Source organism: Dromiciops gliroides, chromosome 2, assembly GCF_019393635.1.
Source record: "Dromiciops gliroides isolate mDroGli1 chromosome 2, mDroGli1.pri, whole genome shotgun sequence".
NCBI lineage: Eukaryota > Metazoa > Chordata > Mammalia > Microbiotheria > Microbiotheriidae > Dromiciops > Dromiciops gliroides.
The window spans coordinates 530209524-530328264 of NC_057862.1; the positions used below are offsets into that span (position 1 = coordinate 530209524).

The following is a 118741-nucleotide window of genomic DNA, read 5'->3' on the forward strand; positions in this document are numbered from 1 at the left end:
GAGGAAGGGGGAGGAAAGGAACTGAAGGGATCCTGTAGGGCATCGCTCTGCCCCTCCCCCCAAATCACTGTGTAATATGACAGATATTAGGGGATTGCTCACATCCTGCGAACTTGCAACCTCCAGCCTCTTCTCTCAGCTTCGCCCCCCGCTCCCCACCCCACCTTGCCAGGTATTGGTGCAGTCGTCTTACCTCGACCTCCTCAATATGGCCTCTCTAGGGAGCCGAGGACGTCTCACTGTCAAGGGGCCGCGTAGTCATTGGTCGGGAGAGCCCAGCGGCGTGCGGTGATTGGTCTAACTAGCTGGGAGTGGGCGGAACCTGAAGAAGGTCCTTGCCAGCGCACCGGAGGAGAGCCGGGGTTCCTGCTGGAGTTGCTTGGGATGTATGGAAAGCCGCTAGCATGTCTGCTGAACTGGGTGTCGGGCTGGCGCTGCGGGCGGTGAAGGAACGGGTGCAGCAGGCGGTGGCGCGGCGGCCCCGGGTGAGGGTAGGGGCCAGGGGCCGTGGGTCCTGGGGTTCGGGGGCCTGCGACTTAGGGGCGTTCTGGTGACGTGCGTACGGGAAGATGGACGCGGGGGTGGTGGGGCTGGGGGCTAAGGCCCAGGGCCTATAAGATGCGGAGGTCTGATCTCTGGCGGGGTCCCCCAGGACCTCCCTTTCCCAAGCCTTTGCTTCGAGATGTCTCCCAGTTTTTTGGGGTGGGGGGTACCCTCCAGAGGGAAGGACCCACGGCGGGATCTAGCGGCCTGTAAGCTCCACGTGAGGCAATCATGTGACATGACAACCCCCCCCCCAAAAAAAAGCCAACCGGAGCTAGTGCACCCTGCTTCGATCCCTGGCCAGACTTGCTCCCTCTCTTGTGTGACCTTGGGCGAGTCATCCAACTTCCCTGGGCCTCAGTTTCCCGCCCCATAAAATGAGGAGGCCCCCCAAATCTGTAACTAGGGAGGTGACAGCCCCATCGCCGTCTCCGCTGTGGTCAGAGCGCACCTGAAGGGCTGTGGTCACTTCGGGTGCCGAGGTTTAGGAAGGACCTTGATAAGTTGTAGAGCGTCCGGAAGGAGGCAGCCAGGGCTTTAAATCATTTTGGAAAATCAGGACGGAGGCATAGGGGATGGACATTTAGGACGGAGAAGAGGAGACTCCCATTCTTCTCTGGGGAGGGAGACATCACAGATGGCTTCAGGTATTTGCAGAACTGTCTTAGAGCACAGGGCACTGGGTCTGGAGTCAAGAAGACATGAGTTCAAATGCTGCGGCAGATCCTTCCTAGCTGTGTGACTCTGGGTAAGTCACTTAATCTCTTTTTGTCTCAGTTTCCTGATCTGTAAAATGAGAGCAAAAAATAGCACCTACTTCCCAGGGTTGTAGAGCACTTAGCACAGTGCCTGACACATAGTAAATGCAATTCAAAATGTTTATCATCACCATCTGACTTGTTTTACCTGAGTTGAGATTTAGATATGGATAAGGAAAAACTCCCTAACCATTAGAGCTACCCTCCAAGGGTAGCTTAGGAGTTTGTGGATTCTCCCACAATAGAGTTCTTCCATTATTGATAGACTTAGAGATGAGACTCCTGCTCAGGTAGGGGTTGGACCTGATGCACCCAAGAGCCCTTTCCAATTCATGAGATTCTAAGAAAATTACTCACAACCACTTGGAATAGTGGGAATTTACTCTTCATCAACAAGAGGAGATTATAGGAAAGATACTCATAGCAGCTTGTATCCCCCAGGATATAATAGGCCAGAGCAGGCACCAAGACTGAGAGCTTTATGACATTGTATCCAAAGATTTCTACAGCCCCTGGAACTGAAGTTCTAAATTCTTTGAAAGACTGGAACAAAGGGCAGAGGCTGATGTGAATAGGATGCAGCCAAGGAGAGAATGAGATGTTACCTGTAGGTGTAATTGGGAGATTCTGCAGGCCAAAGTGTAGGCCAGGCTCTGACTTAACTGGCAGAAAGATCTCCCTCTGCCAATGCAGATCACCACCCACTCTTCAGTTTATAGCCCAGAGAGACTTGTGTAGAGCAGTGACTTGTCTTGGTGTATAAGGCCAGTGTGTGTCAGAGGTTGAACACAAGCCCAGGTCTTCCTCGATTCATTCAGGATCAGTTCTTCATCCACTTTGTCGTGTGGACAAGCACTACTATTTCTTAGGAATACTTTCATAACTTACACAAATTGTTCATCGTCTACGATTTATTAGATAAGTCTTCAAGAATTGGGCAGCTAGGTGGCACAGCTGGAGTTCTTCACCTGGAGTCATGAAGACTCATCTTCCTAAGTTCAGATCTGGCTTCAGACACTTAGCTGTGTGACCCTGAGCAAATCACTTAACCTTGTTTGTCTCAGTTCCTCAGCTGTAAAATGAACTGGAGAAGGAAATGGCAAACCACTCCAGTGTCTTTGCCAAGAAAACCTCAAATGGAAAGTCAGACACCACTGAAAAATGACTGACAACAACTTCAAGAATTGCTTTACCTGTAGACTTTACTTCCCTACAGCCAGTCTGGTCAGAATCTAGCTAGCCTGGTCTTTTGTGGCAGTTGGGGAAAGGTTTGCCCACATTCAAAGCCTTTTCATTGTATAAGATCTGCAAGACCTTGCATTGCCTTTGGTTTTTTTTTTTGTTTGTTTATTTTTGTGGGGCAATGGGGGTTAAGTGACTTGCCCAGGGTCACACAGCTAGTAAGTGTCAAGTGTCTGAGGCTGGATTTGAACTCAGGTACTCCTGAATCCAGGGCCAGTGCTTTAACCACTGTGCTATCTAGCTGCCCCCTCCTTTCATTGCCTTTGAGAAGCCAAGGCCACCTCCACACCTCACTGAGACTTTCAAAGAAGATTTTAGTGTCTCTTGTATATAAGAGAAGTGCCACCGGCCCTGGATTCAGGAGGGCCTGAGTTCAAATCCATCCTCAAACACTTGACACTTACTAGCTGTGTGACCCTGGGCAAGTCACTTACCCCTCATTGCCCCACCAGAGAGAGAGAGAGAAGTGCCAACAAAGTGCTGTGTGAGGATTCTTTGCGGTTGGTTTTCCTCCTCTTGAAATGACCACAGGCCAGAAGTTACAACCCCTTTAGTAAGAGGTAGTCATCTAAAGTGAGATAAATAGGGAGTGTTTTAAAGGTGCCCCCTCTATTGCTCTAATGGACTTGGAAAACAGGGAATTCTGGACTGGGAATCAGGAGACTCACATGCCAGATCTGGCCTCTGACTATTACCATGCACAAGTGACTTCTCTACTCTGGGCATTTTTGGCCTCATCTGTGAAACGGAGGGGATAAGAGTGGGGGTGGACTGATGGTCCTTGATGCTAACAGTCTGTCATTCTAAATGGTTCTCAATGTAGAAATCATAATACACCTGCCAAGTGAAATATTTCCTGGCAGCAATTCCTAATGAAAATAAATGATGATGGGGGGCAGCTATGTGACGCAGTGGATAGAGCACCGGCCCTGGATTCAGGAGGACCTGAGTTCAAATTCGGCCTCAGACACTTAACACTTACTAGCTGTATGACCCTGGGCAAGTCACTTAACCCCAATTGCCTCACTAAAAAACAAACAAACAAAAAAAAACCAAACCACCAGCCCTGGATTGAGAAGGACCTGAGTTCACATGTGACCTCAGAAATTAGCTGTGTGACCTTGGGCAAGTCAATTAACTCTCATTGCCCCTAGCAAAAAAAAGAAAAGAAAATGAATGATGATGCCTAACAAAACCCCTTCTTATGTTCCGGGAATTATGCTAAGTGCTTTACAATTATTATCTCATTTGATCCTCATGACTCTGAAAAGTAAATGCTATTATATCCCCATTTCATAGATGACAAAGGTGAGGCAAACAGGTTAAGTGTGTTACGTTTCTAGCTGTGTGACTGGGTTGTACACCTAGTGAGGAGCTGAGGCTAGATTTGAACTCTGGTCTTCCTGATTCACCTAGAGCATTCTGCTTATCTACCACACCTATCTGTAGGACTTTGTTTTGGGGGTAAGGTAAATTGGGAAGAATGAGAGAGGCTAGTGGGGCAAAATTTGGGGCTGGGCAGGGTGGTGACAATCAGTAAGGAAGGAAATAGCTCTTCTTTCCTTTCCCAAAGCCTACCCCCTCATCCCTCAAGAAATATTAAAGGTTCCTCTCAACTGAAAATTCTCTGATTCTTTGAAATACCTGAGAGTGATTGTGGTTATTTGGTAAGAGCCGTTCATAACTACCTAGGTCAGTGGATTTCATTTGAAAGAGAGATTCTGCTTTTAAAATAGTGATTGTGGAAAGGAGTTAGATTGTATCTATAGCAGTGAGGCAGGACTCTTGCGTCCCAACCGACACTGTTATTATAGGTTGATTCATGGGCCAGCTATCTTGCCTTCCTTTGGGATTTTGCTATTGTGGATGAGAAGGCTAAGGGGTGGGGTGGAGTGAACCCATGTTAGAGTTGCAAAAGGAGGCAGTTAATCTAGGGGAAAGAGCACTACAGTGGAAGTCCCGTCCTGTCTCTCCCATTAACTAGCTCTGATCACCATGAGCAAGTCACTTCAGTTCCCTGTGCCTCAGTTTCCTCATCTCTAAAATGAAGGGATTGGCCCAGTTGATCTCTAAGGTTCCTTCCATTTCTAAAATTTTAGGTCTGTCTTAGCCCCTTTTGCCATCATGATCATTGGGCAGAACCCTCCAAAGAGCCCATCAGCTGGTGGGAATGGGATGTCTGAAGCATCCATTTTTTTTTCTGTTCTTGGCTAGATCTCCTGTGTTCTTTTTCAGCCACTCCAAACTGCATATAATGAGAAGAACACTTCTAGAGAAATTAATGTCTCTTACAAACCCAGCTGCCAAAAAGCTCAAGGTCTGGGCTGTACCTGCTTCTTTGTTGGCCCACACAGTAATACTGGTCCATTGACTAGTGCTGGATTACTTTGTATTAAGGAATCTGCAAGGGACCAGTCAAAGCATTACTGCATACAAACAGATGGTTTTTCTTTTCCTAGTAAGGAAAGGAATTAAAGGCTGTAGCCTTTGGATTTTCAAGAACTAGGCCTTTTGTTACCTGTTTTCTTTGAGGTAGAAGCAGGTTGAACACAGATGTTTAATTTGTTTGTTTTTAATTTAAAGAATATTGTCTTAGAACTGGCTGCTGCCCATGACCCCCCTCTAAAAAGGGGAACACATCTCTCTTGACTGAACTTGAATTTATTCTCCTTCTAAGCAGTTCTGAGTCACAAATTCCAAATAATTCCCTTCTCTCCCTTTCTCCTTATTCTGAAACTGAGTTACTCAGGCTTACAAGGAACACAAAGGAACAGGAAAATCAGTTCAGTGCAGCATGCCCCTCCTAACTCTTAAGGAATCGGGGCCCAGTAAATAGGTTTCTCTCTGGTCGAAGGATTGCCACCTAACCGTTTCTTACTGCTTCTGCTGAGGAAGAAAAGTCTTTGGGGTAGCAGATTAACTTGAGGTCTCATGTATTTAAAGGTAAAGAATACTATTCCCTATAGAACCAAAAAAGGTAAAATTGGGTTTGTCAGGGCTCTTGCTCTAATACTTTTCCATTAGATTTGCTGGGATAATTCTTTCTGACTGCCAGATAGTTCAAGGTGAATATCTCCACCTTTCACTCAAGTATGGTGCCTTTCCCTCGGCAGGATCTCCCAGCCATTCAACCCCGTCTGGTAGCCGTAAGCAAAACCAAGCCTGCTGACATGGTGATTGAGGCCTATGCTCATGGACAGCGCAGCTTTGGAGAGAACTATGTAAGTGGCCTTTCTGTGCCCCCCCCATGTCTTCAGGGAAAGTATCTGACTGGACTAGAAGAAGACCAATTGCTGGATTTTGGACTCATGCAATTTTCATTTTAATCTTAGGTTCAAGAGCTGTTAGAAAAAGCATCAAATACTAAAGTAAGTAAGTGGGCATTTATAGACTCTCTTTACATGCTTCTAAATCTTGATCTTTTTCCCTGGGCTGTTTCTGGTAGGGGAAAGCAGAGGAGCTCAGACAGTTGTCCATTCTGGTTTGGTCCCATGTTTTTTTCCCAGCTAAGGAAAATCTCACCTAAAACCTCTTCCACTTAAGAATCTGATGGTACAATGTAACTAGATCTTTGTTGGATTTTTCTCCCTAGAAATGGTAGGTTTCAGTAGTTTGCTGCAATCTGGGGAATCCAGTTGAAAGTTAAAAGCCCTGATAAACTTGGATGCAGAACTACTCATCTTGGTGTGAGGTGGAGGCAGGGGCAGGAACCAGCCAGGGGGATAGGTGAGGCATGAGGCCTAGAACCATACCTGAATCTCCCTCCAATCTGTTGGGAACCCAAGAAAGGATCGCAGTAGTGGTTTACCAAGTACACCTGGAACTTTTGTGTTGGGGGGGGGGGGGAACCACATATGTGTGGAGATCCCCAGCCAGGAGGTAACTGCTAGTGCTCCCAATGTGTGTCCCTAAGATCAGAGCCAAACTGCACCTTTTCCTCCCACCTCTTTTTCTCCAGATTCTATCTTCATGTCCTGAGATAAAGTGGCATTTCATAGGCCACCTGCAGAAACACAACATCAACAAATTGATTGGTAAGGAAATAAACTAACACTTTTCCATGAAAGGTAAGAGAAAAAGCCTCAAGTGAAAACTCATCTGATTTACCTATTGGTGGGAATAGATTCCTTTCAGGTAAGAAATTCAAATTCTTAATATTGTCAAGGTAAAGCATCATTGCAAAAACAGAATATTTGGTGCCTCTGGACCTAGAGTTTTAAAATTGGAGTCCATATGCTTGTTTATATTTACCATCTGCCCATTAATGATGCACCACCTTCATGAGCTGGCCACTTCCTGCCTTTCCAGGCTTCTTATGCCTTCCGTCCCACCATGATCCAGCCACATTGGCCTCCTTGCTGTTCTTACACAGGAGATTCCCATCTACTGACTTTCCCCCTGGCCTGGAGTACTTGGCCCCTCCCTGGCCTTCCTTGCTTCCCTGACCACAACCTTCAGGAGGTCCCTATTGCCTTGAGAATAAAATAGAAACTTCTGGCTCCAGCCTTATCTCATGTTGTTATCCCAGCCATCTGGAAGATTAGCTCTTCACCAGCTATGAAACAACATCTCAGCCCTCTCTGCCATCTGAATTGTGGTGCTCTCCTCTTATTTTTCAAGAATGCTTTTCCCAGACCCAATAGGCTGCCTTACACAAACGTGTGTCCCTGTCATGCTTCTTTTAGTAGAATGTAAATCTATTCCTGAGAGCAAGGACTGTTTCATTTTTTTATTGTTATGTCGCCAGTACCTAGCAGAGTGTGTGGCCCATCATCAAGTATTTGATGGATCTATTATCTCCTCAGTGGCACAAATTCTAGGCCATCCACTCCTTCTCTACCTGTGCCACTCTTGTACACTGGGAACCCACCCAATACTCCAGGTTCTTCCTTCTCACTCTCTTGTCATTGCATGGCTACTAGTGAAAACATGGGCTGTTTACGGCTCAATCCTCTCTCTTGATAACCTGTATGCCCTTACTCTCCCACAGCTATTTGTTGGTTAGATGTTTCAGTTTATATCAATTTGGAACTACCCCACCCCCAAAGGTTCCCAAACTGTGCATACTCTTTCACCCATCAGCACTACCCCTAGGCCTGTACCCCTAAAAAAGATTTTTAAAAAAGACGAAAGGGACCTATTGGTACAAAACTGGTTTTTGAGTTTTGTTTTTGTTTTGTTTTGGTGAGGCAATTGGGGTTAAGTGACTTGCCCGGGGTCACACAGCTAGTAAGTGTCAAGTGTCTGAGGTCAGATTTGAACTCAGGTCCTCCTGAATCCAGGGCAAGTGCTTTATCCACTTCGCCACCTAGCTGACTCGGTACAAATCTGTTTTTAGCAGCCCTTTGTAATAGCCAGAAGCTAGAAACTAATGGAGGGCCTACCTACTGGGGAGTAACTAAACAAATTATGGAACATGAATGTATTGTCATTATTGTACCATAAGAAATGACGAAATGGACAGTTTCAGGAGAAACTATTGAACATAGAACTGAACTTTGTGTCAGTTCAATTATATAAATGGATGCAAAGTGAAGTGAGCATATCTAGGAGAATATACAATCACAGTCAACATTGTAAAGAAAAGCAAGACTTGAGACTTGAAAGACTAGCATTCTGATTGATGCAGTGATTAAACACAAGCTTGAAACCCTGTGGTGAAATGTGCAGCCCTGTCTCCTGTTGTTGTGGACTCAAAATGCAGAATAAGGTTATCTTAAAGGATCATGGCTAATGAGTTATGCATATGGATATCAAGGATTTTATTTTTTGTTAATTGTTCAGTGGGAGCAGGAGGGTGGAGCATAGTTGGAAGGAGAGATTATTCATAGTTGTAAAAAATCGACTTTATTTTTTTTAGATATTGTAGCCTACTCATTCTTATCATGTACCTCTTCATTTCCTGTTGCAACCTTAATGTGATATTCTAGACCTTCTGGCCATGCAGCATTTTTATTTCAATGCCAAGGACATTTGTATTAAAAAGATCATATAGGGAAAAAACAAGTTGATCAAGAATACTTGTTGCCTTGATTATGAAATTCTGCTGCATGGACAACCTTCAGAGGGCATCTAAAGTGCATGTACATGTTTCTTAGACACTGTGGATGGCCTAGAATTGGATAGAAGGAAGAGAATGAGCTAGATTTCTTTGGGGGAAACTCTTGAGGACTTTTAATGACCCCAAGCTTCTCCCTGAAGCAAAGATCTTGTACATGAATGAATGATTGTTCAATTGAGCTATAGAGAATTTTATACATGGATGCATATTGGTGTCTAATTCTGTACATTATTTCCCTCTCCTTATTGATCCTTGCTGCTGCAACAGTGCCAACACCCATTCTAGCTCATACCCGGTGATAATATCTCTTGGGTTTCTGGATGAGCAGCAAGTAGAATGCTGAATGTAGAATCCCAAAGGCCCGACTTCTAATTCTGCCTCAGGCATTTAACAAGCTTTGTGAGCTCCTTTAGGCAGGGACTGTCTTTTGCCTTTCTTTGCATCCTTATGGCTTAGCACATTGCCTGGCACATAAAAAGTGATTAATAAATTCTTCTTGAATAACTGACTCTGGGCCAGTCTTTTAATCTCTCTCAGTCTCCTCATCTGTAAAATGAATATCACAGTACCAGTTACCTCATAGGGTTGTTGTGAGGATCAACATATTTGTAAAGTACTTTGCAAACCTTAAAGCACTATCTAAATGCCAGATGTTATTATTAACCTTATTATGGTTAAGAAGAGCTCAGTAAGGAAAGGCAAGCAGCGCATAGGAAAAGGTGGAGTAGGGAACCAAACCTGCTCCATTGCTTCTTCCTCCTTGCAGCTGTTCCCAACCTCTACATGCTGGAAACTGTGGACTCAGTGAAGTTGGCAGACAAAGTAAACAATTCCTGGCAGAAGAAAGGTTCTCCAGAGAAATTAAAAGTCATGGTGCAGATTAACACCAGTGGGGAAGAAAGTAAGTGACTAAGACCTAACTAATGGCTTTTACCTCCCTCGAGATGAAGGAGACTCGCAGCCTATAAAATGAGAATACTTAAACTACCTACCTCACCAGAGTGGTTATGGGAAAGATGCTTTGTAAGCAAGTTATCATCACACACAAGCATCTTCTAGATCATCTGGGACAACTGATGATATCAGCCTTGATAAAAGCTGATGCTGACCCTGGAGTGCACAGCCATACAGATGGAATAGCTTCACACCCACAGGAGGCTTGGTGGCTCCTACCTCTTAAGTAAAGAGTATCGGCTGAGGGGGAGGAGGGGTGATTTGGGCCTGTTGAGAATACCTAACTAAGCACAGCCAGCAGTCCAGAAAGGAAATGGAAATTTTGGGTCTGGATAATATTTATCAGATTTATTTTTTTATTTTTAAATTTAAAATTTTAAATAAATTCTCATCTTCGGTACTGCTCTAGTACATACAGCACTGAAGAATCAATGTGGGATTTTATCAGTAAGTTTCTTTGGCATGCTGGGGTTGAAGGTATGCACGATTATTATTTTACAAACTAATATAAGAAGTCCTTTGTTCACAGTCATCATAAAACCAGTGCTCATCAGTAGTTGTTTCCTTAACTCACAAGAGATAGTGTGGTTTGGATATTTTCTTCCCCACTTGATTCACATCCACAAACCACCATTCGGCTTCATCCTCCATATGGACAATTCAGTATTTAGCTCCAGATACAATTTATAGTTGCACCATTTCTTAATGACTGGCAGAAGTTTGCCATTGTTCAGAGACCAAGTGAATCCAAATACTCTATTCAATAAGTGATGGAACCTGTGGATTATGGCCACTCAGATCAGTAAATAAGGATACTTTGTAAGCACAGAGTCAGTGGTATGCTATAGAGTCAACCATTGTCTAGAATTCTTGTAAAAATCTTCCAGGAGGTTCAGTGATGTCTTACCACATACATAGAAGCAAATTTCTTATTATAAACACACACACTTAGTACTCGATCTATTAACTGACTTTGCTACTTGCTATTTGTATGACCTTGTCCTTGACCTTCTCTAGGCATGAGTTTTTCCTTATGTGTAAAGTCAGGGAGTTAGCCCAGTGGATCTCTTAGGTTCCTGCCAACTCTAAATCTATGATCCTATGAACTGTAGTATTAATAAAATCTTCAGAAACTTCACAGTACAGATATGGAAAAATCCAACCAATGACACAGCAAGGTAGCACCTAGCAGTGTCCCCAACAAAGCCTTCTTGGGGATTCTTGAGTGTGGGAGAGAAAGTCCAACTCATGAAATGCTCTGCCCAAGAAACTGCATACAGTCCTGAGGGCAGTCCTGTCTCTTGCCAGCAGAGCTTGAATTTCAAGGCTGTGTTGCCCATTCGTTGAGCATTCTTAAAGAGAAGAGCACTTTGCTCTTTGTTTTAGTCATGGAAAGGATGAAGATGAAGCCACTTCCTGCCACTTAGAGCTTCATGGATGTGAATCTTTCTCTCCATGAAGGTAAACATGGACTCCCGCCTTCCGAGACAGTGGCCACAGTGGAACACATCAATGCCAAGTGTCCCAGCCTGGAGTTCGTGGGTCTGATGACCATCGGGAGTTTTGGACACGACCTCAGTCAGGGACCCAACCCAGACTTCCAGGTACAGTGGCAGACTGGCACCAGCCCCGCAGCACTGATGTGTGGGATGACACACAGGCCCATGAGCCCTAATCTGGACTTTGACACTCATTAGTCAGTATTCTTGAGGGGGAGGCTCTTCCGCCTTTTTTTTCTCCTCTTTGCAGGGCAGTGAGGGTTAAGTGACTTGCCCAGGGTCACACAGCTAGTAAGTGTCAAGTGTCTGATGCTGGATTTGAACTCAGTTCGTCCTGAATCCAGGGCTGGTGCTTTATCCATTGCTCCACCTAGCTGCTCGCTCTTCCCCTTTTTATTTTTTATTTTAATTTTTTTTAGTGAGGCAATTGGGGTTAAGTGACTTGCCCAGGATCACACAGCTAGTAAGTGTTAAGTGTCTGAGGCCAGATTTGAACTCAGGTACTCCTGACTCCAGGGCCGGTGCTCTATCCATTGCGCCACCTAGCTGCCCCGCTCTTCCCCTTTTTAAATCTTGCTTCTCTAATCTTCGGGCAAAGGTGTGGGGTTGGATGATCTCCCAGATCCCTTCTGGCTGGGACATTCTGAAGTGCTCTGTGTAGTTGCTAAAGAGCTTGCAATGGTGACAGACTTCAGAGGCAGCTCAGATTTTAACAAATCTGTGCCAAGTTAAAAGAGCCTCTAAAGTCAAACTCATGGCAGCCTCACCTATGGGAGAGGGGAGGAGTAGCTAGCTTCCCAAAGAAATGCCCTATGGCTATTTCTCCTTTCAGTTGGAATATATATTTTATGAAGAATGAGCTCTTGATTTCTTTTCTACTGGAAACTTTTCATGAAGTAAGCAAAGTTTCCCAGAAAACATTCCAGTGGAACTTCTGAGAACTGAGGTCGTTCCGAACCAAAGGGACTAAATAACTTTTGACAGAAGTCGAAATGCAGCTCCCTTCAGTTGACCTCTGAGAAGACATCTTTCACCTGATCCTTCCCTCCTTTTGACTATTCTACCAGGCTCTATTGTCCTTGCGGAAGGAGCTGTGTGAGAAGCTCAGCATCCCCATTGACCAGGTGGAACTGAGTATGGGCATGTCCATGGATTTCCAACATGCGGTAAGCTTCTGTCCACTGGGCCTGTAGCTGCCTAGGTGCATTACTAAAGGCAACGAGAGGGGATTAGGTGGTAGACTGCGAAATCTCTGAGGTGCCCCAGTTGAAACAGGACGATACCCTGTAATTGTTCTTTGCCTCTTTGTGTACGTGAGAGATATATTGAGAAGTATACCCAGAGCACCATTTATTGTCATTCAGGATTCAACGTCAACTCTCTCCATTTCTCCCCAGATTGAAGTGGGGTCCACAAATGTCCGTGTAGGAAGTACTATTTTTGGAGAACGGGATTACTCCAAGAAACCGGCTGTGGACAAGGCCACAACAAGCGTAAAGGCCACTGTGGAGGTAGCCCAAGAGCATTGAACCAAGAAAAGCACAAGCAACTACCTGCCAAGGGCCCTGGTGTGGAAAACTTTAACTATGCACTAACCCAAATTTTAATTTTCATATCCCAGGTTGTAGCACAATAGTGCTTTTGTTAAGACCTGGAACTCTACTAATTGTTGTGTTGGTGGAACTCATCTTTACTTAGCATCTTTGACACCTTAGGGCCCATTTAGATCATTGACTTAGGATTGTCATGGAACTGGAGAATCAAGGCATTTCAGCAGGAAAAGTTCCAAATCAGAATTAATCCTTGATCCTATCCAGAAGTATTAACTAATCATGAATGCCTTTTCCAAGTTGAAATGTGTTCACCGAAGCCTATACTTAACTGCTGTCAAAGGTATTTTCAGTTGCCCTTCACTGTTCACTGGGGCTTCATCTACTTTTAATAGAGATGAAAACCCTCTAGAATAGCCCCCATACCTGCCCTAAGATAGGATCGGTCCCTCTCATCCTCTCTCCCCCTTCATGATAATGCCCAAAGATGATGTTCAGTTTCTCGCTTGAAGAATAGCTGAACCAGGCAATTTCATGGCTCATATTGTGCTCCACACCCAAAAGGCTGCTGATGACTTAGCCCTCTGTGTGATTGGCTTTTCTGTTGTGTTGGCCATGGAAATAAGATTTGTGATTAGCTGCATCTCACCACCTGCCCTTCTAGGGAAGGGAACTTGCCCCCAGTCAGGTGGCAACATGAATTTTCCAATATGTAGTTGGCTTCCTTGTTTCTGGTGGTGAGCTTTAATAGTGAATAATGGTGGTTTTCCAGAAGCAGACAGAGCCCTTCAAGTCTACACCAGGTCGATAGCTTCAAACAGGACTAACTGTAAGAGTTCCTCCTTACAGAATATTCCAGCAGCCAAGTTTGTTCCCATCTTGCCACATTTTTAAGTAACAGTTTTGTAAATTTTCCTGTTTGCTAGCAAAGTAGCAAGGCTTTCATGAGCATGAAAATGGCCAAAATGCACTATTGAAAATTCATGAAAACAGATCTTTAGTGTGTGTTGGGAATTTTCCCCCTACAATTAGCTTTTTTCCTTAATTTATTCAATCCCTGGACTTAATTTCATGGATTAATCTTGAGAATATTATGTGAATGTAATTTTTAAAAATTCTTAAGCCAATATAATTTCTGCGCTTTCAAAGCTACACAATGTGATGGTTCATAGTCCATTAAATAAAAAAAATGTGAGTTTGAATTATGCCATCTGTGCCAATTACAAAGCAATTAAAAGATTATTTTTTTATACTCTGGTGTAGTGAATGCATATACTAGGTGCCTTGAAAAGATAGGGAGCAACTTAACTGGCTTCATTCCAGTTTGGAAAAGGGCCTCCTTTGAAATCTCTGCTGTAGCCAAACTTCAGCAATGGATGAAAAGGGGATTATCAACCCAGAGGGAGAAAAGGGAGATAGTCAGAAATTATTGAAATTATTAGGTGCTAAAGACAGGTGCCCAGCTGCACTCCCTAAAACAAGCCTCTAGATGGCGGCATTTCCTAACCCAGCAAAGTCCAGGGGGCCTGAAGAGCCTGGGAAGCTATTGTGATGGCTGAGTCTGAGTGAGTGAAGAAGCCCTCTTGTCTTTGCCATGTGGCTTTGGGAGTGGCAGGAGCGGTGTTCTTGGGTTGCAGAGTCTCAGATAAGCCAAAAGGAAAAAGCAGAATATCTCTGAGAGACCCTCTGGGGAAGGGAAAAATGAGCTTGGGAAGCCAGCAGGTCCTGCCCCTGAGTCTAACTCTAGAACAGCCTCCGGGCTTTGATGAGTGAAAGAGGGCAGCTGCCCACAGGGAAGGCAGCCGACTTGAAGAGCAAAAGGATGGCTCTGTACAGTCAGATCCTTTGTCCAGCCCAGTCTGGTGGCCGACAGTGACAGCCAAACCCAATTGGACAAGGGTGGGGTGTCTTCCCTGATGTTAGCATCAAAAGGTCTGGCATGTTCTCTGTTCTCTTTATTTGCTCAGATAAACTTACGTGTCCCTCCTCTATGAATTAAGCTAAAGTTCTTTTAAACTCTGTAATTTTTGCCCACCTGGCCTCCCAAGATGTCTTTTTACCTCTTAACATCCAAGTGGTTTCCCTCCAGAAAGGAAAACACAATAAACTTTATATCAGTATCACTTTTGCAGTTTTTGAAGCATTTTCACATGTGCTTTACTGGTCCCAACAGGCAAGTCCTCTAATGCCTTATCAGGCGGAGGTGACAAGAGCTTCTTGGCTATTCCAGTGAAGCATGAAATCCAGTAGGTCTTCCCAAACTGGACAAGACAGAAAACACTGTGTGTGTGTGTGTGTGTGTGTGTGTGTGTGTGTGTGTGTGTTGTCTGTGGGCCAGGCTGGCTAAGTACAGAGAAGGGTGTCATCAGCAGTTTGGTGATCAGGTGATAGATTTTGGGGGAAGGTCACAGTATCTTACAAAATGTAGACCTCTTTGAAAGGTAAGAAAAAATAGGCATATCCTGAAAAAATAACACTATTAAGTTGCACTTGGGTTTTATCCAAGTAAGATTTGGGAAAAGAGGGTCCTCTGTATTCAGTCATATATGACTTATATTTCATCCTCTGAGACACTTAATGCACTATTGTCTCCTACTTGGTGGGGGGGATAACCCCTCCCCCCAATTCCTAATAGGCATGCTTTTCATCCAGATTTGCAGGTTTTAATTCAAGATGGCCTATCTTGAAGTCTATACATTAAATTCAGCTTGCAATCTATGGTCATCTTTTGAAACTGACCAAGCAAAGCTTACAAAGCATTTTACAAACATTGTGTAATTTGATCTTTGCTAGGTAAAGTGTTATTATTCTCCTTTAAAGAGGAGGTATCTGAGGTTCAAGAGCCACTTGTCCAAGGACAGTTAATAAGTACTATACTAGGGTTCAAACTCAGATTTTCTGACTCAAGTTCCCCCCAGGAATATCTCTTGGGTCCTAGGGCTAATTGTGTGTTCAGCTGTGTTTGGTTCTTCATGACCCCATTTGGGGTCATGGCAAAGATACTGAAGTGGTTTGCCTTTTCCAGCTCATTTAGAGATGAGGAAACTGAGGCAAAGAAGGTTAAGTGATTTGTTGAGTGTCACAGTAAATATCGAAGGTTGGATTTGAACTCAGGTCTTCCTGACTCCAGGCCCGGCTGTCTTTTCACCAGTCCACTTAGCTGCCTTAGGACTAAGGACAAAGAGAATTCTGTTGCTCTTTTACCTTTAGGGGCTAGAGTGGCAGTAAGTTGGTTTCTCTAACTTATTTCCCAAAGCTAGAGGTATTTTGGTGAACAGGGCCGAAATGGGATCAAGGACATCTAGACAGCAAGTCAGTATCCACGACTGTTCTATAGAAGCTAATGTGCTGCCCCTCATGAAGCCTGGAAGAAGGTTCCCCACAACAGGCTCCCCTTCCCCCACCCCCTCCTCTCCCACTCCAGGCTTAAGGGAGGGCAGGATTTAATAAGTGGAGCAATAGGAAATTAATCTCTTTGGGAACTATGACGGTCTTGACTGCTTATGGGTGTAAACTGTGATATTAACCTCCTGACTAAGTACAAAGGATTCTAAACAGTGAACTGAATGTTTTATTGCTCCTCAAGAAGCCAGGGTGTTTTTTTTTTGGGGGGGGGGGGTTCTACCCACTTGGCACTAGTGGTAGGTTGTGGGTCAGCTGTTATTTTTAGGGCACTAGGGCCCATAACTCATTTTTCCTTCCCTGTTACCATTACCAGGCCCCCAAGAATCTAAATTACAAAACTTTTTTTTTTGTAAGTTTGGAAAGGATAAACTAAACTGACTGAGAGAAGAGAGATTTGATAACTCTGAAGGGAATTTTGATAGGGTGGAAAGAACAGCGAACCAGAGAGTCAGAAAGCGAAGGTTCAAGTCCTAACTCTACTAGTCACAAGCTTCAGTTTCAGCTTAAAAAAATTAAAAAGATTGGAACTGATGATCTTTAAAGTCCCTTCTAACTCTGACATTTTGGGTATCTGTGGCTTTCTTTCTTTTCTTTTTTTTCTTTTTCTTTTTTTTTTCTTGAGACTGGGTTTCCCAATCTTGCCCAGCCTAGGGGGCTACTCACAGGCTTCACCCCACTGAAGATCAGCACGAAAGCTCTGATCTGCTTGATTTCCAGCCTCTTTTAGGTGGCCAGGTGGCCTCCTGCTCCCAAGAGTGAGCCATTTTGGTACTAAAGTTAGACCCTCTTTATCCCCACTAGAACCCAGAGGTCCCAAACCCAAGTTATCCACCAGTCTTAGTCTCACCAGTAGCAAGGATTACAGGCATACACCATCATGCCCACTTAGGATTCTTTTTTTCCTTAAAGATCAAGGCTCTTAAACTTTGAGATCAGTATGTATGCAAAACCAAACAAACTTGAGAGGATCTAGTTTGAGAGGCAGTTTGGTGTCTCTGGGTGCTGGGCTTGAATTCAGGAAGACCTAGTTTCAAATCCCACTTAGCTTTGTGACCTAAGAAAGTCACATAGTAACATCACTGTACCTCAGTCTCCTCACTTAAAATGAGTGGATTGGATGTGATGACTCCTGTGGTCCCTTCCACCTCTAAATCTATGAGGCTGATCGCCTTTGTAAACAAGGTCTGCTTTGCTCTGCTCTCTTATTATCATCAGGATGGGCTCACTCAAGCTCCCTGTCACCAACATCACCCATCTTCAAGAAAGACTTCAGCTCTCACCTTGGACTCTGAGACAAGGGCTGTGAGCCTCTCTGGCAAGCCTTTGGATCCATGCTTGACCCAGCTGCCAATCTCCAAAATAAAATCAATGTGTGACCTTATTCACCAGATGTCCTGAAGAAACAAGCACAAATGAGGGCCGATGTGGAAGCCAAGAAGGGAAGATGAGAACTGGAGGGGAGGGAGAAGGGAGGGGGGGGGAGAAGAAAGAAAAACTTGGCTGGACATGAAAGGTGTCTTGTCTGTCTGTTCCCTATTAGGAGCAATTCTCTTGCAATCTGCAGCCTCGACATAATTCTCCCAACCAGAAACTCTCCAGAGAGATAATGTCAAAAGGAAAAACAAACGAAATCGCATCTTCTGAGGACAAAGTCACTTAAAAACCTATTTGGGGGGAAAGAGGGGAGATGTCAGCGAGTCAGGGAGGGAATATCCTTGACAGCAGGGCACATATGGGGAATCGTTTACCCTAGGACGTGACAAAGAGGAGGAGGAGGGGAGAGAAGGCAGGAGGAAGGAGGAGGAGGTGGGACTGACATGGGGGTAGGGGTGCTGGGCCTGTTTACAACTGGTCCCCTGAGACACTATTTCAGGCACCCTCCCCTCTGCTGGTCTCTTGGGGAGCCCTAGGACTGCTCTATTTAAGATGGTCTTAGCATCAACTATTTGGGGCCTGGTTGTTTATGGTCTCTTGTTCATGCGGAGGAATTCCAAGGGGCCTCTATCTATCTTGAAGCTTTCCAGCTGTCTGTCTTCCAATGGTGACTAGAAGCAGCCAGAACCAAGTAGTGATTTAGCGTGACTATCATCTTTAGGGAAATTCTCCCCTGCATTTCTACCTCCCCATCCTCAGTCACCAGCACTACCAGGAGCAGGAATGCCAGGTCTAGACTGTAGCTAACTTGGAGCTTCTGTCTACAGTGGATGGAGGGCTCAGGGAGCAAACGGCCTTGGACTGGTAAACCCCAATGCCTATTCTTGGCCCAGCTTTGACCCAAATCAGGTCTCAGCAAATGGGGAAATGGGTCCCATCCAGTCCCCATGTTTAATAGTTGACAGGAATAGGTAAAAAGTGTGTGTGTGGGGATAAGGGTAGAAGGAAAGGTGCTGCACTAAAGTGGGCGAGAGGGTTGCTCAGGAGGAATCGGCTCTGGGCATATGTTTCTAGGGGAAGGCATCTCTTGCTTCAGAAGGATTTGTTTTTTTAATGAAGTAGAAAGAAGAGAAAAACTAATCAGAAGAGAGAACGAAGTGGGTTTTCCTGCCTTCGGGACTTGTTTATTACTTGGATATCTGATTTCAGCAAAGGAAGCTGTTGCTGAAGCAAGGTTTTTATTGGCCGCCAGCAAGAGGAATTCAGGGTTTGCTTTTGAATAGGCTGCCTCCGAACATGGAGCACTGAAGGGCATTCTCTGCTTTGATGAGGCAGCTCAGCATTGTGGCCCCCAAGGATTCCCTGTTTTCATAGCATCAACTGAAATTTCCCTTGGAGGACCAAGGGGAAAGGGACGGGAATGAGATGTGGCTGGCTGGGTGCCTGGGGAGGTGTCCCAACATAGGGAGCAAAATTACAAAGATCTGAGTTTGCCTCTAGGGGAGATGGGGGTGAGAAGAGGGGCCCCCACTGTGCCGGACCCAACAGAGTTGGCAAGTGAGGGTTTGAAGGCAGGCAGCAGTGTTCTGGGAAGTGTAGCCTGAGGAGCTGGGAAGGCTAAAGTCAGGGGGCCTCAGCACTGATGGTTTCAATGTGTTGGGCAGAAAAAGCCAGAGATTTGCACGGAGGGAGCCCCTGCCAACACTGGCCCCTGGGCTGTGGGCTGGGGAGGGATCTCCAGCTGCAGTGCAGACCAGGCTGAGATGCTGCCACTCTTGGCCCTTGGTTTTTAGGACTTCTCAGAGGGTCTCCTCAAGGAGAGGCCCCTTTTGGGGTCTGGAACCTAAAGTAACACTAATATGCCCAGACTAGCAGGGCCTTTGAGAAAGCTTCCATAAATCCTGTTAATTCTTCAAAGGAGAACATCCCTGGTTTCTGGGAGAGAGAAAAGTGGGAATCAATCCATCAACAAGCATATATTTAATTTAAGTTCCTACTAAGTACCAGGTGCTGGAGTACAAAGACAAAAATAAAACAATCCCTTAAATTCCAAGGAGACTGTTCTATGCATCCCTCATTTCCAGGCCTCTTTCTTAGCCTAATCCCACACCAGGATCCAATCCCAGCAATCCCCCCATCTCTCCCTCAGCCAATCTCCATTTTGGTCTCTCACTCCCCATCACTTTGTTTCTCTCTTTTCTTCTTTATACTTATAATGAAAGGGATTGCATTTAGTGAACTTTATGGGTAAGCTGGGTGCTGGTAATGAAATATCCTGTTTCCTGAATAATAAGAGAAGATTGGATTTGCAAAAGACTTATGATAAAACATCTCTCCCCCTCTTGATAGAGAAATGATGGGTGCTGGGTGTGGAATGAGGCACAGAAATCCCATCTTCTACAAGAAACTTTTCCTGCTTCCCTCTAACATCTCCATTTTATCCTGTGCGTATCTAGTTTGTACATAGTGGTTTGTATGTTGTCACCCCTTTGACTGAGCTGCTTGAGAGCAGGGACTGTCTTTTGCCTTTCTCTGTATCCCCGGCACTTAGCACAGGGCCTGGCACATAGTAGGTGCTTAATAAATGCTTGTTGACTTATTAGATATGGACAATGGTTAGGGAGAAGGGTTATTGGGAAGCGATGGCAATATCCAAAAAAGAATCCAGAATTTAAAGGGGAAAAAAAGATTGGGTTTGGAGTCAGAAAAATTGGGTCCAAACCCTAGCTCTACCACTTACTACCTGTGTGGCTTTCTTTAGGCAAGTGACTTTACCACTTTAGACCCCATTTCCTCACCTGTAAAATGAGAGAGTTGGACTAAATAATCCCTAAGGTTTCTTCCAATTTTAAATTTATGTTCTAGTGACGCTCCCTATCACTTCGCTTCTCTCTCTGTCTTGCTGTCTGTCTCGCCATCTCTGTCAGAGGAAGGAAAAATATCTAATATTCAAAGAAATGTGTATATCTTCAGTATGTATGTTTCTAAGTGTACCTCTTTTTCTGATTTTGCATATATCTCTCTCAATATATTATATATGTATATACCGGGGCAGCTAGGTGGCGCAGTAGATAAAGCACTGGGCCTGGATTCAGGAGTACCTGAGTTCAAATTCAGCCTCAGACACTTGACACTAGCTGTGTGACCCTGGGCAAGTCACTTAACCCCCGTTGCCCCGCAAAAAAAAAAATGTGTATATATACATATATATATATAGCTATATATATATATGTATATACCAATGTAGCCCTATGAAGTTTGTGTGGGGGGGTGGTTTTTTGGTGTGGTTTTTGTTTTTGTTTTTGTTTTTTATTGTTTCTCATGCCCTTCATGCTCACCAGCCAAGGATTAATACAGTTTTCCAATGTGTGCTCTTTGGTCTATCCCAGAAGGGGAAGTGTAAGCCTGGGACAGGTAAGGATGTAGGAAACAGGGGCTTTACTGTGTGCCCTTTGAGTAAAGGGCAATCAAAAGAATGTTATATAGTAGGCTTAAAGATGCACGTTTTTAGTGGGAAGGAAGAACAAGCTGACGAACAAGCTCTCTTGAGCTAAGGGCCTGAGTCAGTAGTTTCCTAGCCCTGAGTTATATGCAGAAGGCTAGAGGGTTGAAGAGGGAAGTAATTAAATGAGATCATATTTGTAAAGGACTTAGCATCATGCCTGGCACATGGTAGGTCATAAATGCTTATTCCTTTTCCACCTTCCCTTTAAAGGTGAGCTTACACCTTTAAAATCAGCCTGCGGACTCCAGAGGCAGAGAGAGAGACAAGGGAATTGCTGGAAACCTCCTCTCAATTGGCTTCAGAGCACAGAATCTGGCTTTGTTGTATAGCTTTAAAGTTCAACAAAAAACATAGAAAGTTAACTAATCATATGACCTTGGGCAAGGCCTTGGTTTCCTCCTCTGTCAAATGCAGCTAATGATCTTCAAAGTCCTTCTTGGCCCAAATATTTCACAGTCTTGTATCACAAAAAATGGTCCCTTCTTTCCCTTCTCTCAAGATGGCGGACCAAAAACCCCAAAAGGAACTAAAAGAAAAAAAGGAAAAGAAGCCCAAAAAGGAAGATGTGGCCGAGAAGGTGGTGAAAAAGCCTAGAAAGCATTGCAGCCACAACCCGGTCCTGGCCAGAGGGATCGGCAGATACTCAGGGTCTGCCATGTATTCTAGGCAGGCCATGTACAAATGCAAGCACGCTGCACCCAAAACCCGGATTGAAAGGAAAAAGGAGAAGGTGCCTGCTACTGTCTCAAAGCTAGTTGGTGGGGATAAGAATGGAGGAAACAGAGTGGTAAAGATCCGCAAAATGCCTAGGTATTACCCTACTCAGGATGTGCCTAGAAAGCTGCTCAGTCATGGCAAAAAGCCCTTCAGCCAGCACGTGAGGAGACCCTGATCTAGCATCACCCCGGGCATGGTTCCAATCATGCTCACTGGCCGCCACAGGGGCAAGCGACTGGTTTTCCTGAAGCAGCTGGCTAGTGGCTTGCTACTGGTGACTGGACCTCTGACCATCAACCGTGTTCCTCTGCGAAGAACCCATCAGAGATATGTCATTGCCATCTCTACCAGAGTTAACCTTTCAGGTGTGAAAATTCCAAATCATCTTACTGATGCTTACTTCAAGAAGAAGAGGCTCCGTAAACCTAGACACCAAGAAGGCAAGATTTTTGACACAATGCAAGGCTGACCAGAAAGCAGTGGACTCTCAGATCCTGCCCCAAATCAAGAAGATTCCTCAGCATTGTGGCTACCTGCGTTCTGTATTCTCTCTCTCCAATGGAGTCTATCCTCACAAACTGGTGTTTTAAATGCCTGGCAGAGAACTCTTATTAAAATATTTGAAATTTTAAAAATAAATTTTAAAATAAAGATGGTCCTTGTCCCCTTTCAGCCAATGGCCAACTGTGTAACTTAAATTATTCTTTCCTCAGTTCACAGGAAGGTAGAATTTAGCTATCAGAGATCATCCAGTCTGACCCTCTCAGTTTACAGATCAAGAAACAAGACTTTAGAGATATGATTATTTTGCCCCAAATGACCAAATGTTTACTAAAGACCTAATAGCAAGTGTTTCTTTTACCAGCCAACAAAAAGACACATTAGTTGAAACTAAAAGCATTTAATTAAACAAGAGAGCGGGAAGAATGATAGGTCAGATTTCTCCATATACATAAGGGCAAATTAACCTCTTGCTTACCAGCCTACCAGGAAAGGAAGGACACACACATAAGAAGCACATTTAACAGCTCAAATATCAACACATAGTTGCTGTAGAGAAACTGATGTCCTAATGATGTCAATAGAGTTGGTTGAATGATCAGAGGAGTAGGTTCCTGGGCTACACTGGGATCATTTGCTATTCTTTTCCTGCTGCAGTTTTACTCTTTACTAAACACCTACATTGCTAGCTACTCTCTTGCCCTTTGCTGGTTTTAGGATTTTGTGAGATCTCTTCAACAATAGTCAGATAGCTCTTTAGTCCCAGGAACCATCTTTATCTCTTCTGGGATGCAAACCCTAGCCATCTATATACCCAGCTAACTAGCTAGAGAAAGCACCAGGAAATTTTGTCTGTTTTTTTAACTGCCTTTCTTCTGAGAATATTTTTCTTTATCCAAGTCTGCTAGCTCACTTGGGGTTAAATATCTTTCAACTCATGTCATATCCTCATTATTCATCTGCATCCCTTCAAAATATCTTCGAGACTCCACTTAGCAAAATTGTAATGGAATTGTGTAAAACAAGTGCGACAAGGTTCTTTTTAAGTCCCATAACACCCCTGGTTTTCATGCAAATCAATTGGGAGCAAGACTGAAAGGGCCAGGTGAGTTCCTGTATTCTACATTTTTACTTTTGTCAATGTATTTGTGCCAGCAACATCCATCATCTCAAGTTTTATAAAAAGACTGAGGGAAAGGAAGTCAGTGTATTGCAATGTCAATATGAATCAATTGTGTGGATATACTAGCATTGTATGCCAGTGGAACATAAGCTTTCCTAGTGTAATGATTGGAATGTTGCCACCTGCTGGAAACTTACTGCAGGACGCTCCACCATGAGGAGAAGGCGTCTGAGGGCAAGACATATGGCTCTTTGGCATCAGGAAGTGACGTTTGCTTGTGGGAGGAAGAGGGGGCAAGGCTGGTGCTCTGGCTCTCTTTTTTGTCAGGACTTTGGTGGAGAGTGGAGCTAGGAATGCTTTCTCCCTTTAATAGATAGATGAATCTAGGCCTTTCTCTCTCTTTTTACCAAATTCTTATTCTCCTTAATAAATGCTTAAAAGTCTAACTCTTGCTAAAGCTTATAATTTATTGGCGACCACTCATTAGATATTTTAGACAGACTAGCTAGAATTTTAGCCCCTTACACTAGGTAATGAATTTTTCAATGACAGCAACTCTCAAAGACCATCTGTTAAATTGGAAGACGGTTGCATTCAATGTGCATGAAATGAACACCTGAATTAAAGCAGAGATCTTTAAAGTACTCATATAAATATCCTCTGTATATCATGAAGATGGATGTTATATTGTCACTGTGTTGAGTAGACACAGTACTCCATGCCTAAAATGTACTCACTCTTCAACTTTCTTTTGGGATCTTTAACTTCTTTCAAAGTTCCATCCTACTTAAGGCTTTTCCTGATTCTCCTAATTGCTAGTGCCCTTGCCCCTCAAATTACCTAATACTTACTTTGTGTGATTTGTAGTTACTTATATATATATTTTCCCCCTCATAGAATGTAAGCTCCTTTAGGACAGGGGATGTTTCATTTTTGTCTTTGTATCTTCAGTGCCTAGCGCAGTTCCTGGTGTATAATTGGTGCCTAAAATGTTTGTTGAATGAATGAATAAGACTTGGCTATTAAAAACTAATTGAACAAAATGTCACTAATAAAAAAAGCAATGAAAAAAAACATTACAGGCCCTAATGCAGGAAAGCCAGTGGTAATAAATGTTAATGGGCTGAATTCACCAATAAAAAGGAAACCAATTGTAGGAAAGATTAGAAAACAAAGCCAACAATTTGCCACTTACAAGAAACATCTCAAACATAGAGCAGAAGTTGTTAAACTTTTTTGGTCATGAATCCCTTTGACAGTCTGGTGAAACCTATGCATCTATTCTCATAATCTTATTTGTTCCCACACTCATAATTGAAGATAATTTTAAATTTCAATTATAGGCGAGTGAAAATGAAGATGCAATTTTTCTCTCATACAGGTTCATAAACTCCATCAACTCTATCCATGCACCCCAGCTTAATAACCCCTGACATAGACTGACTCATACAGATCCCAAGTAAAATGCTGAAATAAAATCTATTATAATTGAATTCAAAAAGTAGATATGGAAATAATGATTTTGCATAAAATAACAACAAACATAAATACTGTTAAGAGAGACACTCAGGAAAGCTATATTGTTATTAAGACATTATATGTAGTGAAAAACATTATTAAATAGACATGCAGCAAAAGACATAGCAACCAAGTTCATAAAGGAAAAGTTATCTGAGATGAAAAAAGACATAGTAAGACACTAATTCTCCATGATTAGTAGTATTCTAAAAGGATCTGAAAAATCCAACAGGAAAGTAAACAAGAAGGAAATTATAGATGAAAGATATTGGAAAGACTGGATTTGGTAGATCTTTGGGAACTTCTGAATGAGCATGTTAGAGAATATACATGTTGTCAGATTTCCATAAGCCCATCATAAAAATGTGCTAATACACAAATAACTCATAAACAAATGCAAAAAGGCAAAATATATTAAACATACCCTTTGCAGGCCACAACATAATAAAAATGATATTTAGTAAATAAAAGTTTAACAAAAGACACAAAACTAAATAAAGATTAGAACAATATTTTAAATAATGGCATAGTATATATAACATAATTATGATAATGAGACTTATGCCTAAATATACAAATATATCTGTTATCCCATCAATTCAGGTACTCCTCACAAAAATACATACCTATGCCTGCCCATCAGTTCATCTCTTATCCATATCTTCCCATCAATTAGTCATAAAGCATATGCCCAATGTGTACTGAAATTCCTGGGTACCTTAATATATGCTGATTTAATTTAGAGACTCATGGAGTCCTTCATTTATTTGTTTTTTACCTCTTCACCTATTGTGAAAGATGTTGATGTATAAGCAGCAAGTATTTTCTTTTTCTTTCTTTCTTTCTTTCTTTTTTTTTTTTTTTGCGGGACAATGGGGATTAAGTGACTTGCCCAGGGTCACACAGCTAGTAAGTGTTAAGTGTCTGAGGCCGGATTTGAACTCAGGTACTCCTGAATCCAGGGCTGGTGCTTTATCCACTGCACCACCTAGCCACCCCTGCAGCAAGTATTTTCAAGGAGTTCTTGAAAACTTTCATATACACACTACAATATAAGTTGACCAAATATACCATAAGATGATGATTCCTATTGCCTTTCAATGCATAATAAAACAGATTCCTCCAATTCTTTTATTCTCCACTTTAAGGAAAACCTGTTAGTCACCCTCCCAATTAATTGCAAGTGGTTTCATTTATAGGGACACTATCAAGATTGATATGATTCAATTCTTCTGGGGGTATGTTTATTCATTGATCATTGGAAAAGAGCTCATAGTCAGAGTTCTAGTCAACAGCTAAGTTAATGTTTATATATAAGATATGTGCTATCTAAATATGTAGATGTGTCTCATAGGTGTCATGGATCAATATAATCAAAAGTCTGGCCCACCTTTGCAGAGAGTCACAACAGGACCATCCCAGCACCACTAGCACCCCAGCAGAGGGAAGGCAAGCAGTATGCAGAACCATAGGAGACTGGGGAATCTCTCCTAATAAGATAGTCATATTGGGCTAGAATAAAATCTGTCTGCCAGTCCTCAAATATTTCCATTCTAGGAGTACAAAGTTTAGTGGTTCTGAAGTCAAGCCATTTCTTTAACTGTTCTTAAGGGATAGAATAGATATTAATTTCTATTTGCCAGGTCATCCCCTTACCACCAAACTCTGGTTACACAAAAGACCACCATGAATAGTAATAATGAGTATGCCCATTTATCCAAACAAAACAGCCAGTAGAAATTGGAGGAGTTCTACAGATTAGAATATACTAAAGAAAACACAAGAATAAATGAACTCTTCAGATGGGAGCAAGATAAGATCTCAGCTCAAACCAGGAAAAAGGGAATAATCTCACCCAAGGGAGGTCCCCTTTTAGCAATCTCTAGAATTGCAAGCCATGAAAGGTAAGGAGCATGATGCAGCCAGATCCCACACATGTCTATAGCTCCAAGGGCTCCAGCCTGTCATTCAAAAATTTGATCTGCTTCTCTCTCTGTCACACCATTTGAGAACCCAGGATCACTTCCACTCTAAAATGAGATATTGAAGTAGCATTTTGTTGGGTAATAACAAAACATATGAAAATTTATGAACTGCAGTTAAAGCATTCCCTAATGGACAATTTATGTTCCTGTGCCTTCATATTAACAAAAAAAAAGACTGATAATTTGATCATGGAATTTAAAATATAGAAAAATAAACACATTAGTCCTAAAACAAGAACAAAAGAGATTCTGAAAATTAAATATGAGCTAAACATAATTGAATTTTTAGAAATTGCATATATAAACGAAAGAGTTGGGGGGTTTATATTAGCTTACTTTATTAAAGTGAACACAAAATTAAATTAAGAAAAAATAAAGGGGAGAGGATAGTTAAAAGCAACAGAACTTCATGCTAGCAGAGTTGTAGAGAAACCAACACACATTAATTGCTGGTGATATGAAAAATCTGCAGAATCTTTTTAGAGAGCAATTTCCAAGACAATATACAGTAAAAGTTGTGAAAAGAATCTTGAGCTAATAATTCCATTGTTGGAAATATAACCTTAAAGTGTCAAAACAACCACTAAACTATCTATAAGAAGCCATTCAGTTTAGTGGAAAAAGTACTGAATTTAGAGTCAGAGGTCATGGATGATCTTGGGCAAGTCACAGCCTCTATGGTGCCTCAGTTTTCATCTGGATAGTGAGGAGACTGGACACTTTGTGACCTCAAATGTCCCTTCTAACTCTAAAACTATAATCAATGATTCTATGACCTCTTCAATGATTTCCAGGGCAGAATGATATATTATTGGGAAAAAGAAGAAGCAACCTAAATGCCCAACAAAAGAGGAATTTTTAAAAAAATGAACTATGGTACATTAATGTAATGGAATACCAGAAACCAATAAGACCAACAAATATGAGGAAAACAAAGATACCTATAAAGATTTTAACAAGGCAAATTAAAGGGGGAGAAAGCAGAACCAGAAGAATGAAGAACATACCATGATTGCAGAAAAGGAAATGTGGGTAAAAATAAAAGTACAAACAAAGAAAGCTGACAGAGACTTAGAATAATTGAAAAATTGTTCTATTTTGTGAATTAAAACTAATTAATTTAAGTAGAAAGTTACTAGGAAAGTTTAGTTGCTTGTGTTCATTTTCATTGTTTTTTTTTGGGGGGGGGGCAATGAGGCTTAAGTGACTTGTCCAGGGTCACACAGTTAGTAAGTGTCAGGTGTCTGAGGCTGGATTTGAACTCAGGTCCTCCTAAATCCAGGGCCAGTGCTTTATCCACTGCACCACCTAGCTGCCCCTTCACTGTTGTTTTTAATAAAATGTTTAAATAAAAAATTTTAAAGAGTGTTATAAAACATTTTTTTTAAAAATGAAAGGGAGGTATCATTCACAACAAATAGAGAAGAAACAAAATTATTAGAAACATGAAATGATATAGCTACAAAATGGAAAATGTAGAGAAAAAATGAACATCTACCAAAATCTAAAATGCGAGAATTAACAAAAGAGAAAATAGATAACAAATAATTTTATCTGGATAGAAATGGAATAAGCCTTTAATAAACCCCTACAAAAATACCTCCAGAACCAAATCCAGTGTTCTCTCTTCATTATGCTACCTCTGCATTATAATAGTATATAAAAATTATTATTTGTGTCAATTCTTTATAATAATGACATTTGTATAGTCCTTTAAGCTTTAAAAAAGAGCCTTGAATCCATCTTATCTTTTAATTATCAGAACAAATGTAGGTTAGGTATTACAGGGATTATCCCCATTCTACTAAAATGTAAGAAGGTATTAATATGATAAAGTTTCCTTATAAAATTAAAATGACAGTTAGACATTGGTCAAGTAGAGTGGTCATAGCTTGGATGACCCTTAAAAGATAAGCCTCCCAGCCCTAAGCAATATTTCAAAGCTGTTTGAGAATTCTAGACATATAAAGTGGGAAACACTTATGAAGAATGGCCCCTGTGCTAGAGCAGGCTGGTAAATGTTTAACAACTGGCTTTTTCTCCACCAAAAAAATGTACATATGACACACTTTCAACTCTAATCTTCATTACTAACATTTCCTCCATCATTTTCTCTAAGTCTAGAAAATCAACAAAATAATAAATTACAACCCTGATCTATAACATTTGCCAATTTCTAAAATATAAATGCTCACACTCAAAATTTAACAACTGGCTCTTGAAAGTGTTTTGGATTTCCTCCAGCACAACCATGTCCTGAACCTTCACCAGAGAGTAGTAGGGGAATAAATGTTGATTTTCTCTTCTTCCTCTGTCATTGACCATGGTGTCAGAGGTATTCACCCAGTAGATATCCAGCAGGGAAGAGTTCAAAGAATTGAACACTTTGAGACAAGGAGCAGAGACAAACACTCTCCAGAAAGACACAGAGTCTGCTTTCAAAGAAAAAAGAAACGTTAAGGAGTGAGACCTCTGGCAGACAAGAAGAGAACAAACTAGGATTCCAGTAAGCACTAGCTCTGAAAGTCATGTCAAGTCATGGAGATAAGCAGACCCAGGGAGTCTAGCTGAACAACTTGCTCAGTAGAAATGATGAAATTTGGACAGGGGTAGGGAAGGCAGAATTAGAATAAGGATGCCACAAGAAGAGAAATGACACTGAGGCCCCACTGTACCAGAAAAGCAAGTTGCTTTGGTCATATGTGTTCTTTACATATGTACCTCACCACTGTTCTTTAAATTTGGGCAATCTGAGTGTTTATGGGAAAATGTACCTCATATTTTTAGGAGGAGGATATTTATAGCTACTCTTCTTATGCCATCTTAGTAAATACCTTTGCTTTGAGCTAATTGTGTCAGTCTACTGGCTGACTATTAAAAGTGAGCTCATTGGTAGGGACACAAATTTTAGACATATGAACCCACAGAGTTCCTTTAAACTGAGTCAACACTTCAGGACTTCCCTGTAGGCTACCCTACTAATGTCCAGTTGAAGGTTGGGTCTCCCTGGGTGATGACTACTCTAGTTTCAAGGTACTTTGTGGTTTTTCCTGCTCTTAAAATAACTCACAAACCATGCACAATACACTTACCTTCAATAGTTACCCATAAGATACAATTAACTCAAAGGAAAGGCTTTTACTGAATGGGTAAGAACAGTAGCTACAACCTCCCCACCCCACCCCACCCCACCCCTGACCTGGCATATAGTGTCTGATGTGAGAAAAGCAGGCACATATGTAGAGTATAATAGCACAGAGGATGTATATGTCTCAGGCAAGTAACTCCTCTGGCACTTGAGAGAAAGAGAGAGGACAGAGACAGAGACAGAAACAGTGAGAGAGACAAAGACAGAGAAAGGGAGAGAGAGACAGACACAGAAACAGAAAGAGAGAGAGATCATTTCTCTTCTCATGGTGTAGTTATGTAGCTTCCCATGGGTGAGAATGAATCACTCTCACCTTCTATCCATTATACAATCTGCACCCTGTTCAATCTGTGAGTAGACCACAGGCTATGAACCACAGTGGATTTTCACATTGTTTATAAGCTGTGAATACAGTGTCTGAAAGGGATAAAACCTTAACACCCCAGTAAGTCTCTGAGACCTACATCTTATAGAATTTTGTCTAGTGAGTTGAGGAGACTCTGTTGACTGGGTCCTCTGATCACTGCCCTTCCACCCTGTTACACTGTTCTAGCTACACTTGGGTTGGCTTGAGTGCAGGAAAATAGCCACACATTCATTTCTACTAGAGCTGTGAATTGGTCCAACCATTTTGGAAAACCAATTTGGAATTATGCAAGAAAAGTTACAACATTTTTTCATACACTCTGACACAGTGATCCTTTACTAGACTTATAGCCCACGGAGGCCATTGGAAAAAAAATTCATCTGAGTGAATATATTAAGAGCAGTACTATGTGTCATAACAAAAGGAGGAAAACAAACCAATAACTGAAAAGGCTAAACAAATTGTTTTTTAATGTAATTTAGTATTAATTATTGGGCTTTGAGACAAAAATTAATCTGAAGAATTCAATGAAACATGAGAAGACCTGGATTAAGAAATACAGAATGAACAAAATAGGAAGTGGGACCAAATGTATACAAATGATTACAGCTATAATTACAGTCACCTAAATGCAGACAACTTTAATCAGAAATATTCAAATGAAAAATCCCTCAACAACTTTGGTACTCACTTATAAAGCAGACCCCCATTCTTTCTTTTAACAAATAGAAAACTAGTAAGGTATAAGTTTTCATACCGAGGGGGATTCCACTGTGAGTATACCAGGTTTTGTCTCTGCTCTTATTTTGTATGATATGTCAAACCAAAACCTATCAATTAAAAAAAAAGAAGAGGGAGACACAGAAACTAACCATCATAACCTAGTAAGATGGTGAGGACAAGGGTAGACACTATTAAGTGAAGAATTATTTGAATATGAGAAACCATCAAGCAAAGAACGCTTTTTAAATCACTCTCAGTCCTTCAGCCTTCACAGTGGTTGATGGCGGTTATAAAGATTGGGGCAGGGTGGGGGGCAAGCTAGGTGGCGTGGTACATAGAGCAATGGCCCTGGATTCAGGAGGACCTGAGTTCAAAGCTGGCCTCAGACACTTGATACTTACTAGCTGTGTGACCCTAGGCAAGTCACTTAACCCTCATTGCCCCACCAAAAAAAAAAAAAAAAAGATCAGAGGGGACTGAGAATAGAACCACTTTTAAGTAAATATAAATATTAATTTAACCATTAGTACTCTAAATGTGAAATCTTTATCCAGTAACTAATGAATTGACATAATATTGGAAGACATGAGCGGGACCACATCAAAATTTCCATTTCCCCTATAAATCAATCAAGAAAACAAAAGAAAATCCAAGTTATATTGAAGTCAAGCCTAGGTTCTCCTGGGAGAGGCAAACAAAGGAATGGGATAGGGGAGGGTTGACTTCATTGTGTTACCAAAGGCAACAAGAAGCATCATTCCTTGGAATGCTTAGTTGACTCATCTTGCAGGGCTCAGATGAGCATAAGCAAAAGAGCTGATTTCCCAAAATCTATTTCAGAGGATGAAGGGAAAGAAAAAATCCTATGAAGATCTTGACAAAATTGTCCAAACCACACCAATATACATTTGAATATGTGGCAATACCAATGAATGAAAAGATGAATGCAGGAGAGGATGACAAAAAGCAGGCTAGAAAATACATCTCATATTTTAGAAAGAAACCAAATGCATGAACAACTCAGAAGTCTCATGCTCTGAACTGAAACCAGGGCAGGGTGAATGTGGCTTTGTTCCAGGGAGTCAAAATGTAGAGAGTATTGACAGGACTTATACACCTTCAGTAGTTAGAAATAGTTGAGCTTATTGCCTGGTTTACAAAAATAATTCATTAAAACAGGGGACTTCCAGGGGCTAGATGCTAAGTGAACTTACCTAATGGACTGGCCCAGTCCTGTTCTCACACTGCTGGCAAGCCCCTCAGAAGCAATCTGGTGGGTGTCTTAGAGTTACTGTCTCCAAGTGCTCAATGGGGTAATGTCGCATGGAGTCTCTTTCCTTGGGGTCTTGGGTCATAAGGTATGAGTTCCAGTTGTTTTGAGTGTGGCTTTTGTGTTGGTTGCCCCAGAAGTGTTTTAGGATGCTTGCCCTGAGTTCTAGGATAGCTAATTATGACTTTGTGCCTATAAATCATGAATATTTATGAAAGAGAGTTGGAAGATTCTGAGTACTGAACAAAATCATCCCCAAAATGAAATTGGGTATATCTTAACAGACTGGAAATATCTGGTTCCAGATGTGTGTCATATCAGAATCAGCCTCTGTATATAGTCAAAAGATTGACTAATTAAAAAGCAAAATCAACACCAGATTAGAAGAAAGGATAAAGATGAGAAGTACTCTAACTTTAACAGTCTCAACCTAACCTATTCAAATGTACTTTCCACATTGGAAAATAGGAAATGGAAAAGGCACAGATATTAACCTTCATAATGATCATTTTTTCCAAAAGCTTAGATGATTTAAAACATCCATTACAATGAGGCCAAAAGAGCCCAGGAACAGTCGGCCAGAAAATATTTGTCCTCCTTGCGAAACAGACATGACAGTCACCAAGGGCAACGCTAGTTTCAAATACAAACTCATTTATAAAACAGTCTTGGGGAGCATAGCAGAAGACTGCAAAGCAGAATCACCCCAGAAATAGCAAAAAGGCAAGGGGAGCATAAATAAACCTACAGAGCATTCCCTTCAACCTTCATATTCCCTCCTTCAGTTGCCCCATCAATCTAAACCTGCTCTCACCTAGCCCCAAGCTCTCATGTTAGTTCCTATCCCACTGCTTGAAGTCTGACTGTGTCTTCTCATATTTTTTTCTCCTCCCATTCCTGAACCACCTTTAAGTAGAGAGCTAGAAGGGACCTTCCAAATAGTTTTGTCTATCGCCTTCGTTTTTTATAAGGAGACTAGAAACTTGAAAGAAGTAAAGGCACTTGCCCAAAGTCACATAAATAATAAATAATAACCAGGATTTGTGTCTGGGTGGCCTGGCTCCAAAACCAATGAACTTTCACGCCCACCAAGTCCATTCAATTCAGCCACGTGCAGTGATGTGGTAGAGACTTCAGAGAGTTTCTCCTTTGCATGAGATCTTGGACCCTCTCTTTTGGTGGGGCTGAGTTACCTGCTCCCAGTAGGAGAACTACTTCGCTCTATATTGTGTGGTGTATATTCTCATCTGTGTACTTTCTCAAATTTCTGTTTTGCTCAAACTGTGGTATATGATAGTGATGGAATATTATTGTGCTATAAGACATGACAAGCAGGATGACTTCAGAGAGGCCTGGAAAGACTTGTATGAACTGATGTGTAGTGAAGGGAGCAGAACCAAGAGAACATTGTACACAGACAGCAGCAATGTTCGATGAAGAACTGTGAATGACTTGACTATTCTCAACAATACGATGATACAAGACAATCCCAAAGGACCATTGATGAAACATACTATCCGCCTCCAAAGAAAAAACTGATATTGATGGAACACAGACTGAAGCATGCTATTTTTCGCTTTCATTTTTTCTTTTAATCAAGTTTTCTTGTACAAAATGACAAATATGGTAATGTTTGACATAATCATACATGTATAACCCATATCTGAATGTTTGTTGCCTCAGAGAGGGGGATGAGAGGGGAGGGAGGGAAAGAGGGATAAAAATTGGAATCCAAAACTATAAATAAAAATGTTTATTATTTTTTAAAATTCTGTTTTGCTACAGACTTGGATAACTATTTGCCAGCTGGGTGTTCTTTGTAGAACTAGTATTTGATGGAAAGGGAATCAAACCTTGGATATAAAGCTTGGGGCTCCCCTTTTCCTGTTAAAAAATAGAGATTGGGGGGCAGCTAGGTGGCGCAGTGGATAGAGCACCGGCCCTGGAGTCAGGAGGACCTGAGTTCAAATCCAGCCTCAGACACTTAACACTCCCTAGCTGTGTGACCCCGGGCAAATCACTTAATCCCAATTGCCTCACACACACACAAAAAGAATAGAGATCAGAAGTTTAACTTACACTGAAAAATTATATACCCTAGATTAATAATATTTAAGGGATCAGACAGATATAATTTTAGCCTTGTACCCCATTTCTCTAAGGAGAGCAGAGAGGCCAGGATCTGAGCCCAACTTCCTACTCCTTTCCTCCTGCCAAGAATCACAGTATTCCGAGGAGAAGGGTGGGGATCGGACATGCTGGAGATATCTATTCTTGTCTCCCTATGAGACACACATAGAGGCACCCACATTACACACATATAAGTGAATATATGTATATATACATATACATATACACACACATGTGTGTGCAAAGTAATGGAGACAGTTGGAAGAGTAGCAACTGAAAGGATCAAGAAAAGTAGGAGGAAATGCTTGAACTGAGCTTTGGAGGAAGCTGGGGACTCTAAGAGGCTGAGGTGAAGGGGTAGAGCAGGTATGGAGGAAAGCCTGTGCAAAGGCATGGAGTTGGGAGATGAAGCACTGTATATACACAATAGGCGACTGTTTAGTCCACAAGTATATATTTAGCACTTACCATGTTTTAGGCACAATGGATGCCTAAAGAAAGGCAAAATTTGTTTGGAAATATTAGTATATAAAAGGGGAAAAATGTATAATAAGCCTGGAAGCTAGGCTGCAGCCAGTCCTTGCAGGGCTTTAAATACAAAAGAGAGGAATCTGTATTTTATACTAGAGTTTCATGAGCAGGGAATGACAAACCTATGTTTTGGTGCTGAATTTTATGGTTCCCTTTCAACTGAGGTACTGTGATTCTGGCATAAATACCCAACACTGAAATCACAGATTCACAAAAACAACAGATGACAAACATTTATTCTCAGAGAGGAAAAGACATTAGTGTTTATCAGTTATTAACACCTTAGTATGAAAATATGTCCATGCATGCATGGACGAGCTATGTCTGTGGTAGCTCCAAAGCCCAGGATGATAGGCCTGAATCTAAATGAATGACATGAAGTTAAAGAGTTGGACATAGAGAAAGAGAGGAGACTGGAAAGCACAACCTAATTCCAAGTTTGTGTAGGGCCCACCCTTCTCATGAATCACTTTCATCTCCCCTTTTATCACCACATAATTTGACTTCTCTGGGATAGGAGCCCATCCTTTAGAGAGCTGGCCTGGCTTAAAGGGTCACTTGGAGTTGTAATAGTTCACATTTGGCAGAGATCAGACTTGATGCTAGAATTGGTGGGGGTGGGGAAGAAGATAATAACATAATGATGATAGCTAGTGTTCATATAGCATTTTAAGTTTTGCAAAGCACTTTACATGTATTGTCTCATTTGATTTTAGCAATAAGTATCTGGCAAGCAAGTACTATTATTATCCTCATTTTGCAGTTGAGGAAACTGAGGCTGAGGTTGTGACTTGCCTGGGGTCCTACATAGTAGGAGTCAACCATCTCAATTGACCTTACAGGGAGAGATGAACAAATATCATTTTTCTTTTTTTTTTTTTTTTTTTTAGTGAGGCAATTGGGGTTAAGTGACTTGCCCAAGGTCACACAGCTAGTAAGTGTTAAGTGTCTGAGGCTGGATTTGAACTCAGGTACTCCTGACTCCAGGGCCAGTGCTCTATCCACTGCGCCACCTAGCTGCCCCCATTTTTCTTTATAAATGAGTATAAGAGCAGTGGGGTCTCTGAGATGAACAAGTGGTAGATGGGATGACCCCAAACCTATGGACTTAGATGAGTGGAGTTTCTGGCCAAGAAGAAGTTGGTCACCATCATCCTCAGATTCCGTTTGGACAAGATAGAGGGCAGCTGGGACCTCTTCATCCTGGTCTGTCTGTGGAGGTGCCCATTTGGTAAGCAATTAACCTAAAACAGACAAGCATTGAGTGATACTTCCCAGATACTGAAAAACTGGGGGAGATATAGCATCAGGAACAAAAGGAGGAGACATTACCCCTGATGCCCAGCTCTCAATACATGGAATTTACCAAATTGCTAAATAATGCTTCAAATAATCTGAGGCATAGGAGATCCAGGCCCTGATTAAAGATACATAGTACACTCGAATAGCTAAACTATGGGTATCTATAGACAGTTTCATCAAATAGCAAGAAGCACTTGACAAGCTGAATAACCTGACTTTAACAGAAATCAACCCCACTAAAGCATTCCTTACATAAGCACTAAATCAGATGTGCCAATTCTATACAAATTTCCATCCCTTTGCAAGGGTTCGACCTTGGGATTTTTAGGAAAAAAAATGTTGTAGTTAAAACGGATCCCTTACTTTTTGCAAGGCTGACTGCAAACCCCGAAAAGGAGGCGAGTTGGTACCTTGCCAACTTTTGGGTAATGAACTTCTACTTCCATAGTTATCAGAAGGTAAAAAGTGCATGGAGATTACATGGAACAAAGAGTGATGTCCTTTATCTTTCAGTAAAAGAAGCAACGGATTTGGGATGGGTATTAATCATTAGACCTCCATCAATATTAGATGACGTTGTTCTGCCCCATAGCTATCTCAAGCAGACTCTGTTGCAAAACAAATTATTTTATGGGACAGATTTCTCTGATCTCCTAACCAGAACCTATCATGTTGAGAAGAATGGCATTGTAGAAGTTAGAAGCTATTTGTTAAGAGTTTTTTATATTTATTCCTTACCAGCAGGATGTTGCTTTTCCCTTAAATGTATGAGCTTCCATAAGCTATCAATAACACAGTAATAAAGGTATAAAAAAAGAAAAAATAATAAAGGTATGATTTAGATTTTTTTTTAGAAAAGTATAATGGGGCCTCCCACCATCACCACCACAGAGCAAGTGTAACTATTCTCTGCCTGCTTCTGGAAGACACTGTACGAGTTGGGGGTGGAGTAGGGGTGGAGGGGAGGGCCTAGCTTCTAGTCATTATCACTGGAAGCCTCCTGATTGATTGATAGTCTGGAAGAATTTATGATTGTGGGTTCTACACCTGGTAAAATAAGATACTGTTTTTGGCTCTCTTAGACGTACCCCTCCAGGTGACAGGATGTCATCTCAGCAAAGGATGAAAGACAGCCTTACTTTACCTCCAACATAACAGCAACAGGCATTGCTGCTCCTGGAGCAGGGTCTCAACTAATCAATCTTGTACTCTTGAGCTCTTGGCTCCTTTTGCCTCTCTTGTTTTCTTCCTTCCTTTAGCATTCACCTTGTCAACACTGAATGGTCTGGGAAAACTGCATAATTGGCATCTTCCATCGTCAAAATGGTAACAGTGGTGTCCCCCAGAGCAACAGTGCCTGACTCCTAGGGGGAGTGGCAGCATCAGATAATTTGATCATTGTTAGGAGATAGTCCACTGGAAAGAGATGAAATGTGAAATGACTAATCAGTGGAATTGCCAAACTGTGTTAGATCTTGATGAGGCTTATATATGTCTTGGTTTCCAGTAGACTGCAAGAGTAATTATAAGTGTAGGAAAGTGACCGTTCATTTGTCTGGGGAACAGGTCTACTCAGAGTTCTAAGAGAAACAATTATTCTAAGTTCTGAGATAGCAGTTGCTCACTTTAATAAGCTGTAGAAAACTGGAGCAAATAGAGAATACAGTATGCTTCAGTGATATGAATATTGAGATGAAGAATTAGAAAATATTTAGGTGGGTCAGCTAGGTGGCACAGTGGATAAAGCACTGGCCTTGGATTCAGGAGGACCTGAGTTCAAATCTAGCCTCAGACACTTGACACTTAACTAGCTGTGTGACCCTGGGCAAGTCACTTAACCCCAATTGTCCTGCAAAAAACAAAACAAAACCAAAACAGAAAAGATTCAGGCTAATCACTAGGGAAATAGAGATACTAGAAATATTTATTCAATGATTATGGGACAAGTATAATTTACCTGATCATAGACAGAAGATGAAAATCTGGTTACTAACAAAAATATAAGAGAGAGGGCTGGGGTAGGAAAAGACAGCTTTCATAACTATAACCAGCTAAATTTGAAGCTAGTAGTGATGGATACAACAGAAGAACAAGTCCAGGTGAGTAGAGGAATAGTTTGGGAATAGAAAATCAGAGAAGTTATCTAGTGAGTGAGACATCAAGCCTAGTGAGATGTTTATCAAGTATGTCACAGATCAATTCATTTTAGTAGTAGCAGCATCTTTTCAACACAGAAGTTAGGTTCATCGAGGAACTTTTATCAATAATTCCCGATACAGAAAAAGACAGCACAGAAGTATACAAACCCAGAGTTGTGAGTTGTTCCAAGCACTTGAGTTTTTCTCACTTTTGTGTTTTAATGCCAGGTTTCCAGGTTGAGTCCATTCCCTTATACAAATACCGGGGACATTGATAGGAGAGTCTGACCCAGGTTTATGTGTGTGTTCTGACATATTTTGTTTTCCTGAATTTGCTATAATATATAATATTATTATTTCTATTTCCTTACCTTATTGCTAAATAAAATGGTTGTGTTTAAATTTTAAATGGGTCATCATTTAAAGTGGCTGGTTTTGTGTAAATAAAGTACATTGTTGGGGGCTCAAGAAGTAAAGTAGAAGTAGGGGAGATGTCTTTCCCCATAACAGGGTTACCCCTAGGACCTGAGAGAATTTGAATGTAACCATGTGTTGGTGATCCTTCTCTGAGAGCATCACCCTTCCAGTGTGAAAGCAGGTTGTAGTAAGCAAGCCAACCAAGAGTATGGGTAGATGTTTCCATGCCCTGTGTGAGATGTATGAGGTAGTATAGTGTGAGTGTTTTTTTCCTTCCCCATAGTACATAAATTGGCTGCTAAATTCTGTTCAATAGTCAACAGTTAAGTATTTATTATGTACCTACTATGTGTCAGACACTGTTTTAAGCACAATCTAATGAGGACCTCAAGTCTTTCTTCTGATCCATCTTTCATACAAGCTGCCAAAATGATTATCCTAAAGCGGAGATTTGACAATGTCATTTCCCTCTTGTTGGATGGCACAGTGGCTAAAGTACTCTGCTTGGAGTCAAGAAGACCTCAAGTCCAGTCCAGTCCAGTCCAGTCTCAGACATTTACTAGCTGTGTGACCCTGGGCAAATGACTTAACCTCTGTCTGCCTCAGTTTCCTCAACTGTAAAATGAGGATGATAATACCACCTAGCTCCCAAGATGGTTGTGAGGATCATATGAGATAATATTTGTAAAGCCCGTAGCACAGTACCTGGCATACAGTAGACACTTAATAAATGCTTTTTTGCTTCCCTCCTACTCAATACATTCCAGTGATTCCATATTGACTCTAAGATCAAATATTATTTCATCTTTGTCTTGTCTTTTTTAAATTTTTCAAATTTTGTAGGTATATGATCATTACCATAGTTGTACATATATACAATTTATAAGTAAATATTTGTACACATATAGAGAGTATGTACTCAGTTTTTTTCCTGTGGTTTTTGTTTTTTTATGGATAGTGTACATACTTTTAAAAAAGATCTGGAAACTACTGCTTTAAATAATAAATGCATTCCTGGGAAGAGAGGTCTGTATCAATTGAGTTTTTATAACTTGGGGGCAGCTAGGTGGCGCAGTGGATAAAGCATTGGCCCTAGATTCAGGAGGACCTGAGTTCAAATCTAGAATAAGACACTTGACACTTACTAGCTGTGTGACCCTGGGCAAGTCAATTAACCCTCTTTGCCCTTCAAAAAGAGAGAGAGAGAGAGAGAGAGAGAGAGAGAGAGAGAGAGAGAGAGAGAGTTTTTATAAATTGGGCCATATTTTCAATTTGTTATACTGGTAAGCTAGTTATTTGAAGGAAACAGCTAGTGACTTTTTTAGTAAATTAAGTAAACACACAACAACCTCTCCCAGCCATGTGCCCTTTTTTTGATCATAGGATAATACGTTTAGAACTGGGAGGAATATTAAAGGTCAGCTAGTCCAAACTCCTTTTCTTACGGAGCAGGAAACTGAGACCCAAAGAATTACTTGAGTTTACACAGTAAATAAGAGAGCAGGGATACACCCTCTTCAATCCAGGGACACTGGCCTCCTGGATATTACAAAAACAAGCCCCTCCACCTCTCAGCTCTGGACATTTTCTCTGGTTCTCCCCCATTCTTGGAATTTTCTCCTTCTTCTGTTCTGACTACTAATCTCAATGGCTTCCTTTTAAGTCCCACCTGCTACGGGAAACCTTCCCCCAATCCCTCTTAATTCCAGTGGTTTTTTTTCTCTGTTAATCTTTTCTATTTATTCTGTATATAGCTTGCTTTGTATATATTTGTTTGCATGTTGTCTTCCCCCATTAGATTGTAAGCTCCTTTAAGGGCAGGGACTGTCTCTCTCCTCTTTTGTATCCTTACTATGAGCCTGACACATAGTAGGCACTTAATAAGTGCTTAATGAATGAATGAATGAATTCAGATGGTCTACTTCTAAGCCCAATGTTCTTTCTACTGTACCATATTTTTCTTGTAGGCTTGGATATTTAAAAACAGATTTCCTTCAAGTAAGACAAGTTCCTGTCCATTCAGAAATGAAGGCAAAAAGTCCAGCTCTGAGACCTAAACCACAGACACCTTTAGAATGATTTTAGATGCAGGGTCCTTGGCTTAAAACATCCCTACCAGCTTACAGCTGACACTTGCTATTCCTTTAAGAAAGACAAAACCTTTAAATAGGCAATTAGAGATGTGGCTTAAAAGACTGGCCATGGGGAGGTGAGACTAAGACTCAATAATAATGCAGGATTCCATTGCTTTAAGGTTTATAAAGTGATTTTGTCACAACCCTGTGAGGTAGATAATGCTCACCATTTTATAGTTGGGGAAACTGAGGCTCAAATATATGAAGTGATTTAACCAAAGTCACAAAACTAATATATAGTAGAATTGGATTTCAAACCCAGGACCGTCCCCCTCCCACACCTCAGCAAACCAGGCCCTCTTTCTACTATGCCCCAGTGATGAAACAATCAAAAAGCATTTACTACATACCAGGCACTGTGCTAAGGACTGAACATACAAAGACAAAAGTGAAGCAATCCCTGCCCTCAAAGAACTTATATTTTCATGGGAGTGAAAGCATGAACACTTAACAGGATATAAAAGAATGACAGTTTAGACACAGAAGGCAGGAAAGAATGGCTAACAGAATGAGCCAGCAGGGAGAGATGATTGAGAGCACTAGGCCTTCCCCTATTTCACAATTTTGCCTGGAGCTTGTCTTTTTTTAAATCCTAGGGGTACGTTCACCAACTCACTTCCCCTTTTAGCAATCAGGGTTTCCCAACCCCTTTGGTAAACTGGGATTGTTTATCCCAGCTGGTCTCTCAGGAAGAGAGCAAAGGCAAGCAGGAGAAAGAAATCCAGACCAGAGAAAGGGTATCTCCATTTGGAGACAATCTGTAATAACACTAGTTAATTTGTCAAGATTTATGAATTCCAACAACACTAGAAAGCATTATTGCCTTCATTTTACGGGTAAGGATATCTATTCTTCAGGGCAGCTAGGAGGCACAGTGGATAGAGCACCTGGCCTAGAGTCAGGAAGACTCATCTTTCTGAGTTCAAATCTAGCCTCAGACACTTACCAGCTGTATGACCCTGGGCAAGTCACTTAACCCTGTTTGCCCTCAGTTTACTCATATGTAAAATGAACCGGAGAAGGAAATGGCAAGCCACTCCAGTATCTTTGCCAAGAAAACCTCAAAGGGGGGTCATGAAGAATCAGACACAACTGAAATGTCTAAACAGCAACAAACAACAACAACAAAAATAGTGAGTCTTAAAGAAGTGAAGGGAATCACTCAGTCACAGGTTATATCTGGTATCAATCAGGCCTTCCTGAGTCTAGCAGAGTATGCTACAACAATGCTGCCCCTTCTCAGACATCCCAAAGAACTTTCCTGCTACAAGCTCCTACCTCCAGAGAGGCAGTCATTCTCCACAAAAGTTGGGGCATCTGCTCCCTTGCCCTGTCACAGATGAGGGAATCCCTGAGGACCTTTTTCTGAAAGAGTTCTATTTCTCCTGGCAGCCACAGTCTTCATTAGCCTGGGGAGGAGGGATCCTGCAGCGGTGGAGAGTCAATCCCTCTTCTCTCTTCCTCCATTTGCAGTTGGTATTTATTTATTTTAGGAAACTCAATGAGCCTGTGCCTGCAATGGCAACAGTCTTCTGGAGGCAAGGAAAGAGAGAAAATCAGGAGGAATCCTAGAGCCAAGGACAGGATTCTGAGCTTGCATCGAGTTAAGAGAAGACAAGGAGTGGGGGGCTCCCCCCAGGAGGATTCAATATGTGTCTTAGTATGGACGCCAGCAAAAGAGGGTAATGGAGAACAGGCAAGCCAGGCCCCCACCCCAACCCCCGCCCCCCAGGAGTGCTCTGTGAAGAGTAGGAGGTTTTTCCCAGAATATAGTATGTGCTTTTTGTGTCAGACTGGAGAAAGTTAGGTTTGGGGTCGGGGTGGGGGTTGGGAGGAAGAGAAGAAAAGGAGACTAACCCAGAGATCCCTTCTTTTCTCCTTTCTCCCTATGGTTCCCATGCCCAGAACAGAAAAGCACCCCAAACTAAAGGGGGCCCAAGCTATAAAAACTCCCCACCCACATACATACACACCAAAAGAGTCCTTGGTGTGATCTAGTGAATTTTTGGGAATAAGATTGGTGATGAAATAGTAGTGATCTTGGGGACTTGCATATTTTAGTTATATACATAGTGACCACATGTGGGTATGTGGACAGAGTGCCAGGGCCCAGCCAGGTATTACTGTGGCCATCCCTGATTGGCTGAAAGTGTGCTGTAGATTTTTAAACAAACCAATAGCCAAATTCAGGGAGGCCAGAAGCTGAGCAGGGTGATGCTCAGGACACTGGGGCCTGGGAAGGAAAAAAACAAGATTCTGAGAGGAAGCAAGAATATACTAGATAGAGTGTGAAAATGTGGTCAGTGTTTGTGAGAGGATCTGTGAAGAAATAAGATATCCTTGTGAACTTTCATGGTGGAATTAGTGATCTGGGTGATGTATCATTTAACCATATTCCTTCAATAGTTCCATAGATTCAGGAACCCTCAATGTGGCTATGCCCCCTTCTCCACCATTATAATCTATCTCTTTTTGAAAAATCCTCCAAAGAAGCTCTACCCAATGAGCTAGTGGATCTTTTCTAATCATTAATAACATCAATACTGTGTAAATAAATGATTACTTGAATGTGTATAGGACACCAGTTACCTTGCCTACTCCTCTGTGGCTGAAGATTCCTGGTTGGCTGAAGGTATGACCAAAGATTTTTCAATTTATCAGCGAGCTAACCCCAGGGCTCAGGAAGTTGAGAAGCCTAAGACCAGGCAGGGCAGAGTCCAGTGAAAGAGATTAGCCATTTGCTAGTCTGGGACCAGAAAGGATTAGGCTCTTGGTTCTGGCTAGGAAACATCTGAGGCCTCAGGCCAATAGAACAGCTTTAGGAAACTAGCTGGACTAGAGTATGTTCATGAAGTTTGAGAGTCATCCAGTTGTGAATGGAGACCATAATTTTTTTCTTTGCCATTTTTCTCTTAAACCCTCAGGCTTTATCTTTGTGTTCTACAGGAGACAGCCCCTTCCCAATGTGGAAAAATTAGCCTAGGTCTATATCTACTCATAACCATAACTCACAAGCTGCCAGTGGTCTACTCATTTTTACTAATGACCTAGGAGACACAATTAGTTCAAAGCAAAGACATTTTAAAGAATAGTAAGAGTATAGTAAGAAAAGTGGCAAAATAACATTCACTGGATATGGAGCACATGTAAAGGACATGTGTCATGAGTATACACACATAAGGAACACATATGGATGTACATGTAGAACACATGTAGAAAAGGAACTCATGCTTCAAATTCTACAGATTTCTTCTGTTACTGTCAATAAATACCCTGTTCTCTCAAGGTCTGCTCCCTGTTAGATCCTGCTCTTTTCTGGGCCTGTACTTAGCCATCACATAGTATCTCTGCTGCACCTTGTCCTCCCTGCCCTGCCCCTATGTCTCTGTGCCTCTCTCACTTTCTCTCTATCTCTGCTTCTGTCTCTGTGTCTACATGTCCCTCTCTGTGTCTCTGTCTCTGTCTCTTGCCCTCCTTGATTTTCCTGCTCTCTATTGGGCACATCACTCTGCTGGGTTCCTCATAACTACTAAGTGTTGTTCTCTGATACAAACTTCTGGGTTTCCTTTTTTTCAGGTCTACCTGCAGGCCATCTCAGCTCCAGACTGCTATGGTGCAGGAACTAGAAAGTCTCTCTCTAAGGGCAAGGTGACAGCTCCTTAGTGACAAGGTGGCATAGGTTATGAGCCACCAAAATCATGTATCAAAAAGAAGAGTGCCTCCGAGTTAGATTATTTTTTTAAGTCCCTTTGCCACGAACTATCAGTCCTTTAAGCCAGAAAACTATCTGATTTAGGGTTAGAAATTCCTAAACTCTACTCCAAACTGTCATGAAAATGAATTTAAGTCAGAACAAAAGCTAAGTGAAGGAATCAAGGGTATATTACCTTTCACTTTCCTGGCCCTCATTCCTATCTTTATTGTGTCTATCTTTCAGTTACAAAGTACCTCCTCCTTTGGCTTGCATTTGGAACAGATATCCAAAAAACTCAAGTATTTTCTTACATAATTTGCTTTTGTCCCTATAAACGCCCTTGCTTTAAACTCAGAATGGCTCCTGAAGAGAATTAAATGGTTGGTGGAAAGTATCAGGTGGGGTTGGCTATTGGGGAAGAGTGTGCAGGACATAGGTATCAATTTCAAGGCTGGTCAAAAGGTGTAGCCATGTTCTCCCAGGGTTCAGAGAACCAATTCGATTGCACTAACTTGGCAGTAATGAGTTCACCATCCTCGGGGATTTTCTAGTGGAGCACAGATGACACATTGCCAGGGATATTGTAAAGGAGATTTCTCCTCTCGGGTCCCAGTTGGTCTAGGTGAACTTCTAAGGGCTCTTCTGATGCTGGGTTACTATGCTTCCCTTCCCATTTTAGGGGGCTCGAGAGCTGGAGCGGTCCATTCAGTTCAGCCTGTCTGCGCTTGGGGAATCTTCACGGACTCGAACTTGGGGGCACGTGGAGGGAAGAAAAACCTAGAACAACAGGGGAAGGCGACGATGTTGGGGAGTCGCTGGAGGGCTCCCCAGACTCCTGGCGTCAGAAGTTCAGAGCGCAGTGGCTGGTCGGGGGTATCCGGGAGGCGCTAGGGCCTTGCGGATGGGTCGGCCAGTGCAGGGGAGGGAGCGAGCGAGGGAGGAAGGAGGGGGCTGGGGCTAGGGCAGGAGGCGGCGGCGGCGGTGGGAGAGGCGCCGGAGCTGCCTCCATCCATGGCACGGAGCGGTGGCGGCGGCGGCGGCGGCGGCAGGAGCCCAGCCCTATCCGCTAGTTCCCAGTGGAGTGCGCAGTGGGCGAGTGCCGCCGAGGGGATCAGCCCGGCGGGGAGAGCAGGGCGCAGTGGCCGCACCGGAGGGGCCAGCCCGAACCGGAGCCCCTCTGACAGCCGCGTCCTGCCCTCCTGGGCGCACCGGCAGGGGCCCCGAGCTCGCCGGACATGCCCCGTGGGCGCGGCGGCGGGGACCCCCGGGCTCTCCTCCGCCTAGGGCTCCCCGCCCGGCCCATGGGCGCCCCCGGCCCCAGCTAAGCCCACCGCCCCCAAGCCCGTGTCTGCGTCCGCTTCTGGTTGTACCCCGGTGCCAACGCTGTCCGTCCCCGAGAGGGACGATGGGCTGATGGGCGCCGGGCGCCGCAGGATGCGAGGGGCGGCCGCGGTGCTGCTGCTGCTGCTGCTGGTGCTGCTGCTGGCCCTGGAGTCCGGGGGTGCCCGGGGCTGCCCCGTGCCGATCCGCAGCTGCAAGTGTGCGGGAGAGCGGCCCAAAGGACTGAGCGGCGGCGCACCCAACCCGGCTCGAAGGAGAGTGGTGTGTAGTGGCGGGGACCTCCCGGAGCCGCCGGAGCCTGGCCTCCTGCCCAATGGCACCGTTACCCTGTGAGTACAGTCGTTTCTGCCTCATCCCGTCCTGTCCCATCCCGTCCCATTCCATCCCGTCCCGTCCCGTCCCATCCTGTTCCAGCGTGGTTCTGACAGGACGGACTGGCAGACTGAGAAGACAGCATGCCATTGACCTCTCTGAATTGTGCCCGGGAGGGAGGCTGCCGTAGGTGCTATTCTCCAGCTCCTGAATGAGGGAAAGGGAAGGAGAAAGGTATTCTCTGGGATCACTGGACTTAGAGGGAGAGTGGTAGGAGAGGTTCTATTCATCAGCCTCTGGGTATTGAAGAAGGGGTCCGGGGACTTTGCCAAAACCACAATCAATGCCTCGGGATGGGAGAGATATGGTAGCTCTTGCTCACCAGATCAGATAGTCTCCTTTCCCTCCTGACTAGCATGGTAGCTTTGGACTTGGGAAGGGAGCAAGGGGGAAGAGAGATGATGGCCGATTTGGTTGATAGCTCACTACCCCCCACCCCCACCCCCGAAAATCCTTCCCCCCCCCCCCCCCAGTGGAGCTCCGGACAGGAGTGACCAGAGGTTTGGATTCCCTACCTGGGTCATCCATCCCCTATCCCCGAGCCCAAGCCTGCCAACTCATCCTGGAGAAAGGTTCTACCTAGTTTCAAAGAAATGGGGGTGGGGGAAAAGGGTGTCAAAAAAATAGGAAAAAAAAAAAACCACCTCTTTAAGCTTTTTGTCCTTTAAAAATCTGAATGCTCTTAGTCCATCCAAATAAGTATTTGAGCTATTCCTATTTCCTCTTACCTTCCCCAGGCAGCAAATCAACTTACACAAAACCTAAATATGCATGTAAGCCAATGGGCATTCATCATTCATTCATCATCCATCCATATACACATTAAAGTCCTTAACTACATTCACCCTTCCCCCTCACCTCTGTCCTCTGGGCAGACTAGATAAGCAATGAGTATTTCTTTAGTAGCTTCTGCACAGAAGAGATTGTGGAGAAATCTTTCTTCATTGAGTAACCCTAGTCTCCTCTCTAGAAGGCTGACTGATGGTTTTACAGAAAGAATGTCATAAAGTCCCTTCATTGCTGCAGACCTAACTTCCAACAACCAAATTCATGGGATCTGAGGTCTTCGAAGATCCAGAAGAGACTTAGGGAACACATCAGTCCCCTTGATTTCCTAAGCAGATCATTCACTGGCAGTCGTTGAACGAGAACCAGAGAGATGAGGATCCAAGCCTCCCTGTGGCCTGTCACAGAATCAACCTAGTCCTTTTCCTTCCCTTGTCTCCCCCACAATCAACCCATTTTCCCACCTTCCTTTTCCCAGAGTTGGGGGTTGGCTTATAATTGGCTCAGATTGTATTCAGAACAATACAGTAATATCTCTCTCTGGTTGGGTGAGTTTAGGGACGGTTTGCTTCCTGACAGGACACAACTGGTCGGCCTATGACACTGTGTATATGTGTGTAGGGGGCTGCCTTGCTCTGCCCTACTTCCTTGCAGCTCAATAGTTTGGCAGTGACTGTTGGAGACAGCTGTGGCCCCACTGCTGAGTGACTGGTGACTCTGGGTACCAGAGATTTGAACTTTAAGGCAGGACAGGGAAGAAGAAAACATGCCTGCCATGACTGTTCAGCCAAAATGCCCTTGAATATGTATATTTGCTTCTCTGAGGGGGACAGGCAGGGGCTGGCATCCCTTTGAGTTCTCTTCTGTACTCCTATTCTATTCGTGTCCATTTGAGTATGTTCTTATGTGTGTCTTTATCTATGGTGGTGAACATGTGTCATTCATATTTTTGATCTCTTCCTATCTGTGGGTCCTGGTCTGGTGTTTGTGCTGGGGAATCCTAACAGACACAAGCCCTGGGAAAGTGGAGGGAGGGAATAACATGGGAAAACCATTCCACTCTACATCCTAAAGTGATTTGGCTTCTAATGCTTTCCATCCATAGCTAATTGTCACTGATTCCACTTTGAGGGGAAAGGTGGGGAGGTGAGATAGTCCCTAGGGAAAAAACTCCTGGAGTGACAGGGCTGAAATTTGCCTCTGAGCTCACCTTCTCCACCCCAAACCTGGCCGTGGTGAGTCTGATAACTAGTTGGATTTTTGGGGGAGGGAGGGGTTGAGATTTGGGTTTCCCCCCCCTTTATGGGTCCAAAGCCCTTACAGTTTCAGAGTCCTTCCAGATGGAAATTGCAGCAGCAGGAGCAGCTCTGAGAAGGGACTAGTCATTTCAACAGAAGTGTCCGAACACAGGGATGAGCTTTTAGAGTTTTTTGCCCACTCAACTTGGAATAGGCTAATTTCACCCCCTCCTTGGGTGAAATATAGTTCTTGGCTTCTTTTCTCCAAACCCATAAGAAACAGAGAGAGAGAACCAGGAACCGTCAGATCAAAGATCCCCTGAGCAGAACTCTATTGCTAAGAAAAGAGGACCCGACTTCCCTTTCAGTCAGTGAACGTTCTGTTCAGTGCTCTGTCCCCTGTCCAGCCTCTTAATTTCTGCGCCACCCCCCCCCTCCAAATTCCAACACTTCATTCTGAGCCCGATGTGGAAGAAAAATGCCTGATTTGAGATTCTGTCCCCCCTTCACTGAAGCTCTCCTATTCCCTAAAATTTAACAAAGCTGCCATTTCAGCATGGTTAGCAAGGCAAGAGAAGGGTGTTGAGTTCAAGGTTCTCATAAATGTCCATCACAGATTCCTGTGGTGTAACACACTAATGCAATCCTTCCTACCCCCATTTCTGGAGCCCTTAATGTATGAGTTTGTGTTGAGGTTTTTTCCCCCCTTAACATAAGTCTCACCTTTTCTTCTTGCCTACCAGATGGCTTTGTGTTCTGTATGCAGTGCTCTACATATAGTAGGCCAGGCTCAGCTTATGTGTCCTCTCCCACAAATGAAATTATTCTGATCCACACACACACACACACACACACACACACACACACACACACAGATACACACACACACACACACACACTTGTTATTTGCTCTCTCCCTCCTCCAATTACCGTGGATATACTATATGCTTAGATCTTGCATCCCCTGAGTAGAATGTAAGATATTTGAGAGATGTTTCCCATTTTGTCTTTGCATCCCCAATGCCTAACATAGTGCCTTGAATATAGTAGGCACTTGACACATGTTTGTTGGATTGGATGCCCATAGATGGTATTCTCTGCCTCTCTCACTTTGTTTTTTTTTTCTAAAAACATTTTTATTGATATCTTGTTTTTACAACTCCTAACTTCCCCCTGGATCTCAACCTCTTCCCTTCCCAGTGAGCTATCCCTTAAAACAATGATTTTTTTAAAAGAAAGAAAGAAAAGAAAAAAAATTCACCAAAACCAATGAACACATCAAAAAAACACAAAAAACAACCCCAAAACCCTGCTGTTATATGCAATGTGTTAAGCCCATGCACCTTGACATCTGCAAATAAGGAGGGAAGAATCTTCTTCTATTTCTTCTTTGGGGCCAAACTTGGTCTTTATAATTTTACAACATTCATTTCTCATTGTCTTGTTCTTTCTGTTTCCATTATTGTAGTTTTTGTGTCTATGGTTTTCCTGGCTGTGCTTACTTCACTTTGCATCAGTTGATGTAGGTCTTTCCTTGCTTCTCTGAATTCATCATGATCATTGCTCCTGACAGCATAGTGATATTCTATTATATTCATATACCACAATTTTTTTAGCCATTTCTCTACTAATGGGCTTTTTTCTGGTGCTTTGTATCTCCCAAATTTCTAGCATATGTCAAAGCCGTCCCAGATGACATCAGGAAATTAACATCTTTTTCACTTTTATATAGGACCCATGAACCCACCTGGGAGAAAATTGCTTTCTTTAACACACCAAGGAAATGAATCATAAAATACTGGAGTTGGCAATGGTCATAGTCCTCTGGTTCGGCCTCCTTTTTAGGTCACCCTACATTCCAATGGATCATAGACTCTTTCAGAGCAGGAAGTATGTCCTTATTTATTTTTTCTTATATTGAGCTCTTAAGTTTGTTCCTCTGTTATTCCTATCCACCAGACCTAGCTCTGTCTTCTGGGACCAATCATTCATTCGTTTATTCAAAAAGCACCTACTAAATACCTACTATGTCCCAGGAACCTGGACTACAAAAGGTGAAAAACAAAACCAGCTCTGCCCTCAGAGAACTTGCATTTTATTTTTAAGTTGGAACAACAAAAAACAGAAAGAAGTTACTAGTATCAGGACAGCTGGGGTGAAAGTGTCATTCCTCCTCCCTATGCTGGACCTTCACATATTTGTAGTCACATGTGCTCCCCAAGTCTCATCTTATCCAGGCTTGGGCTCTCAGAGTAGACAACTTGTCTCCATTCCGTTCCTCAAAGTTGTTTATTGTGTAGGGCTAATTGTTCAGGACATTGAACAAGGACCATGAAGTCCCTCCCATAGAGGAGCTTACAGTCAAATTCATATTGGATTCCAGCCTTGTCGAAAAGCTGCTCTGTGTGTATGGTGTGCTCTGTTCCTCTACTGAAATGGGGCCCATCTTCTTCCTATTTAGCACCGTCATTTCAGCTTATGCTTTTTCTTTCTATTGATCTTTCCCCTGTCTTCCTCCCTTCCCCATCCACTTTATCCCCAACCCCCTCCACCTCCGTTTTTCTTTGCCTTCGTGCAGAATAGCAAAACAGAGAGTTTCCTTCCTGGTTCATCTGCCCCCCTGCACTTTCCCTTCCACACCCCACCAGCGTTTTGACCCTATGACACTGCAGCAGCCACCATCCGCAATGACATCATGGTGAGGGCGAATTCCAGACTGAGTATCCTCTTGTCCAAAGTTACAAAGTTCTAGGCTTCTCTCCAGAGAGAATGACCATTAAACTCTGCAACAGAAAGACCATGAGGACAGGAGGGTAGACAAGATAGATATCAACTAGCTCTTGCTTCTCTTCTTTTCTTGGATCCCACAAATACAAGTGGTATTGTCCCACTCCAGTTCTAAGAATAGTCTCTGATTGCCTCCTCTCCACATCAGGGGAACTTCTTTTGGGCAAGGATTAGGTGACCCTAGAAGAAAAGTGATTAGGCCTAGATTGGGGGAGATGGAAAACATCTACTTTTAGGGTTCTTCCAGCTATAAGAAGAACCAGTCCCCTCCAGTGGAAAAGTTTCCTAATTTCATGTCCTTTCTTCCAAGGAAAAACCTCATGGTGTAGTAGAAAAAAGCTCCTGTGTCTGTAGATCTGGGTTTGAGTGTGACCTTAGGCAAGTCATTTCAGTTGGCTCTTTGTAAAATGAACTAAAACTGAACGTTGTGATTTCTAAGTCTCTCCTAGCTCTAAATCCTTTGCTCTACCAGCTTACTTTGTTGGACTTGGAAAAGCCCAAGACCATGCCTTGTGTGCTGTAACTATTTGAGGGGGGAAAAAAACCTTTTAAAAAAATCCTGTTCAACAAACATTTTAAAATAGATTTTTATTGATGTCTTTTTTCTTGCTGTTGCCTAGATTTCCCTTTGTGTCTCTCCCCCTGCCCCTCTAGAGTACTATCCTTTATAACAAAGAATTTATTTTCCTAAAAAAGGAAATAAGAAGAGAATAAAATGCACTGAAGCTGATCAACGCCTGTACCCCCCAACCTCTGGGTGAGAGGAAGGCTACAAACATTTCTTAAGCATTTACTAAGTGGTAGGCTGAGGATACAGAAGTGAAATAAAAATCTCTATCCTCAAGGAAAGTACAATCTAATAATACTTCAGTCATTTGGTAGATTCATGATTTCCTAGCTGTGGATACTTCCTACCATAATTTCTTATCCTGAGTAATTCTTGTCTGTGTTTTCCCCTGTATCCTCCACAGAGGAAGCTCCCAATTCACTAACATTTATTAAGTGACTGCTACACGCTAGCAGACCCCTTCCCAGTCGCCAGAGGCCAATGGTGCTTTATTGGTAGGGTAGCAGAGACTATATTACTTGGGCTGTCTGTTGTCTCTAAGTCTTATTCCAGGACCAGCCAAGCTTCTGTTCTGGGCATACATGTTGTTGGTAATGGCCTTTTTAACTGGGCTACCCCTTTTCTTTTTTTCTGGTTTTTTTTTTTTTTTTTTTTAGTGAGGCAATCAGGGTTAAGTGACTTGCCCAGGGTCACACAGCTAGTGAGTGTTAAGTGTCTGAAGCCGGATTTGAACTCAGGTACTCCTGACTCCAGGGCCGGTGCTCTATCCACTGCGCCACCTAGCTGCCCCTGGGGTACCCCTTTTCAATCAGAAACCATGCTGGTAACAGGCTGTTTTGTCATCTTCTCTTTGACCTTTGGGATTGTTGGTAATATCACTTGTATAGAGAGCAGAGAGTTCCATTATTTGCAGACATACAGGATCCCCAAAAAGCTTTCAGTGTTAAAAAGATGTGCTTTTGCAGTGGCAAAGAAGTATAGGGGGGTGCCACGGGAGGAAAGCCTGTTAGGATCATTGGAGGCACTCTGCACCACCCCCCAACTTTGTCTCTCATGTGTACATCCATTCATATACATGCACACGAGTAATTTTATCTCCTTATTGGCAAGACTTAATGTCTCTCTGACTAAAGAATGTTCTCCATACATAATACATGGATGCTATTCATATACATACATATTAGTAACCATATCTCCTTATTGGCAGGACTTAATGTCCCTCTGACTGAGGAACATTCCCCATGTATAATATATGCATGTAGTTAGTATACATACATTTGTGTGTGTGTGTGTGTGTGTGTGTATGTGCGCGCACGCACGCGCAAGAGCATAAAAAACACCATTTCTCCTTCTTGGCAAGACTTAAGGTTCTTCTGCATAAGGAACTTTCTGGATCAAAAAGACCTGCCCTGGATTTCCTTAGGACAGAAAGACTCTGATTCCTCTTGGCCACTAGTATTTTGGGGTATTTGTCTGGCTCACCAGCTGGTACTTGGTGTAGCCCCTGGATCAGTTGTCTTTCGGGGCGTGGGGAGCTGGGGGAAGAGTCCTGTTGCTCAGAAGCTGGCCTTACCCAAGGGGTTTGGGGTGGGGGGATAAAGTCTTAGTGAGTGGTCCAGGGTGAGCTGTGGGATGATACCAGTTCACCGCATCACTAATCTGCTGGCCTTTGGCAAGTGGCCCTCAGCCCACAGACCTTCCTCCTTCTTCAGAACTCCGTGCCTGGGAGCAGGCCCTTGTGTCACTGGGCATGGCCCAGAACCTTGGCTCTTAGAGTCCAGTAAAGGCACTTGGGGAAGGGTATTCCAGTATCCCACTTTCCACAGCCTTGTGAGTCTAGAAGGATGAAGGCTGGAGGGGTGGGGCCACGTGCTTGCTTCCCCCACCCCCCTTCTCTTCCACCCTCTTTTCCCCATATGGTTCTCATAACGTCTGGGCTCAGAGACAGCAGCCAGAGGAAGTGGCTGTGTACAGAGAGCTTTTGTGAGAGAAAGGGGGAGGGGAAGAAGGGGGGCAGAGGGGAGAGACAGAGAGACAGAGAGACAGAGAGACAGAGACAGAGACGGAGACAGAGAGACAGATGGAGGGGGGGGGAGAGAGAGAGAGAGAGAGAGAAAACAAACGAGAACCAGGAGTCTCCAGTCCAACCCACCCCCCAGCTATTCCCAGATATTTGAGGAGTCCCATCATGTAGCTTCCCTTCAACGACCCTAAAGTCCCAGGCCTAGAAAGTCGGCAGTGATGGGGAAGACAAGAGAAACTTAAACTCCTCCCTACCTGGTCCTAAATGCTCAAGATAGGAGCAGTCGCCTCAGGTTTTAATCCTTAGGCGCTAAGTTTATTCTTTGCAAGTTTAGGAAAACCATTTCCCCTAGGGTGCGCCTTATGAGTGGAGTAGAGGGGGGCCCCTGGGAACAGGCAGCCTTTTGTGTAGCCACACTTACAAGGCAAAGACAGTACTGGGTTCCTGGGTTCACTGACAGGAAGTAGAATGGAGATCAGAAAATTCCTCTAATTAATGTGATCTATAAAAATGATCACAATAATAGCCAGTATGTATATAGTGCTTTGAGGTTTACATACTTTGTCATTTGATCCTTATAGCAACCCTTTGAAAGAGGTGCTGTTATTATCACCCCCATCATATAGATGGGGAAACTGAGGCTGAGAAGTTAAGTGACTCACCCACTGAATTCAGGTCTTCTTGATTCCAAGTCTATCTACTGCTCCAACACCATGGCTTAATGCATAGACAACTGTCCTAAAAGTCAGAGAATACTGGGTTCAAAAGTCCTGCTATTGACAAATTCTAATTGTGTAACCCTGGACAAGTCACTTGACCCCATAGTGTCCCAGGCAAGAGAAAAGTACCAATCTTCATTGGCAGAGAAAGTTCTCTAGTAGACCTCCTTATGCCATTGAAATTAAAAAGAAGAGAAGGGAAGGCAAGGGAGGGGAAGGCAAGGGAAGGGAAGGAATAAGGGAAGAGAAGGGAAAGGAAGGAAAAAGGGGAGGGAAGGGGAAGAATAGGGAAGGGAAAATTCTATACCCCAACCCCCAGAATGAATTAATTTGGCTTAAATTATCTAGACTGTCTACAATGTAGACTCTGCATGGACAGGATTACCTGGATAAATCATCAAATAATAATAAACTTCCCTACAATTCTTATGAGCTTTTGCTTCTTACAGAACTTTGGATCCCCTGACTTTTGGGGTCAGTAGGGCAGGGTTCAACAGCTTTATTTTGTAGAGGAAGAAACCTAAGTTCAGCTGGGTTACATAACTTCCTCAAGGTCACCCAGCTAATTAGTGGTCAAGGAAGGACCGAAAAGCCAGGTTTCCTGATAGTTCATCAGTCCCCTCTACTATATATACTTCATTGGCCTTTCTTTATTTCTTGGGGCTCTGTGTAGACACACCCACTGTGGGACCCTAGGCAAGTGCTTTCCTTCCTTGCTTCCTATCTCGGTTAGTTTGTCAAGGATAATTGGGGAAAGATCTAAAAGGGGCAGAGTGTTCTCTCAAAGGTTCATGGAATGCCCAGTTATTCTAACCAGAACATAAAATGTAATGTCATTGTTTTATATCCCTTTTTGGGAGGATAAACTTCTAAGTTTATTTCCTGGGGATGTCATTGTGGGGTCAGAGGTAGAGAGGGCATCTTCAAGATTCCTCCCACCCTTTTTAAGGGGAAAGGAAGCAGCCACCTTGAGATTTATACACTCAATCTTTCCATGAAACCAAGAGGGGCCAGAAATTCTTTTCCTTAAGGCCAGCTGAGACACAAATGAAGGAGTTGAGTTTCCTAAGGTCACATAGCCAGAGACCAGAATCCTCCTGCCCCTAAAGGGAAGGATCTTAATTGTATTTCACTTGGGCCATCCGGCAGTGACTGACAGAGGGGAGAAAGGGCGGCCTGGCCAGAGGAAGATGTGGGAAGGGATAGAAGTGGCACTGGGGGCCTCAGAACACAAGAGCAGGAGGGAAGATCCAGCACAGAAGGGGCTGTTTATTTTCATTCTCCAAGACTGGCTGCTCAGTTCTATTTCCAGCTCTGACACGGAGGGGTGGATCCATGGCCCCCCCTCCCCTTCCTTCCCTCCTGCCTACCTCCCCCAACAAAGATTCAAAAATATTCTCATACTCTCAGGATTTGGTGGGGGTGGGGAATATGTTAGCAGAATCCCCCAGACCTGCTGGCCACTGACCCGCCAGGACCAGCTGCTTCCCCTAGCTCTTTTCCTCAGTTTCTACCATGGGGTGAAGCTTCCAGACTCCCTCCACCCCCAGTGGAGGGGAGGGGAGTCAGAGGAGCCGCAGATATGGACAGGAGCAGGTGAGGGAGAGGAGGGGGATCGAGGGGGTAATGGTGAGGGCCAGCAATCTGGCAGCTGGGAAATGGGGCCTGGTGTACAAATCTGCCCATGGATCAGGGAGAGGCCTTTACAGTAGTGGCAGCCAGATTTCCTGATTTCAGGAAGTACTTTTAAGAGCCTCTTTGAAAGGAATACCCATTGTCAGCTCTTTTTTGGTTCTCAAAGTGCAGTCACCATGACTAGATCCCAGGGCCCTGCAAGGGATGCCACACCCATTCGAATAATTGGGAAGAAAAAGAAGTATGTCTGGAGGGCCTTCCTCTCTCCCATTTGGACATGTCCCCCCTACAGGTGTCACATGATTCCAAATCCCGGCTCTGTGGTGAGTTCACTGTCTGTGTGTGACCCTAGGCAAGTCACTTTTTTGGTCTCAGTTCTTTCATCTGTAATAAAATAATAAAAATCATATCCATAGAGTGGGATTTAGGGTTTACAACAAGCTGTGGCCCAGAGAGAGGAAGTGATTTGCTCTAGGTCACACGATAGTAACTGAACCTAGAATTAAAACCAGGCTCTTTTATTCTCAATCTGATAATCTTCTACTATGGTACATCGTGCTTTCTGAGAAAAGGTCTTGATAGGGCATTGAAAGAGCTTGATGATAGTGTGGACTTGAGCTAGAACATGAAAATGTAGTGTTAAACTGACAAATTAACCCAGGCTACTTTGTTAGGGGAGTTTGAATGGGAGTTTTCTGGACAGAATGGTTCCTTTCACCACAGCCCCACTTTATCATTATTAGAATGATTCTAATATTAGGAATTCAGTCTGTTATCTTAATTTTGTTAACCTGGAACATGATATAATAAGATTCCTTGAGGGATGGTATAATTTGATATCTTTGTTGATATAGTATCTAGCACTGTATGGAATAAGAACTAAATAAATGCTTGTGCAATTGAATCAGAGTTGGAAGAGACCTTTCCAGTCATCTCACCCAGTAGTTCCCAACCTTTTTGAGTGTGAAGACATTTTTTTAAACAACAAAAAAAAATGTGCAGGCCCACATTTCTAAATGTATGGGGAGGGTGGTAGACTGGAGTGCTTCCCACAGAAAAGGGTCAGAGCACATGCTGGGACCACATGTCCTTTATTGAGGCCACAGCTCATGTCCAGCTCCATGGGAAATAATCCAATCTACCAACTCTCTCTCCATATAACCCTCTTCACACACCCTTTGTGTTTCTCTTTCTCCTCTAGCCTTGAGCTGGGGTCAGTAATCTTTCTGGTGAATGGAGTCTAAAAAATACATTACTTCTGCAGAGGCCAGGTGCTAGTAAGCCTCAGTTTCATAGGAGAGAATGAAGACAATGCAGAGGAAGCCAGCCCTGGGCCTTGGTCCTCTCTGACCAGAAGCTGGCTTCCCAGGACACCAACCCCCCAAAGGGCCATGATTACCTTCAACTCCATGGGGCTCTTTCATCTTGTACTCCTTACTTCCCTGATACCTGAACCCCTGATCAAAGCACTGGGGCCCCTGGACCTTGCTGGCCCAAGAAAGCAGCTCAGCTCCTTGAGTTTAGTGGTCTGCCACACCAGAACCCTAATTACCCACACGTTCCTCTGCTGCTGAGGCTGCACTCATCTCCAGGAAGCCATTCCCAGAGTTGATTTCCCTCCTTCTCCACACACTCAATACCACCAGAGTATGTCTTCTAGCCTTTATTTACAAGGAAAAAGCATATATACAAATTCGGAAATAGTACACCAGAATGAAGTAATTAGAAGCCCAGTGATTGGTCCTAAATCTGTTGTCCCTGCTTAGCCAAATGTGAAGAGGCTTGTTACCAGGCTGACAGCAGGCAGATGCATTTCTCAACCTTAAGACCAACTACTAAGTCACAGAAAGGTGCCACCTGCATTCTTAGAGATTTTATTTACACAGATGGAATCACAGACCTTAAACTGTATAAATATATAAGAAATCTACTAGGTAGTCTAGATTAAATGGTCTTAAAGCACTTTAAAAATGCTAGAATTAAAATTCCTTACCCCTGAGGAGGTAGCTAGGTGGCTCAGTGGATAGAGCAGTGGGTCTGGAGTCAGGAAGACCTGAGTTCAAATCCAAGCTCAGATGCTTCCTAGCTGTGTGACCCTGGGTAAGTCATTTAACTCTGCCTCACCTGTTTCCTCAACTTTAAAATGAGCCGGAAAAGGAAATGGCAAACCACTCCAGGATCTTTGCCAGGAAAACCCCATAATGGGATCATGTAGAATTGGACAACACAACAGAATAACTAAACAACAATGCCCACGAGGAGGGTAGGCCAGGCCATCCTCATTTCCCCTAGGCTGGGAATAGTTTCACATTCAATTTAGCTTTGGCCCCAGAGGAGTAATGGTATCTTCCCTTCAGAATATATCCAAGTCCAGACTGGGCTATGCCTACCTGAGCTGAGCTAAGTGGTCTATTCTTTCAATCACAGGTTCCTCTCAGCAGGTCAGGAAACTTCCCGAGTGAGTATTCAATGGGTGATTAGTCCTCTCCCCCTAATACTGTGAATTCCTTAGGTGTTGAGATAATCTCACCTCCCACTAGAAGCACAATAATAAAGAAATACAAACAAGTAAATGAGACAGTTCCCATCACCCCCAAAGTATAAGTAATTCAGCCTGAAACACCAATCGCTCCCAAAGTTCAAAAAAGACACTTCTATCGTTTCTAGGCAGTATAGAAAAAAGGAGGGGATCAGGGATCCTAAGAGCTAAGGGGGTCAATGGGCATATGGACCCTGAGGGAAAGCAGAAAGATGAAGTGGACTTCCTAAAAAGGATAAAGAAATGTCCTAGCAGAAATGGAGCCAGTGATTATGACCCCTGGGACAAACAGTGCAAAATAATAATAAGCTTTATAAATGTTAATTCATTTGCTCCTTACAACAAATCTGTGAGGTAGGTGTTGTTATTATTCCTATTTTACTGATGAGGAAACTGAGGCAGATGAAATGACTTGCTCAGGTAACACACCTGTTAAATGTTTGAGGTAGGAGTCAAACTCAGGGCTTCTTGACTGCAGATCTTCTGCTCTAGCCACTGAACCACCTTGCTGCCTCACTTCAGCTTTTAAAGACAGATTCAGTAAGGAGGGAAAGGGGAAGAGGAAGGATACTGAAAGGCCCAGCTGGAGACAGCACCAGTGAAGGAGGGAACAGGGTAAGTCTGGACCTGGGCTGAACTCACCTGGAGTACAGCCAATAGAGAAGAAAGTGCACCATCTAGTATCTTCCTGTTTTAATTACTTATTCTGGTTAACAAGGCACTACGTTCAATTGTTTCTGCCTGCTGAACCAGGAAAAATATTGTCAGTGCCCTTTAAATTTTGGTACCCCAGGACAATGGACTAGTCACCCCACCCTAGTTATGGCTCTGAATCCTTGTCATCAATTCTTCCCCTTTCTTTTCCTAACCTTCCCTATCCACCACCACCACCACCCCCCCCACACACAACATATGTGTTTTTCTAAATGGACTCTAAAAACAGAGTTCTTTGCCCTAGGGAAGAGGACAGAAAAAAGGGAAATGGGGACACAAAAGGTGCTTAATAATTACTTATAGGATTGAAAAATAAAAGTAGAGATTGCACAAAAAAGAACAAAGAATATTAGATTTAGAAGTAGAAGCATAGGCTTGTTTTCCTGGTTCCATAGTTTACTGGCTGTGTGATTTTAGGCACGTTTTAGGCAAATCACCTCTCTTCTCTGAGCCTCAGTTTCCTCCTTTGTATTATGGGGATTAGAGGTGTAATGAGAAGAGAACTCAGGAACTCGGGAAGGCCTGGATTCGAGACCTATTTCTGACATATACTACTTGTGTGAACCTAAGCAAGTCATTTAACCTCACAAATGTCCTAGGAAGCTCTCTAAGAATATAAATTGCAGAGAAGGTGGCAACCTACATTAGTAGAGGGAGTTTACGTCTCTGGGAGTTCCCTATAACTAATGAAATTACAGGTCTCATCTTCATCCCGAGATGAGGGTAATATACACAACTTACCTGCCATACAGGGTTGCTGTGAGGCTTAAAAGAGAGAATGTATGTTGTTGTTTTTTAATCCTATAACTCATAAACCATTAGAGGAATATGTGGTAGTGGTGGCAGCTGTGAGATGGCACAGTGGACAGAGCACTAGACCTGGAATCAGGAAGACTTGATTTCAAATCCATCCTCAGATGGTTACCAGCTGTGTGACTCTGGGAAAGTTATTTAAACCTCTGGCTGCCTCAGTTTCTCATCTGTGATATGGGGATCATAATAGCACCTATCTCCCAGGGTTGTTGTAAGGATGAAATGAGATAGTATTTGCAAGGTGCTTTTCAAACTTCAAAGCACTATTTAAATACTACTTATCATCACCAAATATTTAGGAGCAGATAGAAGTTGTCAAAACCTTAGAAGGTTTTCCCACACATTCATTCTGGGGCATCTCTGTCCCAGATAAGGGATGCCCCTCACCAAGGCTTCACTCGCACATCGAGCCCCTTTTCAAGAGAAGTCCAGTAAGCATCTCTCTCCACCCCCATTTTTAGCTTCATGGCTTATCCACCCAGTGGGGGAGAACAGCTGCAAGTTAATACCTGGGAGAGGACACCTGTTGGTGCCAGACTGTGAAGCTCCGTAAGGGATGGTCTTCTTTCCTAGAAGTCAGACCAATCCTTCCACTAATGGAGATGGTGTGGGGGAGGGATGGGGAGATAACTCCTTTTGATTGGTGAGAACCACAGCCAATGCAGGTGTTAGGCTCTGCCTTCATGCCTCCCTTTTCTTGATCTACCCCACTTGATCTCTCCACATTCAGTCCACAAATTCTCAGTTCATTCAGTCCACAAATATCTGTTGATCTACCACTTTGTTCGATAACATAGCACTAGGTGCGATGGGGAATACAAGCCAGCATGACTCAGATTCTGGCCCTCTGAGATTTTTATAGTCTAATTGGGGAGGCAAGAACGACATGTCTCAAAAGTTAATTCCAGGCAATAAAACGATAACTCATATTTCTGGATCACTTGAAGTTTGGCAAAGTACTTTCCTCACAGTCCTATGAAAAAGTAGGATAATCGTTATTATTCCCATAGATGGCCCAGTGGATAGAGTGCTGGGCCTGGAGTCATCTTCCTGAATTCAAATCCAGCCTGACACTTTCACTTGCCTCTGTTAGCCTCAGTTTCCTCATCTTTAAAAATGAGCTAGAGAAGGAAATGGCAAACCGCTCCAGTATCTTTGCCAAGAAAACCCCAAATGGGGGGGGGGGGAGTCACCAAGAGTCAGACCTGACCAAAATGACTGAACAACAACAGACCAGGAAACAGACTTGGAGAAGTTGTGATTTCCCCTGAGTCACCCAAGTAGTAAGTAGGTTAGGTGGAATTTGAGTGCAAGCCTCCTCATTGGAAGTGTCTCTTCTCCCCTACCTCCAGTTTGAAAGGTGTCAGTGTGTCTAGGCTCTCATGCTCAGCATATGCCTCCCTGCCCCACCCACTCCTGCCAGCCATTTTTGCCCTCTACTTTGGTGTGCCCATTATTTCATCTCTGGTAGATCCTACCTCCACTCACATAGATCATGAGAATATAAATTGTAATAATAAACATTTATGCACTTTATGGTTATTATCTCATCATATCCTCACAACAACCTTGGAAGGCAGGTGCTATTATTTATCTGAAACTGAGGCAAACAGAGGCTAAGTCACTTGCCTGGGGTCTTAGGCCAAATTTAAACTCAGGTCTTCCTGACTCTAGGCCCAGTGTTCTATCCTCTGTACCACCTACCTGCCCTTAAGAAAAAAGTCTTTATGGGGCAGCTAGGTGGTGCAGTAGATAGAGCACCGGCCCTGGATTCAGGAGGACCTGAGTTCAAATCTGTCCTCAGACACTTGACACTTACTAGCTGTGTGACCCTGGGCAAGTCACTTAACCCCAATTGCCTCACCAAAACCAAAAGACAAACAAACAAACAAAAACTAGTCTTTATGAGTTGTTGTGGTCAAAAATACTCATCAGAGGAAGGTCAGCCCTCTGTTGGTAAACTTCTTCTGCCTTAGCTAGGCTGGCTGAGAGTAGACATATAGTTCATTGTCAGGCATATACTCAAAGCCTTTCTAGAGCCCTCTGGAGCTGGTAGATGATGTGGCCTTTGAGAACCCAGGATCATGTCCATGTCATGAGGAGACATTCAGTGAAGGTATTAAATAAAACATCTCAATCAACATCTATGACCTTCCTCTCTTATGCAAAGCTCTTAGGAGGATGGGGGAAGAAGACAGGGGCTGACCCTGGGACCAATACCCTTAGAATAGGTATGATCTTCTTATGGTTTGGGAAATGAAGCTCATGAACCTGGGCTGGTCCATTTGAAGAGGAAAATGCGAGTATCAATGGCCTCCTTCAAGATGGGAAATATAGGGGGCAGCTAGGTGGCACAGTGGATAAAGCACCAGCCCTGGATTCAGAAGAACCTGAGTTCAAATCCAACCTCAGACACTTGACACTTACTAGCTGTGTGACTCTGGACAAGTCACTTAACCCTCATTGCCCTGCCCCCCCGCCAAAGGCAATATAAAAAAGGCACTGGTTGAATTTAAGTAGCCAATAATTTTATGTACTCATGCACATAGAGAGGTGAGCCAAGCAGGTGAACATCCAAGTCACTTACATTCTAGAAGACTCATGATCTCACCAGCATGGGTCCTCCCGAATCAACACAGATCAGAACCCGCATGGATGTTGTCTTTGGTTTCCCATAAATCCTCAATGGAGGACATATACCACGTTCAAAAATGGGCCATCTTCTTATTAATGATAGAACCAATGATTTAGAACAAGAAAGAATTGTAGAGACTAAATCTATTCCAAATAAAAAGTAATAAGGCATCGTTTGGGTTTGGCCATCTGCTGCTTTTCATTCTCATTACATGACCCTCCCACTCATTTCTGGTTATTTGTATTTTTTTTTAAGTTACATAAATATTGGTGTTAAAGAGATGAGCTTTTGTAACAGTGGGAAATTTGCTATTATTGAAAGTATTGTGTAATTTTCCAAATGTAATCTATCCTTGATCTAAAGCAAAACACTCCTCTTCTTCAGCTCATTGTCCCTATGCAGCATTTATACACTCTCCTTGCTAAGCAGAGAGAAATGATGACAAAGAGCAATCCCAGTTCTAGAGAACTATCTCAGTTGCAAAACACTACAAAGGGGATATCTGGAAGTCTATAACCATTATCACTGCACAAAACAGCAAAAACACTTAAGGAAAAAATAAGTCTACGGAACACTTGGCATGAGGTCTAGACAAGTCCAAGAAATTTTGTAAATGAAACAGGAAGGAGGATAACAGGCATAAAAAGAATGGATCCGTTTGTGTTTTGCAATCATCTATTCTCAGCTAAGTGGTACAGTGGCTAGAGAGCTGGACCTGGAGTCAGGAAGAACTGAGTTCAAATCTTGCTTCTGATATTTCCTAGGTGTGTGACTGTGGGCAAGTCACTTAACTTAATTCCTGGTGTGTGTGTGTGTGTGTGTGTGTGTGTGTGTGTGTGTATGTATGGCTAGAGCCCATGTCTGCATACATGTGAAGAAACATGTATGATCCGAGGCCCTCTTGTTTTACACAGGAATGCCGCGTGTATATCTCTCTACCACCTTGTGATGCTTTCGTGACTGCAAAAATGTTATCTCTGATGAGGGATGAGTGGGTTCTAATTGCTAACATTTACATAGCACTTACTATGTGCTCACTGTACTAAGCTTTTCACAATTATTATTTCATGGGGCAGCTAGGTGGTGCAGTGGATAGAGCACTGGCCCTGGAATCAGGAGGACCTAAGTTCAAATCCAGTCTCAGACACTTGACACTTACTAGCTGTGTGACCCTGGGCAAGTCACTTAACCCCAATTGCCTCACCAAAAAGATACACAACCGAACAATTATTATTTCATTATTGCCTCCTTGGAAGAAAGGAAGGAAGCAAGTACTTATTAAACACCTACTATGTACTTAGAGTTTTACAATTGTTATTTCATTTGATCCTCATAACAACCCCGGGTGTTATGACCCTCATTTTATAGATGAGAAACTGAGACAGGCAAAGGTTAAGTGAGTTGCTATACCCATCTGAGGCTGGATTTGAACTCAGGTCTTCCTGTCTTAGGCCCAATGCTCTATCCACTGTACCACCAAGCTATGGGAAGGGAATCTAACAAGTTTCTGTCTCCCCGTGACTCTAGGATTCAGTGCCCAGGACTCCAACATTTGGTTCCCTGCTCTCCAGCAAGGGCTTGGGCTGGGCATGGTGGGAGGGGGTGCGGGGTGAAGCAGGGGTTTGGGTGAAGAGAGCTCTTAAAATGTTTATTCTGGAAGAGCCAGGACACTGCAGGGCAGAGCTGAAGTGGTTGGGAAGGGAAACCCACCTGGCCCCTCGAGCCCCTCGTGCGGTCGGAAAAGCCTGTTGTGCCAGGTTGAGGTGGTGTCTGGAGAGATGTAAAGCCTGGGCAGAGGCTGGCACAGCATCCAGGAAGAGTGGAATAAGGGCTAAGGCTGTGGCTCCTTCCCCCCATCCCCCGCCCTTACCCTGGTGGCTTTCTGTGTTTGCCAGTCTCCCTCTGGCCCCGAGAGGCACCCCTAGAGGCAAAAGCATTCATTCCCTTTTCCTGTCACAGAAAAAGCAACGGAGTAAGAAGCAAGCGATTCTGGACCTTAACTTAGCCCCTTTCCTTGTCTGGACTTCAGTTTCCTCCTTTGCAAAATGAGGAGGGGAGCTAAGATCCCTTCTGGTCCTAACAGTCTGTGAGTCTCTGGGACAACCATGTGCATCAGTGCCAGGTCGAGGATCAGTCATATTCTTACCCATTCCAGTAATACCAGATCCTAGGAATCTCTGTAAAGAATGAACCTCTCAGGGCAGCTAGGTGGCACAGTGGATAGAGCACAGGCCCTGGATTCAGGAGTACCTGAGTTCAAATCTGGCCTCAGACACTTAACACTTACTAGCTGTGTGACCCTGGGCAAGTCACTTAACCCCAATTGCCCCCCCCCCCAAAAAAAGAATGAACCTCTCCTTCATTCATCCAACAGCTGCTACTGTGTGCAAACCACACATGGATGTCTGTTCACAAAACAAAGCAGGGAGTTGAAACTAACTTTCACAGTCATTCAGGACAAAACCCTGCTTCTTGGAAACACCCAAATCATTAAAGCAAAGATGGCAGATTCCTGTGCTTGAATCATCTAGATGAAGAGGCCTTTGTGGCACAATGGAAGATCAATTGCTTTGGAGTCCTAAGACCTCAGTTACCATCTCTGACATTTTGTAGCCTTGGGCAAATCACTTAATGTCTCTGGGTCTCAGTTTCCTCCTTTAGAAAATGAGCAAGTTGAACAAAGATGCTCTGTAAGGTCCCTTCTAGCTCTAAATTTTTATTTCCTTAAATTCTCCACTTTGGCTTGTAGATAGAATCAGGGGTGTGTGTCCCAGAATCCTCTCCTATGGGCTTATTAGAGCCAATTGTTAAATTTTTCAGGGTAAAAGCATTTATAACTCAGAAATCAGCAAATGCTACAAATCAGGGCTAGCTTTGTTATTTTGTTGATTTCTAAACTTATGAAAGAAATGGAGAAAATGTTAATAATGCAGATTAAACATTAAAACATGTACGTCTGTACAATTTTTTTCTCTTGGAGAGCCGGTTGTTAAACATTGACCAGCACACCCCTAGATAGAACCTTCATGACATTCAAGCATTGGTAATGTCAGTTGAATAATAAAGAATAATAATACTCTTTACTCATTGACATTAAGGGTGGAGGGTAAAGAGAAAGTCATTTGCCACCCAAGACCTCTGCTTTGGGGAGTGAGCTTAGGGTACTGCTTTTTTGCAGTCATAAAAACGCCATTCTAGAAAGGCAGCTAGGTGGCACAGTAGATAAAGCATGGGCCCTGGATTCAGGAGCACCTGAGTTCAAATCCAGCCTCAGATACTTGATACTTATTAGCTGTGTGACCCTGGGCAAGTCACTTAACCCTCATTGCCACAAACAAACAAAAAACTACATTCTGGCTGGGAACTTTACTTTTCTGACCTTCCAAGGGTCTACTTCCAGCTAGAAATGTGGTCATCAGCTGATATGCCCACACAGAGGGCTATCCTAGAGAAGTCAGTCAAGATTGTTAGGGATGGAGCAACTAGCTCCAGATGAGGGAGCTTGGCCCCCAAGGCCAGACCAGGACAAATCCCCCTTTTCTGGATTGAGTAGAGTCATTACTCCCTACTCCAGTAGCCTATGTTTGAATTAGTCTCGCACCCCTTTCCACCATTAATTTTAACTGTCCCAAACTTGTAACTACTCCAAACTCCCAAAACTAACCATTTCCACCCCCACTTCCTTGATAGAGAACTGTGGAAAAAGAAATAGGATGGATCTAGCATAAAATAGGGCCCCCTTGTAGGCCTTATTTGGGATCCTTCTGTTCAAAGTATGTAGTGCAGATTCCTAGAATTCTAGATGCTAAAAAGAATAGAAATAGAATCCACCTGCTAAGCTAGAAGGGAGTTCAGAAATCATCTAGCCCAGCCTCCTCTTTTGCAAAGAAGGAAACTGAGTTGCAGAGAAAAGAAATGACTTGCCCAGGGTCACATGGCCAATAAATGGCTAAATCTCCTGATCAGAAGTCAGGGTTGCTAACTACCTCCCTACCCTGCCTCTCTACAGTCCCCTCCAAGGATAGGAATGCAATATGCTGAGCACATGCATGCGTGCACACACGTACACACATCATTGCCCTGTTAGGATTTTAGAATTTTTTACTCCCTCTGACATCAGAAAAGAGGATGAGGGGATGAGGAGCTATGTCTTCTCCTCCCAAAATCCAATAAGTTCCTCTTCCTCTTCATGCCTCAATGCCTTCACTGTCCACTCTAGACAGGTGGTCAAGATGGGCAGTGGCTTTGATGCCTATTACCTGGGTCCTTCCACATCCTAGCAGAACCCAGTTCCAGTGAATTGATAGAAGCCTGGGATTATTCTGCTGGAAGAGGCCTTAAAGAATGGGTTATTAACCTGCCTGAGGCAGCTAGGTGCTGCGGTTGATAGAGCATTGGCCCTGGAGTCAAGAGGACCTGAGTTCAAATCTCACCTCAGACACTTAGTAGCTGGGTGATTCTGGACAAGTCTCTTAATCTCAATTGCCTTAAACATCTGGGACCATCTCCAGTCATCCTGATATATATCTTGCTACTGGACCCAGATGGCTCTGGAGGAGAGAGTGAGGTTGGTGACCTTGCAACAGTGTTCCCTCACTTAAATCCAATTTAGTGCAGGTCATGAAATCACCCCAATGTCATGGTCCTCTTTCAGTATGAAGGATAAACAACACATTAACCTGGAGTCCAAGAACTTATTTTTTAAATTATTTTGATAGCTATTTCAATATAATTGACATCCTTTGTAATATTTTTGGAGGCTATCAGGGTTAAGTGACTTCAATGTTAATATAGCTAATAAGTGTCTGAGGCTGGATTTGAACTCAGATCATCTTGAGTCCAGGGCAGGTACTCTATCCACTATGCTACCCAGTTGCCCCTCCTTCATAATCTTATGTATTTTGTCTAAGTGCAATTAAAAACATTATTCCCAGAAGGAATCCATAAGCTTCACCAGACTGCCAAAGGAATCTGTGATACAGTAAAAGTTAAGAACGCCTACCTTAAAGATTATACCATCTAATTCCCTTCATTTTTTTTTTTGTGAGGCAGTTGGGGTTAAGTGACTTGTCCAGGGTCACACAGCTAGTAAGGGTAAGTGTCTGAGGTCGGATTTGAACTCAGGTCCTCCTGAATCCAAGGCTGGTGCTCTATCCACTGCGCCACCTAGCTGCCCCTAACTCTCTTCATTTTACAAAAAGAGAAAATGAAGCCCAGGAAGGTTTATGGTTTATTGGAGTCATGGATGAGCCGCTTACACCTGTGTGCTGTTGGGCAAGTTGCATAACATTTCCTGGCCTCAGTTTCCCCATTTGTAAAATATGTGGTTTTTTACCAAAAGATCTATCTGTGAGGTTAAGAGACTTGCCCAAAGTTTTCTCTAGGACTGTCCTATCCCAATTTCTTCCTGAAAGGCCTTCCCTTGGGAGATTCAGGATCCCAACTTTTCCCTCCCCTGACCTATCTCTCCTCAGGCCACAGGAAAGGGGAACTGTCCTGGGTGGGGGATGGATACCAAGAGGCTCATTAAAGATCTTTAATGAGCCATTAGCTGGGAGTGACTGAACCCCTTGGTTGGGCCCCCGACTGTGCTGCTCATGAACCAGGCGCCTTTCCACTTGAAGCTTTTGAGGGTCTGGCTGAAAAGGTGGGGGGGGAGGTTGGAAAAGAAAGGATGAGGAGGAGAAAGCATTCTGATCGGAGAAGGTAGTGCCATCTAAATAGGGGTTGCCTCCTCCTTGAGTGAGGAAAAAAGCATGCTGGAGAAATCTGGGAACCCCTCGGCTTGGAGCTGGAGCCTCTCTCAAAGCCTTCAGTCCACCAGCCGACCCCCTTGGAGACGGATTTTCATCCTCAACTGAAGTAGGGCTTGTGTGTGGGGGGGAGGGGTAGATACAAACATGTAGATGAAATCCCACATCCTTTGAGTAGGGGTCCCAAAGTGTGCTGGCGGATAGCTCAGAGGGGACAGTGTTGAAAGGTCCCTGAACAAGCAGCCCTTCCCCTCCCATTCCGGAGGGCCAGAGTCCCCTCTCTCCCTGCTTTGCCTCCTTCCCTCTGCGATGGGTGGCTCTCTGGGAAGTCACGCTAAAGAGGATGGGTTCAGAGACCAGCCTCCTCGCCCTGTCATCTGAGGGAGGGAACTTCACCTGGATTTTACTATGACCCCTCCCCCAGTATACCAGATATTGTGGATCGAGGTGCGTCTGGTGGTTTGTCTGTCCAGCTTTGCTGCCAGTAACAGGAACCTTCCTCCCATTTGTTTTTTTCCCATCACAGCCTCCTAAGCAATAACAAGCTCACCGCACTCCGGAACGGTTCTTTCTCTGGACTTCACATGTTGGAAAAACTGTAAGTGTCTGAGGCAAACTCAATCTCATCTCTCTCCAGGGGCAAGGGGAATGATGTGGATGGGGAGAGGAGAGGTTGTCGGGCTCTATGAAATACTAGATGATAGTAAAAGTCTGCCTACTGACCTCTCTGGCTTCCTGTAAGTCCCATCTAAAATCTCATCTTCTCCAGGAAGCCTTCCCCAACCCCTCCTAATTCCAGTGCCTTCCCTCTGTTAATTAATTTCTATTTATCCTCTATATTGCTTGCTTTGTATACATATATGTTTGCATGCTATCTCCCCCATTATATTGGAAACTCCTGGAGGGCAGGGACTCTTGTAGCCCAGTGCTTAGCACAGTGCCTGGCACATAGCAGGCATTTAATAAATGTTCATTGATTGATCAATTTGCATTTGCTGGCAATTGCAAGCATAAGCTAGCTTGGAGTGCCCCCTGCACATTCTTTGGAGCCCAGAATCAAATCCCACTTGGGGTCCCTGGCTCAGTAATCTGATATTGCAATGTCCACAGCTGCAGCTAGGATGTTTTCATCTGGGGCAAAAACCAGTCTGTGGATGGTGGGAGACCAGTGGCAGGACAGAGGACAAGCCAACATCTGATGCAGTTATGGTGGGAGAGGGGACAGCCCATCTCTTACCCTGACAAGGGTTGGTGAGGCTCGCCAACCGAGGGTCATTTGGGAGGGGTGCCACAGTGACAGGACCCTGCAATGTGGCCAGTGCCATGGTTACAGGAAGAAAGCCTGCTTCCCCTTCCACGTCGACACCCTGAGGCAAAGCCCCACTCGCCCCAAACTAGTTACAACTCTGGCAATCTCTATTAATATCTTCCCTCCTGTCTCTTATCATCCTGTGGTGGTGACCCCAGGAAAGTCCAGGAAAGCACAAGCTCTGGTAGGTCTCACCAAGCTGCATATGGGCCCAGTACAGTCTCTCTTCTGAGGACCAGCTAAGTATTGAGAGTTTCATTCCCCTAAGACTGGCTGCCTAGGGGCAGCTAGGTGGCACAGTGGTTAGAGCACCAGCCCTGGATTCAGGAGGACCTGAGTTCAAATCCGGCCTCAGACACTTAACAATTACTAGCTGTGTGGCCCTGGGCAAGTCACTTAACCCCAATTGCCTCACCAAAAAAAAAAAAAAAAGACTAGCTGCCTAGAAATGAATCAATCAAACAAACAACAAGCACCTACAATGTGTCTGGGGCCATGATGGGGATACAAATACAAAGAATGAAACTTCTACTTGCTGGTGACTTACATTCTATTGGGTGAGACAAAAAATACACACATAAATAAACTTGATCAATACAATGATAATAAATATAAGGTGGTTAAAGACAAGGGCAGCTGGGTGGTGAAGTGGACAGAGCACAGAGCCAAGAGTCAGGAAAACTCATCTTGAGAGTTCAAATCCAGCTTCACACACTTGCTAGCTGTGTGAACCCTGGACAAGTCACCTCACCCTGTTTGCGTCAGTTTTCTCATCTGTAAAATGAAGGAGAAAGAAATGGCAAAACACTCCAGTATCTTTGCCAAGAAACCCCAAATGAGGTCATGACTGAAAACAACTGAACAAGGTAGTTAAGGAGCGATAGCACTAGTGGTTGGGGTAATTAAGAAAGGCTTCCTGTGGAAGGCTTAAGTTGAGTCTTGAAGGAAGAGAAGGAATCTAAAGATATTTTTGCCCAGTACAACTCAAGAAGACTTCCTACCAAGGCCTAGACAGGGCTGCAGTTTTCATGGTTAGAGGAAAAACGATTTCACAGGGATGAAAATCCTAAGTCCTTAAAAGTATTAAAGACACTCCCTAAGTCTGGTAGTCTTAAGGGAAGGGGGAGGAAAGATAGGAAAAGATTTCTTTATTGCTGGAAATTTGTTAAGGAAAAAGCAAAGAAAACAAAAGCCTAGGACTTCTCTTTATGCTTTAATATGCAATCTGGCTGCAACCCACCTTTTCAGTCTTATTTCAAATTCCTCCCTTCTAAGAATTATCTGTTCCAACTAACCTGGGCTTCCAGCTGTTCCTTGACCTCAGCATTCCATCTCTTGCCTTTGTGCATTTGCACAAGCTGTCCTGACCCCCTGACCTCAGCCCCATACTTGGAATCCACACTCCTTTTTCAGCTCCACCTATCAGAATCCTCAAGGTTCATCTCAGGTACCACCCTCCATCTCCCCCCAAACCCCAATTACTGTTCTCTTCTGTCTCAAATAACCCTTGTATACTTTATCTGATTTTTTTTGTCCCATTCACCCTCTATCCCGTATTATTGTTTTATGTGCACCTGACTCACCCTGGTACAAGGGGAATACTTCTTGAGAGCAGGACATTTTTATCTTTATACCCCCATCACTTAGACAATGCCTGAAACACAGTAGACACTCAAAAAGTAAATGTTTGTTGAATTGCATTACTGCTTGTATGACATCATCTATCATGCAGTAGACTTGGCTTCAAGAAACTTGGTCATGTGACCCAGATCCTTCACCTCCCTAGGTCTTAGTTCCTTCATCAGTAAATTGAGGGTTTGAGAGTAAAATAAATTCAACAGATATTTACTGAAATATAAAGATGATCAAAAAATATATAAAGATGGGGGCGGCTAGGTGGCACAGTGGATAGAGCACCGGCCCTAGAGTCAGGAGGACCCGAGTTCAAATCCGGCCTCAGACACTTAATACTAGCTGTGTGACCCTGGGCAAGTCACTTAACCCCAATTGCCTCACACACAAATATATATATATAGATGATCTTAGAGCAGCTTGGTGGTACAGTGGATGGAGCACTGGATTTGGAATCGGGAAGACTCATCTTCATAAATTCAAATCTGGCCTTAGACATTTACTGCCTGTGTGACCCTGGGCAAGTCACTTAACCCTATTTGCCTCCATTTCCTCATCTGTAAAATAGGCTGGAGAAGAAAATGGCAAATCACTTGTGACATTTCAAATTTAACATGTGGTCACCTTAAATTAGAAGCTTTAGCACCAGTCTTTGGGCATTAAGCATTTATTAAAACATACCAGGTATTCACGTGGAATTCAGAAGGTTAAGAAAAGGCCTATCTAGCCTAGAGTTCCAGCCTGGTCTGGTTCTTCCTCAAGTCTTCCACCATGAGCCTGCTTCAACCACGAACTGCCTGTCAAACTGAGTGTGGAAGCTTTTTATAGGTCCAGATCAGAGGCGGTCCTTACACACTGCTTCAAGTTGATTGGTTGAGAGTGGTCTTCTGTTGATGTTGCAGTCCACAGCCTCTGAGACCACACTCTACTCAGGGTTGGCCATGTGTGGTCTCAATTTAATCAACCTTAAGTAGGTTCTCAGTCTCTCAGTCTCACCCAATTCAATCAATTTCAAATCAATTTTCAGGTGGGGCTCCTGGGCATCTGCCAAATCCCATTATTATATCACACGCCAGTATCTCTGCCAAGAAAACCCCAAATGGGGTCATGGAGAGTATGACAGGATTTTTTTTTAAAAATGAGGGGCGGCTAGGTGGCACAGTAGATAAAGGACCGGCCCTGGAGTCAGGAGTACCTGAGTTCAAATCCGGCCTCAGACACTTAACTCTTACTAGCTGTGTGACCCCGGGCAAGTTACTTAACCCCCATTGCCCCGCCAAAAAAATTAAATAAATAAATAAATATATATGAAAAAAAAAATGACTGAACAACAACAAAAAAGATCTTTAAGATCTTTATTGGTGTGGGGGCAGCTAGGTGGCACAGTGGATAAAGCACTGGCCTTGGATTCAGGAGGACCCAAGTTCAAATCTGGCCTCAGACACTTGACACTAGCTGTGTGACCCTGGGAAAGTCACTTAACCCTCATTGCCCCTCAAAAAAAAAATCTTTATTGGTGTGCCTTTGTTATTCTATTGAAACAAACACCAGGCTGTAACAATCCCTTTCAGCTCAAAAATTTTCATTTCCCTTACCTTTTCTCTACCCCCATCACTCTTCTACATAACATCAAAGGAATCCTTCCACAGAAGTGTATCTGTTCAGGTCCTGATGGGATCAGGGAAAGGTGATGAAGTCCTGTTAGGATACTCTAAATCTGGAACTTAAGGATGGTCACCTGTGATTGGAGAGGGAGCGAGGAAGGGACTGGGAGGAAAAAGTCTTAAAGGGGTTTGGGTGGCATGAGCAAAGGCTATATTTGCAGATCAAAAGATAGTGAGAGAGAGAGAGAGAGAGAGAGAGTGTCTGTGTGTGTGTATGTGTGTGAATGGACAGTGAGGGTGTTTCTGTGTGTACTGTGGGGGCATGGGCAGTCAGCATCTATTCACTGTATCTGTGCAGTAAGAATGTGTGTATCCAATGTGTGTGCATTTTCTGGTACGTGCTCTGCGACTTGTGCTATGATAAGCCTAAAATAATTTGACAGAGAAAATGAGAAGACACAAAAGCAGAGATTTTAAAGCTATCTCTGTGGCTGCCAAAAGCTGACCAAGTGGCTTTACTCTCTCTACGCAAGCAGTTAGGAATCTAGGTCGCTGCTTCGTAACTTCAGAAGCGCCTTGGTGCTTGAAACCTGCGTTCTCCTTCCCAGATTGTCTACTGCTTTATTAATGAGCCACTAGCTCATTAATGAGCTAATTAATTATTACATTAGTGAGCTTTTAGCCCTGGGAGAGACCTTAGAGATGATCTCATCCAATTTCCTCATTTTACAGGTGAGGAAAGTGGGAGCTTCAAGAGTCACTTGATCAAGAGCACAAAGCTAGGAAGCGTCAAAGCCTAGATTCAAACCCAGCTCTCCTAACACCAATTCTAACAATTCCCCCACTATAATATGCTGCTCTTCTCTGATATCTTTCTCTGTCCATCCAGTCTACCACGGGCCAAATTCTGGTCCTTTTAGTCTGTCTGCCTCAGCCCCACCCAACTCCCTTAAGCCGTGGTTGTACAAGTCTTGGTCAGTGCAAGGAAGGGAGGGTAACTCACATGTGTATGAGTGTGGGAGAGAAGGTGAGTGTGTAAAGACAGGAAAAATGTCTGGGATGATCTCCAGAGGTCTGTGCTCTGAGAGGAGAGGGAAAATACCCCCATGGTCTTAGAGAATGCTTCTTTTACAGCGTTTTGTTGGCTAAGGCTTTGATTTTGGATGGGAACCACAGAGACTGGAAAAATATGAAAAGGGGAGGAGCACTCAGTTGATTCCTGGCCAGGAAGTCTCATCTGGGGAGCCCTGGGTCAGAGCTCAAACATTCAAGAGGAGGAGCGATTCAGAGCCAGCCTCCAGCACCCACCACCCAGAAGGGCTCAGCCTGGTTATGTGCAAAGAAAGACTGCTCCCTCCTCTCCCCGCCTGGAATGTGTGTCCTATTCACATCCACCTACCCAGTCTGATCTCCCCCAGTCTAGTCTCAGGCCGTTTTCAAATGAAATTAGAATTGTTGCTAGACTGAAAATTCTTTTCCCAGTTCCTCTCTACCCACCCACACACTACCCCAACGGTGATTCCCTATGCCAGAAGTGTACAGCGGAATAAGAGAATTTGTTAGCAGGAAAGGACCTTAGAGAACATCTGACTCAACCCCTTCATTTTACAGAGAAGGAAACTGAGGCTCAGAGAAGGGAAATAAAGTGTCTGATGCCACACAAGTAGTAAATAGTAAAGCCGGGGGCATATTTATGGTCCTTAGACTCCAAATCCAGGATTCTGTTCACTATACCATGCTTCCAGGAATAGGTGCTATATATAGCTTACTGAACCTGGAGTTAGGAAGACCTGGGTTCAAATCCTGCCTCTGACACTTACTAGCTGTATAACCTTGAGGAAGTCACTTCTCTCTGGGCTTCAGTGTCTCATCTAGAAAATGAGAAAGTCAGATATAATGGCCTCTAAAGGCCTTTCCAGCTCTAACCTTATGAACATTGAATGGGGCAACCCCCAGAAACCTTTGCCAGTCCACTGAAGGTCCCAGGGATCACAGTTGAGCAAAGCACCATCTTAGGGCAGAAGAAGCTAGGAGAGGGAAGGAAGAAGCATGAATTTCCCTCTGTGCCCTTGGAAGCCTGTTCCTAGATGCACGCACACAGACACGTGCATCTGAGCTGGAGGAAAAGGGCTTGGGGAAGGTAACTCTGTGGGCCCCATAATGATTTGTAGCTGCCTAATGAGATTAATGAGCCCTGAGGGCTGGTATGCGGCTGGTGCTGGGGCACTCATTAGAAACAGAATCAGCGCTGAAGGAAGTAGGAGAGAGAGGGTGTTCCTTACAGTCCAGGTGGTTTCTATTAGCCTGTGGGTGGGGGCAGGGAGATGAGGATGCTTCTGCTGCATTTCCCGCCCCCCCTCCCTCTTCCACCCCCATATTAACTAGGGAGGAATTTGGGATAGAAGCTGCCACCAAACCTCTTATGAAGAAGCTCAAGGGGGCCAGTCTCCTTTTGACCCAGGAGGGAAAACTGAGGCATTGGGGAAAAAACAGGACTGGCCCCCAGGACCATAAGGACAGAAAGGGACCCTGAACGGGAGGAGGAGGAGCTAAGACGCTTGGCTTTCACAACTGCCACCTAGAGAATCCCTCTCCTTGATTTGTTCCCAGACGTACCGGACGCGGTGCTATGGGTGGTGTTCTCTACAAGTTGTCAGCCAGACTCCACGTTCTAATTAACCTTGGAAGTCCTGTAGGGCCCCAGGAGAAGCTGTCCTGTGGCCTCAGACCCTGTAATTTGGTTTCCAAACTCACAGGCCGGGAGGTCTGTGGGGGCTAGAGGCAGCCAGCACAGGGCCTCTCTCTCCACCCAGCCTCCTTCACGAGTGTCTGGGCTGACAAGCAAACAACAGAATGTCAGAGAGATGCTTCCTGGGACACCCTCCTGCCTGTGGCTTAAGGCTCCCTTTGGAGAGGTGCATGGTGTGTGGTGTCACGGTTAATAAGTGAGGGTGTTCCTACATCCTAAGATTCCCTAAGAGTTTGACTGCCGCATTCCACCTTCTCTGGGTTACAGAAGAGGCCATATGTGTATGAGAGTAAAGGGGGAGGGGAGGGGAGGAGTAGAGAGGGAAAGGAGGCCTTTCTAAAAAGAGAGTAGGGGTGGGGAGAAGGAATGCATAGAGCTGGGGCCTGGGAACCGAGAGACTTGTGGTCTAGGTCCAGCTGGATCACTAAACAGTTGTGTGACTTTGGGTAAGTCACCTCTATTCCCTGAGCCTCAGTTTCCTCATCTGTAAAATGAGGGGGTTGGTCTAGAAGAGCAAGGGTTCGTGTGTGTGTGTGTGTGTGTGTGTGTGTGTGTGTGTGAGAAGGACCTGTTTGGTAAAGTCTATGGACCTCTTCTGAGAATAATGTCTTTAAATGCATAAAACGAAAGGCTAGGATTACAAAGGAAAGCAGAGGTGTTGAAATAAAGGCGTGATTTTTCCCTTCATCCTGAACTTGATCGGTGAACCCCTTGACTAGCCGATCTCTAATAGAGTCCCCTGCAGCTGGGACATTTTGAGTCTGAGATTATCCTCTGCCCCTTGGAGAAGGAATAGTAAGCTGTCCTTTATCCCAGCCAGGAGGGTCCGGCTGGCTACACCGCTGTGTCCCTGCCAGGTGGAATCCAGACCATGATCTGGGTGCTACCAGCAGCTCCAACAGGGACCACGGGCTCCGTATATTTTCAGCCCACCAGTTCCCCTTCCCTTAGTTCCTGGCCTCAGCTGGTCAGAAGTCAGAACAGGGTTGTCCCCACTGCCACTCTCCTGAATATGAGGCTTCCCAGCGGAGGCCCCAAAATGTCTTAAGGCTGCATGCAGGAAACCAAAGGCAGGAAGAGGCTCTGGGGACTGAGTAGAGGGGCAGCCCAGGCGCAACTCGGCCCCCATCTGCAAAGCATCAGTTGGGCAGGCAGGGTGGGGGCTGGGGAGGAAATGGGAATAAACACTGGCGAGCAGAGAGGGAAGGGGTGGGGGACGGAGGGGGAAGGGGCTGCGGCCTCAGCCCCAGCCCCTTGGCAGCCCATGAAGGGAAGTGACACAATGAGGAATGTGTTTCCCTCTGCCAGTCCCCCCCCCACCCCCCTTACGGAGGGGTGGGGGGCCAGGCCCTTCCAAAGTCTGAGACTGCACAACTGGCCCAGGGGGCAAATGCCTGGGCCCCAGGGAATGCTGGAGTGGAGGAGGGAGGGAAATGGACCAGGCTGTCCCTGTGCAAGATGGTGAATCTGACTTCAAGGACTGTGTGTGTGCCCAGGATCTGTGTGCACGGGCGGATCCCGTGCACGCCTGTATGGGAGCGATCTGGTCCAGCACACATGTGTGGGCATCCCCAGGCCTGCCCCTTCTCCCGAGAGTTTCCCTTTTTTGGGGCAGCCTGCTTCTTCCTGCCTCCACCCTCCTTCCTATCTGCTTAGGTTTCAGGGTTAGCTCCTAGAGACGGAGGAGGGGGATGGGGTGGTGGTGGGCTATGAGAGTGCCTTGCTGTTGGGAAGGGCTGGGTGGGGTATTTTATTGCTCTCTCCTGCTATTTCTGTTCAGTGACTGCAACTCTGCAAAACAAGCCTCTGGTAGGAGCAGAGCCTCCCCACTACTGACCCCAGCTTCCTCCCCACTCTCGAGCCCCCCCCCCATAGGAGAGAGTAAATTTCATTAACCCCAGCCTGGATATGAGGATTCCCTGGAGACTCAGAGTCAGCTTGGAGTGTGATAGAGGGTGGTTAGGTAGGCAGTTTTCACTGTGTCTCATGCCACAGCATCCTAGACACACTGAACTCTCCACCAGCCCTCTTTACCACGAAGTACTCTCTCCCTCTGAAATAGTTACAGTGCACCTACCTTTTTCTCTTATTGCACAAAGAAAGCCAAGTCAAGGAGCATTTATTCAGCACCTGTGGTAGGTTTTTTATTTTTTATTTTTGTGAGGTAATTGGGGTTAAGTGACTTGCCCAGGGTCACAAAGCTAGTAAGTGTTAAGTGTCTGAGGTCGGATTTGAACTCAGGTCCTCCTGACTCCAGGGCCAGTGCTCTATCCACTGAGCCACCTAGCTGCCCCCTCGGTAGGTTATTGATACAAAGAACGGCAGACATAGGCCTTGCCCTTGGGGAGGTCACAATCTAACAGGAGAGAGACATGCAAATACTGTTCAGACAAGATATATGCAGAGTAAACTGGAGATAATCTCATTAAGGAGGATCAGGAAAGGCTTCTTGCTGAAGGTAGGGTTTTATCTGAAACTTGAAAGAAGCCAAGAGGCAGAGATGATGTGGGAGAGAGTTCTCCACAAGTAGTGAAAAGGCCCACAGTTAGAAGCTGGGGTGTCTTATGAGAACAGCAAGGAGGCCAGTGGAGCTGGCTCACAGAGTTCATAAGGCAGGAAAGGAAGGGGCCAGGTTATGAAAGGCTTTAAAAGCCAAACAGAGGATTTTTTTTTCATATTTAGTCCTAGAACTAATAGGGAGCCACTGAAATTTACTGAATGAGGGGGAGGAGTGACATAGTAAGACCTGTACTTTAGGAAGATCAATTTGGAAACTGTGTGGAAGATAAACTCTGGACTGGGAGAAACTTGAAGTAGGGAGACCTCCCAGCAGGCTATTGCAATAGTCCAGGCATGGAGTGATAAGGGCCTGTGCCAGGGTGGTAGCAGTGTCAGAGGAGAGGAGGAGGTGTATATAATAGAGATGTTACTACAGAAGAAGCAACTAATTGTTAAAGCCTCATGCTTGGATTCAAAAAATCAAGGCCACTGGTACCAGATGGAGACGTCCCTACAAGATGGCAGTTTGACTTTAAAAGACTTAAAAGTTTTCCAGTAGCTACTCTGCTTGGTTTCAGTTCCACATCCATCATGCCCCAGCACCAAGTATCCTCTGGCTCACACACTCCTTTTCAGCTTCCTTTTATGTGTGGTCTTCCCCTATTAGATTGTAAGCTCCTTGAGGGCAGGAGCTTTATTATTATTATTATTATTATTTTATCCCCCTCTCTTAGCACAGTGCCTGGCACCTAGCCGGTCCTTAATAAATATTTATTGACTAATGACTATTGAACTGTGACACAAAAAAGATTAAGAAACCCTAGCTGTTTGTAAACCTATCAGTTCCCATGGATTAGCATATCTACACAGATCACTCACAGATCTATATTTCTAGCTCCAGCCTCTCTCCCAAACTTCAATCCCAATTGCTTAGGGACATTTCAAATTGGACATCTCAGAGAGATCTCAGACTCAGTATATCCACAACTGAACCCATTATCTTTGTTCCCATCCTCCCCTATTCCAAGCTTCCCTGTTTCTATCAAAAGCACCACCATCCTTCCAGTTTCCCAGGTTCATAACTTTGGCATGCATTATCCTTAAGTGTCCCTAGCCCCACATACCCAAACAATCTCCAGATTCTGTCATTTCTACCTCTGTAGCATTTCTCACATCAGACCCATTCTCTCTCCTCAAACAGTTACAACCTTAGTCCCCCATCACTTCTCTAGGTGAATTGGAATGGTTTCCTAATTGGTCTCCCTGCCTCCTCTCTCACCACTCCAGTCGACCCTTCATGCTATCTCATTGTCTCGTGCAAATCTCATTATTCTGCAAGATTGAATCAGCCTGGATGTTCCCATCTCATCAGTACCCTCTGCCCCTCTGATCAGACCCTCTGATGAGGGCAGAGCCACGAGCTCCAAAACCTCCATCTAAAGAGAGGTAGTAGCACACTCCTCCCTATTTCCCATCAGCTGTACTGCTTTTGGACTTCTTTGCACTTTTCCATCATGCCCCTGAGATCAACCTTAAAGATAGGGATTGTTTTTATTTACATTTGTATCCCCAGTACTTAGCACAGTGCCTGGCACATAGTAGGTGCTTAATAAATATTTATTGACAGTCCCACACTGATGCCAAAGTGGTTTTCCTTCAGCTGCAGATCTGACCACTTGTTGCTCACCTACTCAGTGAACTCCAGTGGTTTCTTATTGCCTCTAGGTTCAAATAGAAATTCCTCTATTTAGCTTTGAAAGACCTTCACAGGCTGGCCATCCAACCAAACTAGCCTTTCCCCTATCCCCAGAATACACTGTCTCCTCACTGCCACCTCATAGAATCCTTCTTTCTTCCTTCAGTGTGCAGCTCAAGCACCACAGGCTACATGAAGCCTGTGCAGATCCCTCAAAATGCTAGAGGCCTCCCACCCAAACTACCCTGTATTTAACTAGTGTATTCTTATACTTATTCTCTTTATGTTTATTCTACTTGTATTTGTTTATGTACTTGTTTTTCCATCTGAATACAAGTTCTTTGTGAGTAGTGGACCTTTCAAACTGGATGTTTCATTCTTTTTATTTATATCCCCAATACTTGGCCATGGTGTCTGGCACATAGTAGGTGTTTAATAAGTATTGTTGATTTACCGACATATCGTGGAGGGGATTTCTTGTTCAGATGATGTTTGGACTAGCTGACCTCTCCAGTCCTTTCCAATTTGGAAATGTTGTCATTTTGTGAATAATAGTTTATATTCATGTAATGTTTTACTCACAACAACCCTCTGAGGCAGGGTGTTCTATCATCCTGTCTTCACAGGTAAGGAAACTGAGCCTCAGAGAAATTAAATGACTTGCCCAAGACAAATTACCCAGCTGGTAAAACTTGAACTTGAACCTAGACCTCCTGATTCTTGGAGCGGTGCTTTTCCTACTATACTACACAGTCTTGCTGCCTTCTACTATAGCCATTTATGCAATGCATCTTATCTCCAGTGCTTAGCATGGTGCCTGGCATACAGTAGGAACTTAATAAATGCTTCTTGTCTTGTTGTTGATAATGATTGCCCTCCTAGACTTTAAGCTTTGTGAAACAAAGAGCTACAGTGCTGGGCAAATCATTTAACCTCTCTGAGAAGAGCTTTTGTTTCCTCATCTATATAATAGGGGAAATAATACTTATGTCACCTACTTTGAAGGGTCAAAAGCACTTTATAAATTATAAAGTACTAAATAGTTGTGAACTAGCTTTATTCTACTGCATGTGCCCTCTGCATGTGCACTGTAAGTGCTCAACAAATGCTTATCAAATAAATTAATGAATCAAAACCTGCTGGTCGTTTCAACTAGGGGAGAGAGTGGAAGGCACAGGGAGCAAAAGGGAAAAGTGAAGAAAATAAAAATAAACCCAACTGAGTGGTGAAGAGGGAGCAGGGACACTGGATTTTGTCTCCAAAGAGGATATGAATAGTGTCCACGGTGGCAGCCACAAGCAACAGGTGCTGAGTGAGCTCTGGGCAGCTGGTACCTCTTCCCCTACCCCCTCTCCCTTTCCTCCCTCCAGAACATTTCAGGGGAGGGGAGGGGAAGAGAGGGGAAAGTGAAGAACTAAAGAATGAACAGTCGCATCTTCCCATCCTTCTTGCCAGGAAAGTGCCAGTGTACTGCTGAAAGGGGAGGAGTTTTTGGCCCTGCTAATGCCAGGCAGGTTCTTTCAGGTGTGGGAGCTGTCCCTTCAGCACTGTGCCCTTCCTCAGTTGCTGGGGACTACATGGGTCTCTATCTTTCTGCCTCCTGGAAGGAAGAAGAGGCTTTCAGAAAGGGAGTGGCTTATTCACAAAGGAGTTGTTTGAGGTTCTGGTTACTGTCCACAAGAGCTAGGATCTAGATGCCCCAAGGTGCCATTCTCTTTTCTTCTATGACTTATTGTCAGTGCTCCTAGAAGCTGACCGTTTTAAGAGTGGAGGAGACTTCTGTCCCTGGAGCCTCGTATAAGCTCAGAAAACAGGATGTCCTTCAGCAGATTGCAAAATAATTTGTTCCTTTTTCTCTTACCTAATATTTTATGTTTATTTCACCTGGCAATTATGGAAAAAGAAGAAGAATCCTGAAAGCACTTGAATGTAGTCAGGAACAAAGTGGAAAGAGCAAACTGTGACCCTAGGCAGATCTCTGAGTCTTCTCTGTAAAAATGAAGGCATTAGGGGTGGCTAGGTGGCACAGTGGATAAAGCACCGGCCCTGAATTCAGGAGTACCTGAGTTCAAATCCGGCCTCAGACACTTGACACTTACTAGCTGTGTGACCCTGAGCAAGTCACTTAACCCCCATTGCCCCACAAAAAATTAATAAATAAATAAATAATTTTTTTAAATGAAGGCATTAGGAGGCAGCTAGGCGGTGCAGTGGATAAAGCATTGGCCCTGGATTCAGGAGGACCTGAGTTCAAATCCAGCCTCAGACACTTGACACTTGCTAGCTGTGTGACCCTGGGCAAGCCACTTAACCCTCATCGCCCAGCCCTCTCCCCCAAATGAAGGCATTAGACATGTCTCTAAGGTCCCTTTCAACTCTGACAGTCTCTATTCCTAGTGAGGTGAAGGTTGGACTAGATGAAGTCCTTCTAATTTTGAGATTCTGTGACTAGGAGATGGCACTATGGAAAAGAACACTGGAATGAAAGTGAGGCAGGCAGGGGGCAGCTAGGTGGTGCATTGGATAAAGCACAGGCCCTGGATTCAGGAGGACCTGAGTTTAAATCTGGCCTCAGACCCTTAACACTTACTAGCTGTGTGACCCTGGGCAAGTCACTTAACCCCCATTGCCCCGCAAAAAAAAAGAAAAGAAAAGAAAAAAAGAAAGTGAGGCAGGCAATAAAGATTTGTCAAGTATCTCCTATGTGCCAGGCACTGGGGATACAAAGAAAGGCAGTCTCTGCTCTGAAGGAGCTCACAACCTAACAAAGAGTCTAAAGCCACAGTATAAAGAGAAAGAACCTGGGTTTGAATCCAAGTTCTGCCACAAACTAGCTATATTATCATGAACCAATCACCTAACATTTCAATTCTTCTTAAACTTTACACTTCCCTCCCCCCTTACCAGATGTATTCTTTAATCCAGTGACACCGACCTCCTTTCTGTTCTTTGAACAAGATACTCATCAACAACTCTGGACAGTTCCACTGGCTTTCCCCATACTTGATTTTCTTGGGCTATTAAGTGTTGTGTTATTCCAACATCTCAGAGACAAGCTGCAACCTTTCCGTGTTCCCAGAGTGGTCTGATCCAAAAGAAAATCTGATTGCTGCCCAACATTCCCCCCAACCCTAGTCTGACCTTTGCAAATTCCTGACCCGGTTTTGGGTCACAAGAGTATGCAAGAGTAAAATGGCTGCTAGGCTCCACCTCTATCAATAGCTGGAAAACCCTGTTGGTCAGAGTGGCTAAACCATGGGCTCCTCTTTGGTCTGGGATTCCTGCCTGTTTATTCCTCTGCAGTCTGGGCTAGGTACTGGAAGTATTATTCTGATATGAGGTTGGGGTCTGAGCCATACCAATGCTGCTGCTGCTGCAGCTGCTGCTGCTGCTGCTCTTTGAACTTCCTCCTTCTTCTGTATGCTGCCCAGGTTCTCCCTACCCAGGAACCCCACTACCCTGAGAAGGTTCCCTTTCACTTTAACTTGAATCTGTGACCAGGAATTGGGTATTGGGTAACAAAGCTGCCAGTTCTCACTTGTCCCAATACAATGTCACAGTATGGGACCATACCTGGCGATTCCCATTATGAGTCTGGGATCTCCTCTTGCTCTGGTGAACGGCCTCTTGCAGGGAGTCAGAGTGTTCCACGTGCCATGGGCTCCTGGCCCGATCTCCATCCCGAGAGTCCAAAGACCTCCCTGAACGTCTCCCCATTCTGTGTTGAGCTGGACAAATGACTCACTGAAAACTTTTCTAGATTTCCCCATCAGGATTCTATCTGGTACATTTTCTAGATTAATTTGGAGGAATGTGTGGAGGGAGTTCACACTGCTTCCTCACACTCTGCCATCTTGGTCCCACCTCCCTGTCTCCCACACCTGGAATACTGTCTAGCCTCACCTTTGCCTCCTGGCTTCCGTGGCTTCCTTCAAGTTCCAGCTAAAACCTTACCTTTGACAGGAAGCCTTTCCTGATCCCTTAATTCTAATGCCTTCTCTCTGTCGATTAGTTCTAATCGATCTTGTCTACGGCTTGTTTAGACTTAATCGTTTGCACATTGTCTCCTCCATTAGATTGTGAGCTCTTTGAGAGCAGAGCCTATCTTTTACCTTTTTATATCACAACACAGTGCCTGGCACATAACAGTTATGCTTATTGGCTGAGCTTACCTCTTTTTTCTCATCTGTAAAATGAAGTGGTTTTAGATGGTCCCTAAGGTGCCTTCTATGGCCCCACTAGTTAGTTTTGTGCCCAAGAACCAGGCACCTGTCGGTGCCTCTTTTTCCTTATCTGTCAAAGGGGGATAATAAATTAAGACATCTCCCTGCCCAGGGCTCTCAGTGTGTTTCTCCCATCAGTGGAGAGGAGTCCCATTAGCTGACTAACAACCCACTATATGAAAGACCACTTCTTTCCCCGACCCTATCCACCTTTTTGGCTTCTCCTCTCCAAAATGATCTTCTGTGGCTTCCGATTGGCCAGCAATCAAAGGGATTGAGGAAGACAATGCTGAGAAAGGGAGACTGCCCTGCAGGGAATGGAGAGGAAGGTTTGGGGCGGGGAGGGGGGCGGGGGAAAAAGAAACCTAGAGAACGCATGAGGGAGCCTGACATTTTTAGGGGAATGGGGGGAAACTATCCTGCCTTGGAGAGAGGCCTGTTAGGTGGGTGGGTTAGGGATGGGTCTATAATGCCTCCTCCCTCCACCCACTTCTTCCAGAGACCTGAAGAATAATCTCATCAGTACAGTGCATCCTGGTGCCTTCCTGGGACTGGGAGAGTTGAAGCGCTTGTGAGTACCAATGACTCATCTGCCTCCCCTTCCCTGCCATCTTTACCCCAGATATTCAACACCCTTACTATCGCCAAGTACATAAAGGTATCTCAAGCCCAAATCTGGCACCAGCCCCTATCTTCAACCCTTTTCTACTCAGCCGTCCCTTTGCTTCTGGTTTAGTGAACAGAATGTTGGACTTGGAGACAAGACAGTCTGCATTCATATCCTGCCTCTGACACTTACTGATCATGGATAAGTCACTAGCTTGACCCTCAGTTTCCTCATCCATTGGATAATACTACCTACCTTACAGGGTATTTCTGACACTCCAAAAAATAACATATGTAAAGTACTTTATAAAACCTCAAAGCATCATATTTATGAAAATTCTTATTGTTTTCCCATGCCCTTCACCCCCCTCCCAGCCCACCTACATATTGACAAATCCTCCTAAGACTGTATCTGTTTCTCTAGAGATCTCTCCAACAACCGAATTGGCTGTCTTTCTTCTGGAGCCTTCCAGGGCCTTTCTAACCTCCTGCGATTGTGAGTATGAAAAGACTAGAGGTAGTGGAGAGGGACTGAGGGGAAAATGGACAAGACAACAATAGTAATAACCCAATAGTAGGGACTGAGAAGAAGCAAGAGAGGATTTCCAACAAATTGAATCTCTTGGTTCTGGTGCCCCCATGGTTCTTTGCAGTCCTACCCTTTCTCAACTTCTGTCCCTAAGGCAAAGGGTTGTTGTTGTCTTTTTTAACCCGAGGTCCCTGAAATTTTTTTTAATATTGTGATAACTGTATTTCAGTGTTTCCTTTGTAATCCTATGTGTTTTATTTTATACATGTAAAAACATTCCAAGAAATCCAAAGGCTTCACCAGATTGCCAAAGGGGACCATGGCCCAAAAATAGGGTAAAGAACCCCTTGACCTGCCAAGATCTCACAACCCATTCTTACTGTTCTCCCCTCATAGGAACATGTCTGGAAACATCTTCTCTAGCCTGCCAGATAGGGTGTTTGATGAGCTTCCAGCCTTGAAAGTTGTGTGAGTATCTCCTCCCAGCCCAGGTGACTTCCAAGAGAAATACTTCCTCCCCTCCTTTGTCCACAGTGATGATACATTGGCTTTACTGAACTAGCACAAATGTGGGCATCAGGACTATCCAAATGAAGAGACAGGGTAGATAAACACCTGTGTGGGATGATTTAGGGAGCATTGGTCAGACCCATCTCTGCTTACCATGCTGTCTAAAGCATGATATTGATAGAGATTCATTTCTTCAAGTCCCAAACTATTCCTTATTAAACTGCAAATTCCCCTGAGACAGAAGGTGGTACCTGAAGCCATTATCATCCCATACCATAAGGAATAATTGACTAGTAGCTGAGAGCAAAGACTCTTGGAGATGGTCAAGATGATGTGCACCTGGCTTTCAGCCATGGGTGTTGGCAGGTAAGTTTCCAGGGCAGGAGATAAGAGCTAAAGGGAGTGATGAGAAAGCCCCAAAGATATGCTCTAAAGATTGGATTGTTGGTGGAGAGAGTTCCCAATGAAGAAACTCCCTTTACTAATGCATATAAGCACCTTCTCTGCAATTTATAATCTTATAGAGGTTAAGCAACTTGCTAAGTGTTACATAGTTTAGCTCTGAGCCAGGACTTGAACCCTGAGTCTATCTGACTCTGAGGTCACTATCCATCTACTGTACCATGATGCCTCCCATAAATTCCCCCTACTTTGTAATTTTCTCTTGGACTGACCCTGGTGAACTTACAGTCTTTCCCATAGACCCGTCTTTCCCTGATTCCTGGTCTTTTCCAGCCCTAGATCTTTGGGGGAAGGGGCTCAGACATGCATCACTTCTCCCTTCCTGCTGGTCAAAAGTCCACCCGTCCTCCTGTCCCCATGAGCCCCTCAATCATTGGCCTTTGTTGACCATAGCCTCAAGATCCCCTTTCCCTACCCTTCTACCATGATTTCCCTCTTCATTCCTCACCAACCTTAGGGACTTTGGCACGGAATTCTTGACCTGTGACTGCCACCTACACTGGGTACTGCCATGGGCCCGTAACCACTCTGTGCAACTGTCTGAGCGAACACTGTGTGCCTATCCCAGCTCCCTCCATGCCCAGGCCCTGCGCACCCTCCAGGATACCCAACTCCATTGTGGTAAGAAACTCCTAGCCTTTCCTGACCTGCCAAAGAAATCTGTCCTCCAGCCCCAATTCAAACCCCTAAGATACTTCAAAAGTTCAACTTGCTAAGACTCCTCTAAAAATATTAGAATTTCCTCCCAGTTGTATGATACCCATGGGCCATCCAACCTAGATTGGCAACTTCAAGGGCAAGCACAGCCCCTAAACATCCCACTTTCCATTGCTCTCTGTCTCCCATTATGTCTCTGTCATTCGTTAATTTACTTACATCTTTTTTGAAACTCTTTGGAGAAAAGTCCTTTCAGCTGACTGACAATCGACTGTGTACAGGGCGACCTCTTTACATTTATTACAAAACTACCTCTTGAGATTCAAGAGTTGCCCCCTAATTTCAAAATTGTGGAATTTGGTGACCACATTTCTGTCTACCCAATCTGCACCTTTTATATTTTATAGGTATAAGTCATAACCTTTCTTGACCCTTTCTAGACTGAAGAAGCTTTTATCCAACTTAAAATACCCAACACTCCCCTTACTGAATACTGGAGATACACCCAGGAGCATAGAGCTAGAGCTGGAAAGGACCTCAATGGTCATCTAGTCCAGCACAGTCATTTTACAGTTGAGGAAACTGAGGCCCAAGCAGGTTAAATGACTCACCCAAGGTCACATAGGTAGTAACTGTCAGAGGTGGGATTTGAACTCTGATCCTTTGACTTGAGAGCCAATGCTTTTTCTACCTAACTATACTTTACTCTCAGTGTCTCCGGTTGTCTCCATTCTCCCACTTTTCCCACCTACCCCCTTTACAAATAGTTATTTATTATATTGAAGTCAGGAAGACAAGTTCAGATCCAAACTCAGAGACTGGTTGTATGACTTTGCCTAAGTCCCTTAGCTTCTGCCCACTTCAGTAGAACCTCCATCGCAGGGTTGTTGTCAGGATCAAATGAGATCATATTTGCAAAAGGCTTAGCACGATGCCTGGCACATAGTAAGTGCTATATACATGCTGGCTGTCTTCATCACTATTTCCAGCAGCAGCAGCATTATATTGTCTTCCAATTACAGTGTAATCTCCTTGAGGGCAGGGGCATTGTTGTTGTCCTTTTTTGTATCCACAGCACTCAGCACAGTGCCTGGCAGATAGCAGGAACCTTTCATAATTGCTTGCTGACTGCCCAGCACTCTTCACATGCTTTTCTCCCCAACTGGTCCCGTTGTTTTTTACCCCATTGTCTCTCCTCTTCCCTGCTCAGTAGGTGATGGGATACAGGTGGAGGAAGTCAAGCCCATGTCTCTGCTGACTCCCCTTGTGTCTGAAGCTCCCCTTTGCCCTCCAGCCCCACGTTCTGCCCATAGGCCTCACTGTGATTCTGCTCCCCCCACAACAGCGGGTGCCCTGGAGCTGCACACTCACCACCTGATCCCCTCGCTGCGCCAGGTGGTGTTCCAAGGTGACCGACTTCCCTTCCAGTGTACCGCCAGTTATCTGGGCAGTAGTACCCGCATCCACTGGTACCACAACCGGGTACCTGTGGAGGGCGATGAGGAGGCAGGCGTCATTCTGGAGGAGAGTCTGGTGCATGACTGTACTTTCATCACCAGGTACTAGCATTGCCCCCTTCACGGGATGGGGTTAAGAAGGGGGAAGTGCTTACCAACATTCCCTGAAAAGGTCAGAGGGTGAGGACGGGAGGAGGTAAGGACAGGACCATCCCTAGAAGACCAGTTAGGTCTCGGGCCCCTGTATAGGGAAGGTTCTGGGAGGGCCCATGACTTGGGGAGTGAGGTCATATGATAATCATGGTGGGATATATAAGACCAGATAGAATGAATGCCGGTGAAGGTCCCAAAGTTGTAAAGAGGATCCCCTCCCTACCCAACTGAAGAAGAGCCACTGGAGATTCCTTCTCCCTGGAGAGCATGACCACACATTCCTGTGCCCCTCAGCGAGCTAATTCTGTCCCACATCCACGTGTGGGCATCGGGTGAGTGGGAGTGCTCCGTCTCTACTGCCCAAGGCAACGCCAGCAAGAGAGTGGAGATCGTGGTGCTGGAGACCTCAGCCTCATACTGCCCCGCCGAGAGAGTCGCCAACAACCGGGGAGACTTCAGGTTTGAGGGCTGGGCTGGAGAGGGTTACACCCCAAAATGTACACATACCTCCAATACGTTCAGTGTGATCCCTTCTCCTTCATTTCCTACCATAGATTCCAAGAAGGAATTGGGATGTGGTATCATACCCCCAAACTACCCCACTACATGTTTCCATCTTCCCCCTGATAGTTACTGTTTCTTTTCTTTCTTTCTTTTTTTTTTTTTGGTGAGGCAATTGGGGTTAAGTGACTTGCCTAGGGTCACACAGCTAGTAAGTGTTAAGTGTCTGAGGCTGGATCTGAACTCAGGTCCTCCTGACTCCAGGGCAGGTATTCTATCCACTGCGCCACCCAGCTGCCCCTACTGTTTCTTATAGAGAAATGGCTTCCTTCTTCATCAGTCCCAAAATCAGTATTTAATCAGTACTTTTCATGCATAATATATTCATGTTGCATTGGGGAAAGTATTAGGTTTTAATTCAAAGAACCTCAGTTTGAATCCTGGCTTTAAGTTACTAACTAGAGGGTAGCTATGTGGTGCAGTGGATAAAGCACCAGCCCTAAACTCAGGAGGACCTGAGTACAAATCCGGCCTCAGACACTTGACACTTACTAGCTGTGTGACCTTGGGCAAGTCACTTAACCCTCATTGCCCTGTCCTCCCCCCCCCCCCAAAAAAGAGAGAGAATGAAAAAAAAAGTTACTAGCTACATGATACTGGTAAGTGACTTCCCCTCCCTAGGCCTCATTTTCCTTCCCTATAAAATTAAGGAGTGAGACTAGATGAATTCTAAGTTTCCTTTGAACTCAAGATCCTAGGTTTCTATAGGAAAACTTAGAGGCCTGTTTGAGGGCTACATGCAAATGAAAAAAATTCAAAATGCAATCTCGTACCAAAAGAACCCAAAGAATCACACAATGGCAGGGTTGGAAGAGAGCCCGTGCCAGAAAAAGTCCCCGGTGCAGCATACCCAGTGAGTGCCCAGTCTTTACAAGAAGCTCTACAATCCACCTCCCATCCCCACCCCAACTGCCACCAGGCAGTCTGTTCTCCTTTGAACTGGTTCTAACTTTTAGGGAGTTTTTCTTTGCATTAATTTTTTTTTTTGGTGGGGCAATGAGGGTTAAGTGACTTGCCCATAGTCACACAGCTAGTAAGTGTCAGGGTCGGTGCTTTGTCCACTGCGCCACCTAGCTGCCCCTCTTAGCATTAAATTTAAAGAGTTGCTTTACAGCTTCTACCCGCTTCTCTTGGCCCTGCCCTTTGAAGCCAGATGGAACAAATCTAATTCCTCTTCCATGTGACATCCTTTCAGATTGTTTAAAACAACTATCATGTCCTCGCTGAGTCTTCTCTCCTCCAGGCCAAGCATCCTCATTTCCTCTGACCAGTCCTCAGATGTCACAACCTTCACCATCCTACTTTCCTTCCTTTGGATATCATCCAGATTGTTGATGCCCTTCCTAAAATGTGCCTAGAAGCAAACATGATACTCTGGCCAGGACAGGTCATAATGGGATCATTATTTCCTTATTCCTGAAGCCTATGTTGGTATAAATGCAAGCAAGATGAATCAATCTATAGACATTTGTTAAGCACCTACTGTGTACCAGGCTCTGGGTATATATATGTGTGTATGTGTGTGTGTGTGTGTGTGTGTGTGTGTGTATTTTTTTTAGTGAGGCAATTGGGGTTAAGTGACTTGCCCAGGGTCACACAGCTAGTAAGTGTTAAGTGTCTGAGGTCGGATTTGAACTCAGGTACTCCTGACTCCAGGGCCAGTGCTCTATACACTGTGCCACCTAGCTGCCCTCTGGGGATATATTTTAAAAAGGCAGAAGGCAGATGGCTTACAAGGATTGAGTTAGGTTTTTCTTTCGGCTGCCATCTCACACTGTTGACTCATATTGAATGTGTAGTCTACTAAGATTCCCAGCACCTCTTCACACTTTTTAAAGTAAGCCTTGGCCATGTTGTATTTGGGAAGTCAGTTATTTGAATCCAAGTGTGAGTCTACATTTGTCCCTATTAAATTCCATTTTCATCTTGCTGTATAGCTATCTGGACAAAATCCATTTTTTTCTGTATAGATGGTTAGGCCAAAGTTTTGAATGATTATGGATCCTATGGGGAGGCAGGAGAAGATTGATGCAACCTCTGCATCAATTAGATATCTCCCTTCAAATTGGACTGTGTATTAGATCTCCAAGACAGTGTCAAGCACTTTTGTGTACAAGCATCTCCTTGTTTTATGATTTTAATAATCAGAGGATTGTTGACTAGGCTACTTGTTAAGTCTTTCAAGGAATCTTGGATGGGACACACACAGAGTTCGTCCATCAGTGTATCTATATTCTATTTATAGGACAGCTAGGTGACTCAGTAGATAGAGGGTTGGGCCAGGAGTCAAGAAGACTTTTTTTTTTTATTTATTTTCCTGTGTTCAAATCCGGTCTCAGACACTTACTAAGCTATATGACCCTGGACAAGTCACTTCACCCTGTTTGCCTCAGTTTCCTCATCTGTAAAATGAGCTGGAGAAGGAAATGGCAAACCACTCCAGTATCTTTACCAAGAAAACTCCAAATGGGATCACAAAGTCAGACACAACTGAAAAGAATGAACAACAACATCTATCTATCTGTCATCTGTCATCCATCTATGTCTCATCTACCTATCTACTGGATAGACACTGCAAATGGAACAAAAGGAGAAGGGGCTGATTTTTCTTGAGGGAATTTTAATAACCTCAAGTTTCTCCCTAAAATAAAGGCCCATCTTTTCAACCCTAATATATTCTTTCCATGACAGAGACAGTGTAGCATAGTAGATAAAGAGATGATCTTCACTGGCCAGTCAGGAGGAACTGAGTTCAAATCCGGCCTCAGACACTTATTAGCCATGTGACTCTGGGCAAATCCCTTAATCCCAGTTGCTCTTTAAAATAAAAATAGATTTATTTTTTTTTTAACACAGCAATGAGGGTTAAGTGACTTGCCTAGGGTCACACAGCTAGTAAGTGTCAAGTGTCTGAGGCTGGATTTGAACTCAGGTCCTCCTGAATTCAGGGCCAGTGCTCTATCCACTGCGCCACCTAGCTGCCCCCTATAACAATAGATTTTTAAAAAGAGTTGATTTTGGATCCTTCTCCTATGACAACTGCATGTCTGATATTTACCTGCCAGTCATGGACCCCAAATGCAACTTCGAGAATGGTGGCTCTTGCACCTGTTCAGGCTCCTGCAAATGCAGATTGTGCCAGTACACCTCCTCCAAGAAAAGCTGCTGCTCCTGCTGCCTAGCAGGATGTGCCAAGTGTACCCAGGGCTGTGTCTGCAAAGCCCCCCAGACTAAGAGTTTCAGCTGCTACCACTGATGTTCCCATGTCCCTTTGCCTGTAAATAGAAGAATTTGTACGGACCTAAATTTTATTTTCATACACCATGGATGTCTTCTACTGTTTTTCTATGAAATGTATGAATTAAAATAAACTTGATAAATACCTTAAAAAAAAAGAGTTGATTTTGGATTCAGGAAGAGCTGGGTTCAAGTCCTACCTCTCACATGCTGGTTGTGTGATCCTTAGCCAGTCACTTTACCTCTTAGCTTCAGTTTTCTTATTTGCAAAATAGGAATAACTATTGCACTATCTTCACAGAGTTGTTGTGAAAATCAAATGAGATTACCCACCTCCTGATAGGGAGGTGATGCACTCAGAGTACAGATTAAGACATATCTTTTTTGGACAAGACCAGTGCAGGAATTAGGTTTGCTTGACTTCACATATTTGTTATAAGGATTTTTTTTTTCTTTTTAGGGGATGGGGAGAGGCAAAGGAGAGAGTTTTGTTCGTTTAAAAAAATAAGATAAAATAATATATGTAAAGTTCTTTGCAAACCTTAAAGCACTGCGTTAAATGCTGTTGTTATGATATTCATATAATCCTAGTCAATGTTCTAGACAATATAAATCATAGAATAGTTGTTGATTTGCTTTGGTTTGGGGGAGTTTTCTTCCATTTCCGATGAAATCACAAGACAAGAAGAAAAACAAAACAAAGCAAACTCCTTCTCATCATAGAGCTAACTCCAAAGAACTGAAATTGAGGCTCACCCAGAGAGAAATGAAGAGACAAATGGTGGGTATAAACAGACCCGTGGTTTCATTAATGTAGGGAAATGTAGGGAACTCCTAGGAAGACCTTTTTTTTTTTTTTTTGGCCGGGCAATGAGGGTTAAGTGACTTGCCCAGGGTCACACAGCTACTGTCAAGTGTCTGAGGCTAAATTTGAACTCAGGTCCTCCTGAATCCAGGGCCAATGCTTTATCCACTGCAGCCACCTAGCTGCCCCAGGCTATTCATTGTTACCAATGCTGATCAGCAACTGCTCTGCAATTTATATAGTCTTAGAGGGCCCCTGGAGCACTGAAGGGCTAGGACTTATCAAAGCACTCACACAGCTGGTATGTGGGCAAAGATGGGATTTGAACTCAGACCTTCCTAACTCCACTTTCACTTCTTTTTCTAGTTTTTTTATTTGCATGTTCAATTCATTGATCTGTTCTTTCTCTGTTTTATCAATGTAAGAGTTTAGAGATATAAATTTTCCTCTAAGCACTGCTTTGGCTACATCCCATAAATTTTGGTGTGTTGTCACATTGTTACCATTCTCTTTAATGAAATTATTGATTGTTTCTGATTTGTTCTTTGACCCACTCATTCTTTAAAATTAGATTACTTAGTTTCCAAATCATTTTTAATTTATCTTTATTGAACGGAATTTTTATTGCATTATGATCTGAAAAGAATGCATTTAATATTTCCATCTTTCTACATTTGATTGAGGTTTTTATGCCCTGATGCATGGTCAGTTTTTGTATTGGTGCCATGTACTGCTGATAAAAAGGTATATTCTTTTCTTTCTCCATTCAGTGTTCTCCAGAGGCCTATAGCTAACTTTTCTAAAATTCTATCCAGCTCCTTCTTTCTTGTTTACTTGGTGGTTAGATGTATCTAGTTCTGAGAGGGGAAAATCAAAGTCCCCCACTAGTATACTTTTGCTGTCTGTTTTCTCCTGTAATTCACTTAACTTCTCCTTTAAGAATTTGGTTGCTATACCACTTGGTGCATCTATGTTTAGTATTGTTATTATTTCATTGTCTATGGTACCTTTTAGCAAGATATAGTTTCTTTCCTTATCTCCTGACTCCACTTTCTTTCTTTCTTCCTTCCCTTTTTTTTTTTTTTTGGTGAGGCAATTGGGGTTAAGTGACTTGCCCAGGGTCACATAGCTAGTAAGTGTCAAGTGTCTGAGGCCGGATTTGAACTCAGGTCCTCCTGAATCCAGGGCCAGTGCTCTATCCACTGCACCACCTAGCTGCCCTGTGACTCCACTTTCAATCCACCAGATTGTACTACTTAAATCACTGATAAAAATCTAGTCCAACCTCCCTGATTTTATAGATGAGGAAATGGGCCCCATGAGGTGAAATCTTTGCGGAGGACACAGGGTTATTAAGTAGCAGGAGCAGGATTTAAACTCAGGTCCTCTGATACAGGGAGGTGGGGGGGATGGGGAGGGGGAAGTGTCTTTCTCCTTCTTCATTTTGTGCCTACTCTCCACCTTTGTTTCCGGGAAAGCAGAACAGCTTCATGCTAAGGGACAGGGGATGGAGGAGGGCTGACCGGGAGGTTAAACAGAACATCGTGGGTCAGACATGTGGCCTTTTGATCCCTGAGCCCCGAACCCTCCCTTGCTCCCAGGTGGCCTCGAACGCTGGGAGGCATCACAGCATATCAGTCCTGCCTTCAGTACCCTTTCACCTCAGTGCCTCTCAGTGGGGGCACCCCAGGCACCAGGGCCTCTCGACGCTGTGACCGAACTGGGCGATGGGAGCCGGGGGACTATTCCCACTGCCTCTACACCAATGACATCACGCGGGTGCTCTATACTTTCGTCCTGGTAAGGCTACGGAATGGGGGAGGAAGGGTTTGGGGGAAACAGGGACCAGCTTTTTCCCCGATACCTGTGGCAGGGGCGGGGTGCCCTTCCAGATTGAGGAGGATGCTGTGACACGGTAGAGAAACTCTGGAGAGTCAGGAGGGGAGACTAGAGGGACAAATAGATGACCGGGTTAGGGAGCCAACAGCAAGGAAGGAGACGAGACAACCATGGACCTATGGGCAGCTCCCTCCTTCTAGGTCATTGACTCTTCCCAGCTCCTCAAGTATGTGGGAGTGGAGTAGGGGCAGTTTAGAGACAGGGCTGATCCCACTCCTTTTGTCCTCCCCAATGGTGCTAGTGATCTATGGTCTGACCACATGGGGTGAGAGCCTCAGGTCTTCATCAGCAACAGCTGGTGGAAGGGGCCCTGCTCCCCTGCAGACTTTCTCTGTGCGTCATGACCCATCAGTGGCAGCCATCTAGAGAGGGGATTGGATCAGGCAGAGCGATTCTCCCTCTTCATTATTCTGGTTCGGGGTGGGGTGAGGTGGGGAAAGGAGGTTGGATTGGGAGGGTCTGGGCCATCCTTCCCCCACTCCTTTGCCTCTTTCAGATGCCCATAAATGCTTCCAATGCGCTGACCCTGGCACACCAACTGCGTGTCTACACGGCTGAGGCTGCAGGCTTTACAGACATGATGGACGTGGTCTATGTGGCGCAGATGATCCAGAAATTTCTGGGCTATGTTGACCAGATTAAGGAGGTGAGACTTCTATCAAGATTCACCCTATGAGCCCCAAACTGCCATCCTTCTACACCTCCTGACTTCCCAGTCTCCTCAATTCCTTAACCCTCCATAGATTAGCACCAAACCATTTCCCCACAGTGAACACTTTTATCATCCAATGCCTGGGGGCTTCTCTCTCCAATAGCTGGTGGAGGTGATGGTTGACATGGCCAGTAACCTGATGCTTGTCGATGAACACCTATTATGGCTGGCCCAGCGAGAGGACAAGGCCTGCAGTGGCATCATTGGAGCCCTGGAGCGTATTGGAGGGGTCGCCCTCAGCCCCCATGCCCAGCACATCTCTGTGGTAACAAAGGGGGCAGAAATCCTAGAACCTTAGGAATCAATTCCTCAAGCATTTATGAAGGGGTTGGGGATCATTTATTCCCTGCCGTCATTCCAATCAAAATGTGTTAACTGAGTACCTGTGTGTCAGCTATGTCTTGGGGGCTGGGGCAGCTGGGAATGTAGAAGTATGAAATGCAGTCTCAGGCTTCAAGGAGTTTACAGTACAGTCAGGAACATGAGATTAACACCCATGAAGGGAATTCAGAGAAGAGACAGATCAGGAGTGGTTGAAGTCCTCAAAGAATGTTTCTTCTTGTTCTTGTTCTCCTCCACCTCCTCCTCCTCCTCCTCCTCCTCCTCCTCCTCCTCCTCCTCCTCCTCCTCCTCCTCCTCCTCCTCCTCCTTCTCCTCTTCCCCAGGTTAAGTCACTTGCAATGGGTTACACAGCTAGTAAGTGTCTGTGGCTAGATTTGAACTCAGATCCTGCTGAGCTGACTGCAGGGCCAGTGCTTTATCAACTGTACCACTCTAGGAAGGCCTCTTAAAGGGGACAGAGGTAGCTAATGGGGAGGAATGGTCTCCATGTTTTGAAGGAATTGGAATTAGGAGGGAAGGCTAGGGAGTATCTTCCTCGCAGTGTAAGAGTTGAGGGAGCATCCTAAGTACCCCTGGGAAATACTTTCCGATAGGTCATTCCATGTGGGGTTGCTGGAGCAGGGGGGGGACAAGCAGTTCAAGTACAATTCACTGTAACCTGACTTCACAGTGTATGAAGGGAGGTGGGGTGTCTCAGCTTATGGGGTGATCGGGTCTTCATCCCTAGAATTCGAGGAATGTGGTCCTGGAGGCGCACCTCATCAAGCCTCACAGCTACGTGGGCCTCAGCTGTACGGCTTACCAGAAGCGGGAGCCTGCCGTCTCAGGGCAACGTCCAGGACCCCCTGGACTAGACCCCCAGCCTGAGCACGAGACCCTAGCTGATCAGCAACTCCGATTCCGTTGTACCACCGGGCGGCCCAATATCTCCCTGTCCACCTTCCACATCAAGGTAGGGGGACTGGCTGGGGGTGAAGGTAGGAGTGGGGCTGGGGGGGTGGTGCTGAGATGAGGGATCTTGAGAAGTGAGGCCCAGAAAAGGTGGGAGGGGTGGATGATGGAGGAGAGCCGAAATTGGAACTGAAGTTTGGGTTTATCTGTTTGTTTTTATGGAAGGGAGGAAGAGCAGAGGGATTGTGGGTGCTAGTAAAGTCAAGAGCCCAAAGGGCCAAGAAACCTTGGTATCTCTGAGGAACCCCTATGTCCCCCCACCAGAACAGCGTGGCCCTGGCTTCCATCCAGCTACCCCCCAGCCTGTTCTCATCCCCTCCGACTGCACTGGCCCCCCCAACTCCCCCGGACTGTACCCTGCAATTGCTCGTCTTCCGAAATGGTCGTCTTTTCCGTAGCCATGGCAACACCTCCCGCCCTGGAACCACAGGGCCCAGCAAGAGGCGTGGGGTGGCCACACCTGTCATCTTTGCCGGAACCAGTAAGGGACCAAATTCTTTTCCTAAGATCCTTCCCCCTCCCCCCCCCAGGGCAAGATCACTGTGGGTTGGGGGGGGGGTGTAAGGGAAGGCCACAGAGAGGAAATGAGGCAGCTGGGCTTTGAAGGACAGATTGAGAGATGAAGAGGAGTGGATAATGCCTTCTAGCCATTCCAGGTGAGATGAGAAGTGCATGAGCATGGGTTCAGGGGTGAGAATGGGTGACCTGGAAGAGGGGGAATGGGTTATTCCTGAGATTTTTGGTGGGCCCCCCGCATCCCATGTTCCCCCAGTCTTCTCTCTTCCAGCATCTAAGTGCCCTGATGCTTGAAACAGAGGCAAGTGCAACTTAGCATGGTTCTCCAAAGTGGGGAGAGGAGAGATTCCCTTTAATAAAGAAGGAACAGGGGCAGCTAGATGGCTCAGTGGATAGAGCACCGGCCCTGGAGTCAGGAGTACCTGAGTTCAAATCCGGCCTCAGACAATTAACACTTACTGGCTGTGTGACCCTGGACAAGTCACTTAACCCCAATTGCCTAACCAAAAAACAAAAAACAATAAAGAAGGAACAGCTTCTGGACAAGACTGGATGTCAGGCTCCAGAAGGGTTGTGGGATTCTGGATTGCATGTGAAAATATCCCTTTCCCAACACACACACACACACACACACACACACACACCCCTCCACATTCACTGCACTTCCTGCATTCCTAACCCCACTACACACACAGCTATTTAGGAAATACTGAGTACTCACTATCTAATTGGGAAAATGGGACACACATTAAATCTAAAACAAGATCATAATTAAATAACAGCATAAGAAAACTGATCCAGCCTCAGACACTTACTAGCTGTGTGACCCTGAGAAAGTCACTTTACCCTGTTTGCCTCAGTTTCCTCATCTGTAAAATGAGCTGGAGAAGGAAATGACAAATCACTCCAGTGTCTTTGCCAAAAACACCCCAAATGGAGCCACAAAGAGTTGGACGTGATTCAAAGGACTGAACAACAACAACAACCAGCAGTATACAACAAGCCCAGGGAATAGGAATGGCATAGTGATAGAAGACTTTGTCTACATAGGTGGCACTCTCATCACTTGTGTGGATGACACAAAGAGAAAGAATAGCTAATCTAGCTGATGGCAGAATCAGGATCCAAAGTGATCTCAACAGGCTCTGTTCATTCATTACTGCTTGCCTAGACCATTGCAATAACCTTCTAAATGAGATTGACAAAGGTGGAGTTGAATAGGTATAAATGTAAAGTTCAACCCTTGGGTTCAAAATTACAATTATGCAAGCAAGTATAAGATGGGGGAGAAGTGACTTAATGTGAAAAGCCCCTAAGATCCTGGGGGGTTTTGTGGACTACAACAATACAGCATGGTGACCAAAGAAGAAAATGCATAGACAGAAGCAACATCCAGAAAGAGGACGGTATCTTACCCTAGTTGGATTGCATCTGGAATATTGTGTTTAGCCCTGGGTACTACCTTTTAGGTAGGGCATTGATAAAGCCAGAGAGCACTGAGAGAACAGTGATCAGGATATTGGGGAACCTCAAAACTGTGCTATGAAAAGAGGGATAGAAGGTTTACCCTGGAGAGAAGGCTGGGGTGGGGAGAGAGGAGAAGGGACTTGCTAGCAATTTTCAACAATTGGCAGGGCTGTCATATGGAAGGGGCTTTAAATACGTTCTGCTTAACCCAAGAGGATAGAAACAGAAACAATAGCTGGAAGATGCAAAGATGCAGATTTTGTTTCCATATTAGCAATATTGACTTCACTAGCACCCACAATCCCTCTGCTCTTCCTCCCCTCTAACAATGAGAGCTGTTAGAACAGTGGAATGGCCCTCTACCTTCAAGCAAGCCAATCCTTGTTGGGGATGTTGTATCATCTTTTTCTGCTGAAGTGCAAGTGAGGATAAATGACCTCTGAGCTTCCTTTCAGCTCTGATATTCAGATTCTGTGGGATCCCTGTAGAGTGGAGTGGTTGGGGGAGGCTTTCCTACTGACTATCTCTTCTCCCCCCTCTTCTTTGTTCTCTCCCTTCATTATCTCATCAGTTCCCATGGATTCAATTATCATCTCTGTGTAGATTTTTCCTCCGGATCTATAGATCCAGCCCTAACCTCTCTCTTGACTTCCAGTCTCTCATCACCAACTTCCTACTGGAAATCTTGAACTAGATGTCCCATAGGCTTTTCGAACTCAACACATCCAAAACAAAACTCATTATCTTACCCCCCAAAAAACCCTCTCTTCTTTACTACTCCTATATTACATTTTTAAAATAATATTTTAATTTATTTATTTTTATTGATATTTGGGGGGTTTTATTACCAAAATTTCCCCCAGCATCCCTGTGAAGCCTTTCCTGATCATCCCAGCCCTCAGCGATGTCTCCCTTTTCTGACTTCCTATGGCAATAATTATCTAATTATCTGAATCTCTTATTTGACATGTCATTTGCTGCCTATACTGTTACTTATCTTTTTCTGTGCATACCACATATGTGGTATAAATACAAATAAATGTAAGAGAATGCACCCTAAGAAAATAGCAATGAATGTAACAGAGATCAAGAAAACTAGTAATAAAAATGAACCCAAAAATCTTTATTTGAATTGAGGAATGTTAAAAAAATCCTTTCCTAGCAAATACATACATATGTATATAGACATACACATGCATGCAAAGAATTTTATACAGTAATATCATACATTAAGAAAGTATATTAAAGTGCTTCCATTCCTTATGAAATCATAGCTGGGACTCTGATGTCTTGAAAGCCCTACCAGCCTACTAGTTCCAGCAGGCCCACAAGCTTGCAGAAGTGGAAAGGCTTCAAACCCGGGCCCAGGGATAAAGTATGTATGTGCCTTTGGGCTGAGGACAAGTGTAGCTAAAGATCAGGAGGCTCATTGCACAGGGTGATGGAGTTTTTCTGCAGCAGCACATGAAGAGGGGTTATGATCTGTTATCCATGGAGTGAGTTATCCATGCCCCCAAAAGGACATCTATGTGTAATTATTTTTCAATGTATGCCTGTATAGCTTTAGATTTTGTTTTCAAAGAGACTACATTGGGGATGGGGTGGGGAGGGCTTAGGTTTGGACCAATACCTTTTGTAGGTTAAGTGTCATATCTCCCTGAGTAGACTATAAGCCTCTGAAGATAAGGGTTGTGTCTTATGCTTCTTTGCATTTCTCCCTTTCCCAGCACAGAGGCCTGCGCATAGCAGGTACTCAGCAGTCTCCCAGTCTCCCCAGTAGATCTCTGTGTCCCCTCTCTCTCCCATCCTAGGTGGCTGCGGTGTCGGGAACCTCACAGAGCCAGTGGCCGTCTCACTAAGGCACTGGGCTGAAGGGGTGGATCCTGTGGCGGCCTCGTGGAGCATGGAAGGGCCTGCTGGACCAGGAGGCTGGAGTTCTGAGGGCTGTCAGCTCCAGTCTAGCCAGTCCAATGTCAGCTCCCTGTACTGCCAGCACCTTGGCAACATTGCGGTGCTCATGGTACGTGTGCGTGTGAGACAGACAGACAGACTGACCGATGGACAGATAGACACTCTAGGAGATAGGAGAGGGGGAAAGGAAGGAGGACTGGGAAAGAAACAATCCCACAAAGAGAAAGAGGCAGAAGGAAAGAACTGGGTAGATGTGAGGTTCGTCTCTCCAATCTCCATCTTTTGGGGATAACCCATGGCCAGCTCTTCCCACCTCTACAGCTCCATGCCCAGAGAAGATGAATCAGTAACAGTGGATACAGGTTTTTTTCAAATCCTTGCTTTCACTTTCTCTAAGTAGAGCAAAATTGTCCCACTTCCCTTCTCTTTTCCCTGAGCAAAAATCAGATGTAAGAGATGTGATATGTATATATGATATCTGGGAAGAAGGAATGATGGAGCAGTGGGAGTGTATGAGGCTGGATTTGAACTCAGGTCTTCCTGACTCCAGGCTGGGCATTCTATAGCTCGCTGCCTAAGTTCTGTTTTAGATTTATCAACTTTGAAAAGCCCAGAGAGCATCCCAGAGGAGATATCCAACAGGCAATAGGTGAAGAGGCATGACCAGAGTCTAGGAGAGAGTCAAAAAGGCTAGATACATAGATCTGGGAGAATACGATGCTCCATGTGTCCATGTTTTGGCCAAAACGGTGAAACACACAGTGTAGAACTTTTGATTTAGAGCCAGCACAGCTAGTGGGCCTCACCTCCCAGCCTTACTTCACCAGGTACCGAACAGTCTGTGGATCCCATATATTTTGGCAAGAACTTTTCTCTGAAGTCCGTGGGAAAGGGTGGGCTGATGGAAACCATAAAGCAGGATCCTACATCAACTGTGGCTGAAAGGCTGGCTTACTAATGATGACCTCATCCTCTCCTAAGGAAGGCAGAGAGTGTCAGAGGGCAAGTGTGATGGAGAGCTTAAAAGACCGGGTTAGGGAGCTGGAGAGACAGACTCTCACAAACGCATTAGATTGGGAGCCCCTCAAGGGCAGGGACTGTGCTTTTGCCTTTAGATCCCTAGCACTTGGCACAGTGCCTGGCACACAGAAGGAACTTAATAAATGGGTTCTGACTGACCAACACTGTAGGTGGGTCTGGCCCTTCTGCTGAGCCCCAGGGCCTCAGAGCCCTGGGCTCTCACTCATTTCCTTTCTCCTATATCCTCCCTAGGAGCTGAGCACTTTCCCCCGGGAAGCAGGAGGCCCAGGAGCAGTCCTGCATCCTGTTGTCTACCCCTGCACTGCCCTGCTGCTGCTCTGCCTCTTCTCTACCATCATCACCTACATCCTCAACCATAGGTGAGAGTCCTTGGAGGGGAAGGGGGAGAACAGGAAAGTGAATTGCCCCAAGTGTTGCCCTAGTGCTGGGGAATGGAGAAAAGGGGCTGAGGCACTTTCTGACCCCATTCTTTTTATGGTAAGGGTCAAGGATAGAGGTTTCCCATTCCTTCCCTGCTACCCCAAGAGGGCAGAGGCAGGCCCAGAGCAGGCGGGCTAAGGGATGCCAGCTGGTGGTCACTGGTGCCAGCAGCATGACCTGTATCTCTGGCAGCTCCATCCACGTCTCGAGAAAGGGCTGGCATATGCTGCTGAACCTATGCTTTCACGTGGCTATGACTTCGGCTGTCTTTGCAGGCGGCATCACCCTCACCAACTACCTAATTGTCTGTCAGGCGGTAAGGTGGCCTCTGGGAAAGGGAGTATTCGGTGGGGAAGAAGGACGGGGGGGGGGGGTGGTAGAGGTGACCTCAGAGAGAATGTGACAGTCTATGCACAATATCGGGTGCTGCCCTAGGAAAGAGGATGCTTCTACTAACGGGCCGACAGAGGTATGGGAAGGAGGTATAAAAACATAGGGGAAGTCAAAGCAAGCACAAGTGGAATTAATGGTACCACGGGCAACTGAGTCTGTTTATGGGGTTATGTTAAAAACAAACAAACCAAACAAACAAAACAAAGGGTTATGGAACCCTATTGCTTGGTTTGCAAGGCAATGAACATATTGAGTCTTGGTGATTGAGGTTTTATTTCTTTTTGAGCAACTGATTATCACTTCAAGTATATGCCATTGTCATACTAGATAGAGAATTCATGTACAAGATGATGTGGTTTACTTGCTCAAAGAAGATTATGTAATAATGTCTAATATTGTCAGCCATTTACATTTATATGTCATTGTGACTATGTATACTCTGGGTATGGTTTGGAATTATTCTATATATTACAAGTATATCCTCAGTCATGCAGAATAACATAGGGGTGGGCAGAGCCATGGGGAACTGAAGGGTGACGGTGGCGCAGGGCAAAGAAAACCCAGGAGGGAGGAGATGTCTTGAGGACCAGAGGGAATCTGGGGTAAAGGGGAGGGGATACTGTGGGAACCTCTGAGGGGAATCATTGAATAGGAGGGAGCTAGGATATCACCTCAGAGACCCTGGAGGAGGAAAAAAGACAAATTGCTGTGGGAGAATCAGAGAGGAATGAGTCCGGGAAATCAAGGGAAAAATGAAAGGAATTTTCCCAGGCAGCTGAGTGCTTCAGGGATAGTTCTGCCATTGGCAGCCTAGGCTTCCTTCCCAGCTGTGATATCTTCTCTCCTCCCCACCTATAGGTAGGGATCACCCTGCACTACTCATCGCTGTCCACGCTGCTCTGGATGGGTGTGAAGGCTCGTGTTCTCTACAAGGAGCTGACCTGGAGGGCTCCACCCCCCCAGGAAGGGGAGCCAGCCCCACCCACTCCTCGTCCAATGCTCCGGTAAAAGATGCCCCCTCCAGCCCCTAACTATTCTTTGGAGCTTTTGAGGATCAAGGCATGAAAAAGAGACCCGGATGAGGATGGCATTGCAGTCAGCTGACAGAGGACAGGGTCCATCCAGCACATAGAAACTAGGTTTTCTGAGCACACACTTACAGGCATGGAGGAAGATGAAGCAGGAACTATCATTTCTGATAGAAGGACAGAGAGCAAAATGAATGTTAAGAGACAACTTCGGGTCACCAGGCCTTAGTTTGGGAAGGTCTCTCTCCCCGCAGGTGAAGGATCCTACAGAAGGTTTAAGGAGGGAATGGGGCAGGATGGAGAAAGTCATTTCCACAAAGGTCCTTGACCATAAGGCTTCTCAGTCTCTTCACCTCTTAACCGGGATCTCTTTTCATCAGGTTCTACCTTATTGCTGGAGGCATCCCACTCATCATCTGTGGCATCACAGCGGCCGTCAACATCCACAATTACCGGGATCATAATCCCTAGTGAGTATGTGCCCCAAGTCAATGCCTGGCCACTTTTTCCACACGGGAAAAGCCTTGCAAGCCGGTGCTTCCAACTCCTTGACTTCTCTCACCAGGTCTTGCTCGCCCCTCTCCCTAAATATGCACCTTCCCTCTTTGACCAACCCCAGTCATTCTTCCTACCCTCCTGACTATCCCCCGTCATTCCACAGCTGCTGGCTGGTGTGGCGTCCCAGCCTGGGAGCTTTCTACGTGCCTGTGGCCCTGATCCTGCTGATCACCTGGATCTACTTTCTATGTGCTGCGCTGAGCTTAAGGGGCCCGCGGGGGCAGGGCCCCAAAGGCAGCCACAGCCGGGCCTCACTGGAGCCAGGGGAGGACCTCCGATGTGCAGCCAGGCTCCAGGGCAGTGGTCCCCTGCTGAGCGACTCCGGGTCCCTCTTGTCGGCTGGGGGTGGAGGAGTGCTCTCCCCAGGGCACCCAGGTGACGGAGATGGCATTTATTCACCAGGAGCCCAACTTGGGGCTCTGGTGACCACTCACTTCTTGTACCTGGCACTGTGGGCCTGTGGGGCTCTGGCGGTATCCCAGCAGTGGTTGCCCAGTGTGGTATGCAGCTGTTTGTACGGGGTGGTGGCTGTAGCCCTGGGTCTCTTTGTCTTCTCCCACCACTGTGCCAGAAGAAGGGATGTCCGGGCTTCCTGGCAAGCCTGCTGTCCCTCCGCCCCTCCCTCCACTCGGGCACTGCCGAGGCCCTTGTCCACCATTGTAGAGGACGGCTCTCCAGTCTTTGCCGAGGGGCATTCCTCCCTCAAATCTTCCCCCAGTGGCAGCAGCGGTCATGCCCAACACATGAGTCCCTGCAAGCTGACCAACCTGCAGCTAGCACAGAGCCAGGCCTGCGACATGGGTGTGGGAAGTCTCGGGGAAGAGCCCGACGTTACCGGCCATCGGGGCCCTGCTCCCCGCCACCTCAACAACGTGCATCACGGGCGCCGGGGGCACAAGAGCCGGGCCAAGGGCCACCGTGCTGGAGACGGGGCAGGCAAGCATCGCCTGAAGTCGATTCGAGGGGGATCGTCGGCACTGACGGGGATGTCGGAGCTGCAGTCCAGCGAGAGCGGCAGCCTGCACAACAGCCCATCCGACAGTCACCCCGGCAGCAGCCGCAACAGCCCCGGCGCCGGCCCGGGCCCAGGCCCGCGGGAAGGAGAGCCCACGCTCAGCCCCTCGGAGGGCAGCGACACCAGCGGGGCGCCCGGGCCCGAGGCCGGACGTGCAGGCCAGCGACGCTGTGCCAGCCGGGACAACCTCAAGGGTAGCGGGAGTCTGCTGGAGGAGAGCAAGCGCCGCTCCTACCCGCTCAACACCGCTAGCCAGAACGGAGCCTTGAAGGCCGGGAAATACGACATCAACTTGGGCAGCACAGAGACTGGAGCTGGTGGTTGCATGAAGACGGGCCTCTGGAAGAGTGAGACCACCGTCTAGAGCTCGAAGAGGCTATGGGAGCTGTAGGCAACACACACGCGCTGCTCACTAGTGGCCAAGCTGGGGGGGCGGCGCCCTCTGGCTGTACCTCAAAAGGTCCCCCATACTAGTGTCAGCCCAAGGCAGCACTTCTCCTTGCCAGTAAGGCAGATGCCAACCCACGAACAGTATTCCCCAACCCCACTGGGGTGGGGCAACTTACTTAGGGGAAATCTTTCTTTCTGGAGGGAGATTCTCCAAAGGATGACAATCTTTGGAGCACACAAAGGGCGTGTGCTTTCCTTCTACCCCAGCCTTACCCTCTGTGTGCCTGTCCAGGATCCTGGATACCATCCAGCAGTAAAAGGGCCATTTGCCCCTAGTCCACAGAGCAACCCTCCCTGTGCAGAAAATGGGCAGCCTGTGTGGGCTGATGAAGCTTCCACTGTTCTTGCCCAAAGTGTCTCCCATGCTAGCTGGTTAGAGCAATATGATCGAGGGTGAGCTCTCTGGCCGCCCCAGTTCTCTATAAAGGTCTAAAGCTTCATTTTTTTAGGACCAGGGCCCGACTCCCATGGGTTGGCCAGATAATGGGCACTGGTTTGCAAGCCAGGCTGCTGCCCTGGAAGGCATCTATGCAAAGGCAGTTGGGGAGGGCGGTCTTCAGGAAGGAAAGTGAGGAAAGAGCAAGAAGGCCGAGTCCTGTTCCAATAGAGCCAAAGACAAGTGGGATGCCACCAGTGACCCAGAGTGCCTAAACCATCGTAGCCTTGCAAAGTTGATCATGCCATGTGAATGGAAGGATGTGAGTAGAAAACAAAAAGAACCAAAGCTAAGGAACAGGAACCAGCTGCTTTAGCTCCCAGAGCAATACTCCTGGAGGGACCGTGCTTGGGGTTCAGTGTTGGAAACACTTTTCAAAGCCTAATTCTCACTTTTGGGCTTTGGCCTGGAGGGTGCTGGAGAAAGAATTTCCTTCTCTTGAATAAGAGCAGATGACAGAGCTCCAGGGAGTCATAGCTATCAGACCCCAGCTCTATGGGTGTAAGATGGCCCTCAGAGGTCAAACCAGCTTCCTGTTTTCACTGGGGCCCTTGAAAGGCAGTAGCTGGAGCATTTAGTGGAGATCCTCCCCTAGTCTTACTGCACAGCTCTGTCCTTTGCCTTTATTCTTCTACCCCCAGGCCCTTAGCTTTCTCCCAGAAAAATTGACCATCAGTCCTTAAGGAATTTTTGGAGGGAGGGAGAGGGAGAGTTTAGAGCTGAGAAGCAAAGAGACAATCCTGTTCATGCTTCTTTGTTCTTGTCCTTGTACGTGTCACCCAAGGTACATGAGGAGGGCATATGGGAGAGGGAAATCCCGTTCTTTAGGGGTGAGTTCTGTTATTTACGCTTGCTGCACAGAGACTATATTAGAAAAAGAAAGAAAAAAAGCTTTGTATTATTCTTCCACATATGCTGGCTGCTGTTTACATACCCTGCCAATGCCTTAGCACTGGAGAGCTTTTGCAATATGCTGGGGAAAGGGGACTTGAGGGGAGGGAATGAAAAGTGCCAAAGAAAATGTGTTTTTTTAAAAAACTCGGGTTTTATACGATAGAATGTTTTCTAGCAGATGCCTCTTGTTTTAATATATTAAAGATTTGCAAAGTCCCATGAGCTTAGCTCAAGTTCACCCTCAATCTTTTTGTGTCTCCTGCCACACCCCCAAATCCATGGATTTTATCTGGAATAGGCTAGTCTGTTTAATCATTTAGCAAAAAACATAAGTTTTAACTCGTGGACTGAATGAAACAATATGCTCTCAAGGAAAGTCTGAGAAGACCTACTGCCCCTAGCCCACAGCCACTAAGCCAACCTGCTGTCAAGGGCAGAGGAATGCAACTGGCACATTGCTGCAGTCGATGCAATCATTCCTCCTCTTCTAGGACACGGGGCCAAACACATGAAGCTGCCTCTTTGGCTTACATGACCCTGTGGTAGATGACACACATGCACTTCTCCCCTTCCCTGCACATGCCTGGTCCCTGTTGTAGGACTGCGGAATCACGGCCAGATAGGGCATCGAGGTCCCTTATTCCAACACCCTTACTTGACACCAAAATGACATGACTTGCCCGAGGTTATACTACAACAAACAGGAGCAGCACTCAAACCACTCAGTCCTCTAAACCCAGCACTCTTCCCATTACACCCCTCTGGAGGGGAACAGTGTAAGTTCCACCAGACCCTCAGGCCACAGGCAAAGTCCTCAAGTTAAGAAGTTGGTCAGGACAGGGTAGGGGCCCCTGCAGCAGCTTGATTTGCAGCCCGGGCTCTCTGGAAGTCTTTGATTTCTTGAGGTGTACGCAAATACTGCTCGATCTCACTGTCAGATATCTCCTCATCCCCAGTAATACTGGAATCAGCAGGAGTGGGACAGGGCCGCTTTGGAGGCCTCAGCATACAGGGAGGGAGCAGAGGGGGTGGGGAGCTAGCGGGCCTTTTCTTTTCAAGGGTCTCCAAGGTACTGGTCCCTGCTTCCTCCTCCTCTTGTTGCTGCTCATCTCCTTCCTCCTCTTCAGCTTCATCCCTAAAAGCCTTTCGGAGGAGAATGCACCGGTGCTGGAGCAAGTCCCCAATGTGCTTCACTACTGTTTGCTTATCTAGGTTCAATATCCGCAGCCAGGCCAGCTGTCCGGCCATCCGCAGAAGTATGGCCAGCAGTTCCTGAACTCGGAGGTATGCTGGATGGGGCAGGTCAACACCTGCCAATTTGCAGAATCGGGAAAGGGAACAGGTCAAGCGGCCCCCGGGCTGCAGTGACCTCCAGGCCAGGTAAGCAGCAGCAGTTATCACTGGCACAGGGTGCCTTCCTGTCACCAGCCACGTCTCACTTGCCAGCTCTACCAGCTGTAATGTCCGGGATACCATCTTCTCTTTGTCCTCCACAAACTTGACCGACACAGAGGAGGAGGCCTGGAACAGTTTGAAGCTGTAAGAACCCAAAAGACAGACCTTATTCAGTGGCAAAAGGGTTGCTGTTTCTCCTAATATAACTTTAGGTAAGGAAAACAAGCCAGCTTTAGGTGGCAGGGAATAATGCTGCCATTTCTCGGCAAGACTGAGCACAATATATACCAACAAAACTAGCATGATAATAAATTCAAAACCCTGTTGGGTAGGCTTTGGTCAAAAGTTATTAAAAAGCAGAAAGTGCCCAAGATTGAGCTCTAGGAAACATGTCTAAGTTCCCTTCCTCCCAATCCCTCTGCCCCTCAGGTACCTGCTACAGTAAGTCTTCACTAGGTCTGCTAGGCTCAAGGCAGGAACGTCCAGTCCTAGGACCTTCACTATCTGTAGGTACGTGCCAGAGAACAGTTCTAAGTTGGCATATAACAGGGTGCAAATAGTGCCCATGGTCAGGGGCCAATTATGTTGCCGGCAGGTGACCAGCACACAGCAGCCCACCAACACCTCTTTCTTTTGGAGTCGAGCAGCATGGAGGTCAGGGTGCTGGAATGCTCGTTGGTAGTAGGACACTGCGGTCTCCTCAAAGGTTGATGGCAGCTGCAGAACTCGGCAGAGATCTCGAACTCGTCGAAGCCCTAGGAAAATTCACAGTGCTATGTTGACACCGGCTCTAAAGGCTGGGTATTAGGAGAGCTAATATAGTTTCTACAAAGTACAAGAGTTCTGTTCACAGAACTTCAAAAATCAGTTATCAAGTCATATGACTTCCTCCCCAGACTGTAAAGGCCAGGAAAAGAGGCTTTCTAGAGAGGCGAGGTGTAAGGACACAGCTCATGGAGCACAGCTCCCTCACAATTCAGAGTTCAGCATGCTTTGATCCAGAACCAAGTCAGATTCAGTCCAGGACTCAAACCCACCCTGGTCCGAACCCAAACTCCCAGCACAGCCTGGATAATCAACCACCTCACATAATGAGTTCTCCAAGACTGTGAACCAAAACCATTCTTATCTTCCATTCCCAATTATCCACTATCTTTCTCAGATACCATAGATTGCACCAATCAAAATGAAAATTTCTGGCCATCCAACTACCTTAAGCCTGACCTCTGGTAAAGGGTTGGGTCTTACCTCTTTGCTGGCTACGGCTGACCCGCTCATTCTCCCCTGTACTCCTGGAATATGTCACTTCTGCAAGACAAGGATCAGCAATAGGCAATTTAGTCACTTTCTGCTCAACAGAACAACCCAAAAAGGCCGGGGAAAAGTCAATTTAGTTCAATTCAACAAGTATCCTCTCCACCTAAAGAACCCACAAAAAAATACAGGGAAGTCCCACGATGGGGGGGGGGGGGGTAGGGATGGGAGATGGGTGAGACAAAAAGGTTCCACTCTTGGAATGTGTTACTTCTTGTCTCTGCTCAATGGAACCACCCAGAAAGGCCAGGGAAGGTCAATTCAGCTCAATTTCACAGATGTTTACTGCACGCTGGGAGCGGTGTGACCTTAAGTCACCACCTTCCCACCTAAAAAACCCAAACAAAATTAAAAGAACGAGGAAGGCCCCCGGCGGAGGGGGCAGGAAATGGATGGCACAAAAAAGGCTACACATTTAGACCCATTCGTGGGACACCTCCCCGGCCCCAGGCATTTCTATGGTGTGACTAGCGTGTGAAGGGAGAAGAGAAGCAGGATCCGTGTGGGAATACAAGGTGTGAACACACTAGAAAGGGGGGAAGGGGCCAGGCGGCCAAGGTCTTTAGAGGCTTTCAAAGCCGCCTAAGGGCTGTGTGGCAGGCCGGGGCTGGGGAGGAGGGAGGGTCCCAGGGCAGAGGCACCTCGGAGGTTGCCCTCATCAGCGAAGGTAGTGGTGAGCAGCCCCTCGGACACCACGCAGCCGCAGTCGGCGCACACCAGCTGGCTCTGTGCATAGTGCGAGTCCTCCACTAGCTCCGCGCAGCCGCAGTCCGGGCAGCAGCCCCGGCCCCCACCCGACATCTCGGGCGCGCCCCGGGCCTCGCACGCCGGGAGCAGGACCCAAGCTCTGGCTGCAGTTCCTCGAGCTCTCGGCCTTCAGGTTTAAACCTCCTCCTGGAGCCTCCCCGGCTTTTCTGTTTTCCGCAGCTGAGAGGCGGACCCTTCTGAGCGTCGCACCTTCCTGCTCTCAATCGTGGCCCCGCCTCCTCCCCCCGCCCAGCCCGAGAGTCACATCCGCCCCCCATGCCCGTCCTCGCGCAGCCTCTGACAGAAACGGGAACCGGGAGGAGGAGGTTCCGCCGGTCTCCCCGGCTGCCTGCATGTAGGGTTGGTCCAGACTGACGCCCGTCTGTATCAGGCAGGCTGACGGCTCTCGGGGTGCGAGAAGGTAAAGAGCCTGGACCCGCCCTTCTGCGGTAGTAACTTCTTCTGTTAGTCATCGTGGGAAGGAAGAGACTACTCAGCTCAACTGTTCGTGGTTGGACAATGAAAAGGGCCCCCCCTTCTTAGCTACTTTAAAGTCATCGGTGCAGGTGAAAATGTCGCCGGCCCCACACGTTTCCAGCTGTTATCCCTAAGCCGGCCTTTGGGGCAGCTGGGCAGTGCAGATCGCTGGGCCAGGAGCCAGCAAGTCCTGAGTTCAAACCCAGCCTCAGGCACTTAGCTGGGTGACGCAGGCTAGGCAAGTCACTTTGCCTAATTTACCTCAGCTGTAAAAGGATAGCACTTAAGTGCCTAACACAGAAAGAAGTCTTTAATAATTGCTTATTCAGGGGCAGCTAGGCGGTGCAGTGGATAAAGCACCGGCCCTGGATTCCGGAGGACCTGAGTTCAAGTCCAGCCTCAGACACTTGACACTAACTAGTTGTGTGACCCTGGGCAAGTCACTTAACCCTCATTGCCCTGAGAGGAAAAAAATTTGCTGCTTCACTTTTCTTGTTGGTCTGAGGCTGCTCCTCAGCTTGAAGATTCAGTCTCCCTGTAAGAACACTTCCATGACTCTCACCGAGAAATTTAGGAAAGGCGTTGTAGTTGTGTACGAAGGGGACTCTCTCCAGCTACAAAACAAACCGTGAATGCTCAAATAATTGTCCTCATTTCAATACTTCCATGATACACAAGCGAAGCACTGAAGGGGTTACCAAAACAAAAAAACAAAAAACAAAAAAACCCCCAAACTGTTCTATCTGAATCAAAACGTTGATTTTGCACTGTGGCCGGGTATCTTACTCAGATTCCTGGGGCAAAGTTAGTTTGAGAAATCGCAACTTTGATAACTAAAAGGCTAATGATAATAGGTTATTACATTTATGGAGGGTTTTTTAGCTTATAAAGTAATAACTGGCATGGATATAGTGCTTTATGTGTAGAAAGCATTTTGCATGCAATATCTGTTCTCATTAGTTACAGTCCCGTCCCCCAGTCCCCCACCCCACCATAGGCACAACAGTTATTTTTATCACCATTTTACAGATGAGAAAAGGGTGTCTTTGGTTAACTGACTTATCCCTAGACACACAGGGGCAAGTGTTGGAGGAGGGATTTGAACCCAGTTCACCCTGACTCCAAGTCCATTAGAGTGTAGGCTCCTTGAGGGCAGGGACTTTCTTTTTCTTGGTATACCAAGTGCTTAGCACAGTGTTTGGCACATTACTAGATGCTGCAAAAATGTTTACTGACTATTGACTAAGTATATAATATTGGTGTTGTTAATAAAAAAAAGCCAACAGAAGAAGGAGAGGGAGCACATCAGGTCACTGGACTTAGAGTCAGAAAGACTCCAAAAGTTCAAATCCTGTTTCAGACATTTAACTAGTTGTTTGATCCTGGAAATTCCCTTAACCTTACTGGGCTTCCAATTTTCTCAACTGTAAAATGTGGGGGATGGACTCATTGGCCTCTAGGATCCCTTCCCCCTCTAAATCTATGAGCCTATGACCTCTAAGGGGGAAGAGGGATTGTTTATTGGTACAGGGTTGTTGGGGTTTGGGGTTTGTTTTTTTGGGAGGCAATTGGGGTTAAGTGACTTGCCCAGGATCACACAGCTCATGTCAAGTTCTAAGGTCAGATTTGAACTCAGGTCCTCCTGAATTCAGGGCCCCTGCTCTACCATGCCACCTAGCTGCCCCCTTACTTTCAATTTTGTTCATCTCTCCTTTGATTTTTCAGGATATCTATTTTGATGTTTAATTCTTTTGTTTTTTTTTTCCCCAGGGGTGGGGGGAATGGGAGGGAGAGGCAGTAGGGGTTAAGTGACTTGCCCAGGGTCACATAGCTGAGGCTCAGGCTCTCCTGAATCCAGGACCGGTGCTCTATCCACTGCACCACCTAGCTGCCCCTTGTTGGTACAGTTTTAAACCCATGAAATGATAACAGATCTCACATAAAGTCAACAAAGTAAAGGCTTGTCTGGGAGGTGAAATGAGAATAGCTGGAAGGATGTGGGTTGCAATGGATAAAATACCCACCATAGATGAGATCACCAATCTATTGAATACCAATGGACCCCCAAAGCCCCTTCTTACTCTGATTACATGAATCACAATAGACTTGGTGGCTTTATCAAAGGAAAGAGTCTGAGCAATAGGAAAATTGAAAGCAGACTCCCAATGAAGCTGTTGAATGAGTGAAAAAGACATTTACTAAGCACTTACTATGTGCAAAGCTCTGGGAACACAAAGAGCAAATTAGGAATAGTGCCTTCTCTGGAGGAGTTCACAGTCTCACAGGGGAGCTGGTGAACATAAGTTCCAGTTGCAAGTCAAATGGAAAGGGTCAGTAGTCATTAGGAGGTAGAGGCAAAGTATATGGTAATGCATCTTCTTTAATGTCATTTCCATTGACAAAATCATGAGTTTTTGATATTGGACAGTGCCAAGCACTCTGGTCTTTGGTAAGTTGTGGCTTCAGTATCTGAAGAAGCAGTTGCTAGGTTGAATTTCCAGAGTCATTTTTCAGGAAAATAGCTTCAGGGGTTGGGCTGGAAGCAGGACCCCAGAGGTACTGCTACTCTCAGGGTTCTTGGGCCTCCCTCCCCATCCATGGCAGTTGAGCAGTAGTAGGTTTTAGTGATATTGAGGAAAGTGGGCCCATTATTCTTTGATGATGGTTGTGGGAGCTAGGCTATAAGTTGGGTTGACCAGTACTTGTCACTGAGGGTTCTGCCTAGTAACCTGAGAGCCAATTGGGAGGAAACTGGAGTGCCTAGCTAGCCCCTGGCAACTAGAGAGGACCTTATATGTAGGACACCAGTGATGAAATAAGGTTTTAATGTTCTTACCTGTGAATGGAATCCATATTGGTGTCTGAGGCAAGCCAGGGACAAAGGGAAAGGAATATATCCCTTGCTGGCATTCTAAACTAACATTCAGAAGCAAGTGAGCTTCAAAAAAAGTGGGGTATAAATTCAAGTTATCAACTTGTAAGTTTCAATCCTACCTATACAAACTGTAATCACTAGGTAGGTCAGTGCTAAAATGATGAATTAAAGAGAATTCCCATGTTTTTCTTGCCAAGAAAAGTATTTTTTGTTTCAAGACCCAGCTCAGATTCCCAGATCTGCTTCAATACTACTTTTCTCTATCTCAAGCACTTAACTTGTTCATTTCAATTCTGCAAATATCCATTCGATGCCTACCATGTGTTAGTGAGTCAGTCAGTTAGCATTTAAGAACCTACTATGCATCAGGCTCTGTGTTAAGCACTTGTGATACAAAGAAACTTTAGGTATACACAGGATCTTCCCTTAAGTAACAGATATGTATACTCTGTGTGAGTGGACAGGGTAATATATATTTATGTCTGTGTATGTATGTATGTATGTATACGTGGGTGGTTGGATGGATGGATGGATGGATGGATGGATGGATGGATGGATGGATGGATGGGTGTTACTGGAGGGGGAAAGAGATAGATATACACAGAGAAGTATACAGTACAAGCTAGGGAAAGATGAGGGAAAAAGATTTAAAGGGTTTTAGGAAAAATTGAGAAAGCAGTGAATAGTTTTCAAATTGTATTGATACTTTTTAAAACATGCTATAACCAAAAAAAAATTCTATAATCATTTCCTGATTATTCCTACCATCTTCTCATCCCCAAACCCCACTGAACCCTTTTAACAGTGAAGCAAAACCCACCTACAAAGGGGGCTGCATCTGGCAGCTTTGCAACATCCTGCAACCATAGGCTCCCACCTCTCTGGCAGAGGAGTAAATGTGTTTGATCGTCTGCCATTCTGGACTAAGACATAGCAATGCAACAAATCAGAGTTGGGCTACCATTTAGGGTAATTATAATTTACATTATTATGGTCCCATCTTCTACAAGAAGCCTTTTCTGATCCCTTAATTCCTGTGCCTTCCCTCTGTTGAGTATCTCCAATTTATGTATGATTGACTAGTCATTGTGTTCATTGTTCTTCCGGTTCTCATTCCTTATCATTTCCCATGAGTTGCTCTGCCAGTCTTCCACACCAGGAAAGTCTTGCCTCCTCCTGGATAATCTCATCCTGGAGATTGATTCAGCTTTGATGATCAGAACCTCCTTAGCAGCCTCAGTTCCTTCTTTCCTCTGATTAGAGGGCTGGAAGGAAGAGAAATGAACTTCCAAAGCCTTCCTTTATTTTGTGTAGGTATTATATTATAAATGTAGTCTTCCCCCCACACACACACATACAAACTTTGTATTGTAAGATCCTAAAGGCTAGGGACTATCTTTTTTCTTATTTGTATCTTTAGCACTTATTAGGAGCTTAATAAAAATTTATTGACTAGACTAATTCATATTGGTTTTCCCATGTTTCTCAAAGGTCCTCATATTAGTCATTTCTTACAGCAAAACTATATTTCACTTTATTCATATACCATAATTTGTTCAACCATTCTCAATCTATGGCATCCAATGTCTTCACATTTCACCCCTATCAAACAAAATTCTGTTGAGTATTTGGTGTATTTTCTGTCATTGGCTTACTTGCAATACATGACCATTCAAGCCCAAAAGATATGAACGAGGTTTAATTACTTTTTTCAAAATATTTTAAATGATGCTTTTAAAGATATTATTGGGGGCATCTAGGTGACCCAGTAGATAAAGCACCTGCCCTGGATTCAGGAGGACCTTAGTTCAAATCCAGCCTCAGACAGTTGACACATACTAGCTGGTGGCCCTGGGCGAAGTCACTTAACCCTCATTGCCCCAAAGGAAAAAAAAAAAGATACTCCTGTCCATTCCCAATACCCACTCCACCCCACCCTCCACAGAAAACCCTCCATTGTAACAAAGAGAAACAAGCAAAACAAACCTTTCTCAAATAATTCCTCACTTTTCCAGAACAGTTGGACCTTCATGTCTCCACCAAAAATATGTTAATGGGCCTTTCTTTCCATTGCCCCGGTGACATTGACCGTTTTGATCCTTTTCCATAGGATGCTAGATTTAGAGGTCTAAGGGTCCTTAGAGATGACCTAATCCAATACCCTCATTTTCTAGATGAGGAATACAGCTCCCAGAAAGGTTAACTGACTTGCCCACAGGTATTGCTCCGGAAAGCCAGGATTCAAAGCATTTGCTGAGAATTAGGTAAAACATCAATTGTTTTCATTTGCATTTCCCATTATTTGGAGACATTTTTTCCATTCAGATGTTGGTCATTTGTACTTACTCTTTTGAAAATTGTTTATTCATATCCACTCACCACTTATTTGGGGAAGGGCAGGATGGCTCTTAGTTTCATATACATAAGGAGTGATCAGGGGAACCCCTAATCAATCGGGTGATTACAGATATGGACCTTTTGTAAAAATTAGTACCACAAGTGGAAGTAGCCATGTCCACTACAATGATAACGGTTTGAGACAATAATTATTAGTAATTAATTTCTTGAGGGACCCAGGGATCAGTCCTTTCTGTGACTCCCACCCCCACCCACCTCCAGAAAGTTGAGTTCTCCTTGAGACTTCATCAGATCTCTTCTGGGACAAACCCAAGGGAGCAAAAGGAATGGAGATAGATTCTTATGTCTAGACTGCTTGAAGGACGGGTGGGATTAAACCACACCTAGATAAAGGATTTTGCCCTGAAAGGGGTGGAGTTTAACATTCCTTTGCCTACCAAGAGTTGAGTGATTTGTCATCCCTAGAGTTCATTTTAATATAGACCGCCTTCAAGTCATGTAAACCAATAGATTTGAATAATGCTAACCAATTTGATCTGTTTGATGTATAATGACCCAATTAACTTTGTTCAATGTATAATGACCTGCCTCTATCAAAAGAGGATAAAAAACCCTTGGAAGACCTCACTTGAGGGCTTCTGGAGCATCTTCTGGGTCTCTCTTGGCTCTCTGGGACCACATAATTTGTCTCAAGCTCTCACTTGGGTCTCCTTAGGGCCACATGCTGTCTCTCTGGGAGACTACAGGGGTCTCTTGGGGGCTTTTCTCCTGTTGGCATGCTGGAGCTCTCTCTGCCTTCACTATCACTCGACCTGGGACTATGAGAAATCAGAGAGATGAGTGGTCAATCCCTTGCTGGTATAATATTGATAAATTAATAATATGCTTATCCAAAACTGGTGTATAATTAATTTTTAAACACAAGTAATAATATTTATCTATTTAAAAGTCAACTCATCTGATACAACCTGAAATAGGTGTTACTATTATCTTTACTTTACAGACGAGGAAACTGAGACTTATTTGTGCCCTAGAACCTTGATAGAGTGATATAGAGAATTCCTGATGAATCTGTAGTGACTGAGAGTCTGTTTCAAAGATGATTAGCAACCAAGTGTCAGAGGCTTCTTGTGGAAGGAACCTCATACCCCTTCCCCCTCCATTGCAGTCTATAAGAGTATGCACTCTCTTTTATACTCTTTTGTCTTGCTCTTCTTTTTCAGTGATTTCTATCCCTTGATTTCCATGAAGCTAGGGTAGATTTCCCCTCTTCCAGAAATGGCAATGACAACTTGTAGCAGGAGGCATGTACTTGTTCAAATGTGATTTCTGTGTTAATTATGCTAAAATCTCTTTCTTTGTTATAAGGGAGAGTTCAAGGACTTGGAATTGGGCATGAAACAATAAAAATAAAAGGCATCAATGCAAGTTTAGAGAGAAAGATAGAGAGATGCCACTCTACTCTTTGTTTCTTTTGAATTATATCTTATATCCTGTTCAATGGAATATAGGCTCCTTTAAGGCAAAAACTGTTTCCTTTTTGTCTTTGAAATATTTGATTAATTTCTCCAAATAGCACTTTGCACGGTTAGTTATTTGTGTGCAATATCTATCTCCTACACTGTAAGCAGCATGAGGACAGGGGTGCATGTTATGATCTGTTCCTATTCCAGGGCAGAGCAAGCACAGTGCCCTGCACAGAATAAGTCCTTAATGTTTGCTGAATTATAAGTAACATTCTGGGACTCGAGGATACTAGAATTTACCTTTTTTGCAGGTTCCTTTTCTTTTCTCTCATTTTTTTTTAAGTGAGGCAATTGGGGTTAAGTGACTTGCCCAGGGTCACACAGCTAGTAAGTGTTAAGTGTCTGAGGTTGGATTTGAACTCAGGTACTTCTGACTCCAGGGTTGGTGCTCTATCCACTGCGCCACCTTGCCGCCCCCTCCTTTTCTTTTTAAAATAGCTTCCTTCTAGCACTTGGGGCTTTACATGCTACAAGAGACAGCTAAATAGAACAGCAGGTAGAGGGGGCAGCTAGATGGCACAGTGGATAGAGCACCGGCCCTGGAGTCAGGAGCACCTGAGTTCAAATCTGGCCTCAGACACTTAACACTTACTAGCTGTGTGACCCTGGGCAAGTCACTTAACCCCAATTGCCTCACTAAAAAAAAAAAAAAAAGCGTTACAGAACAGCAGGTAGATTCTGGACCTGGAAATCAGGAAGACCTGAGTTCAGATACTGCTTCAGACACTTCCTGTGTGAGCCTGGGCAAGTCACTTAACCTCTGTTTCCTCAGCTATAAAATGGGGATAACAGCCTTTCCCCCTCAGAGTTGTTG

At 44.7% G+C, this 118741-nt stretch overlaps 3 protein-coding genes and 1 pseudogene across 5 annotated transcripts; 3 read left to right on the forward strand and 1 right to left on the reverse strand.

The window, feature by feature from the left end:
• Positions 1 to 332: 332 nt before the first annotated feature.
• LOC122742040 (pyridoxal phosphate binding protein) lies at positions 333 to 13859 on the forward strand. Of its 2 annotated transcripts, none has more exons than XM_043986018.1 (8): positions 333 to 491; positions 5657 to 5764; positions 5876 to 5911; positions 6502 to 6577; positions 9371 to 9505; positions 11020 to 11162; positions 12125 to 12223; positions 12455 to 13859. In XM_043986018.1, the coding sequence occupies exons 1-8, from the start codon at positions 405 to 407 to the stop codon at positions 12584 to 12586; spliced, it is 816 nt and encodes a 271-aa protein (XP_043841953.1). In that variant the 5' UTR covers positions 333 to 404; the 3' UTR covers positions 12587 to 13859. The 2 variants fall into 2 exon arrangements, with proteins under 2 accessions (XP_043841953.1, XP_043841954.1); XM_043986019.1 differs by having other exon boundaries at positions 333 to 485.
• A 6879-nt stretch (positions 13860 to 20738) lies between these two features.
• Positions 20739 to 22235, forward strand: LOC122742662 (annotated as a pseudogene).
• Positions 22236 to 45661: 23426 nt separating this feature from the next.
• Positions 45662 to 107296, forward strand: ADGRA2 (adhesion G protein-coupled receptor A2). Of its 2 annotated transcripts, none has more exons than XM_043985679.1 (19): positions 45662 to 46260; positions 69040 to 69111; positions 84725 to 84796; positions 85256 to 85327; positions 85757 to 85828; positions 86790 to 86953; positions 88284 to 88548; positions 88894 to 89058; positions 94804 to 95002; positions 95598 to 95747; positions 95917 to 96078; positions 96883 to 97107; positions 97371 to 97587; positions 100901 to 101109; positions 102273 to 102400; positions 102654 to 102777; positions 103713 to 103858; positions 104263 to 104352; positions 104544 to 107296. In XM_043985679.1, exons 1-19 carry the CDS (start codon positions 46004 to 46006, stop codon positions 105817 to 105819), a joined length of 4065 nt encoding a protein of 1354 aa, XP_043841614.1. In that variant the 5' UTR covers positions 45662 to 46003; the 3' UTR covers positions 105820 to 107296. The 2 variants fall into 2 exon arrangements, with proteins under 2 accessions (XP_043841614.1, XP_043841616.1); XM_043985681.1 differs by having other exon boundaries at positions 88335 to 88548.
• A 106-nt stretch (positions 107297 to 107402) lies between these two features.
• BRF2 (BRF2 RNA polymerase III transcription initiation factor subunit) lies at positions 107403 to 110920 on the reverse strand. Its single transcript, XM_043985682.1, has 4 exons — positions 110586 to 110920; positions 109879 to 109938; positions 109064 to 109385; positions 107403 to 108772 (listed from the first exon to the last, which is right to left on the reverse strand). Exons 1-4 carry the CDS (start codon positions 110743 to 110745, stop codon positions 108067 to 108069), a joined length of 1248 nt encoding a protein of 415 aa, XP_043841617.1. The 5' UTR covers positions 110746 to 110920; the 3' UTR covers positions 107403 to 108066.
• Positions 110921 to 118741: the final 7821 nt, after the last annotated feature.

Bases quoted from the DNA above. Each gene is read 5' to 3' on its own strand.
- LOC122742040 (XM_043986018.1), top strand. From the start codon at position 405: ATGTCTGCTGAACTGGGTGTCGGGCTGGCGCTGCGGGCGGTGAAGGAA. The intron at 5,765-5,875 runs GTAAGTGGCCTT...TTTTAATCTTAG, and splicing joins GCAGCTTTGGAGAGAACTAT to GTTCAAGAGCTGTTAGAAAA. The intron at 12,224-12,454 runs GTAAGCTTCTGT...ATTTCTCCCCAG, and splicing joins CCATGGATTTCCAACATGCG to ATTGAAGTGGGGTCCACAAA.
- ADGRA2 (XM_043985679.1), top strand. From the start codon at position 46,004: ATGGGCGCCGGGCGCCGCAGGATGCGAGGGGCGGCCGCGGTGCTGCTG. The intron at 89,059-94,803 runs GTTTGAGGGCTG...CCTTGCTCCCAG, and splicing joins AACAACCGGGGAGACTTCAG to GTGGCCTCGAACGCTGGGAG. The intron at 95,748-95,916 runs GTGAGACTTCTA...TCTCTCCAATAG, and splicing joins ATGTTGACCAGATTAAGGAG to CTGGTGGAGGTGATGGTTGA.
- BRF2 (XM_043985682.1), bottom strand. From the start codon at position 110,745: ATGTCGGGTGGGGGCCGGGGCTGCTGCCCGGACTGCGGCTGCGCGGAG. The intron at 109,939-110,585 runs GTGCCTCTGCCC...CTTGTCTTGCAG, and splicing joins TGATGAGGGCAACCTCCGAG to AAGTGACATATTCCAGGAGT. The intron at 109,386-109,878 runs GTAAGACCCAAC...GAATTTTCCTAG, and splicing joins CAGCCGTAGCCAGCAAAGAG to GGCTTCGACGAGTTCGAGAT.